General features: G+C 39.1%; 1 protein-coding gene and 69 non-coding genes across 70 annotated transcripts; 1 reads left to right on the forward strand and 69 right to left on the reverse strand.

Annotated features, from left to right (window-relative positions):
• Positions 1-61,065: 61,065 nt before the first annotated feature.
• Positions 61,066-61,995, forward strand: LOC149713770 (uncharacterized). Its single transcript, XM_089849338.1, has 5 exons — positions 61,066-61,190; positions 61,310-61,340; positions 61,397-61,558; positions 61,614-61,799; positions 61,863-61,995. Coding segments are annotated over exons 2-5 (483 nt in total). The 5' UTR covers positions 61,066-61,190; positions 61,310-61,338.
• Positions 61,996-73,782: 11,787 nt separating this feature from the next.
• Positions 73,783-73,854, reverse strand: TRNAE-UUC (transfer RNA glutamic acid (anticodon UUC)). The gene has a single exon. It is a non-coding gene; the product is annotated as a tRNA-Glu (tRNA).
• Positions 73,855-74,685: 831 nt separating this feature from the next.
• Positions 74,686-74,757, reverse strand: TRNAE-CUC (transfer RNA glutamic acid (anticodon CUC)). The gene has a single exon. It is a non-coding gene; the product is annotated as a tRNA-Glu (tRNA).
• A 79-nt stretch (positions 74,758-74,836) lies between these two features.
• Positions 74,837-74,908, reverse strand: TRNAE-CUC (transfer RNA glutamic acid (anticodon CUC)). The gene has a single exon. It is a non-coding gene; the product is annotated as a tRNA-Glu (tRNA).
• Positions 74,909-74,987: 79 nt separating this feature from the next.
• TRNAE-CUC (transfer RNA glutamic acid (anticodon CUC)) lies at positions 74,988-75,059 on the reverse strand. Its single transcript has one exon. It is a non-coding gene; the product is annotated as a tRNA-Glu (tRNA).
• A 196-nt stretch (positions 75,060-75,255) lies between these two features.
• On the reverse strand, positions 75,256-75,327 carry TRNAE-UUC (transfer RNA glutamic acid (anticodon UUC)). The gene has a single exon. It is a non-coding gene; the product is annotated as a tRNA-Glu (tRNA).
• Positions 75,328-76,159: 832 nt separating this feature from the next.
• TRNAE-CUC (transfer RNA glutamic acid (anticodon CUC)) lies at positions 76,160-76,231 on the reverse strand. Its single transcript has one exon. It is a non-coding gene; the product is annotated as a tRNA-Glu (tRNA).
• A 329-nt stretch (positions 76,232-76,560) lies between these two features.
• On the reverse strand, positions 76,561-76,632 carry TRNAE-UUC (transfer RNA glutamic acid (anticodon UUC)). Its single transcript has one exon. It is a non-coding gene; the product is annotated as a tRNA-Glu (tRNA).
• A 680-nt stretch (positions 76,633-77,312) lies between these two features.
• On the reverse strand, positions 77,313-77,384 carry TRNAE-CUC (transfer RNA glutamic acid (anticodon CUC)). The gene has a single exon. It is a non-coding gene; the product is annotated as a tRNA-Glu (tRNA).
• Positions 77,385-77,588: 204 nt separating this feature from the next.
• TRNAE-UUC (transfer RNA glutamic acid (anticodon UUC)) lies at positions 77,589-77,660 on the reverse strand. The gene has a single exon. It is a non-coding gene; the product is annotated as a tRNA-Glu (tRNA).
• A 529-nt stretch (positions 77,661-78,189) lies between these two features.
• Positions 78,190-78,261, reverse strand: TRNAE-CUC (transfer RNA glutamic acid (anticodon CUC)). The gene has a single exon. It is a non-coding gene; the product is annotated as a tRNA-Glu (tRNA).
• A 380-nt stretch (positions 78,262-78,641) lies between these two features.
• TRNAE-CUC (transfer RNA glutamic acid (anticodon CUC)) lies at positions 78,642-78,713 on the reverse strand. Its single transcript has one exon. It is a non-coding gene; the product is annotated as a tRNA-Glu (tRNA).
• A 329-nt stretch (positions 78,714-79,042) lies between these two features.
• TRNAE-UUC (transfer RNA glutamic acid (anticodon UUC)) lies at positions 79,043-79,114 on the reverse strand. Its single transcript has one exon. It is a non-coding gene; the product is annotated as a tRNA-Glu (tRNA).
• Positions 79,115-79,644: 530 nt separating this feature from the next.
• On the reverse strand, positions 79,645-79,716 carry TRNAE-CUC (transfer RNA glutamic acid (anticodon CUC)). The gene has a single exon. It is a non-coding gene; the product is annotated as a tRNA-Glu (tRNA).
• Positions 79,717-79,795: 79 nt separating this feature from the next.
• Positions 79,796-79,867, reverse strand: TRNAE-CUC (transfer RNA glutamic acid (anticodon CUC)). The gene has a single exon. It is a non-coding gene; the product is annotated as a tRNA-Glu (tRNA).
• A 656-nt stretch (positions 79,868-80,523) lies between these two features.
• TRNAE-CUC (transfer RNA glutamic acid (anticodon CUC)) lies at positions 80,524-80,595 on the reverse strand. Its single transcript has one exon. It is a non-coding gene; the product is annotated as a tRNA-Glu (tRNA).
• Positions 80,596-80,674: 79 nt separating this feature from the next.
• TRNAE-CUC (transfer RNA glutamic acid (anticodon CUC)) lies at positions 80,675-80,746 on the reverse strand. Its single transcript has one exon. It is a non-coding gene; the product is annotated as a tRNA-Glu (tRNA).
• A 380-nt stretch (positions 80,747-81,126) lies between these two features.
• TRNAE-CUC (transfer RNA glutamic acid (anticodon CUC)) lies at positions 81,127-81,198 on the reverse strand. Its single transcript has one exon. It is a non-coding gene; the product is annotated as a tRNA-Glu (tRNA).
• Positions 81,199-81,277: 79 nt separating this feature from the next.
• On the reverse strand, positions 81,278-81,349 carry TRNAE-CUC (transfer RNA glutamic acid (anticodon CUC)). The gene has a single exon. It is a non-coding gene; the product is annotated as a tRNA-Glu (tRNA).
• Positions 81,350-81,677: 328 nt separating this feature from the next.
• Positions 81,678-81,749, reverse strand: TRNAE-UUC (transfer RNA glutamic acid (anticodon UUC)). Its single transcript has one exon. It is a non-coding gene; the product is annotated as a tRNA-Glu (tRNA).
• A 1,230-nt stretch (positions 81,750-82,979) lies between these two features.
• On the reverse strand, positions 82,980-83,051 carry TRNAE-CUC (transfer RNA glutamic acid (anticodon CUC)). The gene has a single exon. It is a non-coding gene; the product is annotated as a tRNA-Glu (tRNA).
• A 79-nt stretch (positions 83,052-83,130) lies between these two features.
• Positions 83,131-83,202, reverse strand: TRNAE-CUC (transfer RNA glutamic acid (anticodon CUC)). Its single transcript has one exon. It is a non-coding gene; the product is annotated as a tRNA-Glu (tRNA).
• A 229-nt stretch (positions 83,203-83,431) lies between these two features.
• Positions 83,432-83,503, reverse strand: TRNAE-CUC (transfer RNA glutamic acid (anticodon CUC)). Its single transcript has one exon. It is a non-coding gene; the product is annotated as a tRNA-Glu (tRNA).
• Positions 83,504-83,582: 79 nt separating this feature from the next.
• On the reverse strand, positions 83,583-83,654 carry TRNAE-CUC (transfer RNA glutamic acid (anticodon CUC)). Its single transcript has one exon. It is a non-coding gene; the product is annotated as a tRNA-Glu (tRNA).
• A 204-nt stretch (positions 83,655-83,858) lies between these two features.
• TRNAE-UUC (transfer RNA glutamic acid (anticodon UUC)) lies at positions 83,859-83,930 on the reverse strand. The gene has a single exon. It is a non-coding gene; the product is annotated as a tRNA-Glu (tRNA).
• Positions 83,931-84,884: 954 nt separating this feature from the next.
• On the reverse strand, positions 84,885-84,968 carry TRNAK-CUU (transfer RNA lysine (anticodon CUU)). The gene has a single exon. It is a non-coding gene; the product is annotated as a tRNA-Lys (tRNA).
• A 670-nt stretch (positions 84,969-85,638) lies between these two features.
• On the reverse strand, positions 85,639-85,710 carry TRNAE-CUC (transfer RNA glutamic acid (anticodon CUC)). Its single transcript has one exon. It is a non-coding gene; the product is annotated as a tRNA-Glu (tRNA).
• Positions 85,711-86,039: 329 nt separating this feature from the next.
• Positions 86,040-86,111, reverse strand: TRNAE-UUC (transfer RNA glutamic acid (anticodon UUC)). The gene has a single exon. It is a non-coding gene; the product is annotated as a tRNA-Glu (tRNA).
• Positions 86,112-86,870: 759 nt separating this feature from the next.
• TRNAE-CUC (transfer RNA glutamic acid (anticodon CUC)) lies at positions 86,871-86,942 on the reverse strand. The gene has a single exon. It is a non-coding gene; the product is annotated as a tRNA-Glu (tRNA).
• A 79-nt stretch (positions 86,943-87,021) lies between these two features.
• On the reverse strand, positions 87,022-87,093 carry TRNAE-CUC (transfer RNA glutamic acid (anticodon CUC)). The gene has a single exon. It is a non-coding gene; the product is annotated as a tRNA-Glu (tRNA).
• Positions 87,094-87,297: 204 nt separating this feature from the next.
• On the reverse strand, positions 87,298-87,369 carry TRNAE-UUC (transfer RNA glutamic acid (anticodon UUC)). The gene has a single exon. It is a non-coding gene; the product is annotated as a tRNA-Glu (tRNA).
• A 380-nt stretch (positions 87,370-87,749) lies between these two features.
• Positions 87,750-87,821, reverse strand: TRNAE-CUC (transfer RNA glutamic acid (anticodon CUC)). The gene has a single exon. It is a non-coding gene; the product is annotated as a tRNA-Glu (tRNA).
• A 380-nt stretch (positions 87,822-88,201) lies between these two features.
• On the reverse strand, positions 88,202-88,273 carry TRNAE-CUC (transfer RNA glutamic acid (anticodon CUC)). The gene has a single exon. It is a non-coding gene; the product is annotated as a tRNA-Glu (tRNA).
• Positions 88,274-88,477: 204 nt separating this feature from the next.
• On the reverse strand, positions 88,478-88,549 carry TRNAE-CUC (transfer RNA glutamic acid (anticodon CUC)). The gene has a single exon. It is a non-coding gene; the product is annotated as a tRNA-Glu (tRNA).
• A 79-nt stretch (positions 88,550-88,628) lies between these two features.
• Positions 88,629-88,700, reverse strand: TRNAE-CUC (transfer RNA glutamic acid (anticodon CUC)). The gene has a single exon. It is a non-coding gene; the product is annotated as a tRNA-Glu (tRNA).
• Positions 88,701-88,779: 79 nt separating this feature from the next.
• Positions 88,780-88,851, reverse strand: TRNAE-CUC (transfer RNA glutamic acid (anticodon CUC)). The gene has a single exon. It is a non-coding gene; the product is annotated as a tRNA-Glu (tRNA).
• Positions 88,852-89,055: 204 nt separating this feature from the next.
• On the reverse strand, positions 89,056-89,127 carry TRNAE-UUC (transfer RNA glutamic acid (anticodon UUC)). The gene has a single exon. It is a non-coding gene; the product is annotated as a tRNA-Glu (tRNA).
• A 531-nt stretch (positions 89,128-89,658) lies between these two features.
• TRNAE-CUC (transfer RNA glutamic acid (anticodon CUC)) lies at positions 89,659-89,730 on the reverse strand. The gene has a single exon. It is a non-coding gene; the product is annotated as a tRNA-Glu (tRNA).
• Positions 89,731-89,959: 229 nt separating this feature from the next.
• On the reverse strand, positions 89,960-90,031 carry TRNAE-CUC (transfer RNA glutamic acid (anticodon CUC)). The gene has a single exon. It is a non-coding gene; the product is annotated as a tRNA-Glu (tRNA).
• A 79-nt stretch (positions 90,032-90,110) lies between these two features.
• On the reverse strand, positions 90,111-90,182 carry TRNAQ-CUG (transfer RNA glutamine (anticodon CUG)). The gene has a single exon. It is a non-coding gene; the product is annotated as a tRNA-Gln (tRNA).
• Positions 90,183-90,536: 354 nt separating this feature from the next.
• TRNAE-CUC (transfer RNA glutamic acid (anticodon CUC)) lies at positions 90,537-90,608 on the reverse strand. The gene has a single exon. It is a non-coding gene; the product is annotated as a tRNA-Glu (tRNA).
• A 79-nt stretch (positions 90,609-90,687) lies between these two features.
• TRNAE-CUC (transfer RNA glutamic acid (anticodon CUC)) lies at positions 90,688-90,759 on the reverse strand. The gene has a single exon. It is a non-coding gene; the product is annotated as a tRNA-Glu (tRNA).
• Positions 90,760-90,963: 204 nt separating this feature from the next.
• TRNAE-UUC (transfer RNA glutamic acid (anticodon UUC)) lies at positions 90,964-91,035 on the reverse strand. The gene has a single exon. It is a non-coding gene; the product is annotated as a tRNA-Glu (tRNA).
• A 53-nt stretch (positions 91,036-91,088) lies between these two features.
• On the reverse strand, positions 91,089-91,160 carry TRNAE-UUC (transfer RNA glutamic acid (anticodon UUC)). Its single transcript has one exon. It is a non-coding gene; the product is annotated as a tRNA-Glu (tRNA).
• A 1,131-nt stretch (positions 91,161-92,291) lies between these two features.
• Positions 92,292-92,363, reverse strand: TRNAE-CUC (transfer RNA glutamic acid (anticodon CUC)). The gene has a single exon. It is a non-coding gene; the product is annotated as a tRNA-Glu (tRNA).
• Positions 92,364-92,442: 79 nt separating this feature from the next.
• On the reverse strand, positions 92,443-92,514 carry TRNAE-CUC (transfer RNA glutamic acid (anticodon CUC)). Its single transcript has one exon. It is a non-coding gene; the product is annotated as a tRNA-Glu (tRNA).
• A 204-nt stretch (positions 92,515-92,718) lies between these two features.
• On the reverse strand, positions 92,719-92,790 carry TRNAE-UUC (transfer RNA glutamic acid (anticodon UUC)). Its single transcript has one exon. It is a non-coding gene; the product is annotated as a tRNA-Glu (tRNA).
• Positions 92,791-93,293: 503 nt separating this feature from the next.
• TRNAE-UUC (transfer RNA glutamic acid (anticodon UUC)) lies at positions 93,294-93,365 on the reverse strand. The gene has a single exon. It is a non-coding gene; the product is annotated as a tRNA-Glu (tRNA).
• Positions 93,366-94,046: 681 nt separating this feature from the next.
• On the reverse strand, positions 94,047-94,118 carry TRNAV-CAC (transfer RNA valine (anticodon CAC)). The gene has a single exon. It is a non-coding gene; the product is annotated as a tRNA-Val (tRNA).
• A 380-nt stretch (positions 94,119-94,498) lies between these two features.
• Positions 94,499-94,570, reverse strand: TRNAE-CUC (transfer RNA glutamic acid (anticodon CUC)). Its single transcript has one exon. It is a non-coding gene; the product is annotated as a tRNA-Glu (tRNA).
• A 79-nt stretch (positions 94,571-94,649) lies between these two features.
• TRNAE-CUC (transfer RNA glutamic acid (anticodon CUC)) lies at positions 94,650-94,721 on the reverse strand. The gene has a single exon. It is a non-coding gene; the product is annotated as a tRNA-Glu (tRNA).
• A 204-nt stretch (positions 94,722-94,925) lies between these two features.
• TRNAE-UUC (transfer RNA glutamic acid (anticodon UUC)) lies at positions 94,926-94,997 on the reverse strand. The gene has a single exon. It is a non-coding gene; the product is annotated as a tRNA-Glu (tRNA).
• A 628-nt stretch (positions 94,998-95,625) lies between these two features.
• On the reverse strand, positions 95,626-95,697 carry TRNAE-CUC (transfer RNA glutamic acid (anticodon CUC)). The gene has a single exon. It is a non-coding gene; the product is annotated as a tRNA-Glu (tRNA).
• A 79-nt stretch (positions 95,698-95,776) lies between these two features.
• TRNAE-CUC (transfer RNA glutamic acid (anticodon CUC)) lies at positions 95,777-95,848 on the reverse strand. Its single transcript has one exon. It is a non-coding gene; the product is annotated as a tRNA-Glu (tRNA).
• Positions 95,849-96,052: 204 nt separating this feature from the next.
• TRNAE-UUC (transfer RNA glutamic acid (anticodon UUC)) lies at positions 96,053-96,124 on the reverse strand. The gene has a single exon. It is a non-coding gene; the product is annotated as a tRNA-Glu (tRNA).
• Positions 96,125-96,804: 680 nt separating this feature from the next.
• Positions 96,805-96,876, reverse strand: TRNAE-CUC (transfer RNA glutamic acid (anticodon CUC)). The gene has a single exon. It is a non-coding gene; the product is annotated as a tRNA-Glu (tRNA).
• Positions 96,877-97,080: 204 nt separating this feature from the next.
• TRNAE-CUC (transfer RNA glutamic acid (anticodon CUC)) lies at positions 97,081-97,152 on the reverse strand. The gene has a single exon. It is a non-coding gene; the product is annotated as a tRNA-Glu (tRNA).
• Positions 97,153-97,833: 681 nt separating this feature from the next.
• Positions 97,834-97,905, reverse strand: TRNAE-CUC (transfer RNA glutamic acid (anticodon CUC)). Its single transcript has one exon. It is a non-coding gene; the product is annotated as a tRNA-Glu (tRNA).
• Positions 97,906-98,234: 329 nt separating this feature from the next.
• Positions 98,235-98,306, reverse strand: TRNAE-UUC (transfer RNA glutamic acid (anticodon UUC)). Its single transcript has one exon. It is a non-coding gene; the product is annotated as a tRNA-Glu (tRNA).
• A 530-nt stretch (positions 98,307-98,836) lies between these two features.
• TRNAE-CUC (transfer RNA glutamic acid (anticodon CUC)) lies at positions 98,837-98,908 on the reverse strand. Its single transcript has one exon. It is a non-coding gene; the product is annotated as a tRNA-Glu (tRNA).
• Positions 98,909-99,288: 380 nt separating this feature from the next.
• On the reverse strand, positions 99,289-99,360 carry TRNAE-CUC (transfer RNA glutamic acid (anticodon CUC)). The gene has a single exon. It is a non-coding gene; the product is annotated as a tRNA-Glu (tRNA).
• A 329-nt stretch (positions 99,361-99,689) lies between these two features.
• Positions 99,690-99,761, reverse strand: TRNAE-UUC (transfer RNA glutamic acid (anticodon UUC)). The gene has a single exon. It is a non-coding gene; the product is annotated as a tRNA-Glu (tRNA).
• A 529-nt stretch (positions 99,762-100,290) lies between these two features.
• On the reverse strand, positions 100,291-100,362 carry TRNAE-CUC (transfer RNA glutamic acid (anticodon CUC)). Its single transcript has one exon. It is a non-coding gene; the product is annotated as a tRNA-Glu (tRNA).
• A 204-nt stretch (positions 100,363-100,566) lies between these two features.
• Positions 100,567-100,638, reverse strand: TRNAE-UUC (transfer RNA glutamic acid (anticodon UUC)). Its single transcript has one exon. It is a non-coding gene; the product is annotated as a tRNA-Glu (tRNA).
• Positions 100,639-101,168: 530 nt separating this feature from the next.
• On the reverse strand, positions 101,169-101,240 carry TRNAE-CUC (transfer RNA glutamic acid (anticodon CUC)). Its single transcript has one exon. It is a non-coding gene; the product is annotated as a tRNA-Glu (tRNA).
• A 79-nt stretch (positions 101,241-101,319) lies between these two features.
• On the reverse strand, positions 101,320-101,391 carry TRNAE-CUC (transfer RNA glutamic acid (anticodon CUC)). Its single transcript has one exon. It is a non-coding gene; the product is annotated as a tRNA-Glu (tRNA).
• A 79-nt stretch (positions 101,392-101,470) lies between these two features.
• On the reverse strand, positions 101,471-101,542 carry TRNAE-CUC (transfer RNA glutamic acid (anticodon CUC)). The gene has a single exon. It is a non-coding gene; the product is annotated as a tRNA-Glu (tRNA).
• Positions 101,543-101,746: 204 nt separating this feature from the next.
• On the reverse strand, positions 101,747-101,818 carry TRNAE-UUC (transfer RNA glutamic acid (anticodon UUC)). The gene has a single exon. It is a non-coding gene; the product is annotated as a tRNA-Glu (tRNA).
• A 680-nt stretch (positions 101,819-102,498) lies between these two features.
• Positions 102,499-102,570, reverse strand: TRNAE-CUC (transfer RNA glutamic acid (anticodon CUC)). Its single transcript has one exon. It is a non-coding gene; the product is annotated as a tRNA-Glu (tRNA).
• Positions 102,571-102,923: 353 nt separating this feature from the next.
• Positions 102,924-102,995, reverse strand: TRNAE-UUC (transfer RNA glutamic acid (anticodon UUC)). Its single transcript has one exon. It is a non-coding gene; the product is annotated as a tRNA-Glu (tRNA).
• Between the last annotated feature and the right edge of the window lie 23,340 nt (positions 102,996-126,335).

The raw sequence follows: 126,335 nt of genomic DNA on the forward strand, positions 1-126,335 counted from the left end.
AGTGGGGACCTAAACAGTCTTCCAACCTTATATCTGGGGACATTTGTGTATAAATTATTAGGTTTTAAATTAGTGTCAAAGCCGTTATGGTTCCATCAGGTATTTCAATTTCATTTTTCACACTCGATAAATTTACAAGTGGGGACCTTCACAGTCATTTCAACAGACAAGTGGGGTCTTTGAAACACACATTTTCTAATTTCATGTATATTTTAATTTTATAGTTTAAATATTGATTATCAGAATGAAATTTAAGTAATCAGTCCTATTTCTAGCTGAACACTTAAGTTTTGAGCAGATTTCAGGTTTACAAGTGGGGACCTAAACAGTCTTCCAACCTTATATCTGGGGACATTTGTGTATAAATTATTAGATTTTGCACTAGTGTCGAAGCCTATATGGTTCCATCAGGTATTTCAATTTCATTTTTCACTCTCGATAAATTTACAAGTGGGGACTTTCACCGTCATTTCAACAGACAAGTGGGGTCTTTTAAACACACATTTTCTAATTTCATGTATATTTTAATTTTATAGTTTAAATATTGATTATTAGAATGAAATTTAAGTAATCAGTCCTATTTCAAGCTTAACACTTAAGTTTTGAGCTAATTTCAGGTTTACAAGTGGGGACCTAAACAGTCTTCCAACCTTATATCTGGGGACATTTGTGTATAAATTATTAGATTTTGTACTAGTGTCGAAGCCTATATGGTTCCATCAGGTATTTCAATTTCATTTTTCACACTCGATAAATTTACAAGTGGGGACTTTCACCGTCATTTCAACAGACAAGTGGGGTCTTTTAAACACACATTTTCTAATTTCATGTATATTTTAATTTTATATTTTAAATATTGATTATTATAATGAAATTTAGGTAATCGGACCTTTTAATGGCTTAACACTTAAGTTTTGAGCTGATTTCAGGTTTACAAGTGGGGACCTAAACAGTCTTCCAACCTTATATCTGGGGACATTTGTGTATAAATTATTAGGTTTTAAATTAGTGTCAAAGCCTATATGGTTCAATCAAGTATTTCAATTTCATTTTTCACACTCGATAAATTTACAAGTGGGGACCTTCACCGTCATTTCAACAGACAAGTGGGGTCTTTTAAACACACATTTTCTAATTTCATGTATATTTTAATTTTATATTTTAAATATTGATTATTATATTGAAATTTAAGTAATCAGTCCTATTTCAAGCTTAACACTTAAGTTTTGAGCTAATTTCAGGTTTACAAGTGGGGACCTAAACAGTCTTCCAACCTTATATCTGGGGACATTTGTGTATAAATTATTAGGTTTTAAATTAGTGTCAAAGCCTATATGGTTCCATCAGGTATTTCAATTTCATTTTTCACACTCGATAAATTTACAAGTGGGGACCTTCACAGTCATTTCAACAGACAAGTGGGGTCTTTGAAACACACATTTTCTAATTTCATGTATATTTTAATTTTATAGTTTAAATATTGATTATCAGAATGAAATTTAAGTAATCAGTCCTATTTCAAGCTTAACACTTAAGTTTTGAGCTAATTTCAGGTTTACAAGTGGGGACCTAAACAGTCTTCCAACCTTATATCTGGGGACATTTGTGTATAAATTATTAGATTTTGTACTAGTGTCGAAGCCTATATGGTTCCATCAGGTATTTCAATTTCATTTTTCACACTCGATAAATTTACAAGTGGGGACCTTCACAGTCATTTCAACAGACAAGTGGGGTCTTTTAAACACACATTTTCTAATTTCATGTATATTTTAATTTTATAGTTTAAATATTGATTATTAGAATGAAATTTAAGTAATCAGTCCTATTTCTAGCTTAACACTTAAGTTTTGAGCTAATTTCAGGTTTACAAGTGGGGACCTAAACAGTCTTCCAACCTTATATCTGGGGACATTTGTGTATAAATTATTAGATTTTGTACTAGTGTCGAAGCCTATATGGTTCCATCAGGTATTTCAATTTCATTTTTCACACTCGATAAATTTACAAGTGGGGACCTTCACCGTCATTTCAACAGACAATTGGGGTCTTTTAAACACACATTTTCTTATTTCATGTATATTTTAATTTTATATTTTAAATATTGATTATTATAATGAAATTTAGGTAATCGGACCTTTTAATGGCTTAACACTTAAGTTTTGAGCTGATTTCAGGTTTACAAGTGGGGACCTAAACAGTCTTCCAACCTTATATCTGGGGACATTTGTGTATAAATTATTAGGTTTTAAATTAGTGTCTAAGCCTATATGGTTCAATCAAGTATTTCAATTTCATTTTTCACACTCGATAAATTTACAAGTGGGGACCTTCACCGTCATTTCAACAGACAAGTGGGGTCTTTTAAACACACATTTTCTAATTTCATGTATATTTTAATTTTATATTTTAAATATTGATTATTATATTGAAATTTAAGTAATCAGTCCTATTTCAAGCTTAACACTTAAGTTTTGAGCTAATTTCAGGTTTACAAGTGGGGACCTAAACAGTCTTCCAACCTTATATCTGGGGACATTTGTGTATAAATTATTAGGTTTTAAATTAGTGTCAAAGCCTATATGGTTCCATCAGGTATTTCAATTTCATTTTTCACACTCGATAAATTTACAAGTGGGGACCTTCACAGTCATTTCAACAGACAAGTGGGGTCTTTGAAACACACATTTTCTAATTTCATGTATATTTTAATTTTATAGTTTAAATATTGATTATCAGAATGAAATTTAAGTAATCAGTCCTATTTCTAGCTGCACACTTAAGTTTTGAGCAGATTTCAGGTTTACAAGTGGGGACCTAAACAGTCTTCCAACCTTATATCTGGGGACATTTGTGTATAAATTATTAGATTTTGCACTAGTGTCGAAGCCTATATGGTTCCATCAGGTATTTCAATTTCATTTTTCACTCTCGATAAATTTACAAGTGGGGACTTTCACCGTCATTTCAACAGACAAGTGGGGTCTTTTAAACACACATTTTCTAATTTCATGTATATTTTAATTTTATATTTTAAATATTGATTATTATATTGAAATTTAAGTAATCAGTCCTATTTCAAGCTTAACACTTAAGTTTTGAGCTAATTTCAGGTTTACAAGTGGGGACCTAAACAGTCTTCCAACCTTATATCTGGGGACATTTGTGTATAAATTATTAGATTTTGTGCTAGTGTCGAAGCCTATATGGTTCCATCAGGTATTTCAATTTCATTTTTCACACTCGATAAATTTACAAGTGGGGACCTTCACAGTCATTTCAACAGACAAGTGGGGTCTTTTAAACACACATTTTCTAATTTCATGTATATTTTAATTTTATAGTTTAAATATTGATTATTAGAATGAAATTTAAGTAATCAGTCCTATTTCTAGCTTAACACTTAAGTTTTGAGCTAATTTCAGGTTTACAAGTGGGGACCTAAACAGTCTTCCAACCTTATATCTGGGGACATTTGTGTATAAATTATTAGATTTTGTACTAGTGTCGAAGCCTATATGGTTCCATCAGGTATTTCAATTTCATTTTTCACACTCGATAAATTTACAAGTGGGGACCTTCACCGTCATTTCAACAGACAATTGGGGTCTTTTAAACACACATTTTCTTATTTCATGTATATTTTAATTTTATATTTTAAATATTGATTATTATAATGAAATTTAGGTAATCGGACCTTTTAATGGCTTAACACTTAAGTTTTGAGCTGATTTCAGGTTTACAAGTGGGGACCTAAACAGTCTTCCAACCTTATATCTGGGGACATTTGTGTATAAATTATTAGGTTTTAAATTAGTGTCTAAGCCTATATGGTTCAATCAAGTATTTCAATTTCATTTTTCACACTCGATAAATTTACAAGTGGGGACCTTCACCGTCATTTCAACAGACAAGTGGGGTCTTTTAAACACACATTTTCTAATTTCATGTATATTTTAATTTTATATTTTAAATATTGATTATTATATTGAAATTTAAGTAATCAGTCCTATTTCAAGCTTAACACTTAAGTTTTGAGCTAATTTCAGGTTTACAAGTGGGGACCTAAACAGTCTTCCAACCTTATATCTGGGGACATTTGTGTATAAATTATTAGGTTTTAAATTAGTGTCAAAGCCTATATGGTTCCATCAGGTATTTCAATTTCATTTTTCACACTCGATAAATTTACAAGTGGGGACCTTCACAGTCATTTCAACAGACAAGTGGGGTCTTTTAAACACACATTTTCTAATTTCATGTATATTTTAATTTTATATTTTAAATATTGATTATTATATTGAAATTTAAGTAATCAGTCCTATTTCTAGCTGAACACTTAAGTTTTGAGCAGATTTCAGGTTTACAAGTGGGGACCTAAACAGTCTTCCAACCTTATATCTGGGGACATTTGTGTATAAATTATTAGATTTTGCACTAGTGTCGAAGCCTATATGGTTCCATCAGGTATTTCAATTTCATTTTTCACTCTCGATAAATTTACAAGTGGGGACTTTCACCGTCATTTCAACAGACAAGTGGGGTCTTTTAAACACACATTTTCTAATTTCATGTATATTTTAATTTTATATTTTAAATATTGATTATTATATTGAAATTTAAGTAATCAGTCCTATTTCAAGCTTAACACTTAAGTTTTGAGCTAATTTCAGGTTTACAAGTGGGGACCTAAACAGTCTTCCAACCTTATATCTGGGGACATTTGTGTATAAATTATTAGATTTTGTACTAGTGTCGAAGCCTATATGGTTCCATCAGGTATTTCAATTTCATTTTTCACACTCGATAAATTTACAAGTGGGGACCTTCACAGTCATTTCAACAGACAAGTGGGGTCTTTTAAACACACATTTTCTAATTTCATGTATATTTTAATTTTATAGTTTAAATATTGATTATTAGAATGAAATTTAAGTAATCAGTCCTATTTCTAGCTTAACACTTAAGTTTTGAGCTAATTTCAGGTTTACAAGTGGGGACCTAAACAGTCTTCCAACCTTATATCTGGGGACATTTGTGTATAAATTATTAGATTTTGTACTAGTGTCGAAGCCTATATGGTTCCATCAGGTATTTCAATTTCATTTTTCACACTCGATAAATTTACAAGTGGGGACCTTCACCGTCATTTCAACAGACAATTGGGGTCTTTTAAACACACATTTTCTTATTTCATGTATATTTTAATTTTATAGTTTAAATATTGATTATTAGAATGAAATTTAAGTAATCAGTCCTATTTCTAGCTTAACACTTAAGTTTTGAGCTAATTTCAGGTTTACAAGTGGGGACCTAAACAGTCTTCCAACCTTATATCTGGGGACATTTGTGTATAAATTATTAGATTTTGCACTAGTGTCGAAGCCTATATGGTTCCATCAGGTATTTCAATTTCATTTTTCACTCTCGATAAATTTACAAGTGGGGACTTTCACCGTCATTTCAACAGACAAGTGGGGTCTTTTAAACACACATTTTCTAATTTCATGTATATTTTAATTTTATATTTTAAATATTGATTATTATATTGAAATTTAAGTAATCAGTCCTATTTCAAGCTTAACACTTAAGTTTTGAGCTAATTTCAGGTTTACAAGTGGGGACCTAAACAGTCTTCCAACCTTATATCTGGGGACATTTGTGTATAAATTATTAGATTTTGTACTAGTGTCGAAGCCTATATGGTTCCATCAGGTATTTCAATTTCATTTTTCACACTCGATAAATTTACAAGTGGGGACCTTCACAGTCATTTCAACAGACAAGTGGGGTCTTTTAAACACACATTTTCTAATTTCATGTATATTTTAATTTTATAGTTTAAATATTGATTATTAGAATGAAATTTAAGTAATCAGTCCTATTTCTAGCTTAACACTTAAGTTTTGAGCTAATTTCAGGTTTACAAGTGGGGACCTAAACAGTCTTCCAACCTTATATCTGGGGACATTTGTGTATAAATTATTAGATTTTGTACTAGTGTCGAAGCCTATATGGTTCCATCAGGTATTTCAATTTCATTTTTCACACTCGATAAATTTACAAGTGGGGACCTTCACCGTCATTTCAACAGACAATTGGGGTCTTTTAAACACACATTTTCTTATTTCATGTATATTTTAATTTTATAGTTTAAATATTGATTATTAGAATGAAATTTAAGTAATCAGTCCTATTTCTAGCTTAACACTTAAGTTTTGAGCTAATTTCAGGTTTACAAGTGGGGACCTAAACAGTCTTCCAACCTTATATCTGGGGACATTTGTGTATAAATTATTAGATTTTGCACTAGTGTCGAAGCCTATATGGTTCCATCAGGTATTTCAATTTCATTTTTCACTCTCGATAAATTTACAAGTGGGGACTTTCACCGTCATTTCAACAGACAAGTGGGGTCTTTTAAACACACATTTTCTAATTTCATGTATATTTTAATTTTATATTTTAAATATTGATTATTATATTGAAATTTAAGTAATCAGTCCTATTTCAAGCTTAACACTTAAGTTTTGAGCTAATTTCAGGTTTACAAGTGGGGACCTAAACAGTCTTCCAACCTTATATCTGGGGACATTTGTGTATAAATTATTAGATTTTGTACTAGTGTCGAAGCCTATATGGTTCCATCAGGTATTTCAATTTCATTTTTCACACTCGATAAATTTACAAGTGGGGACCTTCACAGTCATTTCAACAGACAAGTGGGGTCTTTTAAACACACATTTTCTAATTTCATGTATATTTTAATTTTATAGTTTAAATATTGATTATTAGAATGAAATTTAAGTAATCAGTCCTATTTCTAGCTTAACACTTAAGTTTTGAGCTAATTTCAGGTTTACAAGTGGGGACCTAAACAGTCTTCCAACCTTATATCTGGGGACATTTGTGTATAAATTATTAGATTTTGTACTAGTGTCGAAGCCTATATGGTTCCATCAGGTATTTCAATTTCATTTTTCACACTCGATAAATTTACAAGTGGGGACCTTCACCGTCATTTCAACAGACAATTGGGGTCTTTTAAACACACATTTTCTTATTTCATGTATATTTTAATTTTATAGTTTAAATATTGATTATTAGAATGAAATTTAAGTAATCAGTCCTATTTCTAGCTTAACACTTAAGTTTTGAGCTAATTTCAGGTTTACAAGTGGGGACCTAAACAGTCTTCCAACCTTATATCTGGGGACATTTGTGTATAAATTATTAGATTTTGCACTAGTGTCGAAGCCTATATGGTTCCATCAGGTATTTCAATTTCATTTTTCACTCTCGATAAATTTACAAGTGGGGACTTTCACCGTCATTTCAACAGACAAGTGGGGTCTTTTAAACACACATTTTCTAATTTCATGTATATTTTAATTTTATATTTTAAATATTGATTATTATATTGAAATTTAAGTAATCAGTCCTATTTCAAGCTTAACACTTAAGTTTTGAGCTAATTTCAGGTTTACAAGTGGGGACCTAAACAGTCTTCCAACCTTATATCTGGGGACATTTGTGTATAAATTATTAGATTTTGTACTAGTGTCGAAGCCTATATGGTTCCATCAGGTATTTCAATTTCATTTTTCACACTCGATAAATTTACAAGTGGGGACCTTCACAGTCATTGCAACAGACAAGTGGGGTCTTTTAAACACACATTTTCTAATTTCATGTATATTTTAATTTTATAGTTTAAATATTGATTATTAGAATGAAATTTAAGTAATCAGTCCTATTTCTAGCTTAACACTTAAGTTTTGAGCTAATTTCAGGTTTACAAGTGGGGACCTAAACAGTCTTCCAACCTTATATCTGGGGACATTTGTGTATAAATTATTAGATTTTGTACTAGTGTCGAAGCCTATATGGTTCCATCAGGTATTTCAATTTCATTTTTCACACTCGATAAATTTACAAGTGGGGACCTTCACCGTCATTTCAACAGACAATTGGGGTCTTTTAAACACACATTTTCTTATTTCATGTATATTTTAATTTTATAGTTTAAATATTGATTATTAGAATGAAATTTAAGTAATCAGTCCTATTTCTAGCTTAACACTTAAGTTTTGAGCTAATTTCAGGTTTACAAGTGGGGACCTAAACAGTCTTCCAACCTTATATCTGGGGACATTTGTGTATAAATTATTAGATTTTGTACTAGTGTAGAAGCCTATATGGTTCCATCAGGTATTTCAATTTCATTTTTCACACTCGATAAATTTACAAGTGGGGACCTTCACCGTCATTTCAACAGACAATTGGGGTCTTTTAAACACACATTTTCTTATTTCATGTATATTTTAATTTTATATTTTAAATATTGATTATTATAATGAAATTTAGGTAATCGGACCTTTTAACGGCTTAACACTTAAGTTTTGAGCTGATTTCAGGTTTACAAGTGGGGACCTAAACAGTCTTCCAACCTTATATCTGGGGACATTTGTGTATAAATTATTAGGTTTTAAATTAGTGTCAAAGCCTATATGGTTCAATCAAGTATTTCAATTTCATTTTTCACACTCGATAAATTTACAAGTGGGGACCTTCACAGTCATTTCAACAGACAAGTGGGGTCTTTTAAACACACATTTTCTAATTTCATGTATATTTTAATTTTATATTTTAAATATTGATTATTATATTGAAATTTAAGTAATCAGTCCTATTTCAAGCTTAACACTTAAGTTTTGAGCTAATTTCAGGTTTACAAGTGGGGACCTAAACAGTCTTCCAACCTTATATCTGGGGACATTTGTGTATAAATTATTAGATTTTGTACTAGTGTAGAAGCCTATATGGTTCCATCAGGTATTTCAATTTCATTTTTCACACTCGATAAATTTACAAGTGGGGACCTTCACCGTCATTTCAACAGACAATTGGGGTCTTTTAAACACACATTTTCTTATTTCATGTATATTTTAATTTTATATTTTAAATATTGATTATTATAATGAAATTTAGGTAATCGGACCTTTTAACGGCTTAACACTTAAGTTTTGAGCTGATTTCAGGTTTACAAGTGGGGACCTAAACAGTCTTCCAACCTTATATCTGGGGACATTTGTGTATAAATTATTAGGTTTTAAATTAGTGTCAAAGCCTATATGGTTCAATCAAGTATTTCAATTTCATTTTTCACACTCGATAAATTTACAAGTGGGGACCTTCACAGTCATTTCAACAGACAAGTGGGGTCTTTTAAACACACATTTTCTAATTTCATGTATATTTTAATTTTATATTTTAAATATTGATTATTATATTGAAATTTAAGTAATCAGTCCTATTTCAAGCTTAACACTTAAGTTTTTAGCTAATTTCAGGTTTACAAGTGGGGACCTAAACAGTCTTCCAACCTTATATCTGGGGACATTTGTGTATAAATTATTAAGTTTTAAATTAGTGTCAAAGCCTATATGGTTCCATCAGGTATTTCAATTTCATTTTTCACACTCGATAAATTTACAAGTGGGGACCTTCACAGTCATTTCAACAGACAAGTGGGGTCTTTTAAACACACATTTTCTAATTTCATGTATATTTTAATTTTATAGTTTAAATATTGATTATTAGAATGAAATTTAAGTAATCAGTCCTATTTCTAGCTTAACACTTAAGTTTTGAGCTAATTTCAGGTTTACAAGTGGGGACCTAAACAGTCTTCCAACCTTATATCTGGGGACATTTGTGTATAAATTATTAGATTTTGTACTAGTGTCGAAGCCTATATGGTTCCATCAGGTATTTCAATTTCATTTTTCACACTCGATAAATTTACAAGTGGGGACCTTCACCGTCATTTCAACAGACAATTGGGGTCTTTTAAACACACATTTTCTTATTTCATGTATATTTTAATTTTATATTTTAAATATTGATTATTATAATGAAATTTAGGCAATCGGACCTTTTAATGGCTTAACACTTAAGTTTTGAGCTGATTTCAGGTTTACAAGTGGGGACCTAAACAGTCTTCCAACCTTATATCTGGGGACATTTGTGTATAAATTATTAGGTTTTAAATTAGTGTCAAAGCCTATATGGTTCAATCAAGTATTTCAATTTCATTTTTCACACTCGATAAATTTACAAGTGGGGACCTTCACCGTCATTTCAACAGACAAGTGGGGTCTTTTAAACACACATTTTCTAATTTCATGTATATTTTAATTTTATATTTTAAATATTGATTATTATATTGAAATTTAAGTAATCAGTCCTATTTCAAGCTTAACACTTAAGTTTTGAGCTAATTTCAGGTTTACAAGTGGGGACCTAAACAGTCTTCCAACCTTATATCTGGGGACATTTGTGTATAAATTATTAGGTTTTAAATTAGTGTCAAAGCCTATATGGTTCCATCAGGTATTTCAATTTCATTTTTCACACTCGATAAATTTACAAGTGGGGACCTTCACAGTCATTTCAACAGACAAGTGGGGTCTTTGAAACACACATTTTCTAATTTCATGTATATTTTAATTTTATAGTTTAAATATTGATTATCAGAATGAAATTTAAGTAATCAGTCCTATTTCAAGCTTAACACTTAAGTTTTGAGCTAATTTCAGGTTTACAAGTGGGGACCTAAACAGTCTTCCAACCTTATATCTGGGGACATTTGTGTATAAATTATTAGATTTTGTACTAGTGTCGAAGCCTATATGGTTCCATCAGGTATTTCAATTTCATTTTTCACACTCGATAAATTTACAAGTGGGGACCTTCACAGTCATTTCAACAGACAAGTGGGGTCTTTTAAACACACATTTTCTAATTTCATGTATATTTTAATTTTATAGTTTAAATATTGATTATTAGAATGAAATTTAAGTAATCAGTCCTATTTCTAGCTTAACACTTAAGTTTTGAGCTAATTTCAGGTTTACAAGTGGGGACCTAAACAGTCTTCCAACCTTATATCTGGGGACATTTGTGTATAAATTATTAGATTTTGTACTAGTGTCGAAGCCTATATGGTTCCATCAGGTATTTCAATTTCATTTTTCACACTCGATAAATTTACAAGTGGGGACCTTCACCGTCATTTCAACAGACAATTGGGGTCTTTTAAACACACATTTTCTTATTTCATGTATATTTTAATTTTATATTTTAAATATTGATTATTATAATGAAATTTAGGTAATCGGACCTTTTAATGGCTTAACACTTAAGTTTTGAGCTGATTTCAGGTTTACAAGTGGGGACCTAAACAGTCTTCCAACCTTATATCTGGGGACATTTGTGTATAAATTATTAGGTTTTAAATTAGTGTCTAAGCCTATATGGTTCAATCAAGTATTTCAATTTCATTTTTCACACTCGATAAATTTACAAGTGGGGACCTTCACCGTCATTTCAACAGACAAGTGGGGTCTTTTAAACACACATTTTCTAATTTCATGTATATTTTAATTTTATATTTTAAATATTGATTATTATATTGAAATTTAAGTAATCAGTCCTATTTCAAGCTTAACACTTAAGTTTTGAGCTAATTTCAGGTTTACAAGTGGGGACCTAAACAGTCTTCCAACCTTATATCTGGGGACATTTGTGTATAAATTATTAGGTTTTAAATTAGTGTCAAAGCCTATATGGTTCCATCAGGTATTTCAATTTCATTTTTCACACTCGATAAATTTACAAGTGGGGACCTTCACAGTCATTTCAACAGACAAGTGGGGTCTTTTAAACACACATTTTCTAATTTCATGTATATTTTAATTTTATATTTTAAATATTGATTATTATATTGAAATTTAAGTAATCAGTCCTATTTCTAGCTGAACACTTAAGTTTTGAGCAGATTTCAGGTTTACAAGTGGGGACCTAAACAGTCTTCCAACCTTATATCTGGGGACATTTGTGTATAAATTATTAGATTTTGCACTAGTGTCGAAGCCTATATGGTTCCATCAGGTATTTCAATTTCATTTTTCACTCTCGATAAATTTACAAGTGGGGACTTTCACCGTCATTTCAACAGACAAGTGGGGTCTTTTAAACACACATTTTCTAATTTCATGTATATTTTAATTTTATATTTTAAATATTGATTATTATATTGAAATTTAAGTAATCAGTCCTATTTCAAGCTTAACACTTAAGTTTTGAGCTAATTTCAGGTTTACAAGTGGGGACCTAAACAGTCTTCCAACCTTATATCTGGGGACATTTGTGTATAAATTATTAGATTTTGTACAAGTGTCGAAGCCTATATGGTTCCATCAGGTATTTCAATTTCATTTTTCACACTCGATAAATTTACAAGTGGGGACCTTCACAGTCATTTCAACAGACAAGTGGGGTCTTTTAAACACACATTTTCTAATTTCATGTATATTTTAATTTTATAGTTTAAATATTGATTATTAGAATGAAATTTAAGTAATCAGTCCTATTTCTAGCTTAACACTTAAGTTTTGAGCTAATTTCAGGTTTACAAGTGGGGACCTAAACAGTCTTCCAACCTTATATCTGGGGACATTTGTGTATAAATTATTAGATTTTGTACTAGTGTCGAAGCCTATATGGTTCCATCAGGTATTTCAATTTCATTTTTCACACTCGATAAATTTACAAGTGGGGACCTTCACCGTCATTTCAACAGACAATTGGGGTCTTTTAAACACACATTTTCTTATTTCATGTATATTTTAATTTTATAGTTTAAATATTGATTATTAGAATGAAATTTAAGTAATCAGTCCTATTTCTAGCTTAACACTTAAGTTTTGAGCTAATTTCAGGTTTACAAGTGGGGACCTAAACAGTCTTCCAACCTTATATCTGGGGACATTTGTGTATAAATTATTAGATTTTGCACTAGTGTCGAAGCCTATATGGTTCCATCAGGTATTTCAATTTCATTTTTCACTCTCGATAAATTTACAAGTGGGGACTTTCACCGTCATTTCAACAGACAAGTGGGGTCTTTTAAACACACATTTTCTAATTTCATGTATATTTTAATTTTATATTTTAAATATTGATTATTATATTGAAATTTAAGTAATCAGTCCTATTTCAAGCTTAACACTTAAGTTTTGAGCTAATTTCAGGTTTACAAGTGGGGACCTAAACAGTCTTCCAACCTTATATCTGGGGACATTTGTGTATAAATTATTAGATTTTGTACTAGTGTCGAAGCCTATATGGTTCCATCAGGTATTTCAATTTCATTTTTCACACTCGATAAATTTACAAGTGGGGACCTTCACAGTCATTTCAACAGACAAGTGGGGTCTTTTAAACACACATTTTCTAATTTCATGTATATTTTAATTTTATAGTTTAAATATTGATTATTAGAATGAAATTTAAGTAATCAGTCCTATTTCTAGCTTAACACTTAAGTTTTGAGCTAATTTCAGGTTTACAAGTGGGGACCTAAACAGTCTTCCAACCTTATATCTGGGGACATTTGTGTATAAATTATTAGATTTTGTACTAGTGTCGAAGCCTATATGGTTCCATCAGGTATTTCAATTTCATTTTTCACACTCGATAAATTTACAAGTGGGGACCTTCACCGTCATTTCAACAGACAATTGGGGTCTTTTAAACACACATTTTCTTATTTCATGTATATTTTAATTTTATAGTTTAAATATTGATTATTAGAATGAAATTTAAGTAATCAGTCCTATTTCTAGCTTAACACTTAAGTTTTGAGCTAATTTCAGGTTTACAAGTGGGGACCTAAACAGTCTTCCAACCTTATATCTGGGGACATTTGTGTATAAATTATTAGATTTTGCACTAGTGTCGAAGCCTATATGGTTCCATCAGGTATTTCAATTTCATTTTTCACTCTCGATAAATTTACAAGTGGGGACTTTCACCGTCATTTCAACAGACAAGTGGGGTCTTTTAAACACACATTTTCTAATTTCATGTATATTTTAATTTTATATTTTAAATATTGATTATTATATTGAAATTTAAGTAATCAGTCCTATTTCAAGCTTAACACTTAAGTTTTGAGCTAATTTCAGGTTTACAAGTGGGGACCTAAACAGTCTTCCAACCTTATATCTGGGGACATTTGTGTATAAATTATTAGATTTTGTACTTGTGTCGAAGCCTATATGGTTCCATCAGGTATTTCAATTTCATTTTTCACACTCGATAAATTTACAAGTGGGGACCTTCACAGTCATTTCAACAGACAAGTGGGGTCTTTTAAACACACATTTTCTAATTTCATGTATATTTTAATTTTATAGTTTAAATATTGATTATTAGAATGAAATTTAAGTAATCAGTCCTATTTCTAGCTTAACACTTAAGTTTTGAGCTAATTTCAGGTTTACAAGTGGGGACCTAAACAGTCTTCCAACCTTATATCTGGGGACATTTGTGTATAAATTATTAGATTTTGTACTAGTGTCGAAGCCTATATGGTTCCATCAGGTATTTCAATTTCATTTTTCACACTCGATAAATTTACAAGTGGGGACCTTCACCGTCATTTCAACAGACAATTGGGGTCTTTTAAACACACATTTTCTTATTTCATGTATATTTTAATTTTATAGTTTAAATATTGATTATTAGAATGAAATTTAAGTAATCAGTCCTATTTCTAGCTTAACACTTAAGTTTTGAGCTAATTTCAGGTTTACAAGTGGGGACCTAAACAGTCTTCCAACCTTATATCTGGGGACATTTGTGTATAAATTATTAGATTTTGCACTAGTGTCGAAGCCTATATGGTTCCATCAGGTATTTCAATTTCATTTTTCACTCTCGATAAATTTACAAGTGGGGACTTTCACCGTCATTTCAACAGACAAGTGGGGTCTTTTAAACACACATTTTCTAATTTCATGTATATTTTAATTTTATATTTTAAATATTGATTATTATATTGAAATTTAGGTAATCGGACCTTTTAATGGCTTAACACTTAAGTTTTGAGCTGATTTCAGGTTTACAAGTGGGGACCTAAACAGTCTTCCAACCTTATATCTGGGGACATTTGTGTATAAATTATTAGGTTTTAAATTAGTGTCTAAGCCTATATGGTTCAATCAAGTATTTCAATTTCATTTTTCACACTCGATAAATTTACAAGTGGGGACCTTCACCGTCATTTCAACAAACAAGTGGGGTCTTTTAAACACACATTTTCTAATTTCATGTATATTTTAATTTTATATTTTAAATATTGATTATTATATTGAAATTTAAGTAATCAGTCCTATTTCAAGCTTAACACTTAAGTTTTGAGCTAATTTCAGGTTTACAAGTGGGGACCTAAACAGTCTTCCAACCTTATATCTGGGGACATTTGTGTATAAATTATTAGGTTTTAAATTAGTGTCAAAGCCTATATGGTTCCATCAGGTATTTCAATTTCATTTTTCACACTCGATAAATTTACAAGTGGGGACCTTCACAGTCATTTCAACAGACAAGTGGGGTCTTTTAAACACACATTTTCTAATTTCATGTATATTTTAATTTTATATTTTAAATATTGATTATTATATTGAAATTTAAGTAATCAGTCCTATTTCTAGCTGAACACTTAAGTTTTGAGCAGATTTCAGGTTTACAAGTGGGGACCTAAACAGTCTTCCAACCTTATATCTGGGGACATTTGTGTATAAATTATTAGATTTTGCACTAGTGTCGAAGCCTATATGGTTCCATCAGGTATTTCAATTTCATTTTTCACTCTCGATAAATTTACAAGTGGGGACTTTCACCGTCATTTCAACAGACAAGTGGGGTCTTTTAAACACACATTTTCTAATTTCATGTATATTTTAATTTTATATTTTAAATATTGATTATTATATTGAAATTTAAGTAATCAGTCCTATTTCAAGCTTAACACTTAAGTTTTGAGCTAATTTCAGGTTTACAAGTGGGGACCTAAACAGTCTTCCAACCTTATATCTGGGGACATTTGTGTATAAATTATTAGATTTTGTACAAGTGTCGAAGCCTATATGGTTCCATCAGGTATTTCAATTTCATTTTTCACACTCGATAAATTTACAAGTGGGGACCTTCACAGTCATTTCAACAGACAAGTGGGGTCTTTTAAACACACATTTTCTAATTTCATGTATATTTTAATTTTATAGTTTAAATATTGATTATTAGAATGAAATTTAAGTAATCAGTCCTATTTCTAGCTTAACACTTAAGTTTTGAGCTAATTTCAGGTTTACAAGTGGGGACCTAAACAGTCTTCCAACCTTATATCTGGGGACATTTGTGTATAAATTATTAGATTTTGTACTAGTGTCGAAGCCTATATGGTTCCATCAGGTATTTCAATTTCATTTTTCACACTCGATAAATTTACAAGTGGGGACCTTCACCGTCATTTCAACAGACAATTGGGGTCTTTTAAACACACATTTTCTTATTTCATGTATATTTTAATTTTATAGTTTAAATATTGATTATTAGAATGAAATTTAAGTAATCAGTCCTATTTCTAGCTTAACACTTAAGTTTTGAGCTAATTTCAGGTTTACAAGTGGGGACCTAAACAGTCTTCCAACCTTATATCTGGGGACATTTGTGTATAAATTATTAGATTTTGCACTAGTGTCGAAGCCTATATGGTTCCATCAGGTATTTCAATTTCATTTTTCACTCTCGATAAATTTACAAGTGGGGACTTTCACCGTCATTTCAACAGACAAGTGGGGTCTTTTAAACACACATTTTCTAATTTCATGTATATTTTAATTTTATATTTTAAATATTGATTATTATATTGAAATTTAAGTAATCAGTCCTATTTCAAGCTTAACACTTAAGTTTTGAGCTAATTTCAGGTTTACAAGTGGGGACCTAAACAGTCTTCCAACCTTATATCTGGGGACATTTGTGTATAAATTATTAGATTTTGTACTAGTGTCGAAGCCTATATGGTTCCATCAGGTATTTCAATTTCATTTTTCACACTCGATAAATTTACAAGTGGGGACCTTCACAGTCATTTCAACAGACAAGTGGGGTCTTTTAAACACACATTTTCTAATTTCATGTATATTTTAATTTTATAGTTTAAATATTGATTATTAGAATGAAATTTAAGTAATCAGTCCTATTTCTAGCTTAACACTTAAGTTTTGAGCTAATTTCAGGTTTACAAGTGGGGACCTAAACAGTCTTCCAACCTTATATCTGGGGACATTTGTGTATAAATTATTAGATTTTGTACTAGTGTCGAAGCCTATATGGTTCCATCAGGTATTTCAATTTCATTTTTCACACTCGATAAATTTACAAGTGGGGACCTTCACCGTCATTTCAACAGACAATTGGGGTCTTTTAAACACACATTTTCTTATTTCATGTATATTTTAATTTTATAGTTTAAATATTGATTATTAGAATGAAATTTAAGTAATCAGTCCTATTTCTAGCTTAACACTTAAGTTTTGAGCTAATTTCAGGTTTACAAGTGGGGACCTAAACAGTCTTCCAACCTTATATCTGGGGACATTTGTGTATAAATTATTAGATTTTGCACTAGTGTCGAAGCCTATATGGTTCCATCAGGTATTTCAATTTCATTTTTCACTCTCGATAAATTTACAAGTGGGGACTTTCACCGTCATTTCAACAGACAAGTGGGGTCTTTTAAACACACATTTTCTAATTTCATGTATATTTTAATTTTATATTTTAAATATTGATTATTATATTGAAATTTAAGTAATCAGTCCTATTTCAAGCTTAACACTTAAGTTTTGAGCTAATTTCAGGTTTACAAGTGGGGACCTAAACAGTCTTCCAACCTTATATCTGGGGACATTTGTGTATAAATTATTAGATTTTGTACTAGTGTCGAAGCCTATATGGTTCCATCAGGTATTTCAATTTCATTTTTCACACTCGATAAATTTACAAGTGGGGACCTTCACAGTCATTTCAACAGACAAGTGGGGTCTTTTAAACACACATTTTCTAATTTCATGTATATTTTAATTTTATAGTTTAAATATTGATTATTAGAATGAAATTTAAGTAATCAGTCCTATTTCTAGCTTAACACTTAAGTTTTGAGCTAATTTCAGGTTTACAAGTGGGGACCTAAACAGTCTTCCAACCTTATATCTGGGGACATTTGTGTATAAATTATTAGATTTTGTACTAGTGTCGAAGCCTATATGGTTCCATCAGGTATTTCAATTTCATTTTTCACACTCGATAAATTTACAAGTGGGGACCTTCACCGTCATTTCAACAGACAATTGGGGTCTTTTAAACACACATTTTCTTATTTCATGTATATTTTAATTTTATAGTTTAAATATTGATTATTAGAATGAAATTTAAGTAATCAGTCCTATTTCTAGCTTAACACTTAAGTTTTGAGCTAATTTCAGGTTTACAAGTGGGGACCTAAACAGTCTTCCAACCTTATATCTGGGGACATTTGTGTATAAATTATTAGATTTTGCACTAGTGTCGAAGCCTATATGGTTCCATCAGGTATTTCAATTTCATTTTTCACTCTCGATAAATTTACAAGTGGGGACTTTCACCGTCATTTCAACAGACAAGTGGGGTCTTTTAAACACACATTTTCTAATTTCATGTATATTTTAATTTTATATTTTAAATATTGATTATTATATTGAAATTTAAGTAATCAGTCCTATTTCAAGCTTAACACTTAAGTTTTGAGCTAATTTCAGGTTTACAAGTGGGGACCTAAACAGTCTTCCAACCTTATATCTGGGGACATTTGTGTATAAATTATTAGATTTTGTACTAGTGTCGAAGCCTATATGGTTCCATCAGGTATTTCAATTTCATTTTTCACACTCGATAAATTTACAAGTGGGGACCTTCACAGTCATTGCAACAGACAAATGGGGTCTTTTAAACACACATTTTCTAATTTCATGTATATTTTAATTTTATAGTTTAAATATTGATTATTAGAATGAAATTTAAGTAATCAGTCCTATTTCTAGCTTAACACTTAAGTTTTGAGCTAATTTCAGGTTTACAAGTGGGGACCTAAACAGTCTTCCAACCTTATATCTGGGGACATTTGTGTATAAATTATTAGATTTTGTACTAGTGTCGAAGCCTATATGGTTCCATCAGGTATTTCAATTTCATTTTTCACACTCGATAAATTTACAAGTGGGGACCTTCACCGTCATTTCAACAGACAATTGGGGTCTTTTAAACACACATTTTCTTATTTCATGTATATTTTAATTTTATAGTTTAAATATTGATTATTAGAATGAAATTTAAGTAATCAGTCCTATTTCTAGCTTAACACTTAAGTTTTGAGCTAATTTCAGGTTTACAAGTGGGGACCTAAACAGTCTTCCAACCTTATATCTGGGGACATTTGTGTATAAATTATTAGATTTTGTACTAGTGTAGAAGCCTATATGGTTCCATCAGGTATTTCAATTTCATTTTTCACACTCGATAAATTTACAAGTGGGGACCTTCACCGTCATTTCAACAGACAATTGGGGTCTTTTAAACACACATTTTCTTATTTCATGTATATTTTAATTTTATATTTTAAATATTGATTATTATAATGAAATTTAGGTAATCGGACCTTTTAACGGCTTAACACTTAAGTTTTGAGCTGATTTCAGGTTTACAAGTGGGGACCTAAACAGTCTTCCAACCTTATATCTGGGGACATTTGTGTATAAATTATTAGGTTTTAAATTAGTGTCAAAGCCTATATGGTTCAATCAAGTATTTCAATTTCATTTTTCACACTCGATAAATTTACAAGTGGGGACCTTCACAGTCATTTCAACAGACAAGTGGGGTCTTTTAAACACACATTTTCTAATTTCATGTATATTTTAATTTTATATTTTAAATATTGATTATTATATTGAAATTTAAGTAATCAGTCCTATTTCAAGCTTAACACTTAAGTTTTTAGCTAATTTCAGGTTTACAAGTGGGGACCTAAACAGTCTTCCAACCTTATATCTGGGGACATTTGTGTATAAATTATTAAGTTTTAAATTAGTGTCAAAGTCTATATGGTTCCATCAGGTATTTCAATTTCATTTTTCACACTCGATAAATTTACAAGTGGGGACCTTCACAGTCATTTCAACAGACAAGTGGGGTCTTTTAAACACACATTTTCTAATTTCATGTATATTTTAATTTTATAGTTTAAATATTGATTATTAGAATGAAATTTAAGTAATCAGTCCTATTTCTAGCTTAACACTTAAGTTTTGAGCTAATTTCAGGTTTACAAGTGGGGACCTAAACAGTCTTCCAACCTTATATCTGGGGACATTTGTGTATAAATTATTAGATTTTGTACTAGTGTCGAAGCCTATATGTTTCCATCAGGTATTTCAATTTCATTTTTCACACTCGATAAATTTACAAGTGGTGACCTTCACCGTCATTTCAACAGACAATTGGGGTCTTTTAAACACACATTTTCTTATTTCATGTATATTTTAATTTTATATTTTAAATATTGATTATTATTATGAAATTTAGGTAATCGGACCTTTTAATGGCTTAACACTTAAGTTTTGAGCTGATTTCAGGTTTACAAGTGGGGACCTAAACAGTCTTCCAACCTTATATCTGGGGACATTTGTGTATAAATTATTAGGTTTTAAATTAGTGTCTAAGCCTATATGGTTCAATCAAGTATTTCAATTTCATTTTTCACACTCGATAAATTTACAAGTGGGGACCTTCACCGTCATTTAAACAGACAAGTGGGGTCTTTTAAACACACATTTTCTAATTTCATGTATATTTTAATTTTATATTTTAAATATTGATTATTATATTGAAATTTAAGTAATCAGTCCTATTTCAAGCTTAACACTTAAGTTTTGAGCTAATTTCAGGTTTACAAGTGGGGACCTAAACAGTCTTCCAACCTTATATCTGGGGACATTTGTGTATAAATTATTAGGTTTTAAATTAGTGTCAAAGCCTATATGGTTCCATCAGGTATTTCAATTTCATTTTTCACACTCGATAAATTTACAAGTGCTGACCTTCACAGTCATTTCAACAGACAAGTGGGGTCTTTTAAACACACATTTTCTAATTTCATGTATATTTTAATTTTATAGTGTAAATATTGATTATCAGAATGAAATTTAAGTAATCAGTCCTATTTCTAGCTGAACACTTAAGTTTTGAGCTAATTTCAGGTTTACAAGTGGGGACCTAAACAGTCTTCCAACCTTATATCTGGGGACATTTGTGTATAAATTATTAGATTTTGTACTAGTGTCGAAGCCTATATGGTTCCATCAGGTATTTCAATTTCATTTTTCACACTCGATAAATTTACAAGTGGGGACCTTCACAGTCATTTCAACAGACAAGTGGGGTCTTTTAAACACTCATTTTCTAATTTCATGTATATTTTAATTTTATAGTGTAAATATTGATTATCAGAATGAAATTTAAGTAATCAGTCCTATTTCTAGCTGAACACTTAAGTTTTGAGCTAATTTCAGGTTTACAAGTGGGGACCTAAACAGTCTTCCAACCTTATATCTGGGGACATTTGTGTATAAATTATTAGATTTTGCACTAGTGTCGAAGCCTATATGGTTCCATCAGGTATTTCAATTTCATTTTTCACTCTCGATAAATTTACAAGTGGGGACCTTAACAGTCATTTCAACAGACAAGTGGGGTCTTTTAAACACACATTTTCTTATTTCATGTATGTTTTAATTTTATATTTTAAATATTGATTATTATAATGAAATTTAGGTAATCGGACCTTTTAATGGCTTAACACTTAAGTTTTGAGCTGATTTCAGGTTTACAAGTGGGGACCTAAACAATCTTCCAACCTTGTATCTGGGGACATTTGTGTATAAATTATTAGGTTATAAATTAGTGTCAAAGCCTATATGGTTCAATCAAGTATTTCAATTTCATTTTTCACACTCGATATAAATTTACAAGTGGGGACCTTCACAGTCATTTCAACAGACAAGTGGGGTCTTTTAAACACACATTTTCTAATTTCATGTATATTTTAATTTTATATTTTAAATATTGATTATTATAATGAAATTTAGGTAATCGGACCTATTAAAGGCTTAACACTTAAGTTTTGAGCTGATTTCAGGTTTACAAGTGGGGACCTAAACAGTCTTCCAACCTTATATCTGGGGACATTTTTTGATTATACACTTTCAAGATCCACGCAGTGACTTCATTGACAAGTGGGGACTTTCACCTAGCGACATCTATATCTGAAATTTGAAAGTAATCTGGAATTAAGGTCCCCATTTATGCGGTGAAAATATCGTGTGTTTTCAGGTCCCTACATATAAATGTCTTGGGTTCTTTTTCCACAGCGAGTGTTTAATTATATGCTTTACGGCGCTCAACTAATTATGAAATCCTCTTTTTAATGAACTATAGTTAATTGGGTCCTCAGATGTCAATCACTCCTTACCGGTCCCCAAGTGTCAATCGTGTGCCCGTATGGGTGCACAGCCGAGCAGTAAGACGTCACGTGATCCTCTGAGAGGGAAATTCAAAAAGGGTAAACCCAAAAATACGGTTAGAGAGAGGCTAACATTACACACTAGAGATCAGCATTCAGCGTCGTTACTGTAGCTTTGTCTACGGGTAATTTACAAGTTATAAGCCTAATAATGGTTTCCTATACGAAATGTTGTTACAAAAACTGTAAAAATAATACGAAAAACTGTAGCCCCGATATTAAATTCATCCCATTCCGGCATTCCCCTAACATAAAACAAGATTTGACCTATGTAAAGTATGGATTATTTCGTGCGGTAGAACTAATTTAACCACGGAAAAGATAAAAAGAACACATGTGCGCCCCTTGAACAACAGAGCAGTGTCCAAATGCCTTGAATTATTGCGACAGCCACGGTAAGAACAATACTTTATTATGACTATATTTATTGTTTTTCTTTGAATATTGAGAGGTTAAAAATAAAACACTGGAAAGGCTCATTAGATTAAAAACAAGAAACAAATTTGATAATTACCGTCGCCGAGGCACTGTAAGAACGCACGTGGCACGCACGATTCGCGAAGCGGCACGAGTATCGGAGTATCACCGAGACACCGACACCGTAAAACTCAAGCCTCGGCCGGAATAATGTAAACAAACTTCTCTTACTTTTTTCTCTCTCGGTTGCGCCGATTGCGCATGTGCGCCACGCTCCTAGAGAGCCACTGGCACTGGTAACGTTTTTGAAAGGGGGCTGACGGAGAATTCGGTCTCTCCGACTGTCCTCTATTTTCGTGCTCACTGGTGCTTGTCATCCTCATAGAGCTAAGTGGAGCCGGGGAGGGGTTTAAAAATGAGGAAAAAGTCTGTTACTGCCTTTAATGCTTTAAAACCGTTAAAGGCATGTTTTTAATCTGTTCACATTAGAATTATGTTGATGATGTCTAGCCTGTCCTCAAGATGACATTATTTATAACCAGCATGCCAGCACCCAATCAGTCCCGATACGCTCTCAAACCCAAAAATTCGGCAATTTATTTTCCACGTGTATCAAATTTTACATATTTCTGACTGTCAAGAGTTCATTGCTTTTTTTCTGTTGCATGATTGCAATTTACATCCTCCGAAGTCTTCATGACCACATACCTATTTTAAATATAACTTAACTATTCTATTGTCATTCATTAGACCTATTTCAGATTTACCATATTCATATTATGAGAAACAAAGGGGTGATTATACCAATTGCTGCATACTGAAATGCTTACTTTTCAAGTAACTGTTCATTGGGAAGGTGTAAATATGGTTACTGGTTATGTTTTATAAGTTACGTCGATTTGCAGTTGTAAAGCGCTTCCGCGACTTCCAGTGTTATTTGCGAGGCGCAAATGGCTTGACACTCAGTCTCTGGATAAGCTTTTTCGTCAGCAGTTGGAAGAGATACCTCGTCTGAGAGAGGAAAGGATAAATATTGATTAAAGGGTATGGGTGTATCTCGCTCATCAACACACCATTCCATTAGAATATAGTAAGTGCGAAATTGTTATTGCAACAAGAGCATGAACGAATCATGGAGTAGCTCTTGCGATTTCGGTCATGCTAATTGCTCAAATAAGGCTTTAACCATTCAGTTACCACGGGCGATCAGCCCTCTCACCTTTTTACTGCAGTGCCTTCTATAGTGCGATCGACAGTTGCCACACATTCTGAATAAGTAATAAATAATAAAAGAAATAAATTAAATGGTGTGTTTTTATTTAAATCGGATTTTTAAGGGGGAAAATTAAAGAGTTTAGTTGAATACTTCATAAATTAATTAATCCTTCATAAATTATACACTCACCACTGTACTCGACACGTTGATCAACGTCGGGAGGTTGATAGAAAGTTTTGAAATGTCGTCTGCTGTAAGTGCGTTCAGCACAAAGCGTTACCGAAGCAACCAGTATAAAACCGGTGTTTATCCGGTAACTCATTTGTCAGTTTATGAAAAAACATTTTGAATTTGGTGTATAATTTGATAGTTTAAATCTGAGTCTGCGCGGAATTTTCACCAATCACTGAGCCAAGGCATGTAACGTCATCGGTAGACGTAGCCAATTAAAAGGCCAAGGGCATTGGTTGACGGTCCAACCAGCGAGCCAAGGGCAGAAGGAGGAGCTTAACTTTTCTGCGGAATACGGCCGCAGGTTACAAACTAGATAGTATTAAAAAGTTGTGTTTTGGCTCCGTTAACAAGATTTTTTAAGAGTTTGACAGACCTTTTTTAAATCCAAATATATCAAAGATAGTTACTTTATGGAACCAGGCTGAACCAGGGAGTAAGGAACGTTAGAGGGAGTTTTGATCTAATGCTAAAAAACCGTCATACAGTGGCAAATGGGAAAGAAAGTGGGGGTAGGAATTTTTTATCTCCGTTCCACAATTTTAGCTAACGCGCAGGCGCGAGTGACGTCGTTTACTACCGCCAGCAAAGAGAATTTAAAAATTTTCTCTGCCGCCAGCTTCCGCTTCTATCGACTGTTACCCCACTCACTCTGTTAAACCAACAATCAACGTCTGTTGGGAGGAAACCGAGGCTTAATAAAAATGCCAAATTGTTTTTGTAACGGTTGTAGGAATGATTCAAGGTATTCGCTTAAAAAAGTATGAAAGGAATATCCTTCCACGCGTTTCCAAAGCCAAAAACCCAGATAGAAAAATGTAAAAGATGGATATTAGCTAGTGGAAGACCGATTTCCACTAGCTTCTATTCACTTTCAATAAATTTCAAGCTTTGTTTTTGGTTTGGAAAAGGGTTTGAAAACGAAATTTACCATGTCGGGTCTTGTTAAATACTTGTTACTTGAACAATTAAAAAACAACACTTCTTATAGTTAACCATGGCAGAAATTCAAACACGACCTTCCCCTTCTAGTTCAAAGCCGGGTTTTAAATTTGACGCATGCGCGCGGACACCGCCATGAGTCCCTGAGTCAGCGCCAGAGAGAGACGATTTTAGCCACGAAGCGAAAGAACGCGCCTATTCACTTTAACACTCCCTCTCAAGTCTCTCCTCCGTGGCTGAACCTAGGGCGGACATTAAGGAAAATTGGTTCCGGAAAATTTACTCATTTAGAAAAATTAGTGATACAATATTAGTGGCGTGGCTTTCCGGTGATGAAGCTGAGTATGCAAAAACATTAAGTGAAGATGAAATAGGGGAATTTTGCACCAATGCTTTAAGGAAGTTCTTAAGAGATCTTTATATACCATTGTTAAGGCTTAAGAAATATTTATCATAATTTTTTTTAATTATTTACCCTTACACACAAGGATCTTACACGTCTATTGGTTTGAGAGGATCTCAAAAAGAAATTGAAATGTTGGAGAAACCAGTCTATGTTGACCCTTACCATCATAAAGTAAGGGTTAATTTTTATTCAATCCCGAAATGGCGGCCACCTGTTGTCTGCTACTCTTGCATAAGTCTAGAGTTTCAAAATTAAAATTTCTCGAACAGTCTGTTTTATTATTTTCTGGTGAAGCTACCCATTCCACATTCTATTCCACCTTCCATGGAGCATATTCATCATGCATTAAAGCTGCTGATATTTTGCTAGAAAAGGACGAATTAGAAGGAGGGGCTGTCAACAAGGAGAGGAGAATTAAAAATTGGGGATCTTTCATCTTGGTTAAAAGGAATTGATCTTGATTAAGTAATTAATTACTCAACACTCAAGAGATGTTTTGATAAGAAAGTGTTGAGAGTTTTATGACAAAAATTTATATTCATGCCTTTTTAATAGGCACATCAAAAGATAAGACAGCAGAACTTTTGGAAATATTTCATAATAACAACCATTTGGGCCATGAAAAAAAACTCCTATTAGATTTTTTTAGTCAAAGAAGTAAGAAAAATTATCTTTACAGTTTATATACACTAATTATAAGAAATCTTAATATTAAAGAATATTTAAGCCTTAAAAATGTAATTATATTATAATTAGTACAGTTATTAATTATTGTTATAAGAGTGTCAGGCATTTACTCAGGTTATTTTTTGTTTGACTTTATTCTGTGGTAATTATTTAATTTTTACAAAATGTTTATTTAGTTTTGTAAGCCTAATTATAGTACATTCCAACTAAAATTGGAACCAACTATAATAAGTACTTAATAGTTGGTATGTTTTGTAACTATTAAAGCCTGTTTTGAGCTTATTTAAACTACTGAATAGCTGTCCCACTTAAACTTTGAATTTACGCAGTTCAGAGTCTCATATGTAGAAAGCGCTAATCTTATGAACAGATCTGATCTGAATTACTGAAGTGTCATAAAGCCGGCCCGGGAATGCCGCTCTATCAGAAAGGCGGGAAACGGATAAAGTGGCAGACGGCGCTTCTTTCGTTCATTCACAAAAGTTGCTTGACTCTTTTTTGTCCGAAAATTATTTACTAATTTTAAAGAAAGCGCAGCAATGAAGGTTTTTTGGTTCCGTTATCTTATTTCTCATGGATTTTTCCGAGATAACACGAGAAACAAAGTGGCGGGAGAGAGATATATGGGGGTGTTTAAAAGGGGGTATTAGGCCTAACAGAAAGTAAACAAATCGAGCATGGTTGTAGTTCGAAAGACCGCTTATTTAAGGCCTTGCTTCGACCGCATTTATATCATTGGCGGAGGAAAATTTTCCCGACGCGCGCCGTCAGAATATGGTGCTGGTTTTAGTCATCGCATCGTTTGTACGTTCTTCTGTGCATTTGCGTTAAGATTTAAGTTCAGAAGAGTTTTTCATTCTTGCCAACACATTGCGTTCAATTTTTATAACACCCCGTGCTAAATTTGCGGTAACATAAAGATCATCTATAACATATGTTAATGAATGATGTGATTCTATAGTTTGGCAGCTTTGGCTTGAATACCAGTAATTAAATTAAATACGTAAACAATTCATAGCAATTTAGACAAATAAACAAACGGCAATGTGAACTGTGGAAATGGTGAGCAACGTAACCCTCCGTTTCCCACGTGATTGCGTTTGAAAAATCTGCGCAGATGTAAACATGGAAATTATTTGACTAATTAAATTACAAAACGACACTGTCCTCCTGGATTAACCAGCAGCACTGTTATATTTATGAATTAACAAAATCCACTGTTGGTAACAAATAGTTTATAAAATGATTAACGTTACATACTGACTGTTCAATAGTATAGAAATTGTTTTAAATAATGATCTGGTCCTCTGGTCTTCTACGTTGGTTGAGTTTCAGGAATTATATCACGCACCTTCACAATTAGTAGCATTTTAGTGATATTAACAGATAATGAAACCCTGTATACCTCAAATGAGAATGTTGAATTAACTGCGCTAACGTAAACACCACTCTTTAACTGCCATAGGGAAAACACATTAAACTTTTTGTCATCTTTCCAGTAGTATTTTGAAGTTATCGATCTTTACAATGGGTGAAAAGCACTATCTTTATTTCAACACCTTAATAATTTGAATAAATATGGCATTTTTTACTTCAAACGGGAAGCGCACACGGTAAATACAGTAAAAAAACCTAGAGTTAGCCTGGTTACCCTGGTTACACTGGTTAGGAATTAGGATATGTTTCTAGCATAAAACAGAGCAGACTATATACAGAATTCCAAAACAAATGAGAGCTGGAAATTAGCTTTTTTAATAATCTTTAAAGAGGACAGACACTATAAAGACTAAAATGCATTTTCCAGTAAAATACATGGTCCGTTGGTCTAGGGGTATGATACTCGCTTTGGGTGCGACGGACGCGACATTTTGCAGAAGTAATTAGTGAATATTTGAAAGAAACTTATTACAGGGTAGGTCCATAAGATGAGCATTTTCCAGTAAAATACATGGTCCGTTGGTCTAGGGGTATGATACTCGCTTTGGGTGCGAGTGGTCCCGGGTTCAAATCCCTTACGGACCCGACATTTTGCAGAAGTAATTAGTGAATATTTGAAAGCAACTTATTACAGGGTAGGTCCATAACATGCGCTTTCCAGAAACATACATGGACCGTTGGTCTAGGGGTATGATACTCGCTTTGGGTGCGACGGACCCGACATTTTGCAGAAGTAATTTGTGAATATTTGAAAGCAACTTATTACAGGGTAGGTCCCTAAGATGAGCATTTTCCAGAAACATACATGGTCCGTTGGTCTAGGGGTGTGATACTTGCTTAGGGTGCGAGTGGTCCCGGGTTCAAATCCCGGACGGACCCGACAATTTGCTGAAGTAACTAGTGAAGTTTAAAGGGACTGTAAAGAAGTAACGGTGGTAGGGTAAAAATTATTTGAAATACGACACAGGCACCACGTGATGCCAAGGTTTTGGTGAGATTTTCTAAATTTCTTTTAACCACACCTCTCCTTGGTCACGTTCTTCAGACGTATTTCAAATTGTTTTTTTTTACCCCGCCGATGCCTTCTTCGGAGACACTTTCACTCATAAAAGACAGGCACTCGACTATAATAAAACAAAGTTATTGGTTTCAATACACATGAAAACCTGTAATCAACCCCATTAAGCTCCTTTAAATTATTCCTCGTGTAAATTAGTCTATTAAGTTAAGTTGCCTTTTTCTCATTAATGTCCCTTACTGTGTAAGTTTGTCAAATTGAAGTTTAAGTCCATTTGCACAGGGTATGTCGAAGTGGAATGTATAGCTTTCCTTCTTTTTCGTAATTTTCTAGTGCCTAGTAACTATTTAGTTCATCACCAGGCAATATAACTTTCCATTCTCGTGCGTCGCTAACTTCGCAGGAGTTGTAGTGCTTATTAAACTGGTTCGAAACATAGATCCTTCCACAGAGAAGCCATATATTAGAACACTGTATGATGTTAGTCATTTTAAAAAATAAAGGAATATCTTCATTGTGAAGGAGGTCTAAGACTATCACGGTATTCCGTTCGTATTTAACGCCGTTTAAGTGAAGTATACGTGATTGGAAGAGGTCTTTGCAAATCGTTAACGGGAAGTGATGACGAATATATGAAAATATTTCACTGCGGAGCTCTTCGGCCAACTGTGATGTTTTTAATCTGACCGACTTGCCGCTATCAACTAAATCCAGTGTCGAGCCAGTAGACCCACTTAGTTCTTAACACTGAAGGAACTGATGCCGTTTGGCCGCAGTTTTAGGGACTTTTTTGTAGTTTCTGCACCGTTAGATAATTTCCTTAAAATACTGGTGCTTCGCTTCGTATCTCATGCACCATAACCTTATAAGAGGTCCGAATTCAGAAATCAAATTTGGGTAGTGGATAAGATAATGCAATTTAGAAGTGAAAATTTTTAACTCGAGCACTGCAGTTAACAAAAGTAAGTCTTCTATTATTTTATACAGATGAGGAAGCCAAGCCCTTTAGATAACAGGGGCGCAAATCAAGTCCGAAATCTCTTGAAGTATTAGAAGGCATTCCCATATTTTGTTACCCTCAACCACTAAGTCACCATACAGTAATGAAAAAAGTTGCAAAAAGCACTGCTTTTGTGAGGCAGAACCGCTGTCAATACTTGGTATCTTCGTTTTTGTAATGGGTCCATATTTAAGGATTTAATTCTTTGATTTATAATGTCTAAATCATGCATGGAATCTGGGGGAATAGTTCGGAAACTTGAAAATTAGTAAGTTGTTTGAAACAGCATTTGTTCCTCACTCCATAAATTGTAGCTTACAGCTGATTTTTCTCAACGTTTTGAACTTTAAAATCAATAACGTCTTCCGTCCTCAAAACATACTGATTTTCTTTAAATTTCCTTCCTATTTCTTCACTAGAAGCAATGCAAAATCTGCACACACGGCCCTTTGAAAATGACTTCATAAAACCAGCTAGACCATGACTAGATAAATTATCTCCAGCTATGGTTAATACCGTTCCTATGAACGTCACAGTTTGCGGACGGTTTGAAACTGTAATACCTTCTGTTTCCAGCATAAGCAGATCATCTATCAAAGGCTGGTAAACTTTCTCATAACCATATTGTCGAAGAGAGCGATCCAAGACTGCGACTACTAGATATATGCTCGAAAGTTTGCTTCGATATTTCGCGTTAATGTTGCCAAGTGTCATATAAGTCAAACTGAGTTTGTGAATACATTTTTTAGCGCCAATTGGATTTGACACTTCAATTTCATTTTTGTATAGATGTAAATGTAACGCATGCTTTACCTTTGAAAAAAGCCAATGATTTTTAAAGATAGATCCATCTTCTACGTCATCACTAGGACCAGGGTTCATCACTTCATTCCATACGTCAGTTTTGCACAGCAATATCTTCCAGAGATCCAAAATAGGAACGTATTGATAGGTATGCATTTTTTGCAATGCATTTCCGCCAAGGTTATATTCAACTGGTTCTATCATGTTGAAATTTGTTAAGCAATATTTCTGTAATGCTTCTGGATTTCTTATGACGTTATTAAAACTTTCTACATCTTCACCAGCGTCTGTGGAGCTACTTGTTTTAATTTCAATGGCCTCTGATAAAAGGGTGGCTACTTCTGTTGATATATCGTGAGCGACTGATGTTGGTCATTTATGTACCTCGCGTATTTTAAGTAAAACCCGTACAGCATTATTGCTCATCTGATTTAAGGCAGTACTCGTAGTCTAATAAATCTGTTCATCGTTTATAGGAATGTCATTAATCATGTCATAATTTCGAAATTTGGAAGACAAAAACTTGAAGATGTTTCCAAAAATTGTACAAGAAAACTCGGAATTAGGGTAAAAGTAATAGTTTGCCTTCTATTTTTAGGCTTTCAAGTATGCCTACACAAAAAGGGATTTCTTTCTTTGACAAAACAAGACGACCCAAGAACTGAGCTCGTAATAGTAGCCACATCGTACTGAACTTAACAGGCGTACAGAAAATTTGAGTGATGCGCTACCCCAATGAGTGAATAGCCCCGCCAAGCCCTACCCTAATGAGTGAATAGCCCTTCTATAACCTACCCTAATGAGTCATAAAATTATTACCCTTTAAAATTTACTTATGTTATAATTGTAGTATCCCGGGAATACTACAAACAGAGAGTTTTAATGAATATCCCCTCGATCAGTTTACAACATAAACTTATGCCGACGCATACTTATCCCATCTTATAAATTTGGTAGATTTAGTGATTATCCCCTCGTAGACTTTGACAAAACAAGACTACCCAAGGGCTGAGCTCGCAATAGTAGCCACATCGTACTGAACATAACAGGCGTACAGAAAATTTGAGTGAATAACCCCTCGATGCGCTACCCCAATGAGTGAATAGCCCCGCCAAGCCCTACCCTAATGGGTCTTCCCTTGGACCACTCTTCTTTACCATATATACATACGATATCCCGCCAACTGTTAAGTCCTCCACACTTTTTCAGTTTGCCGACGACCATAAGCTATGCAGAGCAATTAACTCGGTTTCTGATTGCTTCGCTCTGCACAACGACTTACTTTTACTAAACCATTGGTGTACCTCAAATAACATACCAATTAACGCCGACAAAACGGTCGTAGTATCGTACACTAGGAAAACAAACCCGATATACTTCAATTACAGGATGGACCAGAACATATTGCAGCGGCGAGGCGTCATCAAAGATCTGGGGTTCCACTTCGACAGTAAATTACTATTCTCCCGCCAAATCACAGAGATAGTTAACAAAAGTAACAAAATATTAGGAGCGTCAGTCAAACTATCAAAGCAAATAAACTCAGGATCCTGCTTCTTACAATTATATCGCTCACTAACACTCTCAGTTATATTATATGGTTCTATTATTTATGGCAATACCTGTCCCACCAACATTTCAAAACTGGAATCCATACAGAAAAAATTTATATATCTATACAAAATGCTATTCGACAAAAACTCCACAAAGGAGTACAGCGACCATCTACTCAAACTAAAAATGGACACCATACAGGCGCTATTGTTCAAAACGGACATAAAATTTTTGCACAAACTCCTGACTGGTTGAGTCGACTGTAGTGAAATACTACAGACGGTTGCATTTAGCTGCAAAACAAGAACGCATAGGACCCGTCACCTCTTTTACCCCACAGCAAATACTCCTCCCAGTATGCTCAGAATGATGAAAGTTTATGATAAACATGGTAGTGATAATGACCTTTTAGACTCGAGAAAATTAAAATATTCTGATAATATCTTAAAATTTAAAAATTTTTAAAATGTAATAACTAAACCAAAAAAAAACAGATAAAACTTTCATGCAGTGTTCCGATCTAATTTAATCATCCTCCCACACTGTATTGTACACATGACCTATGTCCCCTGTTCGCCAACCAGCTGGTACCAATGTACTGTTTTGGGAACATTAAACAATTATTATTATTATTATTATTATTATTATTATTATTATTATTATAATTGTAGTATCCCGGGAATAATACAAACAGAGAGTTTTAGTGAATATCCCCTCGATGAGATTACAACATTGACTTATACTGACGCATACTTATCGGATCTTATAAATTTATAACATGGAAGCGTTTGAAAGAGGAAGAATTCGGTAAATCACCCGACTTGAGTTCTTTCTCTAAGTAAATACTGAACTTTTTTTGTTTAGAAATTTGTTCAGATTCTTAGAATGGTCAATTCTTAAAGTATGAGAAATTTTAAACTCATTTTAGGTAAAAATTTGTATGTTCATATTTTTCTGGGACCTTCTAAGCATAATAAAAAATATATGTATGCCTTGACCATTGATTGCGTTACCTCTTTAATTCTTTAGATTGACTGTCAGAGAGATAATAGACTGCCAGCTTCTAGTTCCACGAAACAATTTGCAATTGTTTGAAGGGAGGGTGAAGAGGAAATCAAGCCAATTTTTTATAGATTCTTCTATTATTAATTGCATGGTTAATCAATCCGTAAATATTTACGCAGCCCCTCCAAACAATCATACAACACCCTGACTTCCCAGCGAACAAAACATTCGTGTCATGCTATTATAGCGCTAGATAAGAACATGCCACAACTATTTTGTTTGCTGGAAAAATGATTGTTTAGAGAAGGTACTTTTAATTTATCTGTAAAATCTGAATATATTTTGATTTTTAAAATCATTTGGAATTACTTCCTAAATGATTAACCATTCAGAAGTGACTTGTAATTAATAGAAAAATCCATAAAAATAAATCACTTGATTTTCCTCTTCACCCTCACTTTAAAATGAGAAGCGGCTGCTCCCTATCTTTGACTGCATTTGAGTATATGGGAAGAAATCGTGGAATGACATCTTACTAGTATACCCTTTCGGAGTTGATTTTTCGAAACTTACAGATCTCATTTAAAATCTAATTGTATGATATGTGTCATTATAAATTCGAAGCTACGAAATCTTATGGGCGCGAGGAACCCCTCGAGAAGACACCTCGTGTTCTTCTTGTAGGCGAGCTTTTCTACTTTAGCCTTACGATTTTAATGCTATTAAATACGAATACTATAATGAAACTTAACTAAACATTGGTTAAACAATTTTAATATAGCTCTCTAAGATGGCCTGGGACCCTATTCTTTAACTGCATTTGGATCGTTCCTAATCCAAATGATTTGGATTTGGGGTCGATTCATCCCCAAATGACACTAATCGGTATTCTGTAACTCCAAATCCCTTTTCATTTGGTTCAAACCCTATCCAAACATTTGGCAAGCCAAATGGCCGGCCAAATCGTCATTTGGATAGCTCTTTTCCCCATTTTCATCCCGTTCTTTTTCGTGGTCATTTTCATATTTTTTGAGGATTTGCTTATGGATGGATTTTAAATATAATATAAAGTAGGTTTCAAGCTTTAATATAAGCCTAATATCATAATTTTCCACCTTTTTATTGTCCCACAATCTATTTCTAAACTTGGCCCTTTTTTTAAGGCGGTGAAATTGTGCTAAGCCTTGGCTTACCGTTAATTTTTGCCATTTAAATGTTTGCCTCTCTTTATCCTTTGCTTCGCCTTCTCTTTTCGTCGTATTTTTAAAGTTTAGACTTTGAAAGTAGTGCTTTGTTTTCTTAAATTTAACTTAATTGTCTAAGATTTCAATATTATAATTGCGTTAAACGTCGGTGTTTACGAATTCAAGGGACGCGCCTTGCATTTGAATTTTGTTCCCTCGAAACTACCCCCCCCCCCGGAGAATTTTTCTTTATCGCCGTCTTCCGGTCGCTTCAGACCCGAAAACAGCTGTGGTGAGAAATGTTATTTACTAAAAATGTATGCGGTCAGTGTGTTGTTTTTGCATTTTAATGCTTCTAATCGTGGTGCGCCGCGCGCGTCGAGGTTTACGAATCCAACGTGTGATGCGAAATGAAAATCAAGGGTGGATACTATATGATCTATGCTTTAGAAGGAATTTGACGGCGAAAGTCAACCCAAACGGTATTAGGCCTTGCCAAAAGTTGACTGAGCTATAGTAAGCATTCGTCAGATTATCACATGTCAATGATATAAGAAATTGACCCTCGGATATCCTGTGATAAGATGGTTATAAAGTTACTAACTCTCGATTTTGGAGGTAGATACTCTCTAGTGACACTTAAAGAAACGATTTAATCTTATAAACAGACTACCATCATAAGCCCATATCGTAAATTAACCAATGTTGATATCAAAGCTTAATTCAAATACCAATAGCAATTTTTTTTTAACTCCATGAATCTTAAATATCAACATCAAAAATTATCTACTGAAAGAGATATCTACTTATATTCCATTCAAATTTCTCGAAACATTTCAAATTAACGAGTAGAAATGTGCAAATGAAGTTCAAACCGATTAATTGGGCAAATTGCTATATTGGTCACTGTTACCGATCACAGATAGATTTGCGTTAAAGATTAAAGTTTAAAATAGACATTCATATCAACTCGATTACCGAATATCTAAATTTGACTAAAATTAACAAAATATTCTCTTCATGATGAAAAATCTTGTTTGAAGCAGCAAGCCATCTAATCCTTATTCACCTTATTTTGAAAAAAAAAGTAGGTTGATACCTCTTTCAGTAGATGATTGATTGATATTTCAGTTTCATTGAGTTTAACAAAAATTTATTCCACCTTTGGTAATTTTGACCAATCGACAATCACAAATTTTAATAACTAAATTACAAAAACCGGTTCAAAACCTTATTAGTTTTGAAACAATTAAATTCTAATATTAAACATATGTACTAGTTAATTCCTCGTAGGTAATTAATTTATTGCCTTAGTGAAATTAATGCTGACAAAATAAATAATAAATTAACTTCTAAAATTCAAATGTAAAAATGTGTGTATTATTTCCCAGTTAATAAAAGATATCCCTCTATTTTTCATTTAAATTAATTTCCCACTTAATATTAATTAGGCCTAATGAGCTTAAACTATCAAATTAAGAGGTTTCTTAATTTTACAAAATTATTACAATCTAACATGCAAAAACCCAAGGCTTAAAAACATTTTACTTTTATATTAAACGCTGCAAAAGAATTGACCAATAAACAGTAAGTAAAATTACGTAATGAAAGAGGAAGTGACGTACATTTGGTTTGGATAAAGGTTTGGCGGGAAATCCAAATGTCGATTTGGATTTGGGTTAGAGAATACGGTTTTAAGCGCCCTATCCAAGTGGAACCGATCCAAACGTTTAGATTTGGATTCTCATCCAAATGATTTAGATCCTTAGAGAAAAGGGTCCCTGGCGAGTTGTCATAAACCTGAGATCGTTTTTTCAGTGTATTTTCGCATGGTAGATTAAAAATTCCAAATGATTTCAGTGCTTTGTAGGCAGCATTACTTCTTGAATAGATAGCTAATGCAATCTTGATCGTTATCGGGCTCCAACGATTTCCTAAATCGCCTTCTGGATTATTTATTTGGTCCTTATAAAAAGATAATCTATCATTCTTCAGTTTTTTCCGACTATCTCTCTCCAAAGCTGCACGTAATAGATCTGAATTTTCTCCTTCATTTATAGCGTTTTCAACTTCTCTCGGGTAATTTGAATTTAGCATATCCACAGTGCCGGATTACCGAACAAGCTAACTAAGCTGTAGCTTAGGGCCTCGCCATGCAAAGGGCCTCAGCACCTCGAGCGACCTCGAAATTCCCATAAGGGTCGCGTTCAGTAACCCGAAATTTTATTACAACTAGGCATATAATCGTGTAAACACGTCTTGTTACTAAGCATTATAATATAATAACATGACATATACCACCTTAAACATGTTTAAATACTAGATATGACAAGCGATCAACACATTTTGAACCTAAACATAAGGTGTTGCAAACCTAAACACCATTCTTATTTAAACATGAGTGTTTTTAAACATGATAAAATATCTGTTGCATTGTCGTGTTTAGGCAAGTGTTTAGTTTCTAAACACTTTTTTTTCTGTGTAGAATTATTAAATTGGGTTCAGCAGTTCACAGTTCAGTAAAATAGACGCTCGATTTCAGATCATGTTAAGCTATAGAAATATTAAGTATGGTTCAGAGGTTCAGAGTTTAGGATAATATTCACTGAAGTTCAGATTATGTTAAGATATGGGACCTATGAAGAGGGTTCAGCCGTTCAGAGTTCAGTAAAATAATCACTTTAATTCAGTCCATTGAGATTCAAACGTTTGTTTATTACTCCAATTTGAATTCTCTATGAGAGTGGATGGTAGTTTTTCACCCATGTAGAAATTTTAATACCAGGTTCAGTAATTCAGCGGTTCAGTACTTTAGTCACACCTATAAATTTTGTCTCAATACTTAATTTTCTGGCCACAGTTCCTATAACGGACTCCGGAGTTGTAAATAAATCTATGGGGACTGATATTAATTGAAGGAGGAAAAATCATTCGAATTTCGAAATGGGGGACTTTTCTTAAATACTACGTTACACAATTAAACTTAAATTTCACGAAAAAATACGTGACATTCTAAAATTTAAAGAGATAGTTGTCTAATTTCAAAGGTTGTGGAAAATTAAACTTTCAGAAAAAGAGGAAGTATAGGAACCCTAACCATATCAATATTTTCATGTCATAAGAATAAGTGAAATACTATATTTAAATACTCTAATAGTTGAAACCATAACCCTCAGAGAGTTATGAGAATTTCCATTCTCATCGTTCTTCAAGAATTTGTTGTTGTTACACAATCCTCTAATGCATGTCATGGTGAATTTTCATTCCTGATTCACTGCAACACTTATATGGTAGACAGGACCTATTTTGCAAAGTGGAAATCTGCCAGGATATTTATTCTGTAAGCACTCAAAACATTAACTAACGAAAAGACACACGAACATTTATTACCGAAAAAAACTCAACCAAAAACTGCTACAAAGAAGCAGCAAAAAGTCCCACAAACATTTACTACCGGAAAATCACGGAAGACTTTAACGGAACCTTCGTGCTTTATAGAATATTTTCAAAATCTTTAATTGCTAAAATCCTCCAACTTTGGTAATCACAAATTTACTGAATAACACTATCCAGTACATCAACATCTCTGCTTTCCAAAGTGCCATCCAAAATATTTCCTCCTAAGTTGGTATCCAATCGTCCTTTCAAAATCGAGCTTACTGACAATTAGCTTTAAAATCGCCCCATTACTGAACGTAATTCTCAATATTTCAGATTCAAACTATGCTATGGTTTGAACATCTTTTTAGTTTTGCCGCTCTTTAGAGCTGGAAAACTATTGTTCCGCCCTCTGTTGGCTGGACGGCTGGTCGGCAGGTCGGCAGGTCGGCATGTCGGCTGGCTGGATTTTGGTGTGACCTGATGAGATTCGTCATAAATAAACTTTTTAAATTTCAAATTTCCCGCGAATTTTCGACTCGAAATTCATCCGTAGTTCACGTTACACCTCATAGGTGGCGTAACGTATTTAATTTCAATTGAAATTATTTTTTCCCGTCGGCGCCGGGCCTCGAACCCGCCATGTCCCAATCCATACGAGACGTCAGTGAAGACGCCCGAGCGAGCGCGTTACCACGAAGCCACGCTTGCTTAGTACAAAACCCGAGTTAAGTTAGACTGTAGAGTAGAGAGAGGTAGAAGTTTGTGGATCCCCACCCACCCTCCCCTTCCCGACGCGCGGCAACCAGCTGCGGCTGGATTTTGTAAGTGGGAGAGGAGAGAGAGTAGAGAGAATGACTGCCTAGCGCCCGCCAATAATTTTTAGCAATGCGATTTAAATCAATGAAACATACTCATTTAAAGTTAAATAATTATAATTAGCTAATATGATTATTATATTTAAAAAAAATTATATTATTTAAGTAATAAATTTAACGATAGTTGTTGAGAGATTCAATAGAGGGCAACATGAGATGTCATAAATAGACTGCGAAGTTTGCGAACTCCGTCTAGTTTGTTGTCTGCCTATTGCAAGGTGGATGATCGATGATTAGTTTAATCAGGTGTTTAAATGTAACTTGATTCCGGCGATACCATTAATGACAAACGCAATCAACATACTCATGGTTTAATTAAAGTTAATTAAATTGAATTGCTCAAAGATAATTATAAAATTAAATCAACAACTCAACTAAAATCACTTGTGCAATTTAAAACCAAACTTAAACAACACTTAAACCTTTAATTAATTCCCCTCACAATTTTCAACCTAAGAAATCGCAGCTGTAAGGCTTCATTCAGCCCTAGCTCGTATCCCCCCTCAGGAGCAAAAAAAAAAACAAAAAAACTATCTGCTCAACGATAATTTGGCTAGTTTTTGTCAGATTTGCTGTTTATTTAAACGTAATTAAACAATGGTTAAATACTGCAGCGTGTATGGATGTATAAATAATGAGTGGTGTCCGCTTTCACCAATTTCCGCGCGACGTTAAATTGTTGAAACAATGGGATACAGCTTTAAAAATGGGTAAACCACACACCAAGTCCATGGTTGTCTGCTCCATTCCGAAATATGAACATTCAGGTATGTTTTAAGCGTATAATATTAATTTAAAACCAATTATAATTAGAGTTATTATTGTTGATAAGTTAAGTTACCCTCCCAGACTTGGACCTTTGGCTGTTCCTTCCAAAAAACTCCCGTTAAGGAAACATGATCAACAACAATAGTTCAAGGCTAATGGGAGATTGGAAAGACTGAAAAAAAAGGAATCAGCTCTCACAATCTCCAACTTTGCATGCAAGTGAAACAGCTGAAATAAATGGACCAGCAGACGCAGAAATTCTAGCTGAAAGATTGGGGATTGATGCGGTTCAACAAACTACCGAGGAAACTACGACCGACAAATGCACCACTCCAAACCCCAATGATAAATCAGGGTTGCCACGGGTCAGGGAATTTGAAAATGGGCCAAAAAGGTCAGGGAAAAGTCAGGGAATTTGAAAAATTTCAGCAAAGTCAGGGAAAAGTCAGGGAATTTTATTTTAGTAGGTAAAATTTCCGGGGATAAGTCTTTATTGAAAGAGTAATGAAAGTTTCTTCTCATCCTCTCTTAACACAGAGTGAACTCTAGAGCAATCCTAAAAAATGTCTAGAATTATTTTTGTAAAGTTAATGCTCTCTAAAGAAATCTCTCAGACTGTTATTTATATCCTAGATAAAATTTTTCTTAATCATTTAGGTGAAAATGTTTCTTAATCTTTTTGGTGTGAAAAATACATTGGAAAACTTAAATGTAGAGACTTTATTTAATTATAAGCACCACTTAAAACGTGCTGTAAACATTTACACTTTCGGCCGAAAAGGTCAGGGAAAATCTCAGAAAAAGGTCAGGGAAAACCTGGAAAAGTCAGGGAATTTGGTTTTGAATATTCCGTGGCAACCCTGTAAATGCATTATGGTCAACACCTTGGAAAATCATACATGTTATGTTAATGCTTCTAATGGAATATTGAATACCCCCTCTATAATTTCATTAACAGGATTAAAGAGTACTGGTCTATTTGATGCGATCATTAAAAATATTAACAGTAAGTTCATACCCCTTTTTCATGGACAAATAAGGTAGAGAGGGCCTAGAATGGGGGAAAGTACGAGTCTCGAGATAGGGTATTTTTGACACTCATGAAACTAAAACTTGGCATTTGATTTCATTCACCGCTCTATCAGCTTTGTTTGGAATAAGTAAAGTTCAGACCTCAAATCATTTTAAATTAACTCTTACGCAGTTCCCAAGCTTGTTAAAACCCGTGAAAAAAAATGCAAATGAATAATGCACCCAAGACTCGTGAAATTTTGTAAAACAATTTTATTTAATAAATTTGTAAGATTCTATCACATTTTAAGGAACTTAAAAATATCACTTCAGCCTTATTTGCTCCATTATTTTTCCATTTCAAATAATTTGGAATGTAGTAATTAAAATAAGCAAAAAAACCTTTTGAAATAAGTAATTTGTAATCTTGGTTAATTGATTGTTAATAAATTTTTGGTCTTTAGGCACATATAACAAAACAATCATCTTCCAGTTTGAATAAATTACATAATGACAACTTTGAAGTCCTAAAAGGGCCAAACTAAGTTGCACTTGCCCATAATACATTTGTTTGGGTTTCAAAGAAAATGTTCCGTCCTTCTTGATTACGTAAGGAGTTTTCTTGAGGACTGTTTCTAAGTTTCCTTTTTCACCAATGACTGGACACTTCATTTCGACCAAATTATCGTTGACTAGACCGTCAGGGGAACACCCCAAGAATCGATAAGAAGGGTTGACTTCAAACCAATCTTCGTTACTTTTAAATTAGACTCTTTTTTAAAGCAACAAGAGTTTTTTTCGTTTATAATTCCATACTGTGTGAATTCATTTCCCTTAAACTTTGACTGAAGAGCTTTTCGAATTTTTTCAGTAGGATCTTTTGGAAAATATGTGTAATACTCGTAGCAATTTTCACAAGAGAGCAACAGGTACTAAACAAAACAAAACAGTATGACCAATTTTATACTCGTGTTATGACCAAGGCTTAAGAGTTTACATAACTAATCTGGTTAATATTAGGGTGATTAGGTTTTCAACACTTACCATTTTTGAAAATATTCTCTTCTGAAAATTGTGGTTCATTCATTGCAAAAAATTTCGAGTACTAATTTTCATTAGGCACTTAATTATAAGTTTAAACGTCACATACACTGCCGTTGATGCTACAGGTCTCAGGCCTGCCATTTTTGTTTCACCTAGATCAAGCTTCGCGTTTTCTCCGGACGATGGCACTAGTGAAACTTTTCGTTCTAGGCGCGGAATCTGAGAAAAATTTCCTCACTAAGTTTTTACTTTCGCGAGTTTTAGAGGTTCGGAAAAGTATTGGTCCGACCCTGCCTGGCAGGCTGGGCGTACCTTCTACCACATTTTTATTTATAAATTATTTCCTTACTAAGTTTTTAGTTTCGCGCGTTTTAGAGGTTCGGAAAAGTATTGGTCCGACCCTGGCTGGCAGGCTGGGCGTCCCGTCAACCCCATTTTTAGTTCTAAAATTGTTTTATACTAAATTAAAATATATAAAATTGTTTTTAAATTAACTTTTTTGGCACAAATATTATGAGATTTTTGTAAGTTTTTTCGGTTCCAGCTTCTCTGATTAATTAACGCTTAGTACATCATAAACAAAAAGGATCTTTATCTCCACCATCCGTTTCCGTGTCCCGTCTAGCGTTGTTCTTTAGGGCTTATGCAAATTACTTCATTTCTATTGCTTCAAGTTTCAAGAGAACATGACTCGGGGCTAATTCTAAGCGCTTGTTGCATATTGCATATTGCATAAGCGTGCAATCAATGAATAATTTTAGTACCCAAACGCATCAATTATCCCACAAATATTAGGTTTGCAACAAAAATATCAAGAAAATTGATCCATTTCATAGGACAGAAGTTGGTTATTTACTTGTTTCATAATCTATAACCCAAAATCAAGCTAGATTATTTTTGTTCATAATTGGAATGATATTTGATATTTAAAAGAAAAAATAACCGTAAAGTATATAGGCCGGGGTCACCTTACAATAAATTTAGCTAGCCAAGGCAAAACGTTAATATGGCCGGGGCCATCTTGTTTTTCTGATCGCTCTGTTTTACTACGGAGCTAAGTTAACATGGATAAAAAGAGATAATAGTTAGGCTTATTTCCCAATGCTTTGAATGTCATATTTTGTGTCATACATTTTGATTTTCTGAACCGATTGACAGTTTCAAAACCGTTTTGGATTATGCGTGACACGACGCGTGTAATGATAGCTTTGTCGACCTATTTGAGGTATTATTTCGGGACGTCATTTTGGCGGTCTTTACTATTTCTGGTAGGGCTTACGCCCTATCAGGGTCACCGTGTTCGAGAATGACCATTTCCACAAAATTTTCGAGAATCATAGCCCAATTCCGCACAATTTTTACGGCCCATTTGCGTACAGTTTTTACTTCAAAATTTTTGTTCACAATTTTTTACCATAACCCATTTCCGCAAAGATTTAGGGTTCGGTTTGGTTTGGTTTTGGTTCCGTTAGGGTTAGGGTTAGGAAAGGCTATACTCCGATAGAAACTTGCTATTTAACTTGTGATTTGACCATTGCATTATCACTATCGATATAGAAAAGTGCATTAATAGACTTAAGGATTAAAACAATGTCTTTATGTTAAAAAAATAAAAGTAAAATATTATTTTTTTAATTCCGATTATAGAAATTGCGTTTTAAATATTTCTTTCTTTAAACCGCATCGAAAATTTTATTATCAACAAGAAAATAAAAATGTTTTATTCGCAAATTGTGCGGAAATGAGTTATAAAAATTGTGCGGAAAGATGATATAGGTTTTTAAGGTGCGGAAAATAATACTGTTCGGAAACGAGCAACCACCGTCTTATCTAATTATATAAAAATGGACTTGGTTTGCCCAAGCCTAAGAAACAAAACGATAAGAGTTTTATCCAGTTGACTGAAGCTCGGATATTTTATTTTTCTATACAGGGTGTTTGTGAAAAGTCCATCAATAATGAAAGGGCGTATTTATTGGGCCATTTTGAGTCGAAAATGTTCTATGACATTTTGCCGTCCGAGCCACGGTTTTCGAGTTATGATTTGAATATTTTAGGGATGACCCCTTCATTAAATTAGCGCTGTCTTTCAATTTCTTAATTAAATTCCATTTTCGTAAAATTTTATCATGAAAAATCTGAGATAAGTAATTTTTTATTTCAATTAATTTATAGGAAATAAATCCATTACCAGTAAAATCAGGAGATTGAATTAAATTCTAAAGAGTAGTAAAATACGGATTGTCTTTAAAATTATATAGAAAAATAAAATATCCGAGCTTCAGTCAACTGGATAAAACTCTTATCGTTTTGTTTCTTAGGCTTGGGCAAACCAAGTCCATTTTTATATAATATCTGTTCCTTCAGTCTGCATTTGTATTAATCTATAATAAAACAATTTTTTTTGCCTGAAATGCGAAATTTTTCACTTCTAGGACGAGGTTAACAAGTTGGGAAAGCCAAAATATTACCTCTCCGAGTGGTGATGACTATCACTACCCCTTAAACAACCTAAATATATGCATCTATCGCTTTTTTTAATTCTTTGCAAGTGCAGGAATTCAATTTTAAAATAGTCAATTGTTGAAGCCTTTTCAATATCTCTCAACTGCTGTGGAAACTCTACTCTCTCGCTATACCTCAACCGTATTCTTAGTCTACCAGTATGATTTGTAACATTTGTCCATATCAAAGCTGAATCATACCTCGCCACACAAAAAGCAAATGTCCCCAAAACATGGAAGCCACAACCCAATCACACATAAGCTAGGCTCGTACTTGTTCATCGCTTTCGATGATTTCACTAATATTAGCATTTAACATTTTGTACATTATTGGGTTCCTTATTAATAGATATGCCTACGCCTACAGTACTTTCAATAGAACATTTATTTAATGCATTATCTTTCGTACGATCATGGCCAACTGGCCTCGTGGTAGGACCAACATTTTGCGTGCTAGAACCTGTTCCAGAAACAGCCTTTTTTTCCGCGGCTAACGCTCTTCTCCTTTCATTTTCGCGTTTCCTAAATTCGGGATCTGACCTTTTTGCCCTCATTCTTTCCCTTGCCTTTCGTTTTCTGATTTCCTCTTTACTTAAATTATTATCTTCCTCCATTTTATTATTCAGTTAAATACTCACAAAGGATGGCAAAATCAATCTCCTTAAATACTCACACAGGTTGGCAAAATCAATCTCCTTCAGTAATACGTAAGGCTTAATTATATTATTTGCCGAACAAAATTAGTCGAGCAAATCTAACACTTAACTTCTTCCTTCGAAATTCTATCAAATAATGAATCAACTGTTTAAAAAAAGTTTTTTTTTAGCATATAGGGCGCTATCATACCAACAGCAATTCCGTCATATTTAAAAAATATACATTGCCAACACTTTTTTCAAATAAAGAATGATAAAAGTGCGTAAAAAAGGTCTTTCACAAATAGGCCTAGGGGGCGTATAAACTAAACAGCACAACGCTCTACAGCTACACTAATCTTACACAAACAAGGAGTACTATAAACCCACTACTGGAAGCGGTATTTTTATTCAAACGTAAAACAATTTCGCTTAAGCTTAACATCTCTAGACATCGGTAAAAATGTCTCTATCACTCCTAGGTAACTGTATGCACAGGATTTTACGACATTATAACTCAAATTCATCTGATTATGTTTTAACAAGGTTAAATCTAACTGGGAGGAAGATGAAAGGAGTAGAAGCTTATCTGTCTTAGGAAATATGAAATTTTATCTTAACAGTTCGTTAAATCATAAGTTTATAACGAAAAAACGCGGAAGGGGAAAACGAGCAGACAACAGTGATTTTTGGGGGTAGAAGGTTAAGAGCGCCATCTGTCGTCCGTGCCAAAGTTGAACTTCCACTCGAAACGCAATGAGAAAGTGGATAAAATAATGCCATCAGCTATTTAACTGCGTCGATATATTTAACGACTTGACCCATGACATGCCCATAACACTGGCTTCTATGAATCCTATTTATTCTTGGATGCTAGGAAACTTGGTAGACGTAACAGTCTGTACCAAGTACCCAAGCATCCTTCAATAAACGCCTGGCAACATTGTGGTACGCATGGTACAACTAAAAAATAGGATGTGTATCTATCTTTCCAGTCACTCCAAGTCGTTAAGCCCTCATTACAGAGGATTTGAAACACTATCGTAATTCCAAGTGTCTCGAATCTCTACGTTCCTGTCCATTATGAACAGTGCTGAGAGAATGATACATCAGAAAGAGCCATTCAAATCGAATTGCCGAAAATATTATCCATATTTTCATTTCATATAACAGAGAAAACAAATTATTATGGTTCTGAGAGGAGCTTCCCATTTTGGTTGTTGTTCTCAAAAATATATCGCAATGCACGGGCCTAGATAGATACAGGAGGCAATGTAGGAAATATAACGCAATGCACGGGCCTAAAAAGATATAAGAGACTATGTACGAAATATAACGCAATGCACGGGCCTTGATAGATATAGGAGGCAATGATTTAACGACTTCGGTACTTGGGTTTATCTTTAATATTTAAATAAATATAATTATTTTTAATTATTTTAATCGCCAGTAAATAACTTTAAAAATAGTTAAATCGTTTAAAATAAAGTTGTTCCTATTATCTTTCGAAACTTTGCTAATATTGACGTTTAAAGTGAAGGGTACCCCTCTTGCCCGCTTTTTTCAAATTTTGGGGTATATATACGTTTCGATTCCATTATAATAATAGATAAAAACGCATTCGCGTGAACCTTTGGTGGAAGCCCTGCCATTGGGAGGCTAGACGTTTCTCGTAACCCTAGCCGATCGCCGCGTATATCTTAAAACCAAATAATAGATAAAAACGCATTCGCGTGAACCGATGGTGGAAGCCCTGCCATTGGGAGGCTAGACGTTTCTCGTAACCCTAGCCGATCGCCGCGTAAATCTTGAAACCAAACGATGACGGAGGAAAAGAAGCCAGAATGTACTGACTGGCGTCCATGTGGAATGGACAAAAGACCTGAAGATGGTGGTGCATTGAAGCTGGTGTCAATGTGGAATTGACGAAGAACAGAAGATGGTGGTGCATAGAAGCTGGTGTCAATGTGGAATTGACGAAGAACAGAAGATGGTGGTGCTAGGAAGCCAGCAAGTACAGACTAGTGTCCATGTGGGATGGACAAAGAACAGAAGATGGTGGTGCATAGAAGCTGGAGTCAAGGTGAAATTGACGAAGAACAGAAGTTGGTGGTGCTTGGAAGCAAGCACGTACAGACTAGTGTCCATGTGGGATGGACAAAGACTAGCAGATTGTGGTCCTTAGAAGCCAGTTAGTAAAGACTGGTGTTGGTAGATCAATGACCAAATTTCCGTGAACCGCGAACGCGTTCCGGAAATCGGGTATTTGTTTGCTCCGATTTGTAAACTGCGAACGCGGTCACGTGGGGTCTGACAGACAGACAGACACACAGACAGACATACGTCACTCGGAGAGGTAAAAATGGTTCTTCACTTCTACTAATTCTTATAAGATACGGCTCACAATTCGTTTTAGAACCCGAGCTTTATAGTCAACTTCAAAACCAATATCCTGCCACGATTTTTAAACTATCTGTTGTGAACAATAATCTTTTTTATGGTCTTTTTAATGTATAAATTTAATACAGAGATAACTACATATTTTTTAAATTGACTATATAAGGAAGGTGCACTAAAAATTAGCGCAGTTGTTATTATATCGCCTCAGTTGTAAACCAAACATATCCAATCGGTCTTTTTTTAATTGTTAATAAAGTATTTAGTTGTTACGTTAGTTTGTTTTCTAAAAACTTCAAATTCACGAACATTATTTGGTCCGTCGAGCCGGATCGTCTTTACCGTGGTTTAAGTTACGACTAAACCAAGAAAACGTTCCGCCAATATATTTTGTGGGATATTTGAAGTTACATCTACCGTCATAACGACTAGTGCAACGCAACATCATTAACCATCATGACACTGGAAATGAGCTTGAAGAAACGCAGATGGATCAAGGGACAAGCAACAAGATACGAGGGTATACTAACAACCAACGAGGAAGAAGACATCGAGGTTGCGGCTATTGAGCTATATCTTTCGAAACTTGCAAAACATTCAAGCGATCTCGAAGATATACATCAAGTTATCAGTAATCTTTGTACAGACAAGGAGATGGACGAGCATGACGCCGAGTTCAATGAAGTCATCGAACGACTAGAAGCAGCAACCATTGCCTTCAAATCGATGCTCAATCGAAGAACTAAAAGTAATCCGGTCAGACAGACCGCCGACATCAAATTGCCTAAAATGGAATTGCCCGTCTTTGGAGGAAGCCATACGGAATGGCTGTCGTTTCATGACCTCTTCACAGCGACGGTACACAACAATGCAACCTTATCATCAGGACAAAAGTTTCAATATCTCAAGTCTTCGCTCCGAGATGAAGCATTACTATTGATCCACTCTATCCCGGTAACCGATGATAACTATCCTAAAGCATGGGATATTTTGACAAAACGATACAACAACACACGAGAAATAATTGACGCTCATATTCAACGCCTATTTGACCAACCAAGCGTTACCAGTGAATCAAGTAGCGGCCTTCGTCGAATCATAGATACAACTGCTGAATGCGTAAGATCATTGAAAGTTTTAAAGGAACCTGTCCAATATTGGGACGCCATTCTACTACACATCGTCAAGGAGAAGTTGGACCAGGAGAGTCGACGACATTGGGAATTATCCTTGAATGGAGTGGAGAGGCCAAAATATGAAGAGTTGGTTACCTTCATTGACCAAAGAGCAAGAGCACTAAGTGTAGCGGAAGCAAGTACGAGCAGCATCAAAGCCAGATCCACTTCGATTACGCCAGTCAGAAAGGTTCACCATGTAGACACTCACCGGGAAAAATGTTACATATGCGGCGAACAGCACTTGGTATTCAAATGTACAACATTTCTGGCAGCATCGATCAAGGAACGTTGGAACATGGTTCATAAACACTCTGTGTGTTTTAATTGCCTGAAGGCTGATCATCGGTCAAGCAACTGCAAGGCGGGCAGGTGTAGGAAGTGTCCAGCTAAACACAATACTCTACTTCACGATGACAACCAGCAATCCAAGATTGACAAGGATTTAGTATCAAAACCCGAAACCAGGAAAGCAATGACAACAACAACAACAGTTGGAGTACTACTAGCAACCGCAGTAGTTCAAGTCATGGACTATGATGGCAACCTTCATCTAATTCGAGCATTACTGGATTCTGGCTCGGAAGCAAGTTTTATAACGGAACGATGCGCCCAAGGTCTCAGATTGCCAAGAAAACAAGTGAACATAACCGTCTCCGGAATTGGATTGAGTGGAGCTGGTTCATCGCACAGCTCGATGACACTATCTATCAACACGAGATTCGGAAATCCAGTTCAACTAACGGTTGAAGTTTTCGTCTTAAGAAGAGTTACCGGGAGGCTACCAAGCAACAACATTCACTATAAGAACTGGTCTTATCTCAACAATCTGAAGTTAGCAGACCCTACGTTTTATAAAACTGGGGATATCGACATTCTTCTTGGGGCCGACGTGTTTGTCGAGATCATACAGGATGGTCAGCTCAAGGGTCCACGAGGTCAACCGAGCGCCTTCAACACAGTATTTGGCTGGGCAGTAGCTGGACCAATTGGCAAGGAAGAGAAGGGAAGCGAAATATCGGTTAACCAATGTCAAATCCTCGAACAAATTCAGAAATTATGGGAACTAGAAGAATTTCCACGACGAAAACTCATGACAACAGACGAAGCACAATGTGAAGAACATTTTAAGAACACTCATAGTCGAGACGAGTACGGAAGATACATCGTACGATTACCATTTCGGAATACGACTGAACTTGGGGATTCAAGAAACATAGCAATGCGTCGCTTTCTGCAAACAGAGCATCGACTACAATCAAACCCACAACTATACAATCAGTATCGTCAGTTCATGCAAGAATACCTAACGCTAGGACACATGGAACTGATTCAATCCGCCGCAGACAAGACAAAAGCCAAATACTACTTACCACATCATGGTGTACTGAAGGAAGCGAGCACAACTACTAAACTAAGAGTGGTATTTGATGCGTCAGCAAAAACGTCCAACGGAAGATCGCTCAATGATGCACTCTTAGTGGGGCCGAGACTTCAAGAGGATTTGGTAAACTTACTAATCAGATTTCGACTACCATGCATAGCGATAACAGCCGATCTGGCCAAGATGTATCGGCAGATACGGATTCACCCGGACGATGCTGATTATCAAAGAATTTTCTGGAGAGAAAGCAAGGAAATTCCAATTGAAGAATACCAACTTCTAACTGTTACGTATGGAACAGCATCAGCACCATACCAAGCGACTAAGGTTCTTGAGCAACTGGCTACTGATGAAGCAAAACGATTTCCATTGGCTGCCAAGGTACTCGTCGAAGACTTCTATATGGATGACTTGATGTCCGGAGCTGAATCAATTAAAGAGGCACTGGAGTTACAAGCGCAACTACTTGATATGTGTAAAAGCGGAGGATTTGAGCTACGAAAATGGGCATCTAACAGTCAAGCGCTACTTGAAACACTACCAGTGGAGCTGAAGGAGATACAAGGTCCGTTAGCAATCGAGAGCGATGAGACGATTAAGATTCTAGGACTATATTGGCATCCAGCGCTTGACCAATTCCGGTTCATCGTGTCGTTCCCACCAGAGCGAGTTGTCGTAACTAAACGAACAATACTATCGGATGTTGCTAGGATCTTCGACCCACTGGGATTGCTGGCACCTGTTACCATTAGAAACAAGATGCTAATCCAAGACATGTGGCGGGAAAAAAAGGGCTGGGATGAAGAATTATCCCTCGAGCTAATTCAGAAATGGCATGCATTTAAGGAAGAGCTTCCGGAAATTGAAACCATCAAAGTACCACGCTATATATCGCAAAGCGATCGGCAACAAGTCAGCCTACATGGATTTTCGGATGCATCTGAAAAGGCCTTCGCAGCAGCCGTTTATCTTCGAACGATTAATGCAGATGGAAAAGTTAAGGTTCGACTGGTGGCAGCAAAAACTCGAGTAGCCCCATTGAAAACCATTACAATCCCGAGACTCGAACTTTGTGGTGCAGTCCTACTGGCCAAACTACTAATTCTTGTTATAGAGTCTCTAAAGTTAGAGATTAAAGAAATTCATGGATGGACCGATTCGAAGGTGGTCCTAGCTTGGCTCATGTCACAACCCCAACGCTGGACAACATTTGTCGCAAATCGAGTTTCCGAGATCCAACAGTTAATTCCAACTGCGAAATGGCACCATGTACCAGGCGAATTCAACCCGGCAGACAGCGCTTCACGAGGAATACTAGTACGAGAGCTGAAAGAATATGAACTCTGGTGGCAAGGACCTGAATGGCTGTTGAATCTCGAGGTTGATACGCACTCACTTACCACGGAACCAATAGAATGCAAGATTGAAGAAAAACCTGTTAAGGTGGTTGTAAATCACTTGAAGTTGGACAATTCAATATTAATGAAATTCTCTTCAATGCCAACGTTGAAGCACGTGACAGCATATATTCTTCGGTTCATCACCAATACACGTAGTCCAAGGGAAGCCAGGCGAATCGGCCCTCTGTCAAGCGAAGAACTAGAAATCGCATTTCACCATTGGATTCGTGTCACCCAGTACGAGCATTTTGAAGCTGACATCATGTTATTAAAGGCAAATAAACCGCTACCTAGTAAAAGTAAACTGCTCTCGTTGAACCCATATATTGCATCCAATGGTCTTCTCCGAGTTGGAGGACGTCTTCGTCATGCAACATTGCCAATTGATCAAAAGCACCCGATCATTCTACCTCGACGAAGTAAACTAACTGATCTCTTGATCAACGACGAGCATATGCGTAGTCTACACGGTGGTGCACAATTACTGATGACAACCCTTCAACGACGATTTTGGATTTTCGGGATTCGAGACGCAATTAGATATCATTTACGTAGATGCATGCGATGTGTCCGACTGCAAGCTAAAACGTCAGCACAGATGATGGGTGATCTTCCCGCTACGAGAGTAAATCCTGCCAGAGCGTTTCTTAAATGTGGTGTTGACTACGCGGGACCGTTCCTACTACGGGTACTCAAGGGTCGAGGCCAAAAAATGTACAAGTCATATGTTGCCGTATTTGCCTGCTTTACAACTAGAGCCATACATCTTGAGTTGGTGAGCGATCTGACGTCACAAGCCTTCCTGGCAGCCTTGAAACGCTTCAGCGCTAGACGGGGTAAGAGCAAGGAGATCTTTAGCGATTGCGGTACAAACTTTGTCGGTGCGGATCGAGAAATGAAGGAATTTATGAAGTCCATCATCAAAACTACAAGCGAAGAACCAGTCATGAGATGGATGGCGGACGAAGGGATAACCTGGCGGTTCAATCCACCTGCCGCTCCTCATTTCGGAGGCTTATGGGAAGCAGGCGTCAAGTCTGTAAAATATCATTTAAGGAGAGTCGTCGGTAGTACTAACCTGAACTACGAAGAGATGCAGACACTTCTATGCCAGATTGAAGCATGCCTAAATTCCAGACCTCTAACTAGCCTCAGCACAAACCCCGATGACCTAGCAGCATTGACGCCGGGACATTTTTTAATTGGTGGTCCACTCACCGCTATTCCTGAGCCAGATTTCACTTCAATTAAGACCAATAGGCTGTCTCGATGGCAAATTGGCCAGCAAGTACTGCAACACTTTTGGAAGCGATGGAGAAACGAATACCTTGCAAGGTTGCAACAAAGACCTAAATGGACAACTGTGCGGGAGAACCTAGAAATTGGCGATCTGGTTGTACTTAAAGACAACGATCTTCCACCCACAAAATGGAAACTTGGACGAATATTAAAGCTTCATCCAGGACCTGATGGGAACGTACGCGTAGTAACATTGAAGACTAGCGAAAAAGATGAAGTTAAACGACCCATTGTAAAACTATGTAAATTACCATTAGATTAACTTAAAATTGATAAATCAAGGCGAGCGGAATGTTGTGAACAATAATCTTTTTTATGGTCTTTTTAATGTATAAATTTAATACAGAGATAACTACATATTTTTTAAATTGACTATATAAGGAAGGTGCACTAAAAATTAGCGCAGTTGTTATTATATCGCCTCAGTTGTAAACCAAACATATCCAATCGGTCTTTTTTTAATTGTTAATAAAGTATTTAGTTGTTACGTTAGTTTGTTTTCTAAAAACTTCAAATTCACGAACACTATCAAAGCCGTATCTTTTACAGTCCACTTTACGATTGCAATTATCCATGACATTGCGTGCACTGCCCTTGTACGTTTACAGTGAGTGGCACCGTGGCCAGTTATTTTAATTAAAATACCTAGGCCACAGGTCCAGTTTAAAAAAAAATCCTTATTTCCAACACTGATCCATCTATCCTTTAAGCTTATACAATCACCCATTGCATAGACTCACTCAATAGTCTGCCTAAGCATGGATTTATAATAGAAGCTTACGCTTCCTTGATATTTCACTCACCTTAAAAAGCGCACAACATTTATTCCTCGTCTGAAATAGTACCAGCGGGGCAAGCGCGTTTCTGACGTAGAATTTGAGGCAAATTCAGAGGGGGGTTGAAGTTTTTCACGTGATCGAGTTCTAATTTTTAATAGCGCGCGCGAAATTATTTTTAGAAAAGCGCGCGCACGCGCGCCGAAAGAAAAAAGTTTGCCTCAATTTCTACGTCATCAGCCCCCCCCCAGTCCCCACCCGCGCGAATTTTTATGACATAAATGGGTTTTAAATCAAAATGCCTTACTGAAGGCTACAGTGAAATATCCTTGAAGCGTAAGCTTCTATTATAAATCCATGGCCTAAGTTAGGCAACTTAAGCCTTGGTCGAAACTAACATCTAAAATATAAATTAAAAAGGTATCTTAAGTATAGAATTTCAACCGAGACACATAATTATACGAAAATTAGACCCGCCAGAGAAATGTTTAATAAATATAGTGTTATATTTATTGAAAAATATCAAGTTAAAGTTTCAAGGCGGTGAAATGGCAAATTAGCGTCGTCTACTGTAGAGTAATGAACAATTACCGTCGTCTGCTGTAGCATAATCTTTTGAGGTACTTACATTTTTAATTAAATTAACATACTTAGACTTAATTAATTTTGATAAAACTTGAAAAAGGCACACCTTGAATAGTTACTTGTTAATTTGAAAGTATTCCGAAACGTAACTTCGCTTTAGTTTTTAAATGATTCGATGTACAGGAGCACCAAAAACCCCATGCTATTCCTATGGGAAAATCGGCGAAAATCTGTGAATTTTCATTTAACATTACGGGAGGGTGTGGGATCTTATCTAGAAGGGCCTACCGGCCCTCTAGAATTTTTAAAATAACTTTCTTAAGTCAACCTATATAGGAAGACCTATTTTGTTACTCTAGCTCAAATAGAAACAAAGTGTCAGCCAAACAAAAATGTCCAGGAAATGTTTTCCGGCACTGTACTGCTCCTTGGGTAATTGCTGTAACAGTACACCGTAATTACGAGAACCCCTGTATAGGGATCTGCCGTAACGGGTAAACTGCTTTTTCGGGAAACCACTATTAAACGCTTTCATGAGGACCGCTACTATGGGATCCGCGTATACGATTCCTTCTCTAAAGAAATCTTGTTGATCTTTAAAATTTTAAGCCAACACGAATTTTTGGTTTCACACTTACCAGAAGACAACGTCTTAGTTCTTCAAAAAAATGTATTTTTAGCAAGGAAACGATGGTCATGACCTTGAAAACTTCCAATACTATTGGAATGACGTTTTTGTGAGTAGTCCGTTATTTACACGAAATCCAACACTTTTCTCGTGAAATTGAGTGATGTTTCAAACAAAAAATTTTGAAATCTTTGAAGAAATTACAAGGTCGGGAATTGGAGACAAATCCAGAATTAAAAAGAATATCCTGTTATAAATATATTTCGAGATCTATGATAAAATTCGAAGTCGATGATGAGAAAACCACGAGACATTTATATATCTCCGGATTTTTGATTAAGTCGCGAAATGGAAAAATCTCTCCGAAATGTCGGACCGATTGAGTTGGTTGCCAAGAGAAAATGTTTTGAAAACTATGACGTTATTTTGCAAAATTCATGCCGTGCAAAAATAAATAATATTATTCAGCTATAAGAATATAAGAGACATGAAGGTGAAGTTGATTAAAGGAATAGTATACCCATAAATTTTTTTTTACCAGAAAAGGTCAACAGTACTTTCGTAAAGTTAATGTTATGGCTGAAATTAAATTCTTAATAATATTTTCCATTTTTTACTTTAAAATATACTTCATATCGACATCACCACCTTCATCTGCCTCTAAACTTCACTACGAAGATATATTCTTATACATCAATGATAATTTACAGAATTTAATTAAATAAAATCAAAATTAATTCTCTGAAAATGCATTCTAAAAGAATGTAAATTGTTACATCTAGTGCGGAATATGGTTTTATACCCGATAAGAACGCTAGCCTCTGTTGGCCTTGGCTATCAATGTTTAGGAAAAAAGCCCCCTCTATGGAAAACGTTCTACCGATTAAATATAAAAACTTTAAAAGAAGTTTTAATTTAAACTTGAAAACTTGGTTTTGGGTTTAACAGAAGGGATTATAGCATAAAAATAGGGGGATCCATTCCTTTAAAAATACATTTATAAGGCCCAGACTTGAAATTATAGAGGGTGAAAACATTCGCCGCTGTCCAGTCTCTTACCAGATTTTAACGAAAATTTTTCTAAAATTGGTAATTATCGCAATTAGTTTATATTAAGTGGTCATAACTATATTGTATGTATACTATCAAAAATTAATGTCTTTTGGTTGAAGAATTTATTTCAAAGGTTTCTCGCTTTTCACGTAAAAACATAACGAACTGATATATCCATTCTGACAAAAGGAATATTGTCATAAAAATCTCTTTGATCAATCTGCACGGTAGATATCACGAAAACTGGGGTAAAGTGGTTAAATAGAATTCCTCAAGATTGGATCGTCGAAACCCAAGAGATTAACGCTCATAAGAACGTCGTATTCCGGACCCGTAACATTTTGGATTCACGATTATACCATAAAAAGCAAAGTTTTATTGAATTTGCAGGGTAGATAATTATAAACCACTTTCTTGAAGAAATTTCATAGAGGTGGGCTTACAAATATTTATTGTTTAGTGTCTCTATAGGCAAGAAAATCTTCCCAGTTGAACTTTCCGGTTACTTTCAACATCCGGGCAACATTGGCTCTTAAGTATTAGATATTTAACTTTTAAAGCTGACAATATTGTCTGAAGCAAGCTCAGAGCAACGAATTCCTCGCTGTATATTTTGTTCAAAGTATTCTTATTGTCTTAGTTTTAAATGAACTTATTTCTCCGCCTTTTATTAATACCTTTTACTTTCACTTAATTACTTTTAGATTTAAATGAACTTTTTTCTCCGCCTTTTATTAATACCTTTTACTTTCATTTAATTACTTTTGTATAGCTCAGTATAATGACGCATAGGTGCACGCAAAATACTTGGATATGGATCGATTAACCTTTCTAAGCTTCATTTTAATAAAGCTGTCATTAGGTTAAATTTTGCCGATATTGATCGTTATTTTTACATGTACAGGTCACGTATGTCACGAAGAGGATCTGTCACGGTCGTTTATGTGCTTGTGTCTGTTGTTAGGGCTCTGGGTTTTCTGATCGATTTTTTGGAAAAGTACGATTAACTACAAATAATCAAAAGCTATTCAGTAGTTTATTCGTTTAAACAAAACAGCAATTTTAGATGAAATTTTTTAGATTCAATGATCTTAGTAAGATTTTAACCCACAAATGTGTTCAATCGACCAAATTTCCGAAAACATTTATGCAGAAAGAACTGTTCTACTCTATGTTCAGTAAATTTACTTTACCATGTTACTAATAGCAAAATTATGTGGGGGTTTGTGTGTATAAACTTAATGCCTTCGATTACCGGGCTTGAAAACTACTTTTAGAGTCCAATTGGTCAGCTCTACGAAATGAGAGTGATATCTCCCCCCTGTTTGGCAAGCTTAAACTTTCGGCCGTTATCTGAATCATATCAGATGGAGCTAACCTATTAAGAACGGCCTGGACAATATTGGCTAAGCCTTCAACCAAATTATTAGTTATTCTTACGGTGATTTCGAGACCCGTTAGGTTAAATCTAGGGTACATTTGCACTCTTTGATCCGTAATTTCACAGTGAGGTAGAGAATCTATTGGCGTCATAACTGCCCCCCTCGCTCCGCCTCCAGATTGGTCAGGGAAATTACTAAGATCCGAAAAATCTATAGAGGCGAAATCGTTTTGAGAGGCGAAACCCAGCTCTGGATTATTGTTTAAAAAGTCGCGAGCTATACGATCATTCTGGGAAGATTCAAATTCCCGCACAATTGATTCTTCCTTTTCGAAAATGTTTTAAGCTTTAATCATGTTTTCATCTTGCTCATCAACGAGTAGATTTTCAGCTTGCATTTCGTCTATATTGCGTTGACCTATGTCAAACGCCCTTTTTTCGAAACGAGCCATATATTGCTCACTACACGTTAAAGGCAGATTATTAAAGAATGTTTCCAACTCTTTAATGTCGCGGCATTGTTCAGGCTCACGCGGTACGCTTAACATATATTTAAATATGTCTGTAAATGTTTCAAGAATAGCGTATCCTCTATTAGACAAAAAAGTCGGTAATATTTCCCCGACTGTAGCTGGGTTAAGTTTGAGTACTGTACATAAATTAAAGAAAAAAGCGTAGATTTTCTCAATGGGCCAAGGTCGTGAAACAACCAACGACTCGATCTCTAATAAAATAGATTCTTGAGCGTCTATATAGCGTTGATTTATTTCTAACGCTCTTTGTTCGAAACGGGCCCTATATAGATCACGATACGCTAAAGGCACATTATTATAGAATGTGTCCAACTCTTCCGCGTTGCGGCATTGTTCGGGTTCACGTGGTACGCTTAACATATATTTAAATATGTCGGTAAATGTTTCAAGAATAGAGTATCCTCTATTAGACAAAAAAGGCGGTAAAATTTCCCCGACTGTAGCTGGGTTAAGTTTGAGTAATGTACATAAATTAAAGAAAAAAGCGTAAATTTTCTTAATTGGCCATGGTCGTAACGCGGCCAATTCCTCGATCTCGAATAAAATAGATTCTTGATCCATCTTTACGCGTTTTTATAGTAAAAAAAAACTTACGTTAAATGCTATCCCCATGAAAAACAAAAAAGAATATAAAAATACGTTACCTTTCAAATCAAGACGTGTCCGGGCAGGTTTTGTAAAACTTTTCTAAAAGCGAGACTATGCTATTCGTCTTTACTTTATAACTCTGAAGTAGAGAATGAGTTTTGCATACTCAACATATCGCCTTATATAGGTCATAACACTCACCTTACCCCCTCCTCCCCCCACATGTTGTACGTAACGGCTTTTTACGAAGCAAAAATGTAATCTTTTTTAGATACATCCCCCCTCTCTCCCTCTAAAGAGCCCGTACTATAACATGAACCGACCAACACAGTTTCGTCCAGGCCTGTTTACCCTATATGAAAGAGGCCAACCCATAACTAGAACTGCCACCCACCCTCTCTCCCCAAAACTAAACTCTAACTAGAACTCCCCCTCTCTCTCTACCCCCAAGCTAAACTCTAACAAGAACAAATCTTTGCCCAGACATGTTTACCCTATATGAAAGAAGCCAACCTTTAACTAGAACTAACCCCCTTTCTCCCCCCTCTAAAGAATGAAGACATAAGCCATGTTAGGGCTCACTTTGATTTTGACAGTCGAATAAGAAGGTCGCTTGAATTGTAAGTAGAATTTTTGCGTAACAGTTTTGGGCGCTCGCTTGGTATAATAGCAACGGTTGCTTTTTTTAAGATAAGAATGGAAGTTGATAATTTTCGTAAACGAAAACTCCCGTCCAAACCTCGTAAAATCAATTCGAGATTTCATTTGGGAGAAGTATTTCTATCTTTCGGATTCACGTCTGATCTCAATATAGAGATTAGAATATGCCAGAAAGAACCAGATTTGTCCACGTTTCGCTTTGATATTGACACCTGGCAAGCTTTTGCATCCAAAATTGGTCCGCTTAGCGGATGGACAAGTTGCCAAGAACCCACATCATACTACGCTATTTTAGCCGATACTCCATTATCTTCGACATCAGCACACGCAACCTTTAACAATCTAAAGCTGGAAACGAATATCAGGGGTGGAGACAGTATCGACTTCACATTGAACGCTTCAGAAGCAAGCGAGTTAAATCGATTAATGCCATATATCAATGAACATGTGAAAAAGCTTGTATCGAACGAACAGGTCTACTTATTACTTGGGGATTTGATTTGCGCTGAACTTATTACCATATATAAAATATTACACATAGATTACGGTGAATTCTTTTCTTTCGAAGAAATTGAAGATCATATTAATTTTGACCGTGTACTATCATATTTTGGCTCGTACGTTTCACCGTATAAAATATTAATGGCTTTTGAAAGTAGATTAAAGGAACGCAGAATAAGTTTTGATTTTCAATCGTATAATATATTTAATATATTAATGTCTCAAACTTCTCATTTAAAGAAACGTATAAGCGTTGTCAATCTTTTTGGCCTGGTGTAAATTTGTATTGAAATAAATTTTTTAAAACGTAATTTTTGTCATTTGATCTGGATAGGCATATATATTTATAGGACCATAACAAGACGCTTCTAAAGCATTGTGGACAACAATAACTAGTCTACAAAGAAATCGGCTAGGATTGTGTTATTATCGTTAGGAATCATTTGAACTCGGGGTCAAATTCTGTTTTTTTTTAGGAATGTGACAGCGTCTAGACTTGTATTTATTAATGTATTGAAAGACATGCGGCTAGGGTACATGGAAATCGGTGTTATTATTATCGTTAGAAATCATTTGAACTCGGTGTCAAATTCTGTTTTTTTTAGATATGTGAGATGGTCTAGACTTGTATTATTTATTAATTTATTGAAAGACACGCGGCTAGGGTACATGGAAATCGGTGTTATTATTATCGTTAGAAATCATTTGAACTCGGGGTCAAATTCTGTTTTTTTTAGATATGTGAGATGGTCTAGACTTGTATTATTTATTAATTTATTGAAAGACACGCGGCTAGGGTACATGGAAATCGGTGTTATTATTATCGTTAGAAATCATTTGAACTCGGGATGGAAATCGGTGTTATTATTATCATAAGAAATCATTTGAACTCGGGGTCAAATTCTGTTTTTTTTAGGAATGTGACAGCGTCTAGACTTGTATTTATTAATGTATTGAAAGACATGCGGCTAGGGTACATGGAAATCGGTGTTATTATTATCGTTAGAAATCATTTGAACTCGGGGTCAAATTCTGTTTTTTTTTAGATATGTGAGATGGTCTAGACTTGTATTGTTTTGGGGGCTTGTTTGCTTCAATAACAACTTTTGAATATTGGAAAGATCATAAGGTTTTTGTATTGGGGTATATAGAAAGAGCGTCGGAGACTAAAAGAACCCCCCCCCCGGTTTCTCCATGGGTACTATAAATACGGCAATTTACCCAATTCAAAATCACTCTCAGCCTAAACACTGACGAACCACTACTACTAAGACTAAATCCTGCACCAAACTTTCAACATGTGAGTATAATGTTTTTTCTCCTGAAATCATAGAATAAGTTTTTTTGTTATTTAGGGCACCCAATCCTTTACCGTTTGGGGATGAGGTCTTTGAATTTCTAAACCCACCTGTCCCAGATGAACCTTTAGAAGAAGAACCTTTTCCTCTAGCGGAACTAGAGGAAGTGGTGGTGGGGGGAGGGGAGGAGGAATGGGAGAATGAATCCAATTCTGATGAGGAATTGGATGAGGATGATGAAGATCCTACGCCATTGGATTGTAACATCCAACGGTAAACATTCCATGTTTTCTCCTATTTTTTAGTAGCTATATTTCCTCCGTAAAATTTGAGCAGGATCTTAGCCCAGATCCATCAGGCGGCCGAGGAAGAAGAACGGCTTGCCAACAACGAAGTACGCACGGCCGTCGAACAAGTGTACGCGGTCGAGACAAATTATGTTATCGAAGCCCTGGGTCAAACCCTGTTGGGTTTCATGGTATTCCCTGTAGAACCCCTAGAAGAGGCACCCCTAGTCGAGGAACAGCCCTTAAACATAGCTAACTGTTATTCCGGCTTGTAAGTTATATAGTTTTTTTCTTTTTTAAGACCATTTCTAATTTATTTTTTCTTTACAGTCTCAATACGGCCATCTTAAAGTTTTTTAAAAGGAGAGCCCGAATATACAGGGAATCTGAAGGGGAGGTTGATGTTGACAGCGTGATTGACGCCGCATCCGTTCGGACAGCAACCGAGCACGACATACGTCGGGCGAAACTGTTCCTCGACAAAGTCGCCTACGGGGTGCTCGCCCAACAGATGGTAGATCTAGGGCTTTTTCGATAACATAAATATCCGCGTCTCGGGGGGGGCTATTCAATTTCCCGCCCCTAGCCCCCAAAGGTAAGAAACCGTTTTTGTATATTATACGGGGGGGAGTAAAGAGTGTCTGGGTTTCAACGGTCCCCCTCGATACTATATATACGGAGAGTTTCCCAATACTAAAATCATTCTCGCTTTAGCTTCGGCCAGAACATCATCCACCATTATCATGTGAGCATACCTTTTTTTTCTGAAATCGTGGAAAGACTAACTTTTGAACTTAATAGGGCGTACAGTCATATTGACGATGTTCTTTTGTACACGGACGACGAGGAGGACCCGAGACAAAATTTTTACGAGTGGCAACAGCGTCAGCCACCCCCACATCAACCCCAGGAAAACCCGCCGAGAGTAAATGAACATCCGCCAATTGATTGCAGCCTCTTCAGGTAAAGTCTCTATATTTTTTAAAACTTTAATGGCTATATTCAAACATTTTTATAGGATCCTTGCTGATGTCCATAAGGACTTAGTGAGGATTCGCGCGGAGAATCTCGGACATGGTTTTGATCTCCGCGAGGACGACGTTGTCTTCCGGGAGTTGAGTTCTCGACTCATACCATTCGTTGACATAACACCCACTCCCGGAAACCCTATGCCGGCTTACGTTAACACGTCTCGCTCGGGCTCGTAAGTTAATTAACAATATTTTTTTAAAGATGGATCCCTAATATCTTTTCTTTCTATTTTTAGTCTCAATACCGCTATCACCGACTATTTCAAGGGGAGAGCGGGTAACCCCAATGAGGGAGTCCTAGACCGGCATAGGCAAAAACGTTTCCTCAGAGCTGTAGCCGATGATGTTCATTTACAAACAGGCCTTTAATATTTCAATTTTTTTCTATTTAAAATGATATATATATATATACAAATAAAACATGGATAAAATATTTAACGCCTCTTGATTTATACATATCGCAAAAGTAAAAAAAATGCCCCGCTTTAAAAAAAAATTTACCGGAATTAAAATGCCGTGTAAAATTAAAAAAAACGTTGGGAGAGAAATTCCTAGGCTTGTACATGTATTAACCCGCTTTCCACGTGTAACGGAGAGAGGAAACCTAGAGATATATTCCTATAACATTTCAGTGCTATTCGGAGAGGAAACGAGCGCAGCTAGGCTTGTACATGCATTCCCCCGCCTTGCACATGTAACGGAGATAGGAAACCAAGAGAGAGGAAAAAAAAACTCTCCAGTCTTCACAGCGCTCTCGCGCCGCTCGCCGCTAGGCTTGTACATTCGCAAGCGTAAAAATAAAGAGACGGTCAAAGGGAAAGAGACGGTGAAAGTCAGGAGGGAACCAAGAGAGAGAAAAAAAACTCTCCAGCCTTCACAGCGCTCTTGCGGGTATCGGGCTGGGTAAAGAGATAGTGAAAGTCAGAATAAAAAAAAGGGGACTTAGCGCAAATAGAGAGCATACACTCAAGAACAACCTCCACCCTTCAGGTGGAGGAGGTGAGGGGGAGACACACCAACCCCCCTCCGGGGATGGAGGCAGGGGGGCAAAAATTCGTCCCCCCCTTCGCGGGTATAAACCATGGGGGAAAAAAATTCATCCCCCCTGCGCTGCCCGCGGGTATCGAGGCTTACTATTCTCTCATATACGTTTGCTCCAATTTTCCAACTGCGAGGTTGGTGACAGACACACAGACAGACATGTGCAGTGGCACGTCATCGTCACTTGGAGAGGTAAAAAGTAACATTAGTGGTCCGTTTTCATGGTGGGAATGTTTTTCAGCGTTACTCTTACCCCGAATGTTGATCAGTTTTGGGAAGCGAAAGTTAATAATTTGTGGAATGGACTTCTAGGAATGCTTCAAAGAAATGTATAATTTAAAATATATGTTCGGAACCAAGAATTCGTTATCGATACTAAGAATATGTTAACAAGGCTTTATCTTCTTCTAAAATCCACGCCTTACGAAATTCCATGGTTTGGTTTCCACGCTGATATTATGTAAATAGCACGTTTTATCATTTCAATGCTAAATTTACGTGTAAAAATAATTAGGGCATAGTTGATTCGGAAATAAGAAGAATTGAATCTTATATTGAGATTAACTGTTACTTAACATGGGAAGATTAGTTCAGAATCCGAGTCTTACTATATTCATACAGTAATACGAGTTAGTTCTTGGTTAACTTCTTCCTATAATACTTGAGAAAACCTTTCAATACACAGGAGGGAGATTTTTCACTAATACCTTTGTACTTAACTACTGATCGCTTCAATTCCTTTCCATCTTCGCACCCATTTTTGACTTCGAGAATCCAAATATTATTCGGAACAAACCAATCAAATGAAAACGATATTTTCTCTGTTGTCAATAAATGGGTAACTTGATTTTCAAAATTTCCATATAAAATTGTTATCAAGACGTCAAGTTTCACTTTCCCAAAATTTATCAGTCTTTACATCTACAGAATGAAGCTTTCTAATGCAGATTAAACTGAATATTCCCAGCAAAAATATACTTATTTTAGCTTTCTAATTCGTATCCATCGTGAAACTAAACTCAAAATATGGAAAAGTCAAATCTGAACTGCCCTTCTTGTTTTTGTTGCAATGCCTTCTCGGAACGAGTAAGAAGTAACAAAAGTAACACTATGAACATTTCAAAACTGAGTTCAATTTCATTTTCAGGTCCCCAAAGTTTGAATTGCAACGGCGTTTCTTGTTTTCTTTCGGTCTCGTGGAGTCTGGCGTCTTTCTTTCTTTTGGTTTTCGTATCCTCGGAAATGACTTCGCAGCTTTCGAGCAAATCGGAAGCACTTCCCTTCGACACCATCGACGAGAATTCATTCACGAATAGTATTGAGTTCAAAACCAACTATACTGCCCCTTTTATTGAAGTAAGTCTTAAACATTTAATTGTAAAACACTGTGTTAGAAGCTCAAAAACTAGAAACACCATAAACTGGTTGCTTGGCAACTAACGAGTCGAGTTCCCACAAAGGTCGACACGTCATCGATCCCGAAATATGATTTTCCTCTAAAGGAAGATGGGACCATTATCCTTGCTCTGATTCCTTCGCTACTTTGGAAAACTTTATTACTTGCTTGGTTTCAACGGGTTACAATACTCACTCATTCCATAAATTAAAAGCACCATATCAAAACCCCAAAAAACAATTTCAACCGCGCAAAGGGTTTTCTCAGGATTTCTTCAAATTATTCGAGTGGGTGCACGCATTGAGCAAGTCGCGATCTGCAAAAGCTTCCTACACGCAATAAGAATATTGAGCGGTGGCTATGTCGAAGTACGGCGCAACTTGAGAAGGGATCAAAACACCTGAATACATTCTATTACATTTCATCCTTTTGAATTGGTTCTCCTACGTCGACTATTAAAAAACTATTTTTCTCCCTCCCAAAATAATTACTTTTAACCTTCATTAAATTTTGTTTCTTTATATATTGCGATCTTATGTGAAATATTCAAATTAAATTATTCAGAACACGCCCAAACAAGCTTTTGCATACAAAAAAACTAGGACCTTGAGCTAAATAGAGATTTCTAACTTTATAAATATATATGTAAAAATCAAGTATGAATTTGTTAGCGGAAAGTTTAACATTTTCTCCTCCCATTATACAGGGTGTTTTCGCTTGCCATAAATCAAAATGTGCGAGTTAATACTCGAAAACCTGAGAAACACACGAAACAGTGTTACGATTAATTCGTCATATAGGACATGTCAAGAATTTTCTCTATTATAGTCGCTGTGTTTTTTTTTCACCTTTCAGCCACAAATACATCAGGATTTTTTCTTTTGCGTTACCTTAGAGTTATATTTCAAAGTACATAACTTGTCAAAAATGATTGGTTAGCTTATTTTAATATTTATCTACGCTTCTAGTCATGTTTCTTATTTGTTTGGAAGAGTAACGGTTGCTTATTAAATTTGCTATTTAAATTTATAAAATTATCTCTAGAAGGACTATAATTAAGTCACAAAAGATTAAATGAATTATCCTATAATATTTTTTACTTAGAGGCATGTATACTTATTACAGACTCCAAAGATAGCTCTAGTATAAAAAATAGAAAAGGAAACAGATTTATTCAACATGTTAATTATACAGCTTAAAAAATAAGCCACTAATTAACAGTTTTTTTAAACCCCCCTCCACTGTCTAAAGCATATACAATTTAATCACCTCTATGATTGACGTAATTATCATTGGCATCAATTTCAGAGGTTTGCCTCTAGCATAATATTCAACTGGAATTCCATGTAATAGAAAAAATTGGACAGGTAAGCTATCTATGGGTGATTTTTTTAATCGAGACACATCCTTCCTCTTATAGCTATTTTATCCATTTCTTTGACCCCCCAACGTGTAACTTTAAACCATTCCTAGGTATTTTGTAGTAAGGTAAACATTTACGAAAATATTTCACTCCTCCCTTTCATGGTTAATTGTAAGTCTTTCGCCGCTAAAAGAGAAAGTAAATTACTCCGAAAAAAAATTGTTTTCTGTAGTGGGAAAAAAAAGAAAATCAAGGCGAGTACAAGACTAGACGTAAAAAAGGGTGGGGTGACCTAATTTTTTGCCGGTATATATACTGGTTTTTTAAATGTTAACAATTTAAACTCTTTGAAACTCTGAATGCGTCTCTCTTTACAATCGGTGAGTAACGGGGTAAAATCTCTTTTTCGTGCAAGTTAAAGAAATTTATTCGATAGGCTTAGCAATAAATATTTGTGAGAAAATTTTCTTGATGCAAATTGTTTAAGTTGAATTCGACGGCTGAGCATTACGATCTTGTTTACGGTACTTTAAAGCCATCGTTAACTCGTAGAAAGCGATAAAGAGTGGCTCGTCACTTCTAAAATATTACAAAAAAAATGGATTTGAATCCGAGTTTTTCCCAAAACCGAAAAAAAGGGATAATTTGATGGCTAAGTTCCGAAGCGTGACTCGGTATGTACAGCCACTTGGTACGTACCAGACTTTAGCTAATTTCTTCTTTTTGTTGCAGCCCGCTTTTTGAGGATTATTAATATTTTGTCAAGATGCGGCTCGGATTTTTTTCTCCGGGAAGTACGCGGCGCCCCAATGGGTTATCATTTACCTTTAATCTATGAGTTTCAATAGGCAAGGAAGCGAGTTTCTTGCCACATAATGGGGTTTTTCTGTAAAAGCTTTACAGGAAATCTTTTTATATGCGACAAAAAGCCCGCTTCTTTACTTGTCGAGATTCATAAACCAAGGGCTCTGACGAGGGTTCTTTGGTGGTTCTTGTAAAGTAGTTAAGGAATGCTAAAATTACAATTTACGGGGGGATCCTGCTCTGCACTACGCATTCTTAATGCAGGTTAAATGTTTTGAGTTTTCGAGGTGTGGACCAGGATCTTCCCTTAAAGATCGTACTAATTGGCTAATATTTGAGTTTTTTTTTCGCCTTACAAAAGGATGAAAATATTAGTTTTCCCGTCTTATTTGTCGTTGTTAAAGCTAAAAAAAATGTATAATGATTTATTCCGTATCTAGTTTATAAATTGAGTCTCGTTAAAATTGGTAAAACGCTTCCGGAAAATCTCTCACTGAAGGCGCGAAGAATGACCTTCTTTTTTTTAGAATCTCTTTTTTTGCCCCTGGCTATATTGAGGCGAATAAATCTCGCTCAACTCCAAATTTCTCTCTCTTAACGGCTAAATGGAAAATTTAGGTATTTAGAAATGAATTCTTTTGTATAAATATATGGACACTTTAAGAACACAAATAACGCCTTTGTTTGGCTACTCATTTGTTTATTTTGTATTTAATTTTCTGTACAAGACGTAAGAGTAAATATCTTTGGTTTTTTAAAATGTGTGTCTGTTTTTTCATTAAATTTTGACTTAGAAGGAAACAAAGTTGATTTGGCTCAAAATCAAGTTTTTTTTGCCGGCGAATAATAAAAGGCAATAAATTGCTGGCGGGAAAATTTAAACAGCGACGGTCTGTACGTGCTCGAGTTAAGGCAAACGTAGTTAAATTGGTTACCCGTATTAATGGCGTAGTCAGGGTAAATGGTCTGATCTACGTACAATTAATTAAACAGTAACACCCTGTATACGAATCCAGGTTAATCCGAGCTTGTTTATTTGTACACCGGGATTTGAACTCGCTACCTCTTCGTTTACAGCATGAGAAAACCTTGCTTTTCGTCAACTAACCACTGGCAACGTTTATTTTCGCTAAGCCAACGGGGACACCCTAGTTAAAACATCATCCTTGGAACATCTACATGGGTAAGTAATCAAACGGTAGCAGGTACATAAGTAATCCACCCATTATTAGTCCAATCAAAGGGGGGTAAATCTATACTTGGACGAAACTTGGTTGGACCAGACATAATTGGGTTTGTTTTGACTAGTTCGGAAACCCTTCAATGGGTGACATCTATTTAAAGTACAGTTTAAGGCATACAATAACAGGGTGAAAGGCAGGGATTGAACTTGTTTCGGGTTTTTTTCTTGGGCTACAACCTCTACATCGATAAGCCTAGACTGATCCGGGCTAGTTTCGATTTGTTCAATGGGTAAATTCCCTTAATAGTTACTAAAATAGCCCGCTAGAAGCCATGGCTCGTATAATTATAAAATTAATATATTTTAGTTTTGGTTTGAGTCTGAGTCTGGAGGATGACGTCATAGTCACCCAGGTTGAAAGCACCCTCTACGACTAGGGCTGGTCCGGACTTGTTTTAATTGATTATATGGGTAAATTACCTTATTAGTTACTAAAATAATCCGCTAGAAGGAGGGGCTGGTTGTAAGTTTTTTAAATTTGGTACCCTTTACTAGTAGGGCTGGTTCGAACTTGTTCATGACCATTGAACGGTCACAGCTATTAATGGTTACTAAAATAGTCCGCTAGAAGGCGGGGCTGGAGAGAAGTTTTTTAAATATGGCGCCAATAATTTCATATTAGTTTGAGTTGGAAGGATGACGTCATTGATGCCCAGGTTGAAAGCAGCTTTACCAGTAGGGCTGGTAGTCCGAGCTTGTTTGGAGGGTTATTAAATAGGTCATTTCCCCTTAATAACACGCTGGAAGGTAGGACTGGAGGTAAGCTTTTTTAAAGTCCGGGCTGGTTTGGGTTTATTAAAGGGGTACCGCCCATTACTAGCACCCTAGCAGGCAGGGTAAGATTGGGGGATGACGCCGAGGTTGAATATAGCTTGTTTTTGTTTTGATTAAGAAGATGACGTCATGGGTGTTGAAAATAACACAAGGTAGGAACTCGTGGTAGTCTGGAGCTATTAAAAGGGGGTAAAACCCCCCTTAATAGCATGGTGGAAGGCAGGGTAAGTCAGGTACAGGGTTGGCACGCTGGTATCCAGTCCGGTTTTATCCACCTGGATTAATCCGGTTTAAACGCTTTGGTCCCATTGAACCGAATTCCCATTCGACAGAACGGCTTTTTTTGTGGTGTCCCATTCGACCGAACGTAGCCAAAAGGTGCGATTTTTTTATAGTCCCACTGGACCAAAATTCTATTGAGCTGGAAGAAGACATATTGTGTGGTTTTTCATTAAATATATTTTTAATTAATAGGAAAATCTTTTGGAAAAGGTGGCAGCTAATTAATAGGAGAATATTTTAGAAAAGTTGGTAGCTAATTAAAAGGAGAATATTTTGGAAAATGTGTAAGCTAATTAGTAGGAGAATGTTTCGGAAAAGGTTGCAGCTAATTAATAGGAGAATATTTCGGAAAAGGTGGCAGCTAATTAATAGGAGAATATTTCGGAAAAGGTGGCAGCTAATTAATAGGAGAATGTTTTGGAAAAGGTGGTAGCTAATTAAAAGGAGAATATTTTGGAAAAAGTGGCAGCTAATTAGTAGGAGAATGTTTTGGAAAAGGTTGCAGCTAATTAATAGGAGAATATTTTGGAAAAGGTGGCAGCTAATTAATAGGGAAATCTTTTGGAATAGGTGGCATCTAATTAATAGGAGAATGTTTTGGAAAAGGTGGCAGCTAATTAGTAGGAGAATGTTTTGGAAAAGGTGGCAGCTAATTAGTAGGAGAATGTTTTGGAAAAGGTTGCAGCTAATTAATAGGAGAATATTTTGGAAAAGGTGGCAGCTAATTAATAGGAGAATGTTTTGGAAAAGGTGGTAGCTAATTAAAAGGAGAATATTTTGGAAAAAGTGGCAGCTAATTAGTAGGAGAATATTTTGGAAAAGGTGGCAGCTAATTATTAGGAAAATCTTTTGGAAAAGGTGGCATCTAATTAATAGGAGAATGTTTTGGAAAAGGTGGTAGCTATTTAAAGGGAGAATATTTTGGAAAAGGTGGTAGCTAATTAAAAGGAGCATATTTTGGAAAAGGTGTCAACGAATTATTGGAACCAAACCAAACCAAACCTGACCTAACCTAACCTAACCGAACCTAACCCAACCCACCCGAAACCAAAATATTAAAATTTTAATTTAAAACTTAAAAACATTGATGGAACTACCATTAAGACTGTACTTCATTTTAAGCACAATTTGTTTATTAACTCAATATATCTCTTGCCTTGAAAGGAATGAAAGTGAACGTTTTAATTAGTTTCACGAAACATTTACTTTTAATATTATTAACATACCTTTCGGAGATTCGAACCAACAACCTATCGCTTCGCAGTCCAACATCGTATCCACTACACCACCGAATCGATGACGGCTACAGTGTTTCAAGTAATATTCATGTATTTTTAGGGGCATATTCGGACGATTGGGATTTCGGTCCAACGGGAATATAGCCATTGGGCTGGAAATCTAAAATCATTGCGGGATATTCGGTCGAATGGGATTTCGGTCCATTGGGAATTCTGTTGAAAGGAACGATACCGTTTAAACCACGATGAAAAATCCAGTGGATTTTTCAAAACATATGATAAAGGAGTACAGCGCAGGCACCATAAAGTGAGATGGAAGGAAACGTTTGACCCACATGTCTTTACCTCTTTATTTCATCGAAATGGTCGATTCCCATATGTTGTGGGTTAGTTTGACGCGCCCTCCTCCCACTGCCCACCCGAAACTCTTGAGACTGAGTTGAATTTTTCGCAACGCTATATTGTTGGGTCGGACCCCGCATTTAGAAAAATCTTTATCAGACCCTGCCCTATTGAAGATCACAAAAAAGCCTACCCGGGCCCGACCCTAGCTGCCCTATTGAAGATCACAAAAAAGCCTACCCGGGCCCGACCCTAGCTGCCCTATTGAAGATCACAAAAAAGCCTACCCGGGCCCGACCCTAGCTGCCCTATTGAAGATCACAAAAAAGCCTACCCGGGCCCGACCCTAGCTGCGCTATTGAAGATCACAAAAAAGCCTACCCGGGCCCAACCCTGCCCTATTGAAGATAATAAAAATGTCTACCCGGGAAGACGGAATGATAACCCTACCCGACCCGACCCGACCCGACCAGCAAAACATTTTAAGTAATTTTCTCACCCAACCCGACCTAGGATTTTCCGACCCGATATGGGTCGGGTTGGATAGAAAAATCCTGATTAAATCAGGGGCCCTACTCATCTCTAAAGGAAATGTCTATAGTTTTATCAACTTTTATGTACAATAAAAATGATTCTCAATTAGACGGCCTAGCAGAAGACAACTAGCGCGCTAAATGTAAAAAGAAGTGCTAAAATTAAGCACTATAGAGAAGTTTAAAAAAAGCCAGATAAATCCAATAAAATCCGGTTTAAACCAGCAAAAAACCATACCAGTGGCTTTTTCAAGAAAAATCCGGATTTTTGCCAACCCTGGTCAGGTAGGATTTTTTATGGTCCAATCTTTGGTTGGAGGGTTAATCCGGGCTTGTTTGGGGAAAAATGGGTTAAACCCACCCCCGTTAATATTCATAGACGGCGACATAGCACGGTGGAAGGCAGGGTATGTCAGGTAAGATTTTCTCATACAATAACGTAATCTTGGGTCTTAAATTTAAACGGGGATCTTGCAAAAAGAACTACACCCTCCGAGGGTTAGCCGAGCTTGTTTTGGGGGGAAAATAGGTAAAACCCCTCTAAAGAGTCATAGCATGGTGGAAGATAGGGTTCATCAGGTAGGAATTTAGCTTAATCTTTGGGTGGAAATTTTGGTTTGAGTTTGGTAGAGGGCGGCCATCTTGGGTGGCGGCCATCTTGGATCCATGTCTATCTGTATAGTTCCTACTACTAGTATCAAAACAATACCATTCAACATCTTTAAAAATGTTTTTCATTTTCCACTTTATCGCATTGTAAAGCAACGGCATCACAGACAACCTCAGCGTTCCTTCCTGAGGCATAGCATATCGTTGGGAAATTGATTAAGGGCTTCAGTGAATACCCTGAATCTTGGATTGTTTACTGTTTGATATGAAAGTGAAGCGTCTGCCAACCATGAAAGCAATAAACGATCAAGCATGGGACTCTGTCTTGGATTGCTATAATATCTGTCAATTGTTGAGTGAAATCCACGTGGCAGTGGCGTATGTGCAGATGAAGTTGTTGCAGAAAAAACAGAAGGACGTGCCAAAATTGGAGACGGGGTACTGCCTGATACGTAATAGTCATCGTGTTGTTCATGACCATCGCTTTGAGCTTCCGCATCTAAATCAGCTGGCGAATCTACTGTTAATTCCTTTACAACATGATGTTGATCACTTCCTGGAAATGACTCAGAGTTGGCCGCATCACCAATTTCAAATTCTTTACTGGTGGACGTGATACGGGAAGTAGTGGAAATAGTGGAAGCTAAGCTTTCTGATACTGTGGTAACTGTACGGTTACTTGCACCAGAAGGATTACCAGCAAATAAACTGTAAATTGAATTGGTTTGCTCTATCGCTCTTTCTTTGTCCCGTTTATGCTTTTCAGAAGCTGCCCTTGCAGACTTTTCATGCAAAGGATGGAATCGTTTCAAGTGGTCCCAAAGACTTTTGGTTGAGGAATGGTTATTTACGAGCAACCTTTTGCAATAGATGCATTTTGCAGAATTTTTATTTGGTTGTAATTGGTTTTCAATTTCAAAAGGTTCCCAAATAACTGAGACTTTCGGCATCGTAAATTTCAATTGGTGTAGTTAGGATTTTGTGTCACTGTTCACAGACAAACTATATTTAAATAAAACTACGATTTATTATTCAATCACTTATAGCAAAGCTGCGGTTAAACTAAAACCAAGGGCCCGGTTTCCTTACCATTATAGTTAGGAAGAATCTGCATTCAATTATAAATTCGTTTGAAACTTTGAATCGTTTTCTTACTTTTGTAAATTGTAATCAATAACCATTTTTAAAATCAAACAAACCCAAATCAAACCTATCAGTGTCTTCAGTTCTAACAAACTTCGTCACTTTATTTTACCAAGAAACGCGACACGATTGCACGACTCATTAGTCACGAGAATGAGAAGGACGCGCCACGCTTAGACACGCTGTAAATTCGTAAAGCCTGTTACACACAAGGCACAGGGCATACAAACACTGTAAAAAAGTGAGGTTCATCTTTGAATGCTTAGGCGTGCGTAGCCCCGACACTGTGGTGGTACGCTTTAACGTTCAAATTTGAATAATTTCTTTGCGTTCAAATTTGAACAGAACACTATTGTTCAAAATTAGACGCTCACGCATTCATATTTGAACGGTGCGTAAGAGGTAAGTATATCGTGTAAATTTAAGCAAAAAGCGCTCAAATTTAATTGGAAAATTAAACGTTTAATATTGAATCTTTATGCATTCAATACTGAGCAACATCGGATAGTTTGATCAAGCGTTCATCTTCAATTGCTTACGTTCAAAATTGAGCAGTTCACCATTTAATAATACATGGTGGACAAGCGTTTGATGAAGCATTGAAATTTGAGAAATATGATTTCAAATTTGATCGCTGAATGCGTTATGGTAAGGCATACTATATTAAATCTACGCACTGACAAGTAAGAAATCTAATGTGTTTAAAGCTTGTACATCTTCTGAGGGCTAGTAAATTTGAAACACTTCAATCGTTGTGTTAAATAATAATTCAGTTATATGAAGAAAGTCTGCACTTGAGGAAAGTGTTCATAATCAAGTTCTTTCCGATTAAAACGTTGTTGCAGTAAATTACATTATCAAACTATTTGAAGGCCTATGTAAACATAAGGGAAAGGTGAAATACGCAATAATCCGTAACATTTCCTTTGACATTATTGTAAAATTATGTTTATACAGACAAATATATATTTAATTCACAGTAAATAAACAAGTTAAAGTATATTGAACCCGGGCCTACTGGGTGAAAGTCAGGTATCCTAGCGACTAGACCATATCGTACTTGCTCAACCTAGTCTTAATTCTATTCTTGAAAAGCGGTACAAAAGCACTCAGTCCGATACCGGGAAACGAACCCGGGCCTTCTGGGTGAGAGCCAGATATCCAAGCCACTAGACCATAACGGACTGGCTTAAACAAGTCTTAATTCTATTCATAAACCTATATCCTTAAGTCTATTCTTGAAAAGTGGTACAAAACCACGTGCTCCGACACCGGGAATCGAACCCGGGCCTTCTGGGTGAAAGTCAGGTATCCTAGCGAGTAGACCATATCGTACTTGCTCAACCTAGTCTTAATTCTATTCTTGAAAAGCGGTACAAAAGCACTCGCTCCGATACCGGGAATCGAACCCGGGCCTTCTGGGTGAAAGCCAGAAATCCTAGCCACTAGACCATATCGGACTTGCTTAACCGAGTCTTAATTCTATTCATAAACCTATATCCTTAAGTCTATTTTTGAAATGCTTTACAAAACACTCGCTGCGATACCGGGAATCGAAGCCGGGCCTTCTGGGTACAAAGCAGTTATCCTAGCCACTAGACCATATCGGACTTCCTCAACCAAGTCTTAATTCTATTCATAAACCTATATCCTTAAGTCTATTCTTGAAAACCGGTACAAAAGCACTCGCTCCGATACCGGGAATCGTAATCTCGCCTTCTGGGTGAGAGCCAGATATCCTAGCCACTAGACTATATCGGACTGGTTGAAACAACCCTAAATATTATTCCTATAAATGTGTCTTTAAGTTTATTCTTCAAAAGCGGTACAAAAGCACTCACTCCGATACCGGGAATCGAACCCGCCCTTCTGGGTGAGAGCCAGATATCCTAGCCACTAGCCCATATCGTACTTGCTCAACCAAGTCTTATATCTATTCATAAACCAATATCCTTAAGTCTATTCTTGAAAAGCGGTACAAAAGCACTCTCTCCGATACCGGGAATCGAACTCGCGCCTTCTGGATGAGAGCCAGATATCCTAGCCACTAGACCATATCTGACTGGTCGGAACAACCCAAAATATTATTCCTATAAATGTGTCTTTAAGTTTATTCATCAAAAGCGGTACAAAAGCACTCACTCCGATACCGGGAGTCGAACCCGCCTTTCTGCGTGACAGCCAGATGTCCAAGCCACTAGCCCATATCGGACTTGCTTGATCAAGTCTTAATTCTATTCATAAACCTATATCCTTAAGTCTATTCTTGAAAAGCGGTACAAAAGCACTCGCTCCGATACCGGGAATCGAACCCGGGCCTTCTGGGTGAGAGCCAGATATCCTAGCCACTAGACCATATCGGACTTACTTAACCAAGTCTTAATTCTATTCATAAACCAATTACCTTAAGTCTATTCTTGAAAAGCGGTACAAAAGCACTCACTCCGATACCGGGAATCGAACCCGGGCCTTCTGGGTGAGAGCCAGATATCCTAGCCACTAGACCATATCGGACTTACTTAGTCAAGTCTTAATTCTATTCATAAACCAATTACCTTAAGTCTATTCTTGAAAAGCGGTACAAAAGCACTCGCTCCGAAACCGGGAATCGAACCCGGGCCTTCTGGGTGAGAGCCAGATATCCTAGCCACTAGACCATATCGGACTTGGTTAAACAAGTCTTAATTCTATTCATATCCTTAAGTCTATTCTTGAAAAGCGGTACAAAACCACGTGCTCCGATACCGGGAATCGAACCCGGGCCTTCTGGGTGAAAGTCAGGTATCCTAGCGACTAGACCATATTGTACTTGCTCAACCTAGTCTTAATTCTATTCTTGAAAAGCGGTACAAAAGCACTCGCTCCGATACCGGGAATCGAACCCGGGCCTTCTGGGTGAAAGCCAGATATCCTAGCCACTAGACCATATCGGACTTGCTTAACCAAGTCTTAATTCTATTCATAAACCAATATCCTTAAGTCTATTCTTGAAAACCGGTACAAAAGCACTCGCTCCGATACCGGGAATCGAACTCGCGCCTTCTGGATGAGAGCCAGATATCCTAGCCACTAGACCATATCTGACTGGTCGGAACAACCCAAAATATTATTCCTATAAATGTGTCTTTAAGTTTATTCATCAAAAGCGGTACAAAAGCACTCACTCCGATACCGGGAATCGAGCCCGCCCTTCTGCGTGACAGCCAGATATCATAGCCACCAGACCATACCGGACTTGCTTAATCAAGTCTTAATTCTATTCATAAACCAATATCCTTAAGTCTATTCTTGAAAAGCGGTACAAAAGCACTCGCTCCGATACCGGGAATCGAACCCGGGCTTACTGGGTGAAAGCCAGATATCCTAGCCACTAGACCATATCGGACTTGCTTAACCAAGTCTTAATTCTATTCATAAACCAATATCCTTAAGTCTATTCTTGAAAACCGGTACAAAAGCACTCGCTCCGATACCGGGAATCGAACTCGCGCCTTCTGGATGAGAGCCAGATATCCTAGCCACTAGACCATATCTGACTGGTCGGAACAACCCAAAATATTATTCCTATAAATGTGTCTTTAAGTTTATTCATCAAAAGCGGTACAAAAGCACTCACTCCGATACCGGGAATCGAGCCCGCCCTTCTGCGTGACAGCCAGATATCATAGCCACTAGACCATATCGGACTTGCTTAATCAAGTCTTAATTCTATTCATAAACCAATATCCTTAAGTCTATTCTTGAAAAGCGGTACAAAAGCACTCGCTCCGACACCGGGAATCGAACCCGGGCCTTCTGGGTGAGAACCAGATATCCTAGCCACTAGACCATATCGGACTTCCTTAAACAAGTCTTAATTCTATTCATAAACCTATATCCTTAAGTCTATTCTTGAAAAGTGGAAAAAAACCACGTGCTCCGATACCGGGAATCGAACCCGAGCCTTCTGGGTGAAAGTCAGGTATCCTAGCGAGTAGACCATATCGTACTTGCTCAACCAAGTCTTAATTCTATTCTTGAAAAGCGGTACAAAACCACGTGCTCCGATACCGGGAATCGAACCCGGGCCTTCCGGGTGAAAGTCAGATATCCTAGCGACTAGACCATATCGTACTTGCTCAACCTAGTCTTAATTCTATTCTTGAAAAGCGGTACAAAAGCACTCGCTCCGATACCGGGAATCGAACCCGGGCCTTCTGGGTGAAAGCCAGATATCCTAGCCACTAGACCATATCGGACTTGCTTAACCAAGTCTTAATTCTATTCATTAACCTATATCCTTAAGTCTATTTTTGAAATGCTTTACAAAACACTCGCTGCGATACCGGGAATCGAAGCCGGGCCTTCTGGGTACAAAGCAGTTATCCTAGCCACTAGACCATATCGGACTTCCTCAACCAAGTCTTAATTCTAATCATAAACCTATATCCTTAAGTCTATTCTTGAAAACCGGTACAAAAGCAATCGCTCCGATACCGGGAATCGTACTCTCGCCTTCTGGGTGAGAGCCAGATATCCTAGCCACTAGACTACATCGGACTGGTTGAAACAACCCTAAATATTATTCCTATAAATGTGTCTTTAAATTTATTCTTCAAAAGCGGTACAAAAGCACTCACTCCGATACCGGGAATCGAACCCGCCCTTCTGGGTGAGAGCCAGATATCCTAGCCACTAGCCCATATCGGACTTGCTTAAGCAAGTCTTAATTCTATTCATAAACCAATATCCTTAAGTCTATTCTTGAAATGCTTTACAAAACACTCGCTGCGATACCGGGAATCGAAGCCGGGCCTTCTGGGTGAGAGCCAGATATCCTAGCCACTAGACCATATCTGACTGGCCGGAACAACCCAAAATATTATTCCTATAAATGTGTCTTTAAGTTTATTCATCAAAAGCGGTACAAAAGCACTCGCTCCGATACCGGGAATCGAACCCGGGCCTTCTGGGTGAGAGCCAGATATCCTAGCCACTAGACCATATCGGACTTGGTTAAACAAGTCTTAATTCTATTCATAAACCTATATCCTTAAGTCTATTCTTGAAAAGCGGTACAAAACCACGAGCTCCGATACCGGGAATCGAACCCGGGCCTTCTGGGTGAAAGTCAGGTATCCTAGCGACTAGACCATATTGTACTCGCTCAACCTAGTCTTAATTCTATTCTTGAAAAGCGGTACAAAAACTCTCGCTCCGATACCGGGAATCGAACCCGGGCCTTCTGGGTGAAAGCCAGATATCCTAGCCACTAGACCATATCGGACTTGCTTAACCAAGTCTTAATTCTATTCATAAACCTATATCCTTAAGTCTATTTTTGAAATGCTTTACAAAACACTCGCTGCGATACCGGGAATCGAAGCCGGCCTTCTGGGTACAAAGCAGTTATCCTAGCCACTAGACCATATCGGACTTCCTCAACCAAGTCTTAATTCTAATCATAAACCTATATCCTTAAGTCTATTCTTGAAAACCGGTACAAAAGCAATCGCTCCGATACCGGGAATCGTACTCTCGCCTTCTGGGTGAGAGCCAGATATCCTAGCCACTAGACTATATCGGACTGGTTGAAACAACCCTAAATATTATTCCTATAAATGTGTCTTTAAATTTATTCCTCAAAAGCGGTACAAAAGCACTCACTCCGATACCGGGAATCGAACCCGCCCTTCTGGGTGAGAGCCAGATATCCTAGCCACTAGCCCATATCGGACTTGCTTAATCAAGTCTTAATTCTATTCATAAACCAATATCCTTAAGTCTATTCTTGAAAAGCGGTACAAAAGCACTCGCTCCGATACCGGGAATCGAACCCGGGCCTTCTGGGTGAGAGCCAGATATCCTAGCCACTAGACCATATCGGACTTGCTTAGTCAAGTCTTAATTCTATTCATAAACCAATATCCTTAAGTCTTTTCTTGAAAAGCGGTACAAAAGCACTCGCTCCGATACCGGGAATCGAACCTGGGCCTTCTGAGTGAGAGCCAGTTATCCTAGCCACTAGACCATATCTGACTGGCCGGAACAACCCAAAATATTATTCCTATAAATGTGTCTTTAAGTTTATTCATCAAAAGCGGTACAAAAGCACTCACTCCGATACCGGGAATCGAACCCGCCCTTCTGCGTGACAGCCAGATATCCAAGCCACTAGCCCATATCGGACTTGCTTAATCAAGTCTCAATTCTATTCATAAACCTATATCCTTAAGTCTATTCTTGAAAAGCGGTACAAAAGCACTCGCTCCGACACCGGGAATCGAACCCGGGCCTTCTGGGTGAGAACCAGATATCCTAGCCACTAGACCATATCGGACTTCCTTAAACAAGTCTTAATTCTATTCATAAACCTATATCCTTAAGTCTATTCTTGAAAAGTGGAAAAAAACCACGTGCTCCGATACCGGGAATCGAACCCGAGCCTTCTGGGTGAAAGTCAGGTATCCTAGCGAGTAGACCATATCGTACTTGCTCAACCAAGTCTTAATTCTATTCTTGAAAAGCGGTACAAAACCACGTGCTCCGATACCGGGAATCGAACCCGGGCCTTCCGGGTGAAAGTCAGATATCCTAGCGACTAGACCATATCGTACTTGCTCAACCTAGTCTTAATTCTATTCTTGAAAAGCGGTACAAAAGCACTCGCTCCGATACCGGGAATCGAACCCGGGCCTTCTGGGTGAAAGCCAGATATCCTAGCCACTAGACCATATCGGACTTGCTTAACCAAGTCTTAATTCTATTCATTAACCTATATCCTTAAGTCTATTTTTGAAATGCTTTACAAAACACTCGCTGCGATACCGGGAATCGAAGCCGGGCCTTCTGGGTACAAAGCAGTTATCCTAGCCACTAGACCATATCGGACTTCCTCAACCAAGTCTTAATTCTAATCATAAACCTATATCCTTAAGTCTATTCTTGAAAACCGGTACAAAAGCAATCGCTCCGATACCGGGAATCGTACTCTCGCCTTCTGGGTGAGAGCCAGATATCCTAGCCACTAGACTACATCGGACTGGTTGAAACAACCCTAAATATTATTCCTATAAATGTGTCTTTAAATTTATTCTTCAAAAGCGGTACAAAAGCACTCACTCCGATACCGGGAATCGAACCCGCCCTTCTGGGTGAGAGCCAGATATCCTAGCCACTAGCCCATATCGGACTTGCTTAATCAAGTCTCAATTCTATTCATAAACCTATATCCTTAAGTCTATTCTTGAAAAGCGGTACAAAAGCACTCGCTCCGATACCGGGAATCGAACCCGGGCCTTCTGGGTGAGAGCCAGATATCCTAGCCACTAGACCATATCGGACTTGGTTAAACAAGTCTTAATTCTATTCATAAACCTATATCCTTAAGTCTATTCTTGAAAAGCGGTACAAAAGCACTCGCTGCGATACCGGGAATCGAACCCGGGCCCTCTGGGTGAGAGCCAGATATCCTAACCACTAGACCATATCGGACTTGGTTAAACAAGTCTTAATTCTATTCATAAACCTATATCCTTAAGTCTATTCTTGAAAAGCGGTACAAAACCACGTGCTCCGATACCGGGAATCGAACCCGGGCCTTCTGGGTGAAAGTCAGGTATCCTAGCGACTAGACAATATTGTACTTGCTCAACCTAGTCTTAATTCTATTCTTGAAAAGCTGTACAAAAGCACTCGCTCCGATACCGGGAATCGAACCCGCCCTTCTGCGTGACAGCCAGATATCCAAGCCACTAGCCCATATCGGACTTGCTTAATCAAGTCTCAATTCTATTCATAAACCTATATCCTTAAGTCTATTCTTGAAAAGCGGTACAAAAGCACTCGCTCCGATACCGGGAATCGAAGCCGGGCCTTCTGGGTACAAAGCAGTTATCCTAGCCACTAGACCATAAAGGACTTCCTCAACCAAGTCTTAATTCTATTCATAAACCTATATCCTTAAGTCTATTCTTAAAAACCGGTACAAAAGCACTCGCTCCGATACCGGGAATCGTACTCTCGCCTTCTGGGTGAGAGCCAGATATCCTAGCCACTAGCCCATATCGGACTTGCTGAATCAAGTCTTAATTCTATTCATAAACCTATATCCTTAAGTCTATTCTTGAAAAGCAGTACAAAAGCACTCGCTCCGATACCGGGAATCAAACCCGGGCCTTCTGGGTGAGAGCCAGATATCCTAGCCACTAGACCACATCGGACTTGCTTAATCAAGTCTTAATTCTATTCATAAATCAATTACCTTAAGTCTATTCTTGAAAAGCGGTACAAAAGCACTCGCTGCGATACCGGGAATCGAACCCGGGCCTTCTGGGTGAGAGCCAGATATCCTAGCCACTAGACCATATCAGACTTGCTTAGTCAAGTCTTAATTCTATTCATAAACCAATATCCTTAAGTCTATTCTTGAAAAGCGGTACAAAAGCACTCGCTCCGATACCGGGAATCGAACCAGGGCCTTCTGGGTGAGAGCCAGATATCCTAGCCACTAGACAATATCTGACTGGCCGGAACAACCCAAAATATTATTCCTATAAATGTGTCTTTAAGTTTATTCATCAAAAGCGGTACAAAAGCACTCACTCCGATACCGGGAATCGAACCCGCCCTTCTGCGTGACAGCCAGATATCCTAGCCACTAGCCCATATCGGACTTGCTTAATCAAGTCTTAATTCTATTCATAAACCTATATCCTTAAGTCTATTCTTGAAAAGCAGTACAAAAGCACTCGCTCCGATACCGGGAATCAAACCCGGGCCTTCTGGGTGAGAGCCAGATATCCTAGCCACTAGATCATATCGGACTTGCTTAATCAAGTCTTAATTCTATTCATAAATCAATTACCTTAAGTCTATTCTTGAAAAGCGGTAGAAAAGCACTCGCTGCGATACCGGGAATCGAACCCGGGCCTTCTGGGTGAGAGCCAGATATCCTAACCACTAGACCATATCGGACTTGGTTAAACAAGTCTTAATTCTATTCATAAACCTATATCCTTAAGTCTATTCTTGAAAAGCGGTACAAAAGCACTCGCTCCGATACCGGGAATCGAACCCGGGCCTTCCGGGTGAAAGTCAGGTATCCTAGCGAGTAGACCATATCGTACTTGCTCAACCGAGTCTTAAGTCTATTCTTAAAAGCGGTACAAAACCACGTGCTCCGATACCGGGAATGGAACCCGGGCCTTCTGGGTGAAAGTCAGGTATCCTAGCGACTAGACCATATCGTACTTGCTCAACCTAGTCTTAATTCTATTCTTGAAAAGCGGTACAAAAGCACTCGCTCCGATACCGGGAATCGAACCCGGGCCTTCTGGGTGAAAGCCAGATATCCTAGCCACTAGACCATATCGGACTTGCTTAACCAAGTCTTAATTCTATTCATAAACCTATATCCTTAAGTCTATTTTTGAAATGCTTTACAAAACACTCGCTGCGATACCGGGAATCGAAGCCGGGCCTTCTGGGTACAAAGCAGTTATCCTAGCCACTAGACCATATCTGACTGGTCGGAACAACCCAAAATATTATTCCTATAAATGTGTCTTTAAGTTTATTCATCAAAAGCGGTACAAAAGCACTCACTCCGATACCGGGAATCGAACCCGCCCTTCTGCGTGACAGCCAGATATCCTAGCCACTAGACCATATCGGACTTGCTTAATCAAGTCTTAATTCTATTCATAAACCAATATCCTTAAGTCTATTCTTGAAAAGCGGTACAAAAGCACTCGCTCCGATACCGGGAATCGAACCCGGGCCTTCCGGGTGAAAGTCAGGTATCCTAGCGAGTAGACCATATCGTACTTGCTCAACCGAGTCTTAAGTCTATTCTTAAAAGCGGTACAAAACCACGTGCTCCGATACCGGGAATCGAACCCGGGCCTTCTGGGTGAAAGTCAGGTATCCTAGCGACTAGACCATATCGTACTTGCTCAACCTAGTCTTAATTCTATTCTTGAAAAGCGGTACAAAAGCACTCGCTCCGATACCCGGAAACGAACCCGGGCCTTCTGGGTGAAAGCCAGATATCCTAGCCACTAGACCATATCGGACTTGCTTAACCAAGTCTTAATTCTATTCACAAACCTATATCCTTAAATCTATTTTTGAAATGCTTTACAAAACACTCGCTGCGATACCGGGAATCGAAGCCGGGCCTTCTGGGTACAAAGCAGTTATCCTAGCCACTAGACCATATCGGACTTCCTCAACCAAGTCTTAATTCTATTCATAAACCTATATCCTTAAGTCTATTCTTGAAAACCGTCACAAAAGCACTCGTTCCGATACCGGGAATCGTACTCTCGCCTTCTGGGTGAGAGCCAGATATCCTAGCCACTAGACTATATCAGACTGGTTGAAACAACCCTAAATATTATTCCTATAAATGTGTCTTTAAGTTTATTCTTCAAAAGCGGTACAAAAGCACTCACTCCGATACCGGGAATCGAACCCGCCCTTCTGGGTGAGAGCCAGATATCCTAGCCACTAGCCCATATCGGACTTGCTTAATCAAGTCTTAATTCTATTCATAAACCAATATCCTTAAGTCTATTCTTGAAAAGCGGTACAAAAGCACTCGCTCCGATACCGGGAATCGAACCCGGGCCTTCTGGGTGAGAGCCAGATATCCTAGCCACTAGACCATATCAAACTTGCTTAGTCAAGTCTTAATTCTATTCATAAACCAATATCCTTAAGTCTATTCTTGAAAAGCGGTACAAAAGCACTCGCTCCGATACCGGGAATCGAACCCGGGCCTTCTGGGTGAGAGCCAGATATCCTAGCCACTAGACCATATCTGACTGCCCGGAATAACCCAAAATATTATTCCTATAAATGTGTCTTTAAGTTTATTCATCAAAAGCGGTACAAAAGCACTCACTCCATTACCGAGAATCGAACCCGCCCTTCTGCGTGACAGCCAGATATCCTAGCCACTAGCCGATATCGGACTTGCTTAATCAAGTCTTATTTCTATTCATAAACCTATATCCTTAAGTCTATTCTTGAAATGCAGTACAAAAGCACTCGCTCCGATACCGGGAATCGAACCCGGGCCTTCTGGGTGAGAGCCAGATATCCTAGCCACTAGACCATATCGGACTTGCTTAATCAAGTCTTAATTCTATTCATAAATCAATTACCTTAAGTCTATTCTTTAAAAGCGGTACAAAAGCACTCGCTCCGATACCGGGAATCGAACCCGGGCCTTCTGGGTGAGAACCAGATATCCTAGCCACTAGACCATATCGGACTTGGTTAAACAAGTCTTAATTCTATTCATAAACCTATATCCTTAAGTCTATTCTTGAAAAGCAGTACAAAAGCACTCGCTCCGATACCGGGAATCGAACCCGGGCCTTCTGGGTGAAAGTCAGGTATCCTAGCGACTAGACCATATTGTACTTGCTCAACCTAGTCTTAATTCTATTCTTGAAAAGCGGTACAAAAGCACTCGCTCCGATACCGGGAATCGAACCCGGGCCTTCTGGGTGAAAGCCAGATATCCTAGCCACTAGACCATATCGGACTTGCTTAACCAAGTCTTAATTCTATTCATAAACCTATATCCTTAAGTCTATTTTTGAAATGCTTTACAAAACACTCGCTGCGATACCGGGAATCGAAGCCGGGCCTTCTGGGTACAAAGCAGTTATCCTAGCCACTAGACCATAAAGGACTTCCTCAACCAAGTCTTAATTCTATTCATAAACCTATATCCTTAAGTCTATTCTTAAAAACCGGTACAAAAGCACTCGCTCCGATACCGGGAATCGTACTCTCGCCTTCTGGGTGAGAGCCAGATATCCTAGCCACTAGACTATATCGGACTGGCTGAAACAACCCTAAATATTTTTCCTATAAATGTGTCTTTAAGTTTATTCTTCAAAAGCGGTACAAAAGCACTCACTCCGATACCGGGAATCGAACCCGCCCTTCTGGGTGAGAGCCAGATATCCTAGCCACTAGCCCATATCGGACTTGCTTAATCAAGTCTTAATTCTATTCATAAACCAATATCCTTAAGTCTATTCTTGAAAAGCGGTACAAAAGCACTCGCTCCGATACCGGGAATCGAACAGGGCCTTCTGGGTGAGAGCCAGATATCCTAGCCACTAGACCATATCGGACTTGCTTAGTCAAGTCTTAATTCTATTCATAAACCAATATCCTTAAGTCTATTCTTGGAAAGCGGTAAAAGAGCACTCTCTCCGATACCGAGAATCGAACCCAGGCCTTCTGCGTGAGAGCCAGAAATTCTAGCCACTAGACCATATCGGACTTGGTTAAAAAAGTCTTAATTCTATTCATAAACCTATATCCTTAAGTCTATTCTTGAAAAGCGGTACAAAACCACGTGCTCCGATACCGGGAATCGAACCCGGGCCTTCTGGGTGAAAGTCAGATATCCTAGCGACTAGACCATATTGTACTTGCTCAACCTAGTCTTAATTCTATTCTTGAAAAGCGGTACAAAAGCACTCGCTCCGTACCGGGAATCGAACCCGGGCCTTCTGGATAAGAGCCAGATATCCTAGCCACTAGACCATATCTGACTGGTCGGAGCAACCCAAAATATTATTCCTATAAATGTGTCTTTAAGTTTATTCATCAAAAGCGGTACAAAAGCACTCACTCCGATACCGGGAATCGAGCCCGCCCTTCTGCGTGACAGCCAGATATCCTAGCCACTAGACCATATCGGACTTGCTTAGTCAAGTCTTAATTCTATTCATAAACCAATATCCTTAAGTCTATTCTTGAAAAGCGGTACAAAAGCACTCGCTCCGATAGCGGGAATCGAACCCGGGCCTTCTGGGTGAAAGTCAGGTATCCTAGCGACTAGACCATATCGTACTTGCTCAACCAAGTCTTAATTCTATTCATAAACCAATATCCTTAAGTCTATTCTTGAAAACCGGTACAAAAGCACTCGCTCCGATACCGGGAATCGAACTCGCACCTTCTGGATGAGAGCCAGAAATCCTAGCCACTAAACCATATCTGACTGGTCGGAACAACCCAAAATATTATTCCTATAAATGTGTCTTTAAGTTTATTCATCAAAAGCGGTACAAAAGCACTCACTCCGATACCGGGAGTCGAACCCGCCCTTCTGCGTGACAGCCAGATATCCAAGCCACTAGCCCATATCGAACTTGCTTGATCAAGTCTTAATACTATTCATAAACCTATATCCTTAAGTCTATTCTTGAAAAGCGGTACAAAAGCACTCGCTCCGATACCGGGAATCGAACCCGGGCCTTCTGGGTGAGAGCCAGATATCCTAGCCACTAGACCATATCGGACTTGCTTAAACAAGTCTTAATTCTATTCATAAACCTATATCCTTAAGTCTATTCTTGAAAAGTGGAACAAAACCACGTGCTCCGATACCGGGAATCGAACCCGAGCCTTCTGGGTGAAAGTCAGGTATCCTAGCGAGTAGACCATATCGTACTTGCTCAACCAAGTCTTAATTCTATTCTTGAAAAGCGGTACAAAACCACGTGCTCCGATACCGGGAATCGAACCCGTGCCTTCTGGGTGAAAGTCAGGTATCCTAGCGACTAGACCATATCATACTTGCTCAACCTAGTCTTAATTCTATTCTTGAAAAGCGGTACAAAAGCACTCGCTCCGACACCGGGAATCGAACCCGGGCCTTCTGGGTGAAAGCCAGATATCCTAGCCACTAGACCATATCGGACTTGCTTAACCAAGTCTTAATTCTATTCATAAACCTATATCCTTAAGTCTATTTTTGAAATGCTTTACAAAACACTCGCTGCGATACCGGGAATCGAAGCCGGGCCTTCTGGGTACAAAGCAGTTATCCTAGCCACTAGACCATATCGGACTTCCTCAACCAAGTCTTAATTCTATTCATAAACCTATATCCTTAAGTCTATTCGTGAAAACCGGTACAAAAGCACTTGCTCCGATACCGGGAATCGTACTCTCGCCTTCTGGGTGAGAGCCAGATATTCTAGCCACTAGACTATATCGGACTGGTTGAAACAACCCTAAATATTATTCCTATAAATGTGTCTGTAAATTTATTCTTCAAAAGCGGTGACCATATCGGACTTGCTTAGTCAAGTCTTAATTCTATTCATAAACCAATATCCTTAAGTCTATTCTTGAAAAGCGGTACAGAAACACTCGCTCCGATACCGGGAATCGAACCCTTGCCTTCTGGGTGAGAGCCAGATATCCTAGCCACTAGACCATATCTGACTGGCCAAAACAACCCAAAATATTATTCCTATAAAGGTGTCTTTAAGTTTATTCATCAAAAGCGGTACAAAAGCACTCACTCCGATACCGGGAATCGAACCCGCCCTTCTGCGTGACAGCCAGATATCCAAGCCACTAGCCCATATCGGACTTGTTTAATCAAGTCTTAATTCTATTCATAAACCTATATCCTTAAGTCTATTCTTGAAAAGCGGTACAAAAGCTCTCGCTCCGATACCGGGAATCGAACCCGGGCCTTCTGGGTGAGAGCCAGATATCCTAGCCACTAGACCATATCGGACTTGCTTAACCAAGTCTTAATTCAATTCATAAATCAATTACCTTAAGTCTATTCTTGAAAAGCGGTACAAAAGCACTCGCTCCGATACCGGGAATCGAACCCGGGCCTTCTGGGTGAGAGCCAGATATCCTAGCCACTAGACCATATCGGACTTGGTTAAACAAGTCTTAATTCTATTCATAAACCTATATCCTTAAGTCTATTCTTGAAAAGCGGTACAAAACCACGTGCTCCGATACCGGGAATCGAGCCCGGGCCTTCTGGGTGAAAGTCAGGTATCCTAGCGACTAGACCATATTGTAATTGCTCAACCTAGTCTTAATTCTATTCTTGAAAAGCGGTACAAAAACACTCGCTCTGATACCGGGAATCGAACCCGGGCCTTCTGGGTGAAAGCCAGATATCCTAGCCACTAGACCATATCGGACTTGCTTAACCAAGTCTTAATTCTAATCATAAACCTATATCCTTAAGTCTATTCTTGAAAACCGGTACAAAAGCAATCGCTCCGATACCGGGAATCGTACTCTCGCCTTCTGGGTGAGAGCCAGATATCCTAGCCACTAGACTATATAGGACTGGTTGAAACAACCCTAAATATTATTCCTATAAATGTGTCTTTAAATTTATTCCTCAAAAGCGGTACAAAAGCACTCACTCCGATACCGGGAATCGAACCCGCCCTTCTGGGTGAGAGCCAGATATCCTAGCCACTAGCCCATATCGGACTTGCTTAATCAAGTCTTAATTCTATTCATAAACCAATATCCTTAAGTCTATTCTTGAAAAGCGGTACAAAAGCACTCGCTCCGATACCGGGAATCGAACCCGGGCCTTCTGGGTGAGAGCCAGATATCCTAGCCACTAGACCATATCGGACTTGCTTAGTCAAGTCTTAATTCTATTCATAAACCAATATCCTTAAGTCTTTTCTTGAAAAGCGGTACAAAAGCACTCGCTCCGATACCGGGAATCGAACCTAGGCCTTCTGAGTGAGAGCCAGATATCCTAGCCACTAGACCATAACTGACTGGCCGGAACAACCCAAAATATTATTCCTATAAATGTGTCTTTAAGTTTATTCATCAAAAGCGGTACAAAAGCACTCACTCCGATACCGGGAATCGAACCCGCCCTTCTGCGTGACAGCCAGATATCCAAGCCACTAGCCCATATCGGACTTGCTTAATCAAGTCTCAATTCTATTCATAAACCTATATCCTTAAGTCTATTCTTGAAAAGCGGTACAAAAGCACTCGCTCCGATACCGGGAATCGAACCCGGGCCTTCTGGGTGAGAGCCAGATATCCTAGCCACTAGACCATATCGGACTTGGTTAAACAAGTCTTAATTCTATTCATAAACCTATATCCTTAAGTCTATTCTTGAAAAGCGGTACAAAACCACGTGCTCCGATACCGGGAATCGAACCCGGGCCTTCTGGGTGAAAGTCAGGTATCCTAGCGACTAGACCATATTGTACTCGCTCAACCTAGTCTTAATTCTATTCTTGAAAAGCGGTACAAAAACTCTCGCTCCGATACCGGGAATCGAACCCGGGCCTTCTGGGTGAGAGCCAGATATCCTAGCCACTAGACCATATCGGACTTGCTTAATCAAGTCTTAATTCTATTCATAAACCTATATCCTTAAGTCTATTCTTGAAAAGCGGTACAAAAGCTCTCGCTCCGATACCGGGAATCGAACCCGGGCCTTCTGGGTGAGAGCCAGATATCCTAGCCACTAGACCATATCGGACTTGCTTAACCAAGTCTTAATTCAATTCATAAATCAATTACCTTAAGTCTATTCTTGAAAAGCGGTACAAAAGCACTCGCTCCGATACCGGGAATCGAACCCGGGCCTTCTGGGTGAGAGCCAGATATCCTAGCCACTAGACCATATCGGACTTGGTTAAACAAGTCTTAATTCTATTCATAAACCTATATCCTTAAGTCTATTCTTGAAAAGCGGTACAAAACCACGTGCTCCGATACCGGGAATCGAGCCCGGGCCTTCTGGGTGAAAGTCAGGTATCCTAGCGACTAGACCATATTGTACTTGCTCAACCTAGTCTTAATTCTATTCTTGAAAAGCGGTACAAAAACACTCGCTCTGATACCGGGAATCGAACCCGGGCCTTCTGGGTGAAAGCCAGATATCCTAGCCACTAGACCATATCGGACTTGCTTAACCAAGTCTTAATTCTATTCATAAACCTATATCCTTAAGTCTATTTTTGAAATGCTTTACAAAACACTCGCTGCGATACCGGGAATCGAAGCCGGGCCTTCTGGGTACAAAGCAGTTATCCTAGCCACTAGACCATATCGGACTTCCTCAACCAAGTCTTAATTCTAATCATAAACATATATCCTTAAGTCTATTCTTGAAAACCGGTACAAAAGCAATCGCTCCGATACCGGGAATCGTACTCTCGCCTTCTGGGTGAGAGCCAGATATCCTAGCCACTAGACTATATCGGACTGGTTGAAACAACCCTAAATATTATTCCTATAAATGTGTCTTTAAATTTATTCCTCAAAAGCGGTACAAAAGCACTCACTCCGATACCGGGAATCGAACCCGCGCCTTCCGGGTGAGAGCCAGATATCCTAGCCACTAGCCCATATCGGACTTGCTTAATCAAGTCTTAATTCTATTCATAAACCAATATCCTTAAGTCTATTCTTGAAAAGCGGTACAAAAGCACTCGCTCCGATACCGGGAATCGAACCCGGGCCTTCTGGGTGAGAGCCAGATATCCTAGCCACTAGACCATATCTGACTGGCCGGAACAACCCAAAATATTATTCCTATAAATGTGTCTTTAAGTTTATTCATCAAAAGCGGTACAAAAGCACTCACTCCGATACCGGGAATCGAACCCGCCCTTCTGCGTGACAGCCAGATATCCTAGCCACTAGCCCATATCGGACTTGCTGAATCAAGTCTTAATTCTATTCATAAACCTATATCCTTAAGTCTATTCTTGAAAAGCAGTACAAAAGCACTCGCTCCGATACCGGGAATCAAACCCGGGCCTTCTGGGTGAGAGCCAGATATCCTAGCCACTAGACCATATCGGACTTGCTTAATCAAGTCTTAATTCTATTCATAGATCAATTACCTTAAGTCTATTCTTGAAAAGCGGTACAAAAGCACTCGCTGCGATACCGGGAATCGAACCCGGGCCTTCTGGGTCAGAGCCAGATATCCTAACCACTAGACCATATCGAACTTGGTTAAACAAGTCTTAATTCTATTCATAAACCTATATCCTTAAGTCTATTCTTGAAAAGCGGTACAAAACCACGTGCTCCGATACCGGGAATCGAACCCGGGCCTTCTGGGTGAAAGTCAGGTATCCTAGCAACTAGACCATATTGTACTTGCTCAACCTAGTCTTAATTCTATTCTTGAAAAGCGGTACAAAAGCACTCGCTCCGATACCGGGAATCGAACCCGCCCTTCTGCGTGACAGCCAGATATCCAAGCCACTAGCCCATATCGGACTTGCTTAATCAAGTCTCAATTCTATTCATAAACCTATATCCTTAAGTCTATTCTTGAAAAGCGGTACAAAAGCACTCGCTCCGATACCGGGAATCGAACCCGGGCCTTCTGGGTGAGAGCCAGATATCCTAGCCACTAGACCATATCGGACTTGTTTAACCAAGTCTTAATTCTATTCATAAATCAATTACCTTAAGTCTATTCTTGAAAAGCGGTACAAAAGCACTCGCTCCGATACCGGGAATCGAACCCGGGCCTTCTGGGTGAGAGCCAGATATCCTAGCCACTAGACCATATCGGACTTGGTTAAACAAGTCTTAATTCTATTCATAAACCTATATCCTTAAGTCTATTCTTGAAAAGCGGTACAAAACCACGTGCTCCGATACCGGGAATCGAACCCGGGCCTTCTGGGTGAAAGTCAGGTATCCTAGCGACTAGACCATATTGTACTCGCTCAACCTAGTCTTAATTCTATTCTTGAAAAGCGGTACAAAAACTCTCGCTCCGATACCGGGAATCGAACCCGGGCCTTCTGGGTGAAAGCCAGATATCCTAGCCACTAGACCATATCGGACTTGCTCAACCTAGTCTTAATTCTATTCTTGAAAAGCGGTACAAAAGCACTCGCTCCGACACCGGGAATCGAACCCGGGCCTTCTGGGTGAAAGCCAGATATCCTAGCCACTAGACCATATCGGACTTGCTTAACCAAGTCTTAATTCTATTCATAAACCTATATCCTTAAGTCTATTTTTGAAATGCTTTACAAAACACTCGCTGCGATACCGGGAATCGAAGCCGGGCCTTCTGGGTACAAAGCAGTTATCCTAGCCACTAGACCATATCGGACTTCCTCAACAAGTCTTAATTCTATTCATAAACCTATATCCTTAAGTCTATTTTTGAAATGCTTTACAAAACACTCGCTGCGATACCGGGAATCGAAGCCGGGCCTTCTGGGTACAAAGCAGTTATCCTAGCCACTAGACCATAAAGGACTTCCTCAACCAAGTCTTAATTCTATTCATAAACCTATATCCTTAAGTCTATTCTTAAAAACCGGTACAAAAGCACTCACTCCGATACCGGGAATCGTACTCTCGCCTTCTGGGTGAGAGCCAGATATCCTAGCCACTAGACTATATCGGACTGGTTGAAACAACCCTAAATATTATTCCTATAAATGTGTCTTTAAATTTATTCTTCAAAAGCGGTACAAAAGCACTCACTCCGATACCGGGAATTGAACCCGCCCTTCTGGATGAGAGCCAGATATCCTAGCCACTAGCCCATATCGGACTTGCTTAATCAAGTCTTAATTCTATTCATAAACCAATATCCTTAAGTCTATTCTTGAAAAGCGGTACAAAAGCACTCGCTCCGATACCGGGAATCGAACCCGCGCCTTCTGCGTGAGAGCCAGATATCCTAGCCACTAGCCCATATCGGACTTGCTTAATCAAGTCTTAATTCTATTCATAAACCAATATCCTTAAGTCTATTCTTGAAACGCGGTACAAAAGCACTCGCTCCGATAGCGGGAATCGAACCAGGGCCTTCTGGGTGAGAGCCAGATATCCTAGCCACTAGACAATATCTGACTGGCCGGAACAACCCAAAATATTATTCCTATAAATGTGTCTTTAAGTTTATTCATCAAAAGCGGTACAAAAGCACTCACTCCGATACCGGGAATCGAACCCGCCCTTCTGCGTGACAGCCAGATATCCTAGCCACTAGCCCATATCGGACTTGCTGAATCAAGTCTTAATTCTATTCATAAACCTATATCCTTAAGTCTATTCTTGAAAAGCAGTACAAAAGCACTCGCTCCGATACCGGGAATCAAACCCGGGCCTTCTGGGTGAGAGCCAGATATCCTAGCCACTAGATCATATCGGACTTGCTTAATCAAGTCTTAATTCTATTCATAAATCAATTACCTTAAGTCTATTCTTGAAAAGCGGTACAAAAGCACTCGCTGCGATACCGGGAATCGAACCCGGGCCTTCTGGGTGAGAGCCAGATATCCTAACCACTAGACCATATCGGACTTGGTTAAACAAGTCTTAATTCTATTCATAAACCTATATCCTTAAGTCTATTCTTGAAAAGCGGTACAAAACCACGTGCTCCGATACCGGGAATCGAACCCGGGCCTTCTGGGTGAAAGTCAGGTATCCTAGCGACTAGACCATATTGTACTTGCTCAACCTAGTCTTAATTCTATTCTTGAAAAGCGGTACAAAAGCACTCGCTCCGATACCGGGAATCGAACCCGGGCCTTCTGGGTGAAAGCCAGATATCCTAGCCACTAGACCATATCGGACTTGCTTAACCAAGTCTTAATTCTATTCATAAACCTATATCCTTAAGTCTATTTTTGAAATGCTTTACAAAACACTCGCTGCGATACCGGGAATCGAAGCCGGGCCTTCTGGGTACAAAGCAGTTATCCTAGCCACTAGACCATATCTGACTGGTCGGAACAACCCAAAATATTATTCCTATAAATGTGTCTTTAAGTTTATTCATCAAAAGCGGTACAAAAGCACTCACTCCGATACCGGGAATCGAACCCGCCCTTCTGCGTGACAGCCAGATATCCTAGCCACTAGACCATATCGGACTTGCTTAATCAAGTCTTAATTCTATTCATAAACCAATATCCTTAAGTCTATTCTTGAAAAGCGGTACAAAAGCACTCGCTCCGATACCGGGAATCGAACCCGGGCCTTCCGGGTGAAAGTCAGGTATCCTAGCGAGTAGACCATATCGTACTTGCTCAACCGAGTCTTAAGTCTATTCTTAAAAGCGGTACAAAACCACGTGCTCCGATACCGGGAATCGAACCCGGGCCTTCTGGGTGAAAGCCAGATATCCTAGCCACTAGACCATATCGGACTTGCTTAACCAAGTCTTAATTCTATTCATAAACCTATATCCTTAAGTCTATTTTTGAAATGCTTCACAAAACACTCGCTGCGATACCGGGAATCGAAGCCGGGCCTTCTGGGTACAAAGCAGTTATCCTAGCCACTAGACCATAAAGGACTTCCTCAACCAAGTCTTAATTCTATTCATAAACCTATATCCTTAAGTCTATTCTTAAAAACCGGTACAAAAGCACTCACTCCGATACCGGGAATCGTACTCTCGCCTTCTGGGTGAGAGCCAGATATCCTAGCCACTAGACTATATCGGACTGGTTGAAACAACCCTAAATATTATTCCTATAAATGTGTCTTTAAATTTATTCTTCAAAAGCGGTACAAAAGCACTCACTCCGATACCGGGAATTGAACCCGCCCTTCTGGATGAGAGCCAGATATCCTAGCCACTAGCCCATATCGGACTTGCTTAATCAAGTCTTAATTCTATTCATAAACCAATATCCTTAAGTCTATTCTTGAAAAGCGGTACAAAAGCACTCGCTCCGATACCGGGAATCGAACCCGCGCCTTCTGCGTGAGAGCCAGATATCCTAGCCACTAGCCCATATCGGACTTGCTTAATCAAGTCTTAATTCTATTCATAAACCAATATCCTTAAGTCTATTCTTGAAACGCGGTACAAAAGCACTCGCTCCGATACCGGGAATCGAACCCGGGCCTTCTGGGTGTGAGCCAGATATCCTAGCCACTAGACCATATCAAACTTGCTTAGTCAAGTCTTAATTCTATTCATAAACCAATATCCTTAAGTCTATTCTTGAAAAGCGGTACAAAAGCACTCGCTCCGATAGCGGGAATCGAACCAGGGTCTTCTGGGTGAGAGCCAGATATCCTAGCCACTAGACAATATCTGACTGGCCGGAACAACCCAAAATATTATTCCTATAAATGTGTCTTTAAGTTTATTCATCAAAAGCGGTACAAAAGCACTCACTCCGATACCGGGAATCGAACCCGCCCTTCTGCGTGACAGCCAGATATCCTAGCCACTAGCCCATATCGGACTTGCTTAATCAAGTCTTAATTCTATTCATAAACCTATATCCTTAAGTCTATTCTTGAAAAGCAGTACAAAAGCACTCGCTCCGATACCGGGAATCAAACCCGGGCCTTCTGGGTGAGAGCCAGATATCCTAGCCACTAGATCATATCGGACTTGCTTAATCAAGTCTTAATTCTATTCATAAATCAATTACCTTAAGTCTATTCTTGAAAAGCGGTACAAAAGCACTCGCTGCGATACCGGGAATCGAACCCGGGCCTTCTGGGTGAGAGCCAGATATCCTAACCACTAGACCATATCGGACTTGGTTAAACAAGTCTTAATTCTATTCATAAACCTATATCCTTAAGTCTATTCTTGAAAAGCGGTACAAAACCACGTGCTCCGATACCGGGAATCGAACCCGGGCCTTCTGGGTGAAAGTCAGGTATCCTATTGACTAGACCATATTGTACTTGCTCAACCTAGTCTTAATTCTATTCTTGAAAAGCGGTACAAAAGCACTCGCTCCGATACCGGGAATCGAACCCGGGCCTTCTGGGTGAAAGCCAGATATCCTAGCCACTAGACCATATCGGACTTGCTTAACCAAGTCTTAATTCTATTCATAAACCTATATCCTTAAGTCTATTTTTGAAATGCTTTACAAAACACTCGCTGCGATACCGGGAATCGAAGCCGGGCCTTCTGGGTACAAAGCAGTTATCCTAGCCACTAGACCATATCTGACTGGTCGGAACAACCCAAAATATTATTCCTATAAATGTGTCTTTAAGTTTATTCATCAAAAGCGGTACAAAAGCACTCACTCCGATACCGGGAATCGAACCCGCCCTTCTGCGTGACAGCCAGATATCCTAGCCACTAGACCATATCGGACTTGCTTAATCAAGTCTTAATTCTATTCATAAACCAATATCCTTAAGTCTATTCTTGAAAAGCGGTACAAAAGCACTCGCTCCGATACCGGGAATCGAACCCGGGCCTTCCGGGTGAAAGTCAGGTATCCTAGCGAGTAGACCATATCGTACTTGCTCAACCGAGTCTTAAGTCTATTCTTAAAAGCGGTACAAAACCACGTGCTCCGATACCGGGAATCGAACCCGGGCCTTCTGGGTGAAAGTCAGGTATCCTAGCGACTAGACCATATCGTACTTGCTCAACCTAGTCTTAATTCTATTCTTGAAAAGCGGTACAAAAGCACTCGCTCCGATACCCGGAATCGAACCCGGGCCTTCTGGGTGAGAGCCAGATATCCTAGCCACTAGACCATATCGGACTTGCTTAATCAAGTCTTAATTCTATTCATAAATCAATTACCTTAAGTCTATTCTTTAAAAGCGGTACAAAAGCACTCGCTCCGATACCGGGAATCGAACCCGGGCCTTCTGGGTGAGAACCAGATATCCTAGCCACTAGACCATATCGGACTTGGTTAAACAAGTCTTAATTCTATTCATAAACCTATATCCTTAAGTCTATTCTTGAAAAGCAGTACAAAAGCACTCGCTCCGATACCGGGAATCGAACCCGGGCCTTCTGGGTGAAAGTCAGGTATCCTAGCGACTAGACCATATTGTACTTGCTCAACCTAGTCTTAATTCTATTCTTGAAAAGCGGTACAAAAGCACTCGCTCCGATACCGGGAATCGAACCCGGGCCTTCTGGGTGAAAGCCAGATATCCTAGCCACTAGACCATATCGGACTTGCTTAACCAAGTCTTAATTCTATTCATAAACCTATATCCTTAAGTCTATTTTTGAAATGCTTTACAAAACACTCGCTGCGATACCGGGAATCGAAGCCGGGCCTTCTGGGTACAAAGCAGTTATCCTAGCCACTAGACCATAAAGGACTTCCTCAACCAAGTCTTAATTCTATTCATAAACCTATATCCTTAAGTCTATTCTTAAAAACCGGTACAAAAGCACTCGCTCCGATACCGGGATTCGTACTCTCGCCTTCTGGGTGAGAGCCAGATATCCTAGCCACTAGACTATATCGGACTGGCTGAAACAACCCTAAATATTTTTCCTAGAAATGTGTCTTTAAGTTTATTCTTCAAAAGCGGTACAAAAGCACTCACTCCGATACCGGGAATCGAACCCGCCCTTCTGGGTGAGAGCCAGATATCCTAGCCACTAGCCCATATCGGACTTGCTTAATCAAGTCTTAATTCTATTCATAAACCAATATCCTTAAGTCTATTCTTGAAAAGCGGTACAAAAGCACTCGCTCCGATACCGGGAATCGAACAGGGCCTTCTGGGTGAGAGCCAGATATCCTAGCCACTAGACCATATCGGACTTGCTTAGTCAAGTCTTAATTCTATTCATAAACCATTATCCTTAAGTCTATTCTTGAAAAGCGGTAAAAGAGCACTCGCTCCGATACCGGGAATCGAACCCGGGCCTTCTGCGTGAGAGCCAGAAATCCTAGCCACTAGACCATATCGGACTTGGTTAAACAAGTCTTAATTCTATTCATAAACCTATATCCTTAAGTCTATTCTTGAAAAGCGGTACAAAACCACGTGCTCCGATACCGGGAATCGAACCCGGGCCTTCTGGGTGAAAGTCAGATATCCTAGCGACTAGACCATATTGTACTTGCTCAACCTAGTCTTAATTCTATTCTTGAAAAGCGGTACAAAAGCACTCGCTCCGATACCGGGAATCGAACCCGGGCCTTCTGGATGAGAGCCAGATATCCTAGCCACTAGACCATATCTGACTGGTCGGTGCAACCCAAAATATTATTCCTATAAATGTGTCTTTAAGTTTATTCATCAAAAGCGGTACAAAAGCACTCACTCCGATACCGGGAATCGAGCCCGCCCTTCTGCGTGACAGCCAGATATCCTAGCCACTAGACCATATCGGACTTGCTTAGTCAAGTCTTAATTCTATTCATAAACCAATATCCTTAAGTCTATTCTTGAAAAGCGGTACAAAAGCACTCGCTCCGATAGCGGGAATCGAACCCGGGCCTTCTGGGTGAAAGTCAGGTATCCTAGCGACTAGACCATATCGTACTTGCTCAACCAAGTCTTAATTCTATTCATAAACCAATATCCTTAAGTCTATTCTTGAAAACCGGTACAAAAGCACTCGCTCCGATACCGGGAATCGAACTCGCGCCTTCTGGATGAGAGCCAGATATCCTAGCCACTAAACCATATCTGACTGGTCGGAACAACCCAAAATATTATTCCTATAAATGTGTCTTTAAGTTTATTCATCAAAAGCGGTACAAAAGCACTCACTCCGATACCGGGAGTCGAACCCGCCCTTCTGCGTGACAGCCAGATATCCAAGCCACTAGCCCATATCGAACTTGCTTGATCAAGTCTTAATTCTATTCATAAACCTATATCCTTAAGTCTATTCTTGAAAAGCGGTACAAAAGCACTCGCTCCGATACCGGGAATCGAACCCGGGCCTTCTGGGTGAGAGCCAGATATCCTAGCCACTAGACCATATCGGACTTGCTTAAACAAGTCTTAATTCTATTCATAAACCTATATCCTTAAGTCTATTCTTGAAAAGTGGAACAAAACCACGTGCTCCGATACCGGGAATCGAACCCGAGCCTTCTGGGTGAAAGTCAGGTATCCTAGCGAGTAGACCATATCGTACTTGCTCAACCAAGTCTTAATTCTATTCTTGAAAAGCGGTACAAAACCACGTGCTCCGATACCGGGAATCGAACCCGGGCCTTCTGGGTGAAAGTCAGGTATCCTAGCGACTAGACCATATCGTACTTGCTCAACCTAGTCTTAATTCTATTCTTGAAAAGCGGTACAAAAGCACTCGCTCCGACACCGGGAATCGAACCCGGGCCTTCTGGGTGAAAGCCAGATATCCTAGCCACTAGACCATATCGGACTTGCTTAACCAAGTCTTAATTCTATTCATAAACCTATATCCTTAAGTCTATTTTTGAAATGCTTTACAAAACACTCGCTGCGATACCGGGAATCGAAGCCGGGCCTTCTGGGTACAAAGCAGTTATCCTAGCCACTAGACCATATCGGACTTCCTCAACCAAGTCTTAATTCTATTCATAAACCTATATCCTTAAGTCTATTCGTGAAAACCGGTACAAAAGCACTTGCTCCGATACCGGGAATCGTACTCTCGCCTTCTGGGTGAGAGCCAGATATTCTAGCCACTAGACTATATCGGACTGGTTGAAACAACCCTATATATTATTCCTATAAATGTGTCTGTAAATTTATTCTTCAAAAGCGGTACAAAAGCACTCACTCCGATACCGGGAATCGAACCCGCCCTTCTGGGTGAGAGCCAGATATCCTAGCCACTAGCCCATATCGGACTTGCTTAATCAAGTCTTAATTCTATTCATAAACCAATATCCTTAAGTCTATTCTTGAAAAGCGGTACAAAAGCACTCGCTCCGATACCGGGAATCGAACCCGGGCCTTCTGGGAGAGAGCCAGATATCCTAGCCACTAGACCATATTGGACTTGCTTAGTCAAGTCTTAATTCTATTCATAAACCAATATCCTTAAGTCTATTCTTGAAAAGCGGTACAGAAACACTCGCTCCGATACCGGGAATCGAACCCTTGCCTTCTGGGTGAGAGCCAGATATCCTAGCCACTAGACCATATCTGACTGGCCAAAACAACCCAAAATATTATTCCTATAAAGGTGTCTTTAAGTTTATTCATCAAAAGCGGTACAAAAGCACTCACTCCGATACCGGGAATCGAACCCGCCCTTCTGCGTGACAGCCAGATATCCAAGCCACTAGCCCATATCGAACTTGCTTGATCAAGTCTTAATTCTATTCATAAACCTATATCCTTAAGTCTATTCTTGAAAAGCGGTACAAAAGCACTCGCTCCGATACCGGGAATCGAACCCGGGCCTTCTGGGTGAGAGCCAGATATCCTAGCCACTAGACCATATCGGACTTGCTTAAACAAGTCTTAATTCTATTCATAAACCTATATCCTTAAGTCTATTCTTGAAAAGTGGAACAAAACCACGTGCTCCGATACCGGGAATCGAACCCGAGCCTTCTGGGTGAAAGTCAGGTATCCTAGCGAGTAGACCATATCGTACTTGCTCAACCAAGTCTTAATTCTATTCTTGAAAAGCGGTACAAAACCACGTGCTCCGATACCGGGAATCGAACCCGGGCCTTCTGGGTGAAAGTCAGGTATCCTAGCGACTAGACCATATCGTACTTGCTCAACCTAGTCTTAATTCTATTCTTGAAAAGCGGTACAAAAGCACTCGCTCCGACACCGGGAATCGAACCCGGGCCTTCTGGGTGAAAGCCAGATATCCTAGCCACTAGACCATATCGGACTTGCTTAACCAAGTCTTAATTCTATTCATAAACCTATATCCTTAAGTCTATTTTTGAAATGCTTTACAAAACACTCGCTGCGATACCGGGAATCGAAGCCGGGCCTTCTGGGTACAAAGCAGTTATCCTAGCCACTAGACCATATCGGACTTCCTCAACAAGTCTTAATTCTATTCATAAACCTATATCCTTAAGTCTATTCGTGAAAACCGGTACAAAAGCACTTGCTCCGATACCGGGAATCGTACTCTCGCCTTCTGGGTGAGAGCCAGATATTCTAGCCACTAGACTATATCGGACTGGTTGAAACAACCCTAAATATTATTCCTATAAATGTGTCTGTAAATTTATTCTTCAAAAGCGGTACAAAAGCACTCACTCCGATACCGGGAATCGAACCCGCCCTTCTGGGTGAGAGCCAGATATCCTAGCCACTAGCCCATATCGGACTTGCTTAACCAAGTCTTAATTCAATTCATAAATCAATTACCTTAAGTCTATTCTTGAAAAGCGGTACAAAAGCACTCGCTCCGATACCGGGAATCGAACCCGGGCCTTCTGGGTGAGAGCCAGATATCCTAGCCACTAGACCATATCGGACTTGGTTAAACAAGTCTTAATTCTATTCATAAACCTATATCCTTAAGTCTATTCTTGAAAAGCGGTACAAAACCACGTGCTCCGATACCGGGAATCGAGCCCGGGCCTTCTGGGTGAAAGTCAGGTATCCTAGCGACTAGACCATATTGTACTTGCTCAACCTAGTCTTAATTCTATTCTTGAAAAGCGGTACAAAAACACTCGCTCTGATACCGGGAATCGAACCCGGGCCTTCTGGGTGAAAGCCAGATATCCTAGCCACTAGACCATATCGGACTTGCTTAACCAAGTCTTAATTCTATTCATAAACCTATATTTTTAAGTCTATTTTTGAAATGCTTTACAAAACACTCGCTGCGATACCGGGAATCGAAGCCGGGCCTTCTGGGTACAAAGCAGTTATCCTAGCCACTAGAGCATATCGGACTTCCTCAACCAAGTCTTAATTCTAATCATAAATTTATATCCTTAAGTCTATTCTTGAAAACCGGTACAAAAGCACTCGCTCCGATACCGGGAATCGTACTCTCGCCTTCTGAGTGAGAGCCAGATATCCTAGCCACTAGACTATATTGGACTGGTTGAAACAACCCTAAATATTATTCCTATAAATGTGTCTTTAAATTTATTCTTCTAAAGCGGTACAAAAGCACTCACTCCGATACCGGGAATCGAACCCGCCCTTCTGGGTGAGAGCCAGATATCCTAGCCACTAGCCCATATCGGACTTGCTTGATCAAGTCTTAATTCTATTCATAAACCAATATCCTTAAGTCTTTTCTTGAAAAGCGGTACAAAAGCACTCGCTCCGATACCGGGAATCGAACCCGGGCCTTCTGGGTGAGAGCCAGATATCCTAGCCACTAGACCATATCGGACTTGCTTAGTCAAGTCTTAATTCTATTCATAAACCAATATCCTTAAGTCTATTCTTGAAAAGCGGTACAAAAGCACTCGCTCCGATACCGGGAATCGAACCCGGGCCTTCTGGGTGAGAGCCAGATATCCTAGCCACTAGACCATATCGGACTTGCTTAATCAAGTCTTAATTCTATTCATAAACCAATTACCTTAAGTCTATTCTTGAAAAGCGGTACAAAAGCACTCGCTCCGATACCGGGAATCGAACCCGGGCCTTCTGGGTGAGAGCCAGATATCCTAGCCACTAGACCATATCGGACTTGGTTAAACAAGTCTTAATTCTATTCATAAACCTATATCCTTAAGTCTATTCTTGAAAAGCGGTACAAAACCACGTGCTCCGATACCGGGAATCGAACCCGGGCCTTCTGGGTGAAAGTCAGGTATCCTAGCGACTAGACCATATTGTACTTGCTCAACCTAGTCTTAATTCTATTCTTGGAAAGAGGTACAAAAGCACTCGCTCCGATACCGGGAATCGAACCCGGGCCTTCTGGGTGAAAGCCAGATATCCTAGCCACTAGACCATATCGGACTTGCTTAACCAAGTCTTAATTCTATTCATAAACCTATATCCTTAAGTCTATTTTTGAAATGCTTTACAAAACACTCGCTGCGATACCGGGAATCGAAGCCGGGCCTTCTGGGTACAAAGCAGTTATCCTAGCCACTAGACCATATCGGACTTCCTCAACCAAGTCTTAATTCTATTCATAAACCTATATCCTTAAGTCTATTCGTGAAAACCGGTACAAAAGCACTTGCTCCGATACCGGGAATCGTACTCTCGCCTTCTGGGTGAGAGCCAGATATCCTAGCCACTAGACTATATCGGACTGGTTGAAACAACCCTAAATATTATTCCTATAAATGTGTCCGTAAATTTATTCTTCAAAAGCGGTACAAAAGCACTCACTCCGATACCGGGAATCGAACCCGCCCTTCTGGGTGAGAGCCAGATATCCTAGCCACTAGCCCATATCGGACTTGCTTAATCAAGTCTTAATTCTATTCATAAACCAATATCCTTAAGTCTATTCTTGAAAAGCGGTACAAAAGCACTCACTCCGATACCGGGAATCGAACCCGCCCTTCTGCGTGACAGCCAGATATCCAAGCCACTAGCCCATATCGGACTTGCTTAATCAAGTCTTAATTCTATTCATAAACCTATATCCTTAAGTCTATTCTTGAAAAGCGGTACAAAAGCACTCGCTCCGATACCGGGAATCGAACCCGGGCCTTCTGGGTGAGAGCCAGATATCCTAGCCACTAGACCATATCGGACTTGCTTAACCAAGTCTTAACTCTATTCATAAATCTATTACCTTAAGTCTATTCTTGAAAAGCGGTACAAAAGCACTCGCTCCGATACCGGGAATCGAATCCGGCCTTCTGGGTGAGAGCCAGATATCCTAGCCACTAGACCATATCGGACTTGGTTAAACAAGTCTTAATTCTATTCATAAACCTATATCCTTAAGTCTATTCTTGAAAAGCGGTACAAAACCACGTGCTCCGATACCGGGAATCGAACCCGGGCCTTCTGGATGAAAGTCAGGTATCCTAGCGACTAGACCATATTGCACTTGCTCAACCTAGTCTTAATTCTATACTTGAAAAGCGGTAAAAAACACTCGCTCCGATACCGGGAATCGAACCCGGGCCTTCTGGGTGAAAGCCAGATATCCTAGCCACTAGACCATATCGGACTTGCTTAACCAAGTCTTAATTCTATTCATAAACCTATATCCTTAAGTCTATTTTTGAAATGCTTTACAAAACACTCGCTGCGATACCGGGAATCGAAGCCGGGCCTTCTGGGTACAAAGCAGTTATCCTAGCCACTAGACCATATCGGACTTCCTCAACTAAGTCTTAATTCTAATCATAAACCTATATCCTTAAGTCTATTCTTGAAAACCGGTACAAAAGCACTCGCTCCGATACCGGGAATCGTACTCTCGCCTTCTGGGTGAGAGCCAGATATCCTAGCCACTAGACTATATCGGACTGGTTGAAACAACCCTAAATATTATTCCTATAAATGTGTCTTTAAATTTATTATAAAAAAACGTCTTGGTTTAGACCAAGTCCGAAAAAACAAACGATATGTGTGAGGTTTATCATTTGACTGAAGTTTCAGATATTGCAATTGTTTTAGTTATTTTTATCCATTTAATCCTTAATCAATATTAAATTCAATCAACTGATTTTACTGATCCATTCCCTCTAAATTAATTGAAAAAATTACATATCTACGCTTTTTCAAGAACAATTACATTTTCCGAAAACATTTTATCATGAAATTAACTATTTTGAAGGGAGTACGTGTTGAGGGGTCAATATTGAATATTTGAAATATTCTACTGACTTTCTAAAAAGAGCAGGTGAACTTTGACATAATTCGAAAGGAAAATGTAAATATTTAATAGTGGATGCCAAACAAGGGTGTTGCATGAATTTATACATTTAATTTCGTTAATCGAAATGGTACATTTCTATGAAGAAAAGATTGCACTGCAATTTCCCTCTCCGTGCTTTAGAATTTCTTGGTCATAATTCAGTCTTCATTTGAAACGTCATTTCTAAATTGTTGGCGCTACTTGTACACCAGTTATGCATTACGTATAATCATTTTAGTACGCATAAAGACCATTTCGGAAAACACACAGGGGCAAGGCCACCATTGGGGTATTCACCCTCACACCAAGGGTCACTGCCAGACTGTGCCAAACTCACTACAGGCAAGAGGCTAGTCAACTCTCACTGCCTATAGCGGGGCTTCTAGGCAAGAGAGATAGAAGACCTCAATGGTGGCATCACCCCTGTGTTTTAATTATCTGTATGTAATTTCCAAAATGGTCCACTCACTTACAAATGAACACCGATTACACTGAGTGATCGGTCCTTCAGGCGCTAGCGAGTGTCAAGCCACAACCGTAATCATTCATGTACACGAATGCTTTATAGTTTTAGGTTATTAAGGTTGGCGGGCAAGTCCGGAATAGGTTATTTATCATAATTTCTTGAACATCAGTCTTCTCAGAAACTTATTACAGATTTAAACTTTTTTGGTGCAAACTTCAAAATTTGTCAAGCCAGCCTTAATTAAAAATATGCCCGTCAAGGTGCTTTCAAGTTAGTAATCGTCGACACGAAATCCCTTGAAAATAATTAATTTCATGATAAAATGTTTTCGGAAAATGTAATTGTTCTTGAAAAAGCGTAGATATGTAATTTTTTCAATTAATTTAGAGGGAATGGATCAGTAAAATCAGTTGATTGAATTTAATATTGATTAAGGATTAAATGGATAAAAATAACTAAAACAATTGCAATATCTGAAACTTCAGTCAAATGATAAACCTCACACATATCGTTTGTTTTTTCGGACTTGGTCTAAACCAAGACGTTTTTTTATAATATCTGTCACTTCAGTCTTAATGTAATTAAAATTTGAATAATTTTATTTTTGCTTTACCGTCATATATTTGGGGTTGATCTATTTCTAATTCCTTAAAGAAGTACTTAATTATAGTTAATTACATTTAACTTATATCCAATAACATTGATTTTCATAAGCATATAATGTTGTACTTTATTTATGAAAGTTTAACAAGATGGCCCCGGCCAAATTAGAGCCCCATCGTTTGTAAGGCTCCATCTGTCGAGGGCATTCTATCTTTGGAATAGGTATTAGTTACCCTTCATCCCCATCCATTTAAAATCATCAATAAATCCCTATCACATTTAAAAGCATCAATAAAAATCACCAATGAAAGAAAATCTTCATTAGCGTTGCTTTTAACAGTGCTAAAATGATTGCCTGGAACAACTAAATAATCCCTCAAGTACCTACAAACATCCACAAGTACCCGGGGCAAGCACCCGGGGCAAGTACCTCCAAGCACCCACAAGTACCTACAAACACCCACAAGTACCCGGGCAAGAACCCACAAGTACCCGGGGCAAGAACCCACAAGTACCAACAAACACCCACAAGTACCCGGGGCAAGTACCCACAAGTACCTACAAACACGCACTAGTACCCGGGGCAAGTACCCACAAGTACCTAAAATCACCCACAAGTACCTACAAGCACCCACAAGTACCCGGGGCAAGCATCTACAAGTACCCTGGGCAAGCACCCACAAGTACCTACAAGCACCCACAAGTACCTACAAACACCCACAAGTACTTACAAGTACTAAAAAGTACCTACAAGCACTCACAATTACCTACAAGCACCCACAAGTACCTACAAACACCCACAATTACCCGGGGCAAGCACCCACTAGTACCCACAAGTACCTAAGAGCACCCGCAAGTACCTACAAACATCGACAAGCACCTACAAGCACCCACAAGTATCTACAAGCACCCACAAGTACCTACAAACACCGACAAGCACCTACAAGCACCCACAAGTATCTACAAGCACCCACAAGTACCTACAAGACCCCACAAGTACCAACAAGCACCCACAAGTACCTACAAACACCCACAAGTACCCGGGGCAAGTACCGACAAGCACCCACAAGTACCTACAAGCACCCACAAGTACCTACAAACACCGACAAGCACCCACAAGTACCTACAAGCACCCACAAGTACCTACAAGCACCCACAAGTACCTACAAACACCCACAATTACCCGGGGCAAGCACCCACTAGTACCCACAAGTACCTAAGAGCACCCGCAAGTACCTACAAACACCGACAAGCACCTACAAGCACCCACAAGTATCTACAAGCACCCACAAGTACTTACAAGACCCCACAAGTACCAACAAGCACCCACAAGTACCTACAAACACCCGCAAGTACCTACAAACACCGACAAGCACCTACAAGCCCCCACAAGTATCTACAAGCACCCACAAGTACCTACAAGACCCCACAAGTACCAACAAGCACCCACAAGTACCTACAAACACCCACAAGTACCCGGGGCAAGTACCGACAAGCACCCACAAGTACCCACAAGTACCTACAAGCACCCACAAGTACCTACATGTACTCACAAGTACCTACAAGTACTCACAAGTACCTACAAGCACCCACAAGTACCTACAAGTACTCACAAGTACCTACAAGTACTCACAAGTACCTACAAGCACCCACAAGTACCTACAAGCACCCACAAGTACCTACAAACACCCGCAAGTACCCGGGGCAAGCACCCACTAGTACCCACAAGTACCTAAGAGCACCCACAAGTAACTACAAACACCGACAAGCACCTACAAGCACCCACAAGTACCTACAAACACCCACAAGTACCCGGGGCAAGTACCGACAAGCACCCACAAGTACCTACAAGCACCCACAAGTACCTACAAGCACTTACAAGTACCTACAAGCACCCACAAGTACCTACAAGCACTTACAAGTACCTACAAGCACCAACAAGTACCCACAAGCACCCACAAGTACCCACAAGCACTCACAAGTACCCACAAGCACCCACAAGTACCCACAAGCACTCACAAGTACCCACAAGCACTCACAAGAAACCACAAGTACCTACAAGTACCCACAAGTACCTACAAGTACCCACAAGTACCTACAAGTACCCACAAGTACCTACAAGTACCCACAAGTACCTAAAAGTACCCACAAGTACCCACAAGTACCTACAAGTACCCTAAAGTACCTACAAGTACCCATAAGTACCTACAAGCACCCACAAGTACCTACAAACACCGACAAGCACCCACAAGTACCTACAAGCACCCACAAGTACCAACAAGTACCTACAAGCACCAACAAGTACCTACAAGCACCCACAAGTACCTACAAGCACCCACAAGTACCTACAAGCACCCTCAAGTACCTACAAACACCCACAAGTACCCGGGTTAAGCACCCTCAAGTGCCTACAAACACCCACAAGTACCCGGGGCAAGTACCGACAAGCACCCACAAGTACCTTTAAGCACCCACAAGTACCTACAAGCACTTACAAGTACCTACAAGCACCCACAAGTACCTACAAGCACTTACAAGTACCTACAAGCACTCACAAGTACCCACAAGCACTCACAAGTACCCACAAGCACTCACAAGTACCCACAAGCACCCACAAGTACCTACAAGCACCCACAAGTACCTACAAGCACCCACAAGTACCTGCAAGCACCCACAAGTACCCACAAGCACCCACAAGTACCCACAAGCACTCACAAGTACCCACAAGCACTCACAAGTACCCACAAGCACCCACAAGCACTCACAAGTACCCACAAGCACTCACAAGCACCCACAAGTACCTACAAGTACCCACAAGTACCTACAAGTACCCACAAGTACCTACAAGTACCCACAAGTACCCACAAGTTCCTACAAGCACCCACAAGTACCTACAAACACCGACAAGCACCCACAAGTACCTACAAGCACCCACAAGTACCCACAAGTACTTACAAACACCGACAAGCACCTACAAGCACCAACAAGTACCTACAAGCACCAACAAGTACCTACAAGCACCCACAAGTACCTACAAGCACCCACAAGTACCTACAAGCACCCACAAGTACCTACAAGCACCCTCAAGTACCTACAAACACCCACAAGTACCCGGGTTAAGCACCCTCAATTGCCTACAAACACCCACAAGTACCCGGGGCAAGTACCGACAAGCACCCACAAGTACCTACAAGCACCCACAAGTACCTACAAGCACTTACAAGTACCTACAAGCACCCACAAGTACCCACAAGCACTCACAAGTACCCACAAGCACTCACAAGTACCCACAAGCACTCACAAGTACCCACAAGCACTCACAAGTACCCACAAGTACCTACAAGCACCCACAAGCACCCACAAGCACTCACAAGCACCCACAAGTACCTACAAGCACCCACAAGTACCCACAAGCACTCACAAGCACCCACAAGTACCTACAAGCACCCACAAGTACCTATAAACACCCACAAGCACCTACAAGCACTCACAAGCACCCACAAGTACCTACAAGCACCCACAAGTACCTATAAACACCCACAAGCACCTACAAGCAACTACAAGCACCCAAAAGTACCTACAAGCACCCACAAGTACCCACAAGCACTCTCAAGCACCCACAAGTACCTACAAGCACCCACAAGTACCTACAAGCACTCACAAGTACCCACAAGCACTCACAAGTACCCACAAGCACTCACAAGTACCCACAAGCACCCACAAGTACCTACAAGCACCCACAAGTACCTACAAGCACTTACAAGTACCTACAAGCACTCACAAGTACCCACAAGCACTCACAAGTACCCACAAGCACTCACAAGTACCCACAAGCACCCACAAGTACCTACAAGCACCCACAAGTACCTACAAGTACCCACAAGTACCTGCAAGCACCCACAAGTACCCACAAGCACCCACAAGTACCCACAAGCACTCACAAGTACCCACAAGCACTCACAAGTACCCACAAGCACCCACAAGCACTCACAAGTACCCACAAGCACTCACAAGCACCCACAAGTACCTACAAGTACCCACAAGTACCTACAAGTACCCACAAGTACCTACAAGTACCCACAAGTACCCACAAGTACCTACAAGCACCCACAAGTACCTACAAACACCGACAAGCACCCACAAGTACCTACAAGCACCCACAAGTACCCACAAGTACTTACAAACACCGACAAGCACCTACAAGCACCAACAAGTACCTACAAGCACCAACAAGTACCTACAAGCACCCACAAGTACCTACAAGCACCCACAAGTACCTACAAGCACCCACAAGTACCTACAAGCACCCTCAAGTACCTACAAACACCCACAAGTACCCGGGTTAAGCACCCTCAATTGCCTACAAACACCCACAAGTACCCGGGGCAAGTACCGACAAGCACCCACAAGTACCTACAAGCACCCACAAGTACCTACAAGCACTTACAAGTACCTACAAGCACCCACAAGTACCCACAAGCACTCACAAGTACCCACAAGCACTCACAAGTACCCACAAGCACTCACAAGTACCCACAAGTACCTACAAGCACCCACAAGCACCTACAAGCAACTACAAGCACCCAAAAGTACCTACAAGCACCCACAAGTACCCACAAGCACTCTCAAGCACCCACAAGTACCTACAAGCACCCACAAGTACCTACAAGCACTCACAAGTACCCACAAGCACTCACAAGTACCCACAAGCACTCACAAGTACCCACAAGCACCCACAAGTACCTACAAGCACCCACAAGTACCTACAAGCACCCACAAGTACCTACAAGCACCCACAAGTACCTACAAGTACCCACAAGTACCTACAAGTACCCACAAGTACCTACAAGTACCCACAAGTACCCACAAGTACCTACAAGCACCCACAAGTACCTACAAACACCGACAAGCACCCACAAGTACCTACAAGCACCCACAAGTACCTACAAGCACCCACAAGTACCTACAAACACCCACAATTACCCGGGGCAAGCACCCACTAGTACCCACAAGTACCTAAGAGCACCCGCAAGTACCTACAAACACCGACAAGCACCTACAAGCACTCACAAGTACCCACAAGCACTCACAAGTACCCACAAGTACCTACAAGCACCCACAAGCACCCACAAGCACTCACAAGCACCCACAAGTACCTACAAGCACCCACAAGTACCCACAAGCACTCACAAGCACCCACAAGTACCTACAAGCACCCACAAGTACCTATAAACACCCACAAGCACCTACAAGCACTCACAAGCACCCACAAGTACCTACAAGCACCCACAAGTACCTATAAACACCCACAAGCACCTACAAGCAACTACAAGCACCCAAAAGTACCTACAAGCACCCACAAGTACCCACAAGCACTCTCAAGCACCCACAAGTACCTACAAGCACCCACAAGTACCTACAAGCACTCACAAGTACCCACAAGCACTCACAAGTACCCACAAGCACTCACAAGTACCCACAAGCACCCACAAGTACCTACAAGCACCCACAAGTACCTACAAGCACTTACAAGTACCTACAAGCACTCACAAGTACCCACAAGCACTCACAAGTACCCACAAGCACTCACAAGTACCCACAAGCACCCACAAGTACCTACAAGCACCCACAAGTACCTACAAGCACCCACAAGTACCTGCAAGCACCCACAAGTACCCACAAGCACCCACAAGTACCCACAAGCACTCACAAGTACCCACAAGCACTCACAAGTACCCACAAGCACCCACAAGCACTCACAAGTACCCACAAGCACTCACAAGCACCCACAAGTACCTACAAGTACCCACAAGTACCTACAAGTACCCACAAGTACCTACAAGTACCCACAAGTACCCACAAGTACCTACAAGCACCCACAAGTACCTACAAACACCGACAAGCACCCACAAGTACCTACAAGCACCCACAAGTACCCACAAGTACTTACAAACACCGACAAGCACCTACAAGCACCAACAAGTACCTACAAGCACCAACAAGTACCTACAAGCACCCACAAGTACCTACAAGCACCCACAAGTACCTACAAGCACCCACAAGTACCTACAAGCACCCTCAAGTACCTACAAACACCCACAAGTACCCGGGTTAAGCACCCTCAATTGCCTACAAACACCCACAAGTACCCGGGGCAAGTACCGACAAGCACCCACAAGTACCTACAAGCACCCACAAGTACCTACAAGCACTTACAAGTACCTACAAGCACCCACAAGTACCCACAAGCACTCACAAGTACCCACAAGCACTCACAAGTACCCACAAGCACTCACAAGTACCCACAAGTACCTACAAGCACCCACAAGCACCTACAAGCAACTACAAGCACCCAAAAGTACCTACAAGCACCCACAAGTACCCACAAGCACTCTCAAGCACCCACAAGTACCTACAAGCACCCACAAGTACCTACAAGCACTCACAAGTACCCACAAGCACTCACAAGTACCCACAAGCACTCACAAGTACCCACAAGCACCCACAAGTACCTACAAGCACCCACAAGTACCTACAAGCACCCACAAGTACCTACAAGCACCCACAAGTACCTACAAGTACCCACAAGTACCTACAAGTACCCACAAGTACCTACAAGTACCCACAAGTACCCACAAGTACCTACAAGCACCCACAAGTACCTACAAACACCGACAAGCACCCACAAGTACCTACAAGCACCCACAAGTACCTACAAGCACCCACAAGTACCTACAAACACCCACAATTACCCGGGGCAAGCACCCACTAGTACCCACAAGTACCTAAGAGCACCCGCAAGTACCTACAAACACCGACAAGCACCTACAAGCACCCACAAGTATCTACAAGCACCCACAAGTACCTACAACACCCCACAAGTACCAACAAGCACCCACAAGTACCTACAAACACCCGCAAGTACCTACAAACACCGACAAGCACCTACAAGCCCCCACAAGTATCTACAAGCACCCACAAGTACCTACAAGACCCCACAAGTACCAACAAGCACCCACAAGTACCTACAAACACCCACAAGTACCCGGGGCAAGTACCGACAAGCACCCACAAGTACCCACAAGTACCTACAAGCACCCACAAGTACTTACAAGCACCCACAAGTACCTACAAGTACTCACAAGTACCTACAAGTACTCACAAGTACCTACAAGCACCCACAAGTACCTACAAGTACTCACAAGTACCTACAAGTACTCACAAGTACCTACAAGCACCCACAAGTACCTACAAGCACCCACAAGTACCTACAAACACCCGCAAGTACCCGGGGCAAGCACCCACTAGTACCCACAAGTACCTACAAGCACCCACAAGTACCTACAAGTACTCACAAGTACCTACAAGTACTCACAAGTACCTACAAGCACCCACAAGTACCTACAAGTACTCACAAGTACCTACAAGTACTCACAAGTACCTACAAGCACCCACAAGTACCTACAAACACCCGCAAGTACCCGGGGCAAGCACCCACTAGTACCCACAAGTACCTAAGAGCACCCACAAGTAACTACAAACACCGACAAGCACCTACAAGCACCCACAAGTACCTACAAACACCCACAAGTACCCGGGGCAAGTATCGACAAGCACCCACAAGTACCTACAAGCACCCACAAGTACCTACAAGCACTTACAAGTACCTACAAGCACCCACAAGTACCTACAAGCACTTACAAGTACCTACAAGCACCAACAAGTACCCACAAGCACCCACAAGCACTCACAAGTACCCACAAGCACCCACAAGTACCCACAAGCACTCACAAGCACCCACAAGTACCTACAAGTACCCACAAGTACCTACAAGTACCCACAAGTACCTACAAGCACCCACAAGTACCTACAAACACCGACAAGAACCCACAAGTACCTACAAGAACCCACAAGTACCTACAAGCACCCACAAGTACCTACAAGCACCCACAAGCACCAACAAGTACCTACAAGCACCAACAAGTACCTACAAGCACCCACAAGTACCTACAAGCACCCACAAGTACCTACAAGCACCCACAAGTACCTACAAGCACCCTCAAGTACCTACAAACACCGACAAGAACCCACAAGTACCTACAAGAACCCACAAGTACCTACAATAACCCACAAGTACCTACAAGCACCCACAAGCACCAACAAGTACCTACAAGCACCAACAAGTACCTACAAGCACCCACAAGTACCTACAAGCACCCACAAGTACCTACAAGCACCCACAAGTACCCACAAGCACTCACAAGTACCCACAAGCACTCACAAGCACCCACAAGTACCTACAAGTACCCACAAGTACCTACAAGTACCCACAAGTACCTACAAGTACCCACAAGTACCTACAAGCACCCACAAGTACCTACAAACACCGACAAGAACCCACAAGTACCTACAAGAACCCACAAGTACCTACAAGCACCCACAAGCACCAACAAGTACCTTCAATCACCGACAAGCACCTACAAGCACCCACAAGTATCTACAAGCACCCACAAGTACCTACAAGACCCCACAAGTACCAACAAGCACCCACAAGTACCTATAAACACCCGCAAGTACCTACAAACACCGACAAGCACCCAGTTGTACGAAATGAGGACCATATGGTCTCTTCGGCGTACATGTGGGGGCCCAAAAATGGGTTTTCATTACAATAAGCACAGATAGATGTCGCTACTTTAGAAATACAAAATATACATTATTCAGCGATAACAATATGAAATCTTGTATCTCACAGACCGATCGGTGATTTTTTCATAATTGAATTACACTTGACGTACGAAAACTACTTTTCCTAATTCTTTAGGCGTCTTAAATTAACTTCGTTTAAAACATTAACTCGATCAAAAAAACTGTATGTCCCCAGATGTACATTAAAAAGATGGCCAAGTTCCCCACATTTTAAAATGGGACTAACGTTACATATAATGTAAATTTCATCAAAATTATCATTATTTTAATTTAAAAAAGTGAATTAAAACGAATTTTGAAAACATATATTTTAACGACCCCACTTGTCCGTTGAAATGACAGCGAAGGTCCCCACTTGTAAAATTTTCGCGTTTTTAAAAAATATCTTCAAATACTTGAAGGAAACATAAAGATCCTATTTCGTAAATTTTATCATAATAATCAATATTTTAATTACAAAAGTATAATATACATATAATTAGAAAATGTGTGTATGAAAGACCCCACTTGTCTGTTGAAATGACAGCGAAGGTCCCCACTTGAAAATTTATCAAGTGTGAAAAATTATCTTCAAATACTTGATGGAACCATATTCTACAGGGCCGGTAGGCCCTTGTAGATATGACTTGATACTCTTTTGTAACGTTAAAGCAAAATTCACATGCTTTTACCAATTTTCCTATGGAGATTAACATGGGGTTTTTCATGATATTTAGCCACCTCTAACTGAAAAACTAGAGCGAAGTTACTTTTCGGAATACTCTTAATTTAACAATTAAGTATTCAGGGTGTGCCTTTTGCAAGTAGCATGAAAAACAATTAAGTCTAAGTATGTTAATTTTAGTTAATTACGGAAGTACGGCTCTTGAGTTAAACGTCAGGTTAACCTGTTAGCGCGCTGATACCCATTTCGTCAATTTTCAACCAGATTGAGAAAAAGGGAGGGCCTAGCTTTGTGCCTGATAACAAGTTATGTTGACATTTTCAGTTTGCTTCATTCTGTGGAAGTTGAACCTATAGCGAGTCGCGTGATCCAGGTACTTGTGGGTACTTGTAGGTACTTGTGGGTACTTGTAGGTGCTTGTGGGTACTTTTAGGTGCTTGTGGGTGCTTGTAGGTACTTGTGGGTGCTTGTAGGTACTTGTGGGTTCTTGTAGGTACTTGTGGGTTCTTGTGGGTACTTGTGGGTGCTTGTAGGTACTTGTGGGTTCTTGTGGGTTCTTGTGGGTACTTGTAGGTACTTGTGGGTGCTTGTAGGTAATTTTGGGTACTTGTGGGTGCTTATAGGTACTTGTGGGTGCTTGTAGGTACTTGTGGGTGCTTGTGGGTACTTGTCCCGGGTGCTTGCCCGGGGTACTTGTAGATGCTTGCCCCGGGTACTTGTGGGTGTTTGTAGGTACTTGTGGGTGCTTGTAGTTGCTTGTAGGTGCTTGTGGGTGTTTATAGGTACTTGTGGGTGCTTGTAGGTACTTGTGGGTACTTGTGGGTGCTTGTGAGTGCTTGTGGGTACTTGTGGGTGCTTGTAGGTACTTGTGGGTGCTTGTAGGTACTTGTGGGTGCTTGTGAGTGCTTGTGGGTACTTGTGGGTGCTTGTAGGTAATTGTGGTTGCTTGTAGGTGCTTGTGGGTGTTTATAGGTACTTGTGGGTGCTTGTAGGTACTTGTGGGTGCTTGTGAGTGCTTGTAGGTGCTTGTGGGTGTTTATAGGTACTTGTGGGTGCTTGTGAGTGCTTGTGGGTACTTTTGGGTGCTTGTAGGTACTTGTGGGTGCTTGTGAGTGCTTGTGGGTGCTTGTGGGTGCTTGTGGGTGCTTTTAGGTACTTGTGGGTACTTGTGAGTGCTTGTGGGTACTTGTGAGTGCTTGTGGGTACTTGTGAGTGCTTGTGGGTACTTGTGAGTGCTTGTGGGTACTTGTGGGTGCTTGTAGGTACTTGTAAGTGCTTGTAGGTACTTGTGGGTGCTTGTAGGTACTTGTGGGTGCTTGTCGGTACTTGCCCCGGGTACTTGTGGGTGTTTGTAGGCACTTGAGGGTGCTTAACCCGGGTACTTGTGGGTGTTTGTAGGTACTTGAGGGTGCTTGTAGGTACTTGTGGGTGCTTGTAGGTACTTGTGGGTGCTTGTAGGTACTTGTGGGTGCTTGTAGGTACTTGTTGGTGCTTGTAGGTACTTGTTGGTGCTTGTGGGTGCTTGTAGGTACTTGTGGGTGCTTGTAGGTACTTGTGGGTTCTTGTAGGTACTTGTGGGTTCTTGTCGGTGTTTGTAGGTACTTGTGGGTACTTGTAGGTACTTGTGGGTGCTTGTGAGTGCTTGTGGGTACTTGTGAGTGCTTGTGGGTACTTGTGGGTGCTTGTGGGTACTTGTGGGTGCTTGTGGGTACTTGTGGGTGCTTGTAGGTACTTGTGGGTGCTTGTAGGTACTTGTGGGTGCTTGTAGGTACTTGTGGGTGCTTGTGGGTACTTGTGAGTGCTTGTGGGTACTTGTGAGTGCTTGTGGGTACTTGTGAGTGCTTGTAGGTACTTGTGGGTGCTTGTAGGTACTTGTGGGTGCTTGTGAGTGCTTGTGGGTACTTGTGGGTGCTTGTAGGTACTTGTGGGTGCTTGTAGTTGCTTGTAGGTGCTTGTGGGTGTTTATAGGTACTTGTGGGTGCTTGTAGGTACTTGTGGGTGCTTGTGAGTGCTTGTAGGTGCTTGTGGGTGTTTATAGGTACTTGTGGGTGCTTGTAGGTACTTGTGGGTGCTTGTGAGTACTTGTGGGTACTTGTGGGTGCTTGTAGGTACTTGTGGGTGCTTGTGAGTGCTTGTGGGTGCTTGTGGGTGCTTGTAGGTACTTGTGGGTACTTGTGAGTGCTTGTGGGTACTTGTGAGTGCTTGTGGGTACTTGTGAGTGCTTGTGGGTACTTGTGAGTGCTTGTGGGTACTTGTGGGTGCTTGTAGGTACTTGTAAGTGCTTGTAGGTACTTGTGGGTGCTTGTAGGTACTTGTGGGTGCTTGTAGGTACTTGTGGGTGCTTGTCGGTACTTGCCCCGGGTACTTGTGGGTGTTTGTAGGCACTTGAGGGTGCTTGTAGGTACTTGTGGGTGCTTTTAGGTACTTGTGGGTGCTTGTAGGTACTTGTGGGTGCTTGTAGGTACTTGTTGGTGCTTGTAGGTACTTGTTGGTGCTTGTAGGTGCTTGTCGGTGTTTGTAAGTACTTGTGGGTACTTGTGGGTGCTTGTAGGTACTTGTGGGTGCTTGTCGGTGTTTGTAGGTACTTGTGGGTGCTTGTAGGTACTTGTGGGTACTTGTGGGTACTTGTAGGTACTTGTGGGTACTTGTAGGTACTTGTGGGTACTTGTAGGTACTTGTGGGTGCTTGTGAGTGCTTGTGGGTACTTGTGAGTGCTTGTGGGTGCTTGTGGGTACTTGTGAGTGCTTGTGGGTACTTGTGGGTGCTTGTAGGTACTTGTGGGTGCTTGTAGGTACTTGTGGGTGCTTGTGAGTGCTTGTGGGTACTTGTGGGTGCTTGTAGGTACTTGTGGGTGCTTGTAGTTGCTTGTAGGTGCTTGTGGGTGTTTATAGGTACTTGCTGGTGCTTGTAGGTACTTGTGGGTGCTTGTGAGTGCTTGTAGGTGCTTGTGGGTGTTTATAGGTACTTGTGGGTGCTTGTAGGTACTTGTGGGTGCTTGTGAGTGCTTGTGGGTACTTGTGGGTGCTTGTAGGTACTTGTGGGTGCTTGTGAGTGCTTGTGGGTACTTGTGAGTGCTTGTGGGTACTTGTGAGTGCTTGTGGGTACTTGTGGGTGCTTGTAGGTACTTGTAAGTGCTTGTAGGTACTTGTGGGTGCTTGTAGGTACTTGTGGGTGCTTGTAGGTACTTGTGAGTGCTTGTCGGTACTTGCCCCGGGTACTTGTGGGTGTTTGTAGGCACTTGAGGGTGCTTGTAGGTACTTGTGGGTGCTTGTAGGTACTTGTGGGTGCTTGTAGGTACTTGTGGGTGCTTGTAGGTACTTGTTGGTGCTTGTAGGTACTTGTTGGTGCTTGTAGGTGCTTGTCGGTGTTTGTAAGTACTTGTGGGTACTTGTGGGTGCTTGTAGGTACTTGTGGGTGCTTGTCGGTGTTTGTAGGTACTTGTGGGTGCTTGTAGGTACTTGTGGGTACTTGTGGGTACTTGTAGGTACTTGTGGGTACTTGTAGGTACTTGTGGGTACTTGTAGGTACTTGTGGGTGCTTGTGAGTGCTTGTGGGTACTTGTGAGTGCTTGTGGGTACTTGTGGGTGCTTGTGGGTACTTGTGAGTGCTTGTGGGTACTTGTGAGTGCTTGCGGGTATTTGTGGGTGCTTGTGGGTACTTGTGGGTGCTTGTAGGTACTTGTGGGTGCTTGTAGGTACTTGTGGGTGCTTGTAGGTACTTGTGGGTGCTTGTGGGTACTTGTGAGTGCTTGTGGGTACTTGTGAGTGCTTGTGGGTACTTGTGAGTGCTTGTAGGTACTTGTAAGTGCTTGTAGGTACTTGTGGGTGCTTGTAGGTACTTGTAAGTGCTTGTAGGTACTTGTGGGTGCTTAAAGGTACTTGTGGGTGCTTGTCGGTACTTGCCCCGGGTACTTGTGGGTGTTTGTAGGCACTTGAGGGTGCTTAACCCGGGTACTTGTGGGTGTTTGTAGGTACTTGAGGGTGCTTGTAGGTACTTGTGGGTGCTTGTAGGTACTTGTGGGTGCTTGTAGGTACTTGTTGGTGCTTGTAGGTACTTGTCGGTGTTTGTAGGTGCTTGTCGGTGTTTGTAGGTACTTGTGGGTGCTTGTCGGTGTTTGTAGGTACTTGTGGGTGCTTGTAGATACTTGTGGGTGCTTGTGGGTACTTGTGAGTGCTTGTGGGTACTTGTGGGTGCTTGTGGGTACTTGTTGGTGCTTGTAGGTACTTGTAAGTGCTTGTAGGTACTTGTGGGTTCTTGTAGGTACTTGTGGGTTCTTGTCGGTGTTTGTAGGTACTTGTGGGTACTTGTAGGTACTTGTGGGTGCTTGTGAGTGCTTGTGGGTACTTGTGAGTGCTTGTGGGTACTTGTGGGTGCTTGTGGGTACTTGTGGGTGCTTGTGGGTACTTGTGGGTGCTTGTAGGTACTTGTGGGTGCTTGTAGGTACTTGTGGGTGCTTGTAGGTACTTGTGGGTGCTTGTGGGTACTTGTGAGTGCTTGTGGGTACTTGTGAGTGCTTGTGGGTACTTGTGAGTGCTTGTAGGTACTTGTGGGTGCTTGTAGGTACTTGTGGGTGCTTGTGAGTGCTTGTGGGTACTTGTGGGTGCTTGTAGGTACTTGTGGGTGCTTGTAGTTGCTTGTAGGTGCTTGTGGGTGTTTATAGGTACTTGTGGGTGCTTGTAGGTACTTGTGGGTGCTTGTGAGTGCTTGTAGGTGCTTGTGGGTGTTTATAGGTACTTGTGGGTGCTTGTAGGTACTTGTGGGTGCTTGTGAGTACTTGTGGGTACTTGTGGGTGCTTGTAGGTACTTGTGGGTGCTTGTGAGTGCTTGTGGGTGCTTGTGGGTGCTTGTAGGTACTTGTGGGTACTTGTGAGTGCTTGTGGGTACTTGTGAGTGCTTGTGGGTACTTGTGAGTGCTTGTGGGTACTTGTGAGTGCTTGTGGGTACTTGTGGGTGCTTGTAGGTACTTGTAAGTGCTTGTAGGTACTTGTGGGTGCTTGTAGGTACTTGTGGGTGCTTGTAGGTACTTGTGGGTGCTTGTCGGTACTTGCCCCGGGTACTTGTGGGTGTTTGTAGGCACTTGAGGGTGCTTGTAGGTACTTGTGGGTGCTTTTAGGTACTTGTGGGTGCTTGTAGGTACTTGTGGGTGCTTGTAGGTACTTGTTGGTGCTTGTAGGTACTTGTTGGTGCTTGTAGGTGCTTGTCGGTGTTTGTAAGTACTTGTGGGTACTTGTGGGTGCTTGTAGGTACTTGTGGGTGCTTGTCGGTGTTTGTAGGTACTTGTGGGTGCTTGTAGGTACTTGTGGGTACTTGTGGGTACTTGTAGGTACTTGTGGGTACTTGTAGGTACTTGTGGGTACTTGTAGGTACTTGTGGGTGCTTGTGAGTGCTTGTGGGTACTTGTGAGTGCTTGTGGGTACTTGTGGGTGCTTGTAGGTACTTGTGGGTGCTTGTAGGTACTTGTGGGTGCTTGTGAGTGCTTGTGGGTACTTGTGGGTGCTTGTAGGTACTTGTGGGTGCTTGTAGTTGCTTGTAGGTGCTTGTGGGTGTTTATAGGTACTTGCTGGTGCTTGTAGGTACTTGTGGGTGCTTGTGAGTGCTTGTAGGTGCTTGTGGGTGTTTATAGGTACTTGTGGGTGCTTGTAGGTACTTGTGGGTGCTTGTGAGTGCTTGTGGGTACTTGTGGGTGCTTGTAGGTACTTGTGGGTGCTTGTGAGTGCTTGTGGGTACTTGTGAGTGCTTGTGGGTACTTGTGAGTGCTTGTGGGTACTTGTGGGTGCTTGTAGGTACTTGTAAGTGCTTGTAGGTACTTGTGGGTGCTTGTAGGTACTTGTGGGTGCTTGTAGGTACTTGTGGGTGCTTGTCGGTACTTGCCCCGGGTACTTGTGGGTGTTTGTAGGCACTTGAGGGTGCTTGTAGGTACTTGTGGGTGCTTGTAGGTACTTGTGGGTGCTTGTAGGTACTTGTGGGTGCTTGTAGGTACTTGTTGGTGCTTGTAGGTACTTATTGGTGCTTGTAGGTGCTTGTCGGTGTTTGTAAGTACTTGTGGGTACTTGTGGGTGCTTGTAGGTACTTGTGGGTGCTTGTCGGTGTTTGTAGGTACTTGTGGGTGCTTGTAGGTACTTGTGGGTACTTGTGGGTACTTGTAGGTACTTGTGGGTACTTGTAGGTACTTGTGGGTACTTGTAGGTACTTGTGGGTGCTTGTGAGTGCTTGTGGGTACTTGTGAGTGCTTGTGGGTACTTGTGGGTGCTTGTGGGTACTTGTGAGTGCTTGTGGGTACTTGTGAGTGCTTGCGGGTATTTGTGGGTGCTTGTGGGTACTTGTGGGTGCTTGTAGGTACTTGTGGGTGCTTGTAGGTACTTGTGGGTGCTTGTAGGTACTTGTGGGTGCTTGTGGGTACTTGTGAGTGCTTGTGGGTACTTGTGAGTGCTTGTGGGTACTTGTGAGTGCTTGTAGGTACTTGTAAGTGCTTGTAGGTACTTGTGGGTGCTTGTAGGTACTTGTAAGTGCTTGTAGGTACTTGTGGGTGCTTAAAGGTACTTGTGGGTGCTTGTCGGTACTTGCCCCGGGTACTTGTGGGTGTTTGTAGGCACTTGAGGGTGCTTAACCCGGGTACTTGTGGGTGTTTGTAGGTACTTGAGGGTGCTTGTAGGTACTTGTGGGTGCTTGTAGGTACTTGTGGGTGCTTGTAGGTACTTGTTGGTGCTTGTAGGTACTTGTCGGTGTTTGTAGGTGCTTGTCGGTGTTTGTAGGTACTTGTGGGTGCTTGTCGGTGTTTGTAGGTACTTGTGGGTGCTTGTAGATACTTGTGGGTGCTTGTGGGTACTTGTGAGTGCTTGTGGGTACTTGTGGGTGCTTGTGGGTACTTGTTGGTGCTTGTAGGTACTTGTAAGTGCTTGTAGGTACTTGTGGGTGCTTGTAGGTACTTGTTAGTGCTTGTAGGTACTTGTGGGTGTTTGTAGGTACTTGTGGGTACTTGTGGGTGCTTGTCGGTACTTGCCCCGGGTACTTGTGGGTGTTTGTAGGTACTTGTGGGTGCTTGTAGGTGCTTGTCGGTGTTTGTAGTTACTTTTGGGTGCTCTTAGGTACTTGTGGGTACTAGTGGGTGCTTGCCCCGGGTACTTGCGGGTGTTTGTAGGTACTTGTGGGTGCTTGTATGTACTTGTGAGTACTTGTAGGTACTTGTGAGTACTTGTAGGTACTTGTGGGTGCTTGTGAGTGCTTGTGGGTACTTGTGAGTGCTTGTGGGTACTTGTGGGTGCTTGTGGGTACTTGTGAGTGCTTGTGGGTACTTGTGAGTGCTTGTGGGTACTTGTGGGTGCTTGTGGGTACTTGTGGGTGCTTGTAGGTACTTGTGGGTGCTTGTAGGTACTTGTGGGTGCTTGTAGGTACTTGTGGGTGCTTGTAGGTACTTGTGGGTGCTTGTGGGTACTTGTGAGTGCTTGTGGGTACTTGTGAGTGCTTGTAGGTACTTGTGGGTGCTTGTAGGTACTTGTGGGTGCTTGTGAGTGCTTGTGGGTACTTGTGGGTGCTTGTAGGTACTTGTGGGTGCTTGTAGTTGCTTGTAGGTGCTTGTGGGTGTTTATAGGTACTTGTGGGTGCTTGTAGGTACTTGTGGGTGCTTGTGAGAGCTTGTAGGTGCTTGTGGGTGTTTATAGGTACTTGTGGGTGCTTGTAGGTACTTGTGGGTGCTTGTGAGTGCTTGTGGGTACTTGTGGGTGCTTGTAGGTACTTGTGGGTGCTTGTGAGTGCTTGTGGGTGCTTGTAGGTACTTGTGGGTACTTGTGAGTGCTTGTGGGTACTTGTGAGTGCTTGTGGGTACTTGTGAGTGCTTGTGGGTACTTGTGAGTGCTTGTGGGTACTTGTGGGTGCTTGTAGGTACTTGTAAGTGCTTGTAGGTACTTGTGGGTGCTTGTAGGTACTTGTGGGTGCTTGTAGGTACTTGTGGGTGCTTGTGGGTACTTGTGAGTGCTTGTGGGTACTTGTGAGTGCTTGTAGGTACTTGTGGGTGCTTGTAGGTACTTGTGGGTGCTTGTGAGTGCTTGTGGGTACTTGTGGGTGCTTGTAGGTACTTGTGGGTGCTTGTAGTTGCTTGTAGGCGTCTGCATACGATTGACAAGTGGGGATTTTGACAATCTTTTCACCCACATAGTGGGGACCCGACTTACATGTGGGGACATTTTCAAGTCCTCACATGTAAGTAATTAGATAAATGATATAATTAGACTAATTAGAGCCCAAATTAATTTTTTTGAAAAAGTCCCCACTTGTAAGGTACTTGGGTTTTTCACATTACAAGTGGGGACCATGGAAATTAACACATATCCGAGAGATGTCGCCAGAGGTTTTCACACACCCGGGTACCTACATACGGGCACACGATTGACACTTGGGGACCGGTAAGGAGTGATTGACATCTGAGGACCCAATTAACTATAGTTCATTGAAAAGAGGATTTCATAATTAGTTGAGCGCCGTAAAGCATATAATTAAACACTCGCTGTGGAAAAAGAACCCAAGATATTTATATGTAGGGACCTGAAAACACACGATATTTTCACCGCATAAATGGGGACCTTAATTCCAGATTACTTTCAAATTTCAGATATAGATGTCGCTAGGTGAAAGTCCCCACTTGTCAATGAAGAGAATCAAAAAATGTCCCCAGATATAAGGTAGGAAGACGGTTTAGGTCCCCACATGTAAACCTGATATCAGCTTAAAACTTACGTGTTAAGCCTTTAAAAGGTCCGATTACCTAAATTTCATTATAATAATCAATATTTAAACTATAAAATTAAAATATACATGAAATTAGAAAATGGGTGTTTAAAAGATCCCACTTGTCTGTTGAAATGACTATGAAGGTCCCCACTTGTAAATTTGTCGAGTGTGAAAAATGAAATTGAAATACTTGATTGAACCATATAGGCTTAGACACTAATTCAAAATCTAATAATTTATACACAAATGTCCCCAGATATAAGGTTGGAAGACTGTTTAGGTCCCCACTTGTAAACCTGAAATCAGCTCAAAACTTAAGTGTTAAGCCTTTAAAAGGTCCGATTACCTAAATTTCATTATAATAATCAATATTTGAACTATAAAATTAAAATATACATGAAATTACAAAATGTGTGTTTTAAAGACCCCACTTGTCTGTTGAAATGACTGTGAAGGTCCCCACTTGTAAATTTATCGAGTATGAAAAATGAAATTGAAATACCTGATGGAACCATATAGGCTTCGACACTAATACAAAATCTAATAATTTATACACAAATGTCCCCAGATATAAGGTTGGAAGACGGTTGAGGTCCCCACTTGTAAACCTGATATCAGCTCAAAACTTACGTGTTAAGCCTTTAAAAGGTCCGATTACCTAAATTTGATTATAATAATCAATATTTAAACTATAAAATTAAAATATACATGAAATTAGAAAATGTGTGTTTAAAAGACCCCACTTGTCTGTTGAAATGACTGTGAAGGTTCCCACTTGTAAATTTATCGAGTGTGAAAAATGAAATTGAAATACCTGATGGAACCATATAGGCTTCGACACTATTACAAAATCTAATAATTTATACACAAATGTCCCCAGATATAAGGTTGGAAGACTGTTTAGGTCCCCACTTGTAAACCTGAAATCAGCTCAAAACTTAAGTGTTAAGCCTTTAAAAGGTCCGATTACCTAAATATCATTATAATAATCAATATTTAAACTATAAAATTAAAATATACATGAAATTAGAAAATGTGTGTTTAAAAGACCCCACTTGTCTGTTGAAATGACTGTGAAGGTCCCCACTTGTAAATTTATCGAGTGTGAAAAATGAAATTGAAATACCTGATGGAACCATATAGGCTTCGACACTAATTCAAAACCTAATAATTGATACACAAATGTCCCCAGATATAAGGTTGGAAGACGGTTTAGGTCCCCACTTGTAAACCTGAAATTAGCTCAAAACTTAAGTGTTAAGCTAGAAATAGGACTGATTACTTAAATTTCATTCTGATGATCAATATTTTAACTATAAAGTTATAATATACATGAAATTTGAAAATGTGTGTTTAAAAGACCCCACTTGTCTGTTGAAATGACTGTGAAGGTCCCCACTTGTAAATTTATCGAGTGTGAAAAATGAAATTGAAATACCTGATGGAACCATATAGGCTTCGACACTATTTCAAAATCTAATAATTTATACACAAATGTCCCCAGATATAAGGTTGGAAGTCTGTTTAGGTCCCCACTTGTAAACCTGAAATTAGCTCAAAACTCAAGTGTTAAGCCTTTAAAAGGTCCGATTACCTAAATTTCATTATAATAATCAATATTTGAACTATAAAATTAAAATATACATGAAATTACAAAATGTGTGTTTAAAAGACCCCACTTGTCTGTTGAAATGACTGTGAAGGTCCCCACTTGTAAATTTATCGAGTATGAAAAATGAAATTGAAATACCTGATGGAACCATATAGGCTTCAACACTAATACAAAATCTAATAATTTATACACAAATGTCCCCAGATATAAGGTTGGAAGACGGTTGAGGTCCCCACTTGTAAACCTGATATCAGCTCAAAACTTACGTGTTAAGCCTTTAAAAGGTCCGATTACCTAAATTTGATTATAATAATCAATATTTAAACTATAAAATTAAAATATACATGAAATTAGAAAATGTGTGTTTAAAAGACCCCACTTGTCTGATGAAATGACGGTGAAGGTCCCCACTTGTAAATTTATCGAGTGTAAAAAATGAAATTGAAATACTTGATTGAACCATATAGGCTTTGACACTAATTCAAAACCTAATAATTTATACACAAATGTCCCCAGATATAAGATTGGAAGACGGTTTAGGTCCCCACTTGTAAACCTGAAATTAGCTCAAAACTTAAGTGTTAAACTAGAAATAGGACTGATTACTTAAATTTCATTCTGATAATCATATTTTAACTATAAAATTATAATATACATGAAATTTGAAAATGTGTGTTTAAAAGACCCCACTTGTCTGTTGAAATGACTGGGAAGGTCCCCACTTGTAAATTTAACGAGTGTGAAAAATGAAATTGAAATACCTGATGGAACCATATAGGCTTCGACACTAGTACAAAATCTAATAATTTATACACAAATGTCCCCAGATATAAGGTTGGAAGACTGTTTAGGTCCCCACTTGTAAACCTGAAATCAGCTCAAAACTTATGTGTTAAGCCTTTAAAAGGTCCGATTACCTAAATTTCATTATAATAATCAATGTTTAAACTATAAAATTAAAATATACATGAAATAAGAAAATGTGTGTTTAAAAGACCCCACTTGTCTGTTGAAATGACTGTGAAGGTCCCCACTTGTGAAGTTTATCGAGTGTGAAAAATGAAATTGAAATACCTGATGGAACCATATAGGCTTCGACACTAATACAAAATCTAATAATTTATACACAAATGTCCCCAGATATAATGTTAGAAGATTGTTTAGGTCCCCACTTGTAAACCTGAAATCAGCTCAAAACTTAAGTGTTAAGCCTTTAAAAGGTCCGATTACCTAAATTTCATTATAATAATCAATATTTAAACTATAAATATAAAATATACATGAAAAGAGAAAATGTGTGTTTAAAATACCCCACTTGTCTGTTGAAATGACTGTGAAGGTCCCCACTTGTAAATTTATCGAGTGTGAAAAATGAAATTGAAATACCTGATGGAACCATATAGGCTTCGACACTATTACAAAATCTAATAATTTATACACAAATGTCCCCAGATATATGGTTGGAAGACTGTTTAGGTCCCCACTTGTAAACCTGAAATCAGCTCAAAACTTACGTGCTAAGCCTTTAAAAGGTCCGATTACCTAAATATCATTATAATAATCAATATTTAAACTATAAAATTAAAATATACATAAAATTAGAAAATGTGTGTTTAAAAGACCCCACTTGTCTGTTGAAATGACTGTGAAGGTCCCCACTTGTAAATTTATCGAGTATGAAAAATGAAATTGAAATACTTGATTGAACCATATGGGCTTTGACACTAATTCAAAATCTAATAATTTATACACAAATGTCCCCAGATATAAGGTTGGAAGACTGTTTAGGTCCCCACTTGTAAACCTGAAATCAGCTCAAAACTTAAGTGTTAAGCCTTTAAAAGGTCCGATTACCTAAATTTCATTATA

Source organism: Phalangium opilio, unplaced genomic scaffold (genome assembly GCF_054372755.1).
Source record: "Phalangium opilio isolate 3A_F unplaced genomic scaffold, DU_Popi_V2 ptg000009l_1, whole genome shotgun sequence".
Taxonomy (NCBI): domain Eukaryota; kingdom Metazoa; phylum Arthropoda; class Arachnida; order Opiliones; family Phalangiidae; genus Phalangium; species Phalangium opilio.

Bases quoted from the DNA above. Each gene is read 5' to 3' on its own strand.
- LOC149713770 (XM_089849338.1), top strand. The intron at 61,559-61,613 runs GTAAAGTCTCTA...ACATTTTTATAG, and splicing joins ATTGATTGCAGCCTCTTCAG to GATCCTTGCTGATGTCCATA. The intron at 61,800-61,862 runs GTAAGTTAATTA...TTCTATTTTTAG, and splicing joins AACACGTCTCGCTCGGGCTC to TCTCAATACCGCTATCACCG.